Here is a 143,367-nt window from a genome sequence, read left to right as displayed (position 1 = left end):
CTGCAATTAAAGTCTGCTCGCCAAGTGCGGCTCTGCAGCGAGGGCGAGGGAGCCGTCACTCACGCGCCCCGAGTAATGCGACGAGCCGACGAGATCCAGGGATCTCGAGGTAGAATTAGACGTCGCCGCCGAATCTTGGAGGAGGGTAGCAGCCCCCCCCCCACCCCCTCCCCCGCATTGTCACAGCTGGGGCTGAGTTTAGCCGAGTCCTGCCTGTGTACTCAGAAGAAGGGTCATTGCCCGAAACGTCGTCTCTTCTATATACTACATTTACTTTGAAGGCCACGCAGTCGTTTTTCCAAGGTAACGCACCGTGCTGCTGGCGAATGCGTTCAGATTGTTTGAGTCTGTCCAGGTCGGGAACCCGGATCCTGCGCACACATGCGGCACACCACATCCAGTACACTTCACGCGATGGCTGTGGCTAAACCTACTCCAGCCCGCCAGCAGAGACCCACGCAACGGTGACGATTTAATCCCCAGGTTCGCACCGCTCGAGTTGTTGTTGTTGTTGTTTGTGTTGATTGACTTTCGGCTGCCACGGATTTCTCTCCGCTCTGGGCCGTAGACTCACAAACGCAGACGTGGGCTGCATTGGTTCCGCGCCATTGCCCCGTGCGCTTCGCATCCCCTGGCATCAGTCCCGGCGATCGCCGCTCCGTCAACCAATCCGACCGCGGCAAAGTAGCGAATGTCGTTTCCCTGACGCAACCCTTGCACCAAAGATCACCCGTAGAGCCCCGAGCAGACCGCTGCGTCGAGTGTTGTTGGCGAGCGCCTATGAATGCCGGCACGGCAGACGTTGGGGTGGTGGGGGAGGAGTGTCGGTGGGTGACTAACACCACGCCCGGTCGCCGTTGTCTCACCGATCCCGATGTTCACACACCGCGCCGGGTACTCATTGTTAAGGTTGAGTCTACCTAGTGGATGCCCGTGACCGGTTCAAATATTCGTCGCTGGTTATTGGTCGTGAGCGGGAATCGAACGCGGGTCTCTTGCCGGCGTCGTCAGCGCAGCGTGCCAACCACGGCACTACCGCTCCCCAATTCCCGGAGCAAACGAAGCGCAACGGGGGGGGGGGGGGGCTTGGGGGGGGGTCGCGAGGGACGATGTTTTCATCGCTCCTCGTCGAGACCAGACGAGATCCAACCCCAAGTTTCGGCCATCGGTGATCTCTCGCGATGCGGAGCGACGACGGCAACCTCCATCCAGCTGATGAATCTGTTGCTCGGCAGGACGGTGGAGGCTGCCGTTGCTACGGAGACAGCCACCGTTGCCATGGACACAAGATTAGGGATGTAATTTGCGTTCCACTTTCTCGGGAAAAGCGAGCAAAGGTTGACGCGCTGGCGGATGAGAAAGCCAGAGAGAGAAAGAGAGAAAAAAAAATTATATTGGTTATTGTGTTTGCTTAAAACACACATGACTTGGGGGCTGGAGCGGGGGAGGCCAGGTTTGACAGCCGACGTGCAGGAGACGCCTCGAGAGGGGACGCTCGTCGTTCTGCCGGCTGCTGTTGTTGCGCACACGCTCTTCTCGTCAGCCCCTTGGCAGTGCCGCCGTGAATGTCGCGGTGCAATTCGCGGTGTTGCCTCCTCGAGAACGCGGAAACGTGCGAAGCGCTTGCAGCTAAGCGGGGATTGTTTTCGCAAGCGCTTTGCTCGTGTGTCACTCTGTGCGTGCGCGCGCGTGTGTGTGTGTCACTGTCTTCGAACCTGTCTTGGGACTCCCCTAGGTCCACTTAGCCTAAAACGAGTACCCGGTGCGGTGTGTAAAATCATCGCCGCTAAGGAGACAAAGGCGGCCGGGCGTGGTGCTGTCCACCCATCCCCTCGTGTGCCGTGCCGGCTTTCATAGGTGTTCGCTAACAGCACTTGCCCCAAGAACATGTTAAGGCTACCCCGGTTATCTTTGCATTCATACCTCTGCGTGAGCGCGAGCGTGCATATCTGTATGGGTGGATGTTCAGAGACAAATGAAACGACCTGGCCACGTGGCACAGCGGTAGAGAGAGCGGCTCGCAAGCAGAAGCTTGCGAATTCAAATCCTGGTTGGGGGAAAGATAGACATCTGTGAAAAATATCTTTATCGCTCATCGGATTTCTACAGTATAATACATATTTTTACTGATTTTGTCTCAGCACATCATCACTCAGGGGTCGATCAAATTAGTACCACTTTGTGGGGAACACAGCAGTGACTGGCGTATGGAGAGACTCGCCCCCGTTATAGGAATGTGGATCGTCCACCACTGGCTCTGCATGGGCTGAAAGCAGGAGATGGGCACAGACGCCTCCAAGGCTCGCTTCAAGTGAGCCTTGGACTTCACTTTGACGTCTGTGCGCGCCTGTTGGCGTGTGTGTGTGTGTTTATATCTGTGTGTGTGTGTTTATATCTGTGTGTGTGTGTTTATATCTGTGTGTGTGTGGTTATTTATCCGTGTGTGCACGGGCATGCGTGCGTATGTGCGTGTACGCATGTGTACGAACATGTGCGAGTGTGTCTGTGTACACGAGGGGTGAATGTAAATAATACAGAGGAGGCATTAAGGTTTTAGCACAACGCCTGGTTCCCATCCCGCACTATTAATAGAAAACCGTGCGATGTGAATGTCGAGCGCATGCGTGTGTACGTGTGTACGTGTGTACGTATGTGTGTGTGTACGTGTGCGTGCAGAGGTTAGCGCGCTGCATTACGAACCTGGCGACCCGAGTTCGATTCCCGCTCACAACCAACACCCGTAGACGATTATAGAACCGGTTCTGGGCCTCCCGTAGGTCGACTCAGCCTCAAATGAGTACCTGGTGCGGTGTGTAAACATCACCACGAGGGAGACAAAGGCGGCCGGGCGTGGTGCTGGCTACTCACCCCCTCGTGTGCTGTGCCGGCCTTCATAGGTGCTCGCTAACAGCACTTGTCCCAACAGTCTGTTAAGGCTATACGGGGGATCTTGGTCTTTTGTATGTACAAGTGTATGGGGAGCGGTAATGTAGCGGCTAGCGCACTGCACTAAGAACCCGGCGTCCCGGGTTCGATTGCCGCTCACACTCAGCATTGAACGAGTAGCTGGTGCGGTGTGTAAACGTCGCCACTGGGGAGACAAATGCGGTGGTGTTGGCCACCCACCTCCTCGTGTGCCGTGCCGGCCGTCGTTGATGCGACTCGCTAACCGCACTTGCCCCAACAGTCTGTTAAGGCGACACGGGGTGGAGGGATCTTTGTACGCTGCTGCACGGCGAGCCCTGAGGCTTTCAGTTTTTTTCAGGGCTCTGGCCTCGATCCATCCCTTCAAAACTTGAGAGATGTGGCTCAGGAGGCCACGTGAAAGAGGCCCTCGCTGATTCGAAATGTTTTTAGTTCTTTCTTTCGTCGCGTAGAACCAAAAAACACAACTGACTGGGCCAGCTTGTGTGACATTTCCATCTCAGAATCAGAATCAAAATATTCATTTATACTCGAGGAATCCGATGAGCTATGAAACACTTTTTCACAGGTGATGTCCAGATCTCCTCTGTGGAAGATGCAACGCGTAAGGCATGGACACCCAAATTAGTGCTGGGGGTGGGCGGATTCTTTCTTTAAAGAATGTAAACAAACGCGTAACATTCACAGGGTGATTATCTTTTCAAAAATGTTTGTACTTCGAAAACGAAACCCTCCACGGGTTATTTTTATGCAAGTGTCGCCCTGCACGAGATCCCGATCGCTGCGATTATCTCAACTCGTGTCACGGAGTCGCCCATCCGCCAACTTCTCCCTTCCCGTCCCACTGCCCTCCCCGCTCCCCCGCGTGGCCCCGTGACCCCAGCAGCCGAAAACGTCGAACGGCACCGCGGGTCGCATCCCCCATCTGGACGGACCGCCGTTCATCTGGTCTCTTTCACTGCGACTGAGACACTGCCACGTGTTCGCGCTTTATCTGATATTTGTTGTTGTTTGAAACCCATCCATCGTCAAGATGGAAATGATCATAGTCCAGCGGTCAAACTCTGCTCATCAATGGAGGTCCCTCCTTCTCCTCTGCTGCTCCCCCTGGAATGTCCTTCCCCGTTCATGTTGTGAGCTCCGCCGAATCTCCCGAAATCTGCTCGCGTGCAGGAACTAACCACGTGGATTTCTTGCGGCGGAGGGGAGCCGCTAAAGATGTTGACGGCGTGGGGAATGCCTTCATCCAGCGGCGGAGAGACACTGACTCACGATGACGATGATGCCGTGTGAAAGCCTCTCCCCATTGCCCCGCTCTCTGGAATGGGCACGCTGGGGGATAGTGGCGCAATTAATTTGGGTCGCTCGCAGCCTGCCAGTGTGGGGGGGGGGGGGAGTTGGGGAGGGGAGCAAGAGTGGGGTGAGGGGGGGCGAGAGGGGGGTGGGGGGGCTATAAAAACAACTACAGCCCCCCTGAGTCACGCGTCTTCCTGAAATCGTCGTGTGATGACCCCCCTCCCTCTGGTCTCACCCCCCCCCCCCCGCTCCGCGCTGCCCCGTTCGGGACTGAGCGCTCAGCACGACGGAACTCGCGACCCCGGGGTCGACGATTCGATTAGAAGCACGGAGCAAGTTTCTCACATTCCCCCCCTCACCCCTCCTACGACTCCCCCGCCTCTGTTCGGCCACCACGGTCGGTCGGAATGTCGCGTGCGGCGGGGTGAAGTGTGGGTGAAGTGTGGGTGAAGTGTGGGTGAAGTGTGGGTGAAGTGAGTATGCACGCGCCTGTTCCAATTTATATCAGACTTCTTTCGCACCGTACGTGGCCAACCGCGCTATCCTGACCAGCGTGGATGAGTAGGCCAAATACAAAGCTGACTACCGAGGCACTGTACGAGGAGAGTGGCGGTGTTTGATTTGTGAGTCTGCCTGCTCGCCGCAATTATCCTCCCGTCTCTCGTCAGTGGCGCACCATTTAACATCGCACGTTGCACGTAGCGCCGCTAGAATGTGTACTCGACGTGGCGAGGTAAAGTGTGGGCTCTTCAAAGTGACGCCTCGCCGCCAAGCGACTCACTCCTAAGGGGCTCCCTCGAAGCGCCCTCTCGTGGCGGGGCAATGTCGATGACAATGGTGACGAGATGGTGTGACGATGACAACCACGATGAAGATGATAATGATGATTTAACGTTGATGATTAATAATGGTGGTTGTTACATGCTGATAATGACCGTGACATGGTCACGACGCTGATGACGTGAATTACATGCAAGTGCGAGGAGTATTATCCGATGTAAAGTGCTGAAGTATATCGCGAGGACAGATCTTGACTGACGCCTTTGAGTGAGGAGCTGGCACACACAGAGACACGCGGCGAGGAGGTGACGTGGATACGAGCCTGCCGAATGGCGACTGAATACGAGCAATAACGAATGCACGTTGACAATAATGACTGCATATTATCTTCTTGGTTCTTTCTGTAAAGTCACGTAGAAGGGAAGTAATAAAATAATAAAAATACAACATAATAAAATAAAATAATTCTCACGACGTTTCGGCCACAACGCAAGCAGCCGTCTTCAAGTGAGAATTATTTTATTTTATTATGTTTTATTTTTATTATTTTATTACTTCCCTTCTACGTGACTTTACCGAAAGAACCAAGAAGATGAATCCCTGCAGTCACGAAAGCTTTAAATCGAGACTGCATATTAATTATGGTAATCAACATGTACACGATAATTGAATATCGACAGACACGATGTCATTTCCATGGCGACGAAGAACGTGGCAACGGTTGCTGCGGAAACCTCAAATCTATGATGATGATTATCAGAGTTTCGGTTGTGCCTGTTGCCTAGCAACAGCCAAGTTACCCCCCCCCCCCATCACGGAGTCTCGCTGTTGCTAGGAGACGGCGCCGGCACAAACCATCGTCGCGAGGTGTGGCGAGGGATTCCGATTCGTCTGCCGTCAATTGATGTCGGGCATCTTCACTTTTATCATTTTATTTTTTATATTTTCAACTCGACAATCTCGGAGCTCGGGGTCCCCGGTGTCTGTGCGGCGCGACGCGGTCTCGAGAACAATAGCGGTGGTGGCGGTGGTGGTGGTGACGGTGGTGGTGCGGTGGTGGTGGTGATAGTGGTGGCGGCGGTGGTGGTGGTGGCAGTGGTGGCAGTGGCGGTGGTGGTGGTGGCAGTGGTGGCAGTGGCGGTGGTGGTGGTGGCAGTGGTGGTGGTGGCGGTGGTGGTGGCGGTGGTGATGGCGCAGTGGTATCACGTGTGCTTCACAGCGAGAAATTCCTGGGTTCGATTCCCCTACTCAGGCGCCTGCCCGGGTGGAGTCTGTATGCTATCTCTCTCTCTCCCGCTGTTCTGCACGGGGTTTACTCCGTGTTCTCCAGTTGCCCTCCATAGCTCAAACAATACGCACGGTGTATCCACTATTGCTAAAACAACATCCCGATACACTGAGACCTACTCGATTGGGGTTACACGTAACAACAGCCTGGCAGGACCCTCCCGATAGAGGGAATTGAGATTCATAATAGCCCTGACGATGATGACCTTTACAAACAGGCCAGAGTCTATTGAGACAGGTGGGAGCTCTGTTTGTCAGAGCTGATTGTAAACAAATAAAGGCACAAGACAAATATATCCCGTAGAGCCTTTAACAGGCTGTTAGGACAAGTGCGGTTAGCGAGCACCTATGAAGGCCGGTACGGCACAAGAGAGTGGTGGATGGCCACCACCGCGCCCGGCCGCCTTTGTCTTCCGAGTGGCGATGTTTACATACAGCATCAAGTTCTCATGTGAGGCTGGGTCGACCAAATCCCAGGACCGGTTCAGATAATCGCCTACTGGTGTTGGTGGCCTTGAGCAGGAATCGACCTCGGGTCCGGCGGGTTCGTAGAGCAGTATGCTAACCGCTGAGCCACCGCTCCTCACATAAGCAAACACGCACACACACACGAGTACACTACCACACACACACGCCACTAACACACATGTGCGTGCGCCGTGCTATTGATTAGCGCGCGCGGTATCCGTCGACTTGGGAGAGCTTCACTCGGTGCGGTGGCTGTGGGAGGGCATTTCTGCCGCTCGCTCCACGTGGGTAAACCGGCGTGGTAGTAAGAATATCTTATACTTCTAAACAGAGAGAAAGGGACGAATAGGCAGAGAGAGAGAGGGAAAATGAAAGGAGAATAAGGACAGGCGCTGGGCACACGGTGGGTGGGGTCAAAGGGTCAGGTTACACCCGAGTCAGCGAAATCAGAGGGGACCTTCGCCTTGCGACGGAGTGGAGCTCCTGGTTGTTCTGGACTGGGAATTCTGGAGTGGGTGTTTAGCAGTGGGAATTCTAGAGTGCTAATTCTGGTGTGAGAATTATGGGGTGGGAATTCTGGAGTGGGAATCCTGGAGTGAGAATTCTGGAGTGGGTATTCTGGAGTGGGTGTTCGGCAGTGGGAATTCTGGAGCGCTAATTCTGGAGTGAGAATTATGGGGTGGGTATTCTGGAGTGGGAATTCTGGAATGGGAATCCTGGAGTGAGAATTCTGGAGTGGGTTTTCTAGAGTGGGTATTCTGGAGTGGGAATTCTGGAGTGGAAGTTCTGGAGTGGGAATTTTAGAGTGGGTATTCTGGAGTGGGAATTCTAGAGTGGAATTCTGGACCGGGAATACTGGAGTGGAAATTTTGGAGCGGAGATTCTGGAGTGGGAATTTTGGAGTGGAATTTTTTTCGTGGGAATTCTGCAGTGAAAATTCCAGCCCACGGCTCGAAGGTGGCCGGTTCATGGAGTCTTCCACTGGCGCAGCTGTAATGGGCGGCCTCGTTTAAATCTGCCACGTCCCGCAGGAATTCCGCCACCGGCTAGCGACGAGTGGCGATGGCGGTTTTACATTTTTATTTTTAATTCTCAAACCACGGCGAGGAGGCTCAGCTGGGATCCGGCACCTCGCGTTTGCGTCGCGGTCCCAGTGGGAAAACAATTTTTGGAACGAAAATAATACGAAGGTGACATATTGTGCTGCTTACAATATTGACCAGCAGCACAAGCCGGAATTAATCCAATTGTTGCGATGAAGCGAAAATAAAAATCTGACAATCGAAGCACTGTGGGAGGAGAGTGGAGTGCGCAGCAAGGAGATAGTGATTGTAACGACAAACTCAATGAACGTTGTTTTATTAGTTAAACCTCGCGTTTGTCCACAATGTCCTCCAGCCCCAGCCTATCATCAGTGACGCATCATTGAATATAATACGTTGCAAGTAGTGCTATACCATGATTGCATAACCGCAGTTAGTCGATCGGTAGGTTGCATGACGTGGGGTAAAGCGTGGGTGCTCCAGCCTCTTCCAAGATGTCTTATCGGCAAGGCAATTTTCACCAGGTGGGCTCCAGAAGGCTCCCTCTCGTGGAGGCGCTCGCGACAGCAGCAGTCGCGTGGACGATGGCGCTGCAACTCCGGCCACTGAAAATTGAAGTTGTTTTTCTGCGTCTCCATCGATCATACGAAAGAAGAAGAGACCACTGGCCAGTATCCTGAGAAATATATGGGGAGATGTGCATACTTGGACTTACACTGCAAGAGACAGAAGGAGGTTCCCACGAAAGTAGACTTTAAAAATGGGGTTTTTTTCTCGCCATTATCAGCACTCAAACGCGCCCCTCCGCGTGCCTCCTCCATCAGCCGTCGCCATTGTCACCAACCCTTCATCGCGCGTCTATTCTTGCGCATGATGATGGCAGCAGCGATCTGTTCTGGAGCTCGATGCCAATGTCTGCTGGCCACGACGAAAGGGCGTTAGCAGAGAGAAAGAGAGAGAGTTCCTGTCGGTTTGCTCTTTATTACTCCAGCGGTTTACTCCATGGTCCGTAGATTTGGCTTGCATGATCACAATCGCACTGTGGATTGTCTTTAACGTATCTCTATGTATCTCTGTGCATCTCTCTGTATTCATATGCGTCCCTATGGCTCTGTGTTTCTGTGCACAGTATCTCTATGTGTCTCTCGGGGTGCACTATATGGTACCTAGTCTAGGTTGCATGGCCACAGTCGTACTACTGCGGCGTGAGTCTTTCTACTCTCCGTCGATGCAGGAGGCGTGCACAGCACCGGCCTGCTGTTGATGTCCCGGTGCGGTTAATGGTTCCACCGCCGGTGTCTCCGAGGAGGAGGTGGGAGGAGGAGGAGGATGATGATGAATGTCAAAGCCAGGAGGAGGTGCGGTGTCTGGGTCTCGGATGAGATGTTTATGATTCTGGACGTCCGCGATGTTTCCATCCTGTTCGCGCAGCAGCAGCGGCGTCCTCCCTTCGTAACTGATCACTCTGCCGTTACATCACTCGTGGCATTAACCCGGCGCACAGCTGCGCTTGCCGGCATCAATGGTCGGGCCGTTTGTGCGTCAAGCGCCTAAAAATAGTGGAGGCAAAAGGCTTTGATGGATATCTGAGGGGCTCTGACGGCCAGGTTGGGCGTAGGCGTAAGCACACACACAATAAATACACCCACACACACACACGATCCCCCTGTAGCCCTCACAGGCAGTTAAGGGCAAAGTGCTGTTAGCGAGCACCTATGAAGGCCGGAGCGGTACACGAGGGAGGGGGTGGGTGGTCAACACCACCCCCGACCGACACACACACACACGTACACCCACACACATACACGTACACACACACGTACACACACATGTACACACACACACGTACACACACACGTACACACACTCACACACACACACGTACACACACATGTACACACACTCACACACACACACACGTACACACACGAACACACACACACGTACACACACATGTACACACACTCACACACACGTACACACACACGTACACACACTCACACACACACACACGTACACACACACGTACACACACACACGTACACACACATGTACACACACTCACACACACGTACACACACTCACACACACACACACGTACACACACACGTACACACACACGTACACACACTCACACACACACACGTACACACACACTCACACACACACACGTACACACACATGTACACACACTCACACACACACACGTACACACACATGTACACACACTCACACACACACACGTACACACACATGTACACACACTCACACACACACACGTACACACACATGTACACACACTCACACACACACACGTACACACACACGTACACACACTCACACACACACACGTACACACACACGTACACACACTCACACACACACACGTACACACACATGTACACACACTCACACACACACACGTACACACACACGTACACACACTCACACACACACACGTACACACACACGTACACACACTCACACACACACACGTACACACACACGTACACACACTCACACACACACACGTACACACACACGTACACACACTCACACACACACACGTACACACACACGTACACACACATGTACACACACTCACACACACTCACACACACACACACGTACACACACTCACACACACACACGTACACACACTCACACACACACACGTACACACACACTCACGCGCTGCAGCGCTCCCCAGGGCTGAACCCTTGGCTCCGGCTGAGATGTTGCTGACCGCCTTGGTAGCCGTGACCTGTCGCTATTTAAAGTGGTTGTGTTACTCTTTCGGAGTTGTTTTGCTTTGGCGAGTCGTTGGCTTTTATTTTATAACCAAACGGAAGTAAACAGGGAGGGTGTGACGCGGCCCCGTGGTAGCGCGTCCGCCGCTCGTTGCAGAGGTTCAAGGGTCGAACCTGACAAGCCTCCCTGGTTAATACTGCAGGCCACCGCGTGCTGGCGACATGGTCCAAATGATCCACCTTTGAGAATGACTCCGCAATTTGCTCAATTGGCGCCACGTGGCCTCCTGCTCTGCAGCTCCTGCAAGCTGGGTCCGTGGAACACTGCGCCTCTGTCAAAGCTTCACGCCATTAGAATGGCGCGAATACAAAATGTACCCAATGATCAATAAACTATGTTTCTGTTAAATTTCGATTTAAAGCTTTCGTGACTGCAGGGATTCATCTTCTTGGTTCTTTCGGTAAAGTCACGTAGAAGGAAAATAATAAAAATAAAACATAATAAAATAATTATCACGACGTTTCGGCCACTTTCTCGACAGACCTGTTCTCCACCTGAAGACGGCTGTTTGCGTTGTGGCCGAAACGTCGTTTCTACGTGACTTTACCGAAAGAACCAAGAAGATATGTTTCTGTTATTATAATATATGTATTATTATTCTACAGTGTCAACGTGATCGCATTGCTCCATCTTGGAATAATTTTTTCGCCTCGATATTTATCCGGAAAGCTAGCTAAGGGCTGGCTGATTTTGAGTGGGGATTATTGGCGTAGGGCATTAGCACTCGAGTACAAGCTACGTCGATCCAAACTAATCCTGTACTATGTTGCACCCTAAACTGTATTCCTATAATCGTATGGACGGGTTTCGGTATCGTGAGGACAAAACGAGGCGAGGTGGACGTGACGTGGGCAAAATAATTTCCGGAGCAGCGCTGCGCCACTGCGTTGGCTCAGATTAGGCACCGCTCCGAATGCGAGTGGGATTTTTGGATTGTTATCGTGACACACAAACAGCAGACAACGCGGCTAACGCGAACATCTTCCCCGTGTAAGGGGACACGACCCGGGCGGCCCTCGGCACCGCTACGAGGAAGAGGAAATCCACCGCCGCTCCCGGCCACTTCACCGAAGCACAGGCACCGCGCGGGGGGTGCTGGGGGTGGTGCTGGGGGTTGAAAGGTCACAGCTCCGCGTGTCGACCCGAGGAGGCAGGCCCGCGCAGGGGACGGCGAGATGGAGATGTAGCGCAGACGGAATCACAGCGCCGCCGCGTTCATTGAATTGCGGGTGAAAAGGTCACGCGCACGTCCACTCAGCCAGCGGTCGTGGCGCCGCGCGCTTAACCTGCTTACTACACCGGCTGGGGGTGGGGCGGTGGGTTCTTCCAGACACACAGAGGGGGCCTCATCAGATAGATGGAGGGGGGGGGGCACCAGACAGAAGGGGTACGAGGAGAGGACCCCATTGTGTTGACTCGCACACGCGGTATGTAAAGAGTTCCCGTGACCCACGTGCCCACAAGAGGAAGCTACATTAATCATCATCATCGTCGTTACAACAACAATCAATGATTGAATGGAGACCGAGAATTGAGTGGGGGTCAGTTCATTACAGGCCTAAATTAAACGCCCAATGAATCCAAACAGTATCGGATTGCGTTGAGTAACGAGAGAATTTGCACGGCTGGATGCAATTGATCAATTACTGCAGTGACATTTGTTGAAGTCGACTTCATAATTTGAGTCGGAATAACAACAACAACAACAACAATCAACTCTAGCAACTGCTTTGTTTGTTCGTAGAATTATTTTCGTTCGCATGAAATTGCACGGAGGAACAGAAAGGGCATCGCGTGGAGCGGGTAACAAATGCAGATTCGAGGCGGCAACAGCGGCGGTGAAGGGACGTGGGGCGGGTGCCGGACAACGACATCGCGGGGAGAAGAGAACCCGGAGCGGAGAGCAACCATCGTGCACGAGTCGCGTGGCCTGTGGCATCGCGGGGCCCCGACTGATGGCAACGGCACGGGAATGAACAACATGCGACGGCGGATCGGCAACGACTCGCGATGATGGTCATCCTTTTCCCACGGCTGATGTTGACCTCTGAAATTTGCGTGAAAGGGGCTTCGTAGGTCATCGGATTCCTCAATGGATGAGTCAAATATTGTGATCCTGATGCAGAGCAACGCCGCTGTAAATGTTCCATTGATGTGGTTAACGAGGCAGATGATTGCGTCAGGAGTAGCGGAGTGGAATAGCATGGCTGTGATGATGCTTGCTCCTGCGTGTTTGTGATGATGTATGTATGTTGGACTTCTTTCGCACCATACGTAGCCAACCGTGCTAATCGGTTGGGGGGGGGGGGAATAACAACAAACTAAACACACGCAAAAATGATGATGCATTGTAGAAAAAATACGCGTGTTGTCAGAATCGCGCCAATTACGCGAGCGGATATTCAAATACGACGGCATTCGACCTCCTCGCCGATCGGATAAATGCAAAGGCAGAGCAACTCCCGTTAATGCGTCAGCGAGCCCGGACAAGGCGACGTCCCGCTTTAGAGAGATCGGCGCAGCGGAGCACATCGCCAAGACGGCCAGCCCAAGTGGCGAATACCAAAACGAAACGAAATGGACACGGAGTGCCTGCCATCAGACGACAAATACCGCTGCCGCCGCTGCTACTTGCTGTTGCTGCTGTTGCTGCTGTTGCTGCTGTTGCTGCTGCTGCTGTTGCTGCTGTTGCTGCTGCTGTTGCTGCTGTTGCTGCTGCTGCTGCTGTTGCTGCTGTTGCTGCTGTTGCTGCTGCTGCTGTTGTTGCTGCTGCTCGTGCCCGGTCTCTCAAGACGTGGACGGACAGCATTTATGTAAAGTTTGTGTCCCTGTCGTTCTCGATCACTCTCACATCACCAGATTGGGCGGTGGAGTCACAGAACGTGCCCAGCCCCCCCAGCCCCCCCCCAGCCCCCCCCCCCCACCCCGTGTGTGTGGCCCCGGGCGTCTCTCGTGCGCGCTTCTCACAGAACCCGGCGACCCGAGTTGGATTCCCGCTGACGGTCAACACCCAATGGACGATTGTTTGAGCCGGACTTGGCCTCCCCTAGGTCGACTCAAACTCAAATGAGTACCTCGCGCGTTGTGTAAAATATTGCCACTGGGGAGACAAAGGCGGTCGGAGCGTGGTGGTGACCACCCACCCCCTCGTGTACCGTACCGGCCTTCATAGGTGCTGCTCGCTAACAGCACTTGCCCCAACAGCCTGTTAAAGGCTACACGCGGGGATCTCTGTCTTGCGTCCCACTGCCCCCCCCTCCCCACTCTCTCACACGCACACAGGGTGAGCCACCACTCTTACCCGCCGCTCCACCGATACCAAGCGGCTCTTGTGTGAGCTGCCCGGCTCGGCGCGGTTGTCAACAGCGCCGAGATTTACACAATCCCCGCGCTCCCCGCGAGTCTCGGGGGCACGCAGCGGCCACCGCCACGGATCCGCCGGGGAAGAGTCGCCTCGAGTAGCCGCCGCTGCGAATAGCGGCGACGATCAGAGCGAAGTCAAAAAAATCAAAGTGTCACTTCTTGCTCGAGTGGTGGTGGTGATAACTTCTATTGACTGCCTCCGCATCCAACGGTGGAAATTCCACGTTCCTATGGCAGGGGTTGGAACTGTCTGTAGGAAAGGGGAACAAACTGCTGCTGCTGACCTCACCGAAAGTGTGACTCATTTGATGGACCTGGAGAGATGATATGACTTGATGTCTTTAGCTCGCAGGAGCGATTTTCAAGTTTTCAGTTTATTTCGTTTCACGAGGTGGGAACGCACGAGGCGAGGATGCGAGTCTCGTTTGCAAGAGTGACTTGAGTCACTCCCGCACCTCTGGTTAGTTAGCACGTTTAGCTACGTACGGTGCGAAAGAAGCCCAACATACATACACACACACACACATACGGGTCACCGAAATGACAGAAGCAGAGGATCAGACAAAAACAAAGTTGCGCAATGAAGTCAACAGCAATCGGTGCAAAAACCCGAACTGCATCTCGCGAGGAACACGCGCGAGTGATGCTTTCGGTGGGAAAGCGACGGGCGAGAAGTGACTTTAGCCTGCGAGAGAAAGAGGGCGAGAGAGAGAGGGCGAGAGGGCGAGAGAGAGCGAGGGTGAGAGAGAGAGAGAGGGCGAGAGAGTGGCGACGTGAAGCGTGGGTCTCGCGCCTGGGGACGGCAACATCGCGCCTCCCGGATGGTCGTCGTCGCCGTTTGTTCATTTATTGTTGTTGTTGTTGTTATTGTTGTCGTGCTTTGGAATGTTGACGCGGCGGAGACCCAAACGGCACCTTGTAGCCGAGCGAGAGGCTGAGCGCTGCGACAAGCGGAGCGGCAAAGTGATGAGCCGTGACGGCCGCGGCGAGTCACCGAACCACGGACGCCGTCCCTCGTTAGTCGAGGGTCCACTCACGAAGTCAAGGTCGAGACCGCCGACTCATCGAGGCCAAAGCCGACGATGTCACGACACCCCCCCCGCCCCCCCACGTTGCTTTTCGCACCTCTGCTCGAGTCCACTGAGACAGGAGGGAGCCCATTTAGCAGAGATGATTTGTAAAATAATTCGGGCAAAGTGCAAATATCTCGCTTACAGCTTTGAGCAGACCGTTTGGGCAAGTGCCGTTAGCGAGCACCCAGACCCAGGACCGGTTCAGATAATCGCCACTGGTGTTGGTGGCCGTGAACAGGAATCGACATCGGGTCGCCGGGTTCGTAGAGCAGTGCGCTAACTGCTGAGCCACCGCTCCTCACATAAGCACACACACACACCATGTAAACACACACACGCCATGTAAACACGCACACACACACACACACACCATGTAAACACACACAAAGACGAGTACACTATCGCACAAGCACGCCACGAACACACACGTGTGTGTGCGCCGTGCTGTTGATGAGCGCGCGGTAACCGTCGCCTTGGGAGAGCTTCGCTCGGTGCGGTGGCTGTGGGAGGGCAATCCCTGCCGCTCGCTCCACCATCGCAGCAGCAGCAGCAGCATCATCGCTTCTCGGCGTGAATTCATTAAACCAACGGGAGCCTCGGAAATTAAAGCGGCGCTCTCAGCGGTGGGAATATCGCCAGAGCGCCACACACCATGTCAACACACACACACACCATGTCAACACACACACACCATGTCAACACACACACACCATGTCAACACACACACACCATGTAAACACTACACCATGTAAACACACACACACACAGACGAGTACACCCCCTCCCCCCCCCATTACACGCTCTCCACATTTCATTCGATTAACATATATACGTTACCGTTGTATCGCCGCCTCCTCTTCACCTAAGGCTGAACGTGATTGCTGCATTCTCTTCTACATCTGGCGCCTGATGGCTGCGGCAGAATGCGGTTCAAGAGTTTGATGCCCAAATGTCGAGGACTACTGCTGGCTACGACGAGAGGGCTTCAGCCGTTCGTGTCGTGTCGCTGTTCCTCCCCCGGCGCTGAAAGAACGAAACCCACAGTGGGTTCATCGTGCGGTCCAATAGCTCGGGTTACATTGACACAATCGCATTACTGTGGCTCTGTCTGTCATGTATCCCCATGCATCTCTGTGGTCTGTATGAGTCTCGATGGGCTTACTCTATGCTCCGCAGTTTGTGTTGCATCGCCACGAACGCGCTCCTGTGGATTTGTATTTGTTTTTCCATTCATGACGGAGATGTGCGCATGCACAGGCCCCGTTGATGTTCTAATGCGGGTTGGTGGTACTGCCCTCATGAGTCCGTCCGTAAAGCGGAGGGAGCGCAGGGCACGATACCTCTCGTGAAGATGATCCGATAGGAACCAATCTGGAGTAGGAATGCGCGTTGGGATCGGAACCTTGCCCTTATGTAAAGCCGGGCAGATTGATCCAAGGATCGACCCAAACTTAGAGGCATAGAGCGGAGCAACAGCGACTCTGGGCGACTCCTGACACCTGGCGATGCTCCCCGTGGGCTGCTGCTGCTGCCTCCACGGCGCTCATTAAACGCCTCCTGCGAGGATAACATCGCCTGCTGGGAAGCGTCACGGAACCCGTGCGCTCGCGTCAATCGCCCTGGCGACACGTGGTTCTGGCGACACGTGGTTCGTGCGTAAACTCGCCCGTCTTTACGTTCGCTTCTCCGCGCCGTTCGCACGATCGACTGAATTACATTATTTTGCTCAGCTGAGCAGTGCGATCGAAGAGGCAGAAAGAGAAGTAAGGTGACCTGCAGTGTGGCCGTTGAGTGGTTGGGTGGATGAGTGTGTGGGTGGGTAAATGCGTGAGCGAATCAGCATTGTTTGACCTGCAGTGTGGTGGGTGGGTGAGTGTGTGGGTGTGTGGGTGGATGAGTGGCTGAGTGTGTTGTTGTGACCTGCAGTGTGGTGGTTGAGTGAGTGGGTGGGTGAGTGAGTGGTTGGATGAGTGAGTGAGTAGGTGAGTGAGTCGGTGTGTGGGTGAGTGTGTTGTTGTGACCTGCAATGTGGTGGTTGAGTGAGTGGGTGGGTGAGTAGGTGAGCGAGTGTGGGTGAGTGGGTGAGTGAGTGGGCGAGTGTGTTGTTGTGACCTGCAATGTGGTGGTTGAGTGAGTGGGTGGGTGAGTAGGTGAGCGAGTGTGGGTGAGTTGGTGAGTGAGTAGGTGAGCGAGTGTGGGTGAGTGGGTGAGTGAGTGGGCGAGTGTGTTGTTGTGACCTGCAGTGCGGCTGTGGATGAGACGACACCGTCAGTGTCTGGTGGACCGAGTCCTCAACGCGGGTGGGGGGATCAATGAGCGGAGTTCACGGGAACGGTCGCCATGGCAGCGGCGAGAGGAGGGTGGGGCGGTGACGTGGCCCAGCGGTAGCGCGATCGTCACTTGGCGCAGAGGTTCGCGGTTCAACTCCGGCAGGCAGCCCTGGGTAATACCGGGCGAGGAGTAACCGCGCAAATACGCGCCGTCTGCTTCACAGTCGACGTTAAAGATCCCCGGGGACGCCATTCGAAAACGAGCAGTGGGCCATCGTTGTCAACGTTTGGCGAATTCGCAAAAAAATTGCCGCAAATTGCTCAATTGGGATCTCACACACACAGCACATCAGCAGCAGCAGCAACAGCAACAGCGGCGGCAACAATCGTCGCCCCTGCTGTGAAACCACCCCGGCGGAGCTGCGTCCGTGAGGCACAGCAACGGTGCCTTCCTGCGCGATGCTCCTGCGCTGCAGGAACGAGATGCGCCGGTCCGAGATGTTCACCAAATTTACATTTATTTTTTGTCGTGGCGATAGGGAGGCCGGAGCTGGTGACAGCGCGAGTAGCTCGCACGAGGAGGCCGCGTCGATGACGGGTCTCGCCCCCCCGGGGGTGTAAATACGGCTTCCTGATCAATGCCCCGTAATTGCTCGTCGGAGCGCGCTCAATCTCCGGGGGCGCGTGGGCTCCCGTCCGGCCGGCGTTCGCCTACCTGGCGCGAGGTGTGGCCGACAACGAGACGTGTACAGGGAGCCCTCGCTTCGTGATGTAGTAGTAGTAGTGGTGGTAGGAGTAGTAGATGCGTTCAAAAAAATAAGGCGCGCAAATAGAAATCGCGTAGCGTGGACCGCGCAGCAACCCAACCCCCCCCCCCCCCCCCATAATGCACCGCACGAGGAGACAGCTGCCGGCCGAGTCGTTTGTTGTCCTTCCACCGCACCTCCGATGAGCAAGGTTGGCTACGTACGGTGCCAAAGAAGTTCAACATACACACACACTACACAATGTTGTCCGACCGCGTAGCCGCATGTAGAGTGCGAATTTTGGGCAGACAGAGGTTAGCTACGCATGCGCGAAATCGCACAAACTAAACCCGCGTAAAGCGAGGGGAACCTGTGAACCTGTACGGAACCGATGTGAGATGGGATATTCTGCCGCGGGATAATGGACCGAGCGCTGGACTTGTCGCTGGTTCGATCCCATCTCGCGGCGCGGCAGTTGAAAGGACGCTGCAGGTTTCTCAAGTCCTCTTAGCCTCTGGGTGCAGTGGGGTAAAGAGTGGGTACTGCCAGAGGTGGGACAAAGTCATTGTTATGCAAGTCCAAGTCGAGTCGCAAGTCATCAAATTCATGACTCGAGTCTGACTCGAGTCCAAGTCACATGACTCGAGTCCACATCTCATAGGTGGGACAAAGTCATTGTTATGCAAGTCCAAGTCGAGTCGCAAGTCATCAAATTCATGACTCGAGTCTGACTCGAGTCCAAGTCACATGACTCGAGTCCACACCTCTGGGTACTGCAACCTCTTTCAAGATGTGTGGCGGCGTGGAGGAGCAGCCCCGAGGTAACCCACTCGAGGGATTCTTTAGAGCTCGCTCTCGTCGCGGTCCTTCCGCTGGCAGTGGCCTGAGCTGGCAATTGCAGTGGTGTGCCTTTAACTTTGAGAGGGAAGCCCGTGGCTTTTGGTTCATAGCCCTTCGTCAGTCGGGCCGCAGACTGACGAAGGGCGAACCGTGTGAGGTTGAAATGACAGCGAGTGAGCAGAAGTCGGGGCGAGTCGATTTCATGTTTTTTTTTGCTTGCGCACGAGGAAGCCATTCTGGCACGAATCTGCCAGTGATAGCACCATCATCGTCATCACATTCAAATACTGAACAGAACATTAGAAAATTCTAAACAGTGTGAAAAATATGGATGTATTAACATACTATCTAAAGTTGTTTAGAAGATGAATAAGAAAACAATAGAAGCAAGTTGTGGCTGTGAGAAGGGCTCTTACCCGAAACGTCGCCCGTTGCATACCGCGGTATTTATTTAAAGGTCACGCAATGTACGATACTGACGACGAGTGGATCATCTGTGATCGCGGGCGTCACGTGGCGCGTGGAGGCGGCGGGGCCCGCGAGGGGCCGAGCACGTGGTCTCTCTCTCTCTCGCCCCGTGCCTGTCGCTTGCAACATCGGCGTGAGGATGTGAAGCGTGCGCGGTACGCGCACAATCAATTAATTAATTGCACTTTAAAGCGGTGTTACTGACGGACGTGTTGAACAACGAAGGGGTTGAACAATTCCATCTGCGCGTCTTTTAAACAGTCGCCTCGATCGATACCGGAACAGCGTCCCGCACAGCAAACGGAGGACCACTGATACCATTTTACGTTCGAAAATAACCACGATTATGTTCACTATTATTGGTAGATGTTTGCATTGTGCGTCCTTGTAACCTATATATGCAAGAAGAGGTCCGTAGTTTTGGTTGCATCGTGGCCACAACCGCACTGCTGTGGCGTGCGTCTTAAAGTTTACATCCGTGAAGGAGATGCGCGCATCGGGCTGTTAGAAGTGTGGACGAGTAACGTCCAGACACGGGAGAATGCGAGGTCACCGTCAGCAGCACGCGGCCTCGGCTCACCGATGCCATCGTTGAACCCTCGCCTCGGGGCGTCCGTCTACCCACGTGCGTTCCTCGTGGCGACCCTGCCCTCTAAGTGCTTTTGAACCATTAATGTGCAATACACATAGCACGTATTTTTTAAATGTTTAATCCATTTATGGAATAATTATTTCAGCACCCTTCCCCCCGCATAAAAAATATATATTTTCACCCGCCGCTTACTGTCGATGGATCACGGCTCGGCGCGCTCAGCTCATTTCAATTCTCTCCCTTGAGGCCGCGTCGCGGAATGTCAATTGGGGGAAGAAAAACAACGAAGCCATTAGACGCGCGATACTGGCCCCGTGCCGTTCGCTCGCTCGCTCAGGCAGGCCGTGCCGATAGCCACGCTACCCCCCCCCCACCACCGGCCACGCTCGCTTGACACCGCCGGCGCGACGGGCAGCGCACCGGACCCATCGTGCCCGTTGCACGGCAACCGCCGTTGACCACGCCTTGCGCAAGGCGGGGGGGGGGGGAGAAAGGGGGCAACGCTCTATCCCCGTACAGATGGAAACTGGTGGCGACTTAGTCCACTCGCTGTGCCGCCTTCTCCTGGCGAGCCAGGGTACGGGCACCTCATCGACGCTCGCGGGTAGGGAGTTTGACAAAAAAAATGTGTGTAGGTATGTTGAACTTTTTTCGCACCGTACGTAGCACAACCGCGTTAATCGGAAGTGCGACCCACCAACCCTCGCTGCTGATGCTGCCTCCAGAGTGCTGGATTACAGGCAGCTAAGTGCAGCAGCGTAGCCCTTGTTGTTTCGTGTTGTCGCCGCTGCTGTTGTTGATCATTTAAATGATGGCATGAAATGAAACGGGGACATGCATACGTGGATGGGGAGAGAACAACAAAAACCACGACGACAATTGCCGTGTTCGAGTGAAGAGGGTGGTGGTGCGGGTAAGGGTCGCGGCATTCACGACGACACCGCAGAGAGCCCCGGGGCACTCCCGCGATGTCGTGGGGAGTCGCGGTCAATGGATCAAGGCGTACAAAGAAATTGTTCTGCTGTTGCTGCTGCTGCGATATGTAAGGGGCGAGTAGACGTAGCCGTGGGCTTTCCCGATGATGACGATGCAGGACAGATGTGAGAATGACCATTGCCTGGGCATTGTGAGTGCAGTGAGCGGAAAGGAGCCACGGTTGCCAGCGATGTAGTCGAGTTTTCTTAAAAATATATTTTATCTTGACATTTTATGGATGTACGGACATAAAAGATCACCATTGCGATGATGATGATGATGATGGGAACGTGTCGTAAAAACAATGGTTTAGAAAGAGGTGCGGGGCAAGGAGACAAACTAAACACGAAAAGCAGTTCCAAAGAGATTAGTTTTCAAATTAGGATGATGATTTCAAAGTGCTTAGCTCCCAGTGGAGAGCGTTCCAGACGGCCGCCGAAGCGCATCTGCAGCCAATGCGCTCTCACTTGGCCCAACGGCATTTTTTTTTCGCGTCCGGAATTTTCACAGCGAGGGGCTTGAGATGCCGAGGCACCCGGCGATCGTTCTAAGGGGTGAAGGCGACTCGCGGAGAGAACATTCGGCGTGACGCCACCCGATTTGGCTTTGGTGCCCAAATACCTCGGGGACCCCGTTAAATAATTCAAATTCTCATTTTAAGCCACGTGGGAACTTGACACCGCGCTAACGCTCGCTTGTCGAACGCTTTGCAGCTGCAGCAGTCGCATCAACAGCAGCAGCAGTATCAGCAGTGGTATCAGCAGCAGCAGTAGTATCAGCAGTAGCATCAACAGCAACAGTAGTGTCAGTAGCAGTATCATCAGCAGTAGTAGTATCAGCAGCATGAGCAAAAGCAGTTGTATCAACAGTAGCATCAACAGCAGAAGCAGAAGTATCAGCAGTAGTAGTATCAGCAGCAGTAGTAGTATCAGCAGAAGCAGTCGTATTAGCAGAAGTATCAGCAGCATTAGTATCAGCAGCAGTAGTATCAGCAGCCGTAGTAGTATTAGCAGAAGCAGTCGTATTAGCAGTAGTATCAGCAGCAGTAGTAGTATCAGCAGCAGTAGTATCAGCAGCAGTAGTATCAGCAGAGCACAGAAGTATCAGCAGCAGTAGTAGTATCAGCAGAAGCAGTAGTATCAGCAGCAGCAGTAGTATCATCAGTAGTATCAGCAGCAGTAGTATCAGCAGCAGTAGCAGTGTCAGCAGCAGTAGTATCATCAGTAGTATCAGCAGCAGTAGTATCAGCAGCAGTAGCAGTGTCAGCAGCAGCAGTAGTATCATCAGTAGTATCAGCAGCAGTAGCAGTGTCAGCAGCAGCAGTGTCAGCAGCAGCAGTAGTATCATCAGTAGTATCAGCAGCAGTAGTATCAGCAGCAGTAGCAGTGTCAGCAGCAGCAGTAGTATCATCAGTAGTATCAGCAGCAGTAGTATCAGCAGCAGTAGCAGTGTCAGCAGCAGCAGTAGTATCATCAGTAGTATCAGCAGCAGTAGTATCAGCAGCAGTAGCAGTGTCAGCAGCAGCAGTAGTATCATCAGTAGTATCAGCAGCAGTAGTATCAGCAGCAGTAGCAGTGTCAGCAGCAGCAGTAGTATCATCAGTAGTATCAGCAGCAGTAGTATCAGCAGCAGTGTCAGCAGCAGCAGTAGTATCATCAGTAGTATCAGCAGCAGTAGTATCAGCAGCAGTAGCAGTGTCAGCAGCAGTAATAGTATCATCAGTAGTATCAGCAGCAGTAGTATCAGCAGCAGTAGCAGTGTCAGCAGCAGTAATAGTATCATCAGTAGTATCAGCAGCAGTAGTATCAGCAGCAGTAGCAGTGTCAGCAGCAGTAATAGTATCATCAGTAGTATCAGCATCAGTAGTATCAGCAGCAGTAGCAACATGAACATCGTTGTTGTTTACTTACTCCCTTTACCAACGCAAGGCCCCGGTTACCAGGGGTTACCAGTGGTTACCAGGGGTTACCATGGATTCACCTGGTAACCGACGGTCGCCGTCTGAGTCAAGGGCAGGGCCAGTTTCCATAGCAACCGTGATGTCACCGTATTGTTAGCTCGGCGCGCTGGGTTGCCAGGCAACAGCGATGCTGTGATGCTGATGATGCTGATGAGAGTCCCGGCGATGACGAATTGCAAATTCGGAGCGTTCGGTAATTTATGTGTGAGGCTAAAGAAACAAATGTCTGTACGTGCGTGTGACAGCACACACAACAACAGCACTATCAAAGGGGTGTAATATATATATACAGTATATACAAAGACAAAAAATAGACAAAGATTCCCAGTTTAGACTATAACAGACTGTTAGGGCAAGTGCTGTTAGCGAGCACCTATGAAAGTTGGCAAGGCACACGAGGGGGTGGGTGGCGAGCACCACGCCCGGCGCCCTTTGTCTCCCTAGTGACGATGTTTACACACCGCATTTGAGGCTGAGTCGACCTAGGGGAGGCCCATGACCGGTTCAGAAAATCGTCACGTGGTGTTGGCCGTGAGCGGGAATCGAACCCGGATCGCCGGGTTCATAGCCCAGCGTAGCGCTAACCGATACATTACCGCTCCCCTGATATTGACCGAACACAATTCTAATAACAACCATAATCACCCAGGAATGTCAGTCCTTAACTCTCGTGACGTCACTCCACATCGAGCAGGCCCCCTGATTAATAATCGTCACTCCACATGGGGGGGGGGCGAGGCGCCTCCTCCCCCCTCCTCGGCGTCAACTTACAGCCCTCGCTACAAAGGCAGAACCCTCACGTCACGTGATCTCTGGAACGCTATTGAGACATCGAAGTAAAAAGGACGTCGTGATGAACAAGGGATTATAACCTTAACATGAAATAGGTCTGTGTCACCGCGCCCTTACAAATTGCACACGAATCAATGAATATATCACGTCGCGGTCTGCTTTTCGCTTGCAAGTTTCAGATTTACTGCAATACACCCGTCCTTGGACGGGCAAAAGGCTCGTGCTGAATAATTACAAAGCAAATCCTTCAACAGGGATCATAGGACACACGCAGCAGCATCAATCATCGCCCCCTACTGGCAGTCTCATGCCCCCCCCCCCCCCCGTGTCTCTCTCTCTCGTCAGTGAGACTCATCCTGGCCCCTTGAGCTCTCGCCACGGTTACAACGCCTCCCCCTACTGCGAGCACTTGTCAGGACCCTCCTGTAAAACATGTATTGAGACTCAGTGGGGCTTCGGCGGTAAACAGGCGTCATAATAAGAATACTACGAACGCTGTTGTCGCGTGTGTGTGTATGGGGGGGATGGGGGGGGGGTAAATACAGCGCTGGTCACGGTGACCCGGCTACAGACTGCATTCGCTGCCGTGGCTTCTGCGGCTGGGACTGGTGCTGTGGATGATGCTGAAAGGAAGGGACACGGCACGTGATGAGGCCAAGTGGAATCTAACAGCGTCTGCGACAGGAACAACTGTCTCTGGTCACCATCTTCTTGGAAGCTAATCAGGTATAGACCCTGGATCGTGCTTGGATGGACCACCACCGTGCTTATCGATTGCTGCTGCTGCTCATCCTGTTGCTACTGTGGCTCCTGCTGCTGCTGCTCATGCTGCTGCTGCGGGGTTGTGTTGTTGTCACCAAGTATTTGGCAGTGCGGCAAGAAAGCACGATTGTGTTGTACAGTACACCTAAGCTCCCACGTCTATGCTGCCAGCCTTTGGAAACCCGCGCTGACCAGTGCGGTGAAGTATGGTCAAATTAATCCGCCATGACCGACAGGGCGTGGGGAGGCCTTCATCCAGCAGTGGATTGAGCAAAGGTTAAACCTTATTGTTATCATTCATGAATGATGCTTTTGACCAGGCTCAAAATCTAAGCAGATTTTGAGCCTGGTTAGTGCTTGGATGGGTAACCACCACCACCAGCACCACCACCACCAGGGCTTGCCAGGTGTTGTAGGCATGAGGCTGCTGCGAGATGGTGGCCAGGAGGTGCCAGTCCCGGGTGTCTCCCCTCGTCTACAGCGGCGCGGTGCCGGGTTGGCTCTGGGCTCTCTGGGTCTCCTCCTCACACGTGACGCCAAACTCTCACTCCTTCTCCTTCTGGGGCCGGCCAAACATCCCCCAGGACCCTCTTGAGCATGAGTCTTGAGACTCAAGTGAGGTCAATAATAGCCATCAGAAATGTTATAGCTAAACAAATAATAAAAAATGTTTTTGTAATTACAGTATAATATTACTATTATATACAGACTGCATTATTAGAGGGCAGATCTATGCACTGGGCCAGAGCTTAATGTTTGCATTTTCCTCGCAGTTAAAATGCAATTACAGTTTCCGTGACAAGAAAATTAAATGTAAATGGAATGAAATTTGCGAACAGGGAAGAAGTCCCATTAAACCCGCGCCGACTCTGCATTCGGGGACGAGTCTCCCATGATTCTCGATTTCCCGTGATTATCGATCTCCCGTGATGATCGATATCTCAACCTCGTATGACGTTGAACTGTGACGCATCTTCGTGTTTTGCGTTGAGCGTCGTCAAGTCGATGTTGCTTGCAACACCGCTTTCGCAAAACAACAACAAAAATCGACAGCGATTCCAACCAAGGACATCCACGTTGCATGAGAAAAGGTTGCATGAGAAAATCGCCAACAGTTCACCATCGACGTCACGAGGAGCAACAGCAGCGGCCGTGATCTATCCACTGCTGAATAAAGTCCTCCTCCCACGCGCCCGTCGCCATTTATGACGATCATGCGATGCCGCCACGATCTGTATCGCTCCTGACTTTTGTAGATTTTCCCCTGGGAGTCTCTCTGTGGATTCTACGTGGATTGTGTAGATTAATTGATGATTGTTGTGGATTATTTGTGGATTTTCTGTTGATTCTGTACATTATTTGATGATTTTATGTGGAATCCCTGTGGATTTTCTGTCGATTCTATGTGTTTATTGTGGATTCTCTGTGGATTCTGTAGATTATTTGACGCTTTCTGTGGATTCCCTGTGGATTCTCTGTAAATTTTCTGTGGATTGTTTGATGATTATTGTGGATCATCTGTGGATTCTGTAGATTAGTTGATGATTGTTGCGGATTCTCTGCAAGTTATCTATAAATTCAGGAGAGTTTCGGTTGATTATATTTAACAACAAACCAAGGTGTGCAGCATTGCATGCACAACAGCTCTCACTCAGCCTTTTCCAGACCACCAGCTCAAAAGAACTGAACGTGACCAGGAACCACCGTTCAATGACAATGTATGTATGTTCAACTTCTTTCACACCGTACGTAGCAACCCATACTAATCGGAGGTGCGATGGAAGGACAACAAACTAAACACAAAAAGTAGCTTTAAAGAAATGAGTTTTCAATGTAGATTATTTAAAAAGTGAGTAGCTCCAGTGGCTTCCTAATATCGGAAGGGAGAGCGTTCCAGACGGCCGCAGAAGCACATCCGAAAGCGTGTGCGATGCAATGACCGTCTACGTTAGACGACTAACCAAAAGCTGCTGCAAGGATGACCGGAGTTCGCGTGATGGTTTATGTTCCTTGAGGATACGGGAGAGGTTCCACTCTCTGCGTGCGCCCCTCGTCCGTGAGACAGCGGACCGCGATGTGCGCACCAGAGAGCGAGCGCGCCATGGCCGTCACTGCTGCCCGGCGCGTTGGTGATTTTCCAAAAATTCCCCCCGGGGTGAAATATGAACGCTAATTAAAGCTTACACCAATTAACCACGTAATTAGGGGAAGAGGAAATCTCATCTTAAAACCCCAAGAAACAAAGCAAATCTAAATATACACGTTGTCCAAATGCTGTCCTGAAAATATTCGTGGCTATTGTGAGTTGATGTACAGCCCTTTGTCAATCCACTGGTTGGATGAGGGCCTTGCTCGTACAGCCTCGTGGCCACGCGTGTGAGAACCCGGTCCCTACATTGGTCACCTATAACCAGCACTATCCAGGTGCCAGCCCGCTTAGCTTACGCAATCTCACAACATTGGGTGCATTGCCGTTTGATTTCGTCATGGGAAGTGTGTGCATTTTATGATTGGAAAAAATATTCATTAAATGACTGTCGAACATTTAATAATATTCCACTGTTTCCGAAGCGAGACTCCATTGGCACGCGAACCCTCCTTTGCAAGGCAGACCCGGGGTGTGTAATTTGCTGCTCTATCTCAAGGCTGTGCTGCAACTATCCACGTGGCCAGCATTCTGGCGGCAGTAGCGAGCGTTGGTGGGTCACCGTACACGTGTTGTGAAACTCCCTCTCCGTGGGCATCGAGGTGCCAAACCCTCGCTCACCAGGACAAGGCAGTGCAGCAAGTGGACGAATGCCCATCTGTTTCCATCTGTACGGGGATCGAGTGTTGCCCCCTCGCACGCGTGCGTGGGTTTTCTCCGGGTGCTCCGGCTTCCTCCAATGTGTATAATAAACACAACTCATCGTTAATTGGCTGGAAACATCTTAAATGAAGAAAAAAAACCCGCTCTAGCAGGACCCTCTTGAAAACGAGTCATACGACTCAGTGTTGGCTCATCCTGGATAGATAAATAAATAACATTCGTGCCTTTGTCTTCTTTAGTCCTGTGCCCAAGGGCATCCCATCCCATCGTGAGCTTTCGTCTTCACGTCGCTCTACGCTCCTTCCCACCCTCAGCATCCTTCCCTTACAGAACATCGTTCATGGATGTTTCACATCTGAGAATTGTGGACAATCCACCAGCGTACCACGACCACCTCCACGACGAGCCGAGTTCGTCCCATGGAGCACCTTTCGCTGCCTCGCTTTCATCTTTAAAATACAAAAAAAATCACTCCCAGAGAAGTCCGTGCCGAGAGGGAACATTCTTGTCGCTCGCAATGTCTCTCATTTCAACTTCCCCCCCCCCCCTGAGTGTCGTTGCTTCATCGTCAAACGGCGAGACTCGGGCTCATTGCGCATGCAAAGTTAGCCCCCCCCCCCCCCCCCCGCTGGCAAGGCCCCGGCCTGCATTGGTCTGTGGATCACGTATGGCTGTGCGGCAATGTTCCCCACTTTAATTACTTTGAGCTGCAAGTTTCCCAAGGTTGTCTGACCTGAATTAGTTGAGACACGAGTGTATGCATGTCTCGCTTCTATGCCTATGTCTGCGGGGGGGAGTGGCGGAGGGGTAAAAAAAATGGGATCCCTGAAAGAATTGTGTTGAAGGGCAAAACGAATTCGTCTGGCACGTTCCGTATTCTACCGGCGCCTGCGTCGACGCGCGTGGATTAATCTCGCACGGAAAGCGGCGCATTTTGCGGGATAACAAAACGGGGTTTGTTTGTAAGAAGATAAAAAAAAACTCCACCTCCGAATGTAATGGCTACGTTCCGAGACGCTAATACTTTGCGCGAATGCATTCACGGAAGATACATTAACGCACACACAAACCCTGGCAAATAGATGTGTGTGTTTTTTTTATACGCCAAATCCATTCCTCTTATGCAGATTCCGCAAGCTCTGGTGAAAAACGACAGCACCAAGTGGAGAGAGAAAGAGAGCGCGAGCGAGCGGGACACAGGTCTTGAATCAGTGGATCAGGTGTCACACCATCAGAGATTGATGATGTTACACAGGCAAGGGTTTTGCCGGAAGGTGCTGGTGGTGGTGGCTGCACTGCTGCTGCCGCTGACCGTAGCTGCTACCTGTGAACCCGCGCTGTGGGGGCAGCAGCGAGGGGGTTGGTGGATCACCGCACCGGTGTTGTTCTCAAACTCCGTGCCCGTGAGTCGCAGGAGCAGGTGACACAGGGAAAGTGTCAACTCCACCTGTTCCATCCGCCACGGATTAGTTGCCCCTCGGCGCACGCGTGGGTTTTCTCCGTCGCGCTCCGGTTCTCTCCAACGTGCATAACAAACACTCATTACATTGTCCGCAAACATCTTATAAACACAAGCCTGGTGCTGCCCATAGTACCCCCTCGTAGGTTGCGCCGTTCCGGCCTTCATTGGTGCTCGCTAACAGCACTTGCCCAATAGCCTGTGTAGGCTAGACGGGGGAACTTTGTCGTTGTGTGTGTACGTACGTATGTAATCGAGTGTGGGAGTGAGTACATAGCATGCGGAGACTATAAGACGGCTTCGAGTGCGCCACGGTGGCGAGATGTTAACTACCTCGCCTTGTATACAGGAGGTCGTGGGTATGATCCTGACCCTGACGCCCGCTGTATATTTGGAGATTGCATGTCTCTCTCCCCGTGGTCGCGTGGGTTTTTCTCCAGCTCCTCTTCATTTTCCCTCCACATTTATTAACAACATCACGCGTTGTGATGCTGTATTTGGCCGCTTTAAATTTAGAGTAGTTGGTCGCTTTACATTCCACGTGATGATATGCCACATCATTCGAGCTGTAATTTGCGGCCAGGTCGCTCCTGTAAAAAAAAAAGCTACATAGCTCAGTGAGCATAACTTTATACAAAAACAAGTTTTGATTTTAGTGGACACACAAACCCCGAAGACCATCCGTGACACGGTCACCATATGGCCAGTGCCGGTCTGGTCTCCCTAACGGGGCGGATAAGAGCGCGCTCGACCAGCAGAAGAGAGAGAATGCCGCAGGGGTGTGGACGTGGCGAGGGAGAAACAGCACCAGGCATGGGGACAACCCCCTGGGTGAGAGAAAGATGGAGAAAAAACAACGACAGAGAACATTTGGAGTTTATTTAGCGTTTAAATGCAGTCGCATTTTGAGTTGCTTTGCAACGAAACGACATTCGTGTAGAAGGGTGGAGGGGGTAGGAGGTGGTGGGAAGAGTGGTCAGGGCAGAGAGCCACGGGGAGAGAGGAAGAGAGCGAGAGAGAGAGAGAGCGAGCGATGCTGCGATACAGCCCGAGAGAGATTCAGCAACGGCCAGGGAACGTGTGACCCCGCCGACAACAACAGCAGCGAGACCCAGGGGCAGCCGGGGGGGCAGCACCCACGATCCCCAGGGCGCCCTGGGAAGTGGGCAGCGCCACAGCCGGAAGAGGCAACTGACCCCTGTCCATCGCGATTAGCGTTAAACGATTCCTCCATCGCCGCAGTGGCATCTGGCCACGCGCGGCGGTGGTGCCAAGCGCTCGCCTCCCGCGCGCATCCACGTGGCACTTCGACGCGTCCCTCGCTCTGTTTGTTTCATTTGTCGCCCGGAGGTCGATCTAGAAACTTCCCAACATGGTGGGTGAGGTGGGGTGGGCGATCACTGCCAACCCCCCCCCCCCCCCCCCCACTTGGAGCCGTCACTGCTCTTCCCGTGAGCTTCCCCTCGTTGATTCCTCCACTCCAGTAGCGTGTCGAGTGTGGGGGGCACGGGGTGCCTTGCCCCCCCCCTCCGCCCTGGCGGCCAAAGCGAAGAGTTGGGGCCCCTTGACAACCACCATGAGAGCTGTAGTGGTTGCATTTCGCGAGGACGGAGCGCCCCTACAGCGTTAAATGTTCGAGACCGTGAGCGTAACGAGGACGTGAGTCGGCAAGAGGGACCGCGATATCTAAGAGCCTCGAGGTGTAACCGTGCTAGAGACAAATACAATATTGGGGTCCCATCTGACCAATTGCCACACCCCCTGGGCTGATGTCGTCACCACGCCACTGATATTGTAGTTACTACGCTACTGATAATGTCGTCACTACGCCACTGATAATGTAGTTACTACGCCACAGATAATGTAGTTACTACGCCACTGAGAGTGTAGTTACTACGCCACTAATAATGTAGTTACTACGCCACCGATAATGTCGTCACTACACCACTGCTCCACCCGTGTGGATGACTCACTCGGTCTGTACCAGACGCTGACTGTTTAGTCTCATCCACCACAACCACCACCACTCTGTGTTCACCCACCGCACTGCAGATCACCTCAATCTCAGGCCACCAGTGCAGTCTCTAACCCTTCTGAGTAACATCTCTGATGATGTACTATAAAGACAGGCCAAAGTCCGAAACGTCACCAGGGTTGTTGGTGAATGCGCTGAGTTTTTGTTTTATTCACTCACTCAGCCACCCACTCGCTCACCCACTCACCCGCTCGCTCGCCCGCTCACCCGCTCGCTCACCCACTCACCACACTGCCTGTAACCCAGCGCTGTGGAGGCAGCGACGAGGGTTAGTGGGTCACTTCGCACACGTGGTTGTTGTGAAACTCCCTCCCCGTTGGGTGTCGTGGAAGTGCCCATACCCTGGCTAGCCAGGAGAAGGCAGCACAGCAAGCTGACTAATCACCACCTGTTTCCATGTGTACGGAGTGTTACCCTCCCACGCAGGGCGCGGCTTATCTCCGGCTACTCCTGTGTGTGTCCCTCGCAACGTGTTGTCTAGTCAACACAACTCGCCACTGATTGGCTGAAAACACAGCTTAAAATGAAAGGCCAACGAAGAAGCAGGGACACTCCTGAAACATTGTCATGATTATTGTTGTGATTATCATCAGCAGCACGCGTAATCACAAAATAACTTGGGAGCACGAGGCCCAGACCCCGCGTGTGTTTGCCGCGGCGCGGTACCCAATCCGTCTCCTCCGTTGCCAGGGAAACGAGCGAGGCTCCCAACTCCCCCGGGGGTTGGCAGCCAACAGAGGCACGCGGCTGCCTTCCATCTTCGCGCGTCCGTCTGTCATCCTAATTTCACATCGCTGCTCCGCAGTGTCTGTGCGCGTGCAATGCGTTGTGTGTAGCCGCGTGCCCATCCGACCTCGGCCATCTCTGGTGGCGATTCGGCCGCGGTGTCCTCCATCTCCGACTCCCTGGTACGTGTCGTCCCTCGTGTGTCCATCGTTGAACGTTTTACTTCTGACACCAGATGTAGTAAGTATTCAGGAGGCTTGACGACGGGATCGGAGGCACACTTATTTATTAACACCAACTTGTGTACAGTAGCGGGTACACACAGCACTTAAGGGGTTAACGTCCCCTTTACTCAGCTAACAGGGAGACACAACATCTAACCCCGCTAACCTAAGCCCAAGTCCTCCACTACGGAGCTAAGGGAGGCTACCTATCCCAGCCCTGGTCAAGCTGGGATCCCGGCACCCTGAGTCTGGGCTCTCGGGGCCACGCCACCGGCTTGCCCTGGTCGGCCCTGACAAGGACAGCGAGCCAGGGGAGCTCCGGGGCCTATGCTAGCTGGTCTTCAGTCTTCGCTGGTTAAAGCTGATACTCCGACCTCGAGCACTCCGGCTCACCACCTTTTATAGTACTCGGCCCCCGGGAGGGGCCCGTGGGGGATGCATGTGCGGACGTCGGTGTGAGCACCTCCTCTGTGTACGGCCCTAACCACGCCCCTTGTGTTTGTTAGCCATCCGCGCCCATACACAATTACACCTCTACACGTGTACGGAGACGTACGGGCGTGGTGTTGGCCACCCACCCCCTCGTGTGCCGTGCCGGCCTTCATAGGTGCTCGCTAGCAGCACCTGCCTCAACAGTCCGTTGAGGCTGTACGGGGAATTTGTTTCTTTGTGTGGAGACAAAGGCGGCCGGGCGTGGCACTGGCCTTCGTGTGCCGTTCCGGCATTCATATAAGCTCGCTAATAACGGCGCTTGCTGTCTGTAGAAGGCTATACGGGGGATCGTTGTCTTAATTTTTGTACGTGCTTATTTGGGGGGTTTGTGTGAGTGTTCGCGTGTCTTTGTGCACATTGGTGATTGGCCGTGTCTGTGCGTGCGTGTTCTGGAGAGGTAGTGGTGACCACACTGCGCTACGAACCCGGCGACTCTGAGTTCGATTCCCTCTCATGAGCAATATCAGTGACGAATTTTTCACCCAGTCCTCGGCCTCCCCTAGGTCGACTAAACCTGAAATGAGTACCTGGTGGTGGTGTGTAATAATCGGCAGTGGGGAGAGACAAAGGCGGCCAGCCAGGCGTGGTGCTCGCCACACAATCCCGTCGTGCACCATCATTGGATGAATTCGCGCTGGCTAACAGCACTTGCCCCATCAACTTGAAGAGACTCTACGGGGATATTTGTCTTTACGTGTTTGTGGGTGTGTGTGTGTGTGAGTGCGCTGACACGTGCTGCCAGCCCGGATCTTTATATTGGTGCTGTCAGGGAGCGCAAGGTATTGAATTGCTGTGGCAAGATGTGAACGCGTTGAGAGTGGGTCTCCAGACGCCAGACACGGCTTTGACACGGACGGAATTCCTCGGGCAGAGAGTGCGGCTTTGCCATCCTCGTTTTTTTCTCTCTCTCTCTGTCTATTCAAACAAAACAATAGCAACAACATCAAAAAAGAAAGACACAGCACACAAGGTTATTGCAATTTTACAACTCGATGGAATTGTTGAGGTTTCCATTATGGCGTGGAATCAAGCGACTGTTATTTTCTATTTTACCAGGTAAAGCCCACTGAGCTATTAGCTTTATTTCCAGGAGCGACCTGGCCACAAATGATAGCTCAACGTAGTGGCTTATCGTGTGGAATTTTATACCAGCCAAAATACCCTAAACGCACGTTGATTCAAAATGTGGAGGGGGGAAAACTGGAGGGCCCGGAGAAAAATCCGCATCACAGTGTCCAGTCAATCCTTCATCGAGTTCCTGGTGCGGTGTTTGCAGTTCAGGACTGGGAAAGACATGGGCTCTCTCCACCACAGTGTCCACACCACTCATCAGTTAGCCCGTCCGTGCGATGACTCATCAGCCAAATTGTTGTGCCCCGAACTTAATCTCTCACTGAATATGTGTCGGCTCTCTTGTAGACGAGAGTCGGCGGTGGGGCACGTGACGCCAGTCGGAGCCACGGCCACAGCGATATGCATACCTCGTGTGGCGTGCCGCGCGTGCAAATTATTGTATTGCGTTGCCGACCCGAACGCACCCAGCCGAAATGAATATCTGCGTGAAACGAGTAATTTATTAATTGATTAAAATGATAGAAATTTGTTTTACGTTTCGCTATGCATATGTAGAAGTCGTGCGTGTGAGAATCGGCAATGTGTATTTGCACGTTTGTCATTATACCTCGGTCACGTGTCCCCTGCAGTCACTCACCAAGTGGCATCCTGAGTCGAGCAGCTCCCACGCCGAACAATGCAGGATCGCTCATCTCCGCTCTGAGCCCGTGGAGAATGAGAAAAAAAAATCCACATTCCTATGGATGGGGCCATTCTGGGAACAACCTTTGCTGACCTTCCGCGAAACTGCAAAGTGGCACTCATTGTCTTCACTGCGGTGGGGTGGGCGGGCGGTGGAGATGATTTGCCGAATTGACCTCGCACTGGGATCCTAGGTCTGACTCGAAGGCAACTGAGGTCATGTCCCTGTACCGTGCGCGTCACGTCCGCGTGATCAGCAAGCAGACCGACTGAACGCATCGCCTGTGGCGAATTTGCCTCATTCGTGGTGATGAAGGCACAGGCCAGAGGCGCAGCCCTGCAATTGCTTGCCCACGTCACTGCCGGTAGAAGGGCCGCCATTAGAGGGAGCCCTAGAGATGGCCGCGTAGAGGAGTTTTGGCCTACTCTTCCAAGCTAGCCGGATATCATGGGAGAGGTGGGAGTGCCCACACTTTACCCAAGGCAAGTGTGCGCACCGTTTGGCACAACCTGCTGGTAGCGTTGCTAGCGGTGGTGTATCGGTCCGCACGCTGCACTACGAACCTGGTGACTCGGGTTCGATTCCCGCTCAGGGTCAACACCAGTGACGATTATCTGAACCGGTCCTGTGCCTCCCCTAGGTCGACTCAGCCTCCCATTAGTACCTGGTGCGGTGTGTAAAAATTGCCACTTGGGAGACAAAGGCGGCCGGGCGTGGTGCTGGCCACTCACCCCATCCTGTGCCATAGGTGCTCGCGAACAGCACTTGCTCCAACAGTCTGATAAGGCTATACGGGGAATCTTTATTTTTATATTTGTCTGTGTGTTTATTTGTGTGTGTGTGTTCGTGTGTTTCTATTCATGTCGCTCTTAAAGGTCAGTCGGCTCAAACCTGGAGCCTGTGTTTCGCTTGGCTAGAGAAACTATGCCAGATTTATGTGGTGTTTCATTTAATTAAATCTTCACGCCTTCCTCTCCTGCCTGGCGTCCCCGCTCGTGTGGGATCCGTTGACTTCCACCTCCTCATGGGCCATCATCTCCACGTCCGCTCCACACTCCTTCAGATCTCCGATTCTCCACTTGCAACCGACTCCTTCCTCCACGGCATCTCCTTCTCCACCCCGGCGCTTCCACGTTCATGTTTGTTTCCCCTGCGGTCTTCTTCTTCGTCTTCTTCTTCTTACGACGTGTCCTACCTGACTCGACCTTATCTCGTCTTGTCTGAAAGATCAACACCACTCTTGCCTTCTTCCTTGAAGGTCATCCGTGTGGCCTTTCCATCCGTACGCTACGATCACACGAAAAAGTGATTAATCACGGGGACCCGATTCCATTGTACACATCATTCACCAATCACAATCACTCACCCCCAGGCATATTTTGTATGGGCAGTCTAATGAACGTCATAACTATTGTTATAAATTTCTATTAATGAATTTCCTCGTACGTCTGAATTGTGCTTGGGGCTATGTTTGCGTGCGACAGAGACTAATGAGGCATCTACTGCTGCTGCTTGTCTCTCCATCATCATCATTCCCACATCTACGCTTGCACAATTTGGGTTATATTATTAGGATACACGTGGAAAACATTGTCCTCGATAGCTCAGTCCCTGGATCAGTGGGGACAATTTCTACTCTCAGCAGCGTTGAGGCAGGGGAGGTCTGTCAATCGATAACGAAGCAGAGCAAATGCCAGATGGGAATCAGTTCAAGTTGAGTGTATGGAGCCACGTGCAATGTACTCAGGAGACCAGCATGGAGGAGTCTCATTCGCAAGAGTGACTTTGGTCACCATAATGGGGAGGGAGAAACAAAACTAAATAAATAAAAAAATCATGACAAACCAATTGTGTCACGTAATGAGGAATTAAATATATTGCAAAAATAAAATTGCCCGTAGCGTAAATCGGCCCGGGCAGACTTACCTCCAAATTGAACACGGCGCAACTTCCAAACCCAATGCGAAATGAGCACTGAACATTAACCAGCTGTAGAGTGTCTCTCGTAGTAATACGTAGCACACACCAGGGAGATGCGTTAGGCCACTGTCGTGGAATGAGCACCCGCGTGTTCGAACGCCTCGCCTCGTTCGCTGTTCAACACAACGCGATGCATGCCCACTATACTACGTCATGACATGTATCTAAAATTAACTACACGTCAATAATGATTCGTTACGATTTTAGAGTCGTGACAAATGTCAAAGCCGGTCTACGAACATGCAACGGCCGTCTACAAAATGTGGTGGTGGGGGTGGGGGTGGGGGGGGTGGGGGGGTGGGGGGGTGGGGGGTGGGGGGGTGGGGGGGAGGGGGGTGGGGGGGGGGTTGCATGGCGGATATAAATCTCCACACGATGATGATGATGATAAGCCTTCTTCGTTGAGATCTCATTCGTGGCCAGGTCGCTTCCGAAAAAGAGCCAGATAGCTCAGTGGGCCTTACCTGGTAAAATAAAATAAAACAACATCTTCATCTCGTCCGTCCTCCCAACCTGGCTGTATACATGCAGTGAAATCCGGGGTGGGGGTGAAGGGAGGCAAATGGACTGAATTTAATTCCATTGCCTCTGTGCTCTCTTTAAAATCATCTCTCGAAACAAACACATTGCGAGAGTGTCGAAGCTGCCAGCACGCAGAGCGAAACGTCGGACATCATGTCGAACAACAACAACAGCGTCAACAAACACGTGGTACAACTCTCAGCGAAATAAATCAACAGACAGACACCGCCTTTCAAGGAGAGATAAAGCCGAGGCGACGCTCGACCGTGAAGCGGAGACGCGGACAGTCACGGCGAGAGCGGCGTCTCAACTCGCCGCGTGTGAAATCGTTTCGTGCCGCTGTTGCGCGGCTCCTGTGGACAGCCCACCAGCCCTTGCAGGCTGTGGTGTGCACGGGGAGGGAGGCGAGGAGGAGGCAGATGGGGATTGGAGGATGGTCGCCGTGTTACCCCAAGTCGATGATGCCTCGGACTAAACGAGAGCACGGGAACCTAATTTTCGGGCCCGGGGAGTAATCTGCTGAGAAAACAGAGCCGCGGGGAGAGAGAGAGAGAGGGGAGGGCGCTGAAGGCAGAGGTCGCGCCGAGCAATGTGGCCTGGGGGAGAGATCCGCGGGGGGTGGGGGGACTTCGATCATTCTCTGTGTTGATGTCCAGGGGTTCTCTCGCGGTGCAGTGGTCAGTCAACTGGGATTTGTAAATCCAGAGGCCACCTGTTTGATTCGATCTCCAAGGCGCGGTAGTTGAAACGATGGGCATAAGTTTGTATTCTGTTTTTTTTTTATCTCCAAGCCGGCCAAGGGTCAAATCCCACCTCTGTCCACCCGAGCAATATAAATCGGTTGACCGCCGCGAGTAGATCTGAAGATCGCGTGTGGTGGTGGGGTAAAGTGTGGGTGCTGCCACGTCTGAATAGCGTGGAAGAGGAGGAGAGGGCCCAGAATACCGAAAGTTTGCCGTGAGGTTTCCGAATGGATTCTTCATCTCGTAACGCGGTGCCGAAGTCACAATTGGAATAAATTGGTGATAAAGTCCCAAATATTTAACCAGATAGGCTCAGCCGTGTAGTTGACTTCGATTATCCATAGGCAGAGCATGCGTGTTGGTTGCGCACAAGCCGTGCTTTACACGCGCGCTCGTAGGACTCCATGAATTATCACGCGCCGCTCCTCACTCGTCGGCGGCCGGTGACTCAGTGCCCACGCGACTTAGGACACGTGGGCAATTAAACGGAATGATTTCAGAGGCAATTAAACCCGGCGATGCGTTCTCCGTCTTCACACCCCCCCCCCCCTACATTATCCGTAACTGAACAATAAACACGGGTAATTGAGAGTTGACTAATTTCCTGATGTGCTATGAAAAAAGGACAATTTCCCGAAACGTCGCCTTTTGTATATATATGCTTGTTCTTCTTCTTTCAAGGCGACGGTGGTATTGGCGAATGCTTTGAGCTGTTGTGTAAAAACTTTCTAGTCAATGCCTTGAACGACAAGACTCGGGGCAACAGCTGGTGCAAGCGAGGGAGCCAGATCCAATGACAGCCACTCACTCAGCTCAGGCTAGCCGATGATTGATTGGATGCTAATGGTAATGACATTGACTCTGATAACAAATGTGAAGTTGATAATGATGATAATGTCAATGATTGGATGATGATGATGATGGTGATGCTTTCACCAACACTGATGTTGCAGACGCTGTCCTTTCAGCTGCACAGCTTCCTCCCCCTGCACCTTTTCCTCCCCACGATCGAAGTGAGTCAGACGTGGGGAGACAAGGGCGCCGCGGTGGAGAGATGTTATCTCCCTCGCCTGGTATGCACGAGGTCGTCGGTTTTGTTCCCGACCCTCTGGAGTCTCCCCGTGGTCGCGTGGATTTTTCTCCGGGTCCTCCGGTGTTTCCCTCCGCATTTAGAATCAACATCACGCGCTTATATTACTCGGCTGCTATACATGTCCACATGATGATAAGCCAGGTCGCTTCTAACAAAGAGCTCATAGCTCAGTAGGCTTTTACCTGCTCAATAAAATAGTGATAAGCATTGTTAGTTAGACGTTAGATATAAACCCGGGGCGGTGACACGGTAGGCCCAGCGGGAGCGCGTTCACCACTTGTTGCAGAGGTTCGCGGTTCGAATCTGGCAGGCCGCCCTGGTTATTCCTGCGGTGTCCAAGACCCGCAATGATGATGCTAAGCGCCTGTCTCCGTCACTCACAGTGCACATTCACTCTCCCGTGACGTCACTCGCAGGAATATGCCAATCGTGTTGCCGGAGTCGGGGTGCACTTTTCAAAAAATTCACACCACATATTACTCAATTGGGATTACACACACACAGGGCATCAATCAGCAATCATCGCCCCCTACTGGCAGACTAATGCCGCAGGTCATCCTTGCAAAATCTTGGGCTCTTGAATTGTTACCGGGTTACACAAAATGAACGTGAAGCGTATTTGGAGTAACCACTCAAAGATGAAAAGCTTGCGAGGTAGAACCCAACCTACTTAAAATAAATTGCTTTCTCTTTCCTAACCCCACCCCCCGCACCCCGCACCCCAAAATTCCCACCGCCGGAAGCTTTTTGAGGCGTCGTGGTACATTTATTCCTCGTGGCTGGTACACGCCGCACTGGCAGAGACGAGCGGCTTCAGCATCGTGCGGTAATCGCGTTTGAGAGAGAGCGAGAGAGAGTGAGAGAGTGGGCCCAGCGAGCGGCAGGGCCCCCTCGCCCCCGCCCTACCTGCCAGCTTAGGGGACATCAACGGACGCTCATGGTGTGTTCATTGAATGCCAGCGACAACTACCATCATCATCATCAACGAAGACCTCGTAATGTCACCTCGCTGCCGCCAACTCGAGTCGCGATCCTCCTTCTGGGGTCGCGCTGCTGCTGCTGTCACCCAGCCTAGAATCTCGCCACCCAGATCTGGAGGAATGCTGCTGCTGCTGCTGTACGAGGAGAGTGGAACAACGTGGACGTCCAGAATGATAAACACCTCCTCAATCAAGACCCAAACATCATCATCGCACCTACTCCTGGCGTTCATATTCCTCATCATGGATGCTGGTGCAACCATCAACGCAATCAGAACATCGACGACCGGTCAATGTGCACATCTCCTTCATAAATGGAAAATTAAAGACACACGCCACAAGAGTCGTGTGATTGTGGCCATGCCACCCGCACTACGGACCGCACAGTGAACGACACGACACGAACTCTCTCTCTCTCTGCTGAAGCCCTCTCTCGTCGTGGCGAGCAGCAGCAGCATGACCTCGACATTGGCATTTAACTCCGAAACATTTCGTTGCCATCATTCGCAAGAATTTAATTGAATTAATTTAATATCGCGCAAAGTGTGTTTTTACTCTACAATACATTATGCGGGTATGATTTAATGGGTATCTTGCATAAATTTACCAGTTTAGAAAAAGAAAATCCACTCTCGCTTGATTGAATCAATTTACCATCCCCTTTTGATAGATGTTTGTTTTTATTGTAAAGTGCGGCTGACTCCCACTTCTTCCAAAACGTTTGGCCAGCGTGGAACAGAAGGCCAAACACCGCCGAGCAGGAGCTCTCCTCTGACTCTCTCCAGAGAGCCCCCAACTGCCCGCAGAGCCGCCTCTGCGGCTCTCGCGAGAGCCTCCCTCTGGTAGAGGCCGCGCAGCAGACTGCAGTGCTGCGTACAAGTCATTGCAGGGCTGCGCCTCTAGATTTGTTATCACGTGCCCACAGATGGTCGCCCGCAACAATGAGGTTAACAATTACATTTTGACTTAAAAAGGCTACAGTCTATATGATAGATTGCCAGTACACTCACTCCGATTAAGAACCAGGCTACAGTCTACATTAGTGGGTTTTATTATTATTTAAATTTTCTTTTTTATTATTTTTATTCACTTTATTTTTATATCTCCGTGACTTTACCGAAAGAACCAAAGAATAACAATTCCATGTTCCATCCACTCCATCCGCCCGTTCTCCCCTAACGTCTACCTCTGTGGAAAGCAGCTTCTGAGAGCTATCAGTTTTTGTTTGCAGATGACCATAAAAGGAACTTAACAATTAACTTTTTAATCTACATTTGAAGCTTTCGTGACTGCAGGTGGTTCTTTCGGTAAAAGTCACGTAGAAAGAAAACATAAAATAAATAATAGATTACGACCTTTCGATTGCAACACAACCAACCGTCATCGGGTTAGAACGCATGTAAATGCAAGCTTGGAGAGAGACACATGCACAGAGAGAGAGGCAAACACAGTCACGGATAATTCCACTTTTTATTCACTTCAAGAGTAATTCACTTTTTTTCATCCATTTATTCTACCTCCTCTCACCGAGAGGTCACTCACTGGACAATGGCCTTGTGTGGGGTTTATCAAGTTGGTCTGTGTTTTTTTTCTTTCTTTCAGGACGCCTCTTTATTTGAGCTTCTGCATGTGAATTGAAAAGTCGTTTTGCACCGCGGTGGTGACGCGTGCGCGTCGCGCGTGCCGCAGGATGCGCTTTGTTGTTTACACATGCTGGCAGATCTCCGTTTGTATTTACAGGCGAACGAAGTAATTAATGATTGAATGATTGAATGGATGCGCTCGCTTTGTCAAAATATACCGGTCAAACTTACGCACGTTAGCAGCTGCTAATGAGGGTTTTTTACCGGGCGGAAGGGGGGGGGGGCGATGATTTATCAAACATGCAAATAAACGGAAATCCAAAGGGATATTTCGGTACGGGATGTTTTCTTTCCAATGCTTCTGATCAGCAAATGCGCTTTCAAGCACCGGCGCGAGGAAAAATGTTCGCTTTGTCTCTCGTTAAATGAAGAGAAGCGATGAAAGAGGGCGAGATATGTAAAAAAGCGCTGATGAAAGGACGCGCTTGATTTTGTGACGGGACGCGTTACTGCTGCTTCTGCTGCTGTTGTTGTTGTTGTTATTTGCGTGGGCCGCGAGCGAAGCGGCATCAAGCCACCTCCACCGCCTCCACAGCCCGCTCCGTGATCACAGAGCCCCCCACGTGGCAACGCCGCCACCACCACCACGTGGCCAGGCCTCGCCGGGCACCACCGAGCGAGCGCCGCTGTCCCCCTCCCCACCGCCCCCACACAGCCACGCGCGTTCTCGTGCCTGCATGGGATGGACTGGTGGGACGACTCCCCCCCCCCCCCACACATACCCCTCCACCCCCCTTGGAGCGAGTAAGGGATTAGCAGTGGGTGGTCTAAGATGACCCCCCCCCTTTTATGTAATAATAGAAAATGCGACACAGACCTTTCTTCAGTTCTGTATCTCTCAAAGGTTGATACGGACACGTATCGATGTACTATGCACAGGGTAACAAAGACACGAATGCGCAGCCCTGCAATAGCTCGCTTACGCCACTGCTGCCGGAAGGTCTTCAGTAGAGGGAGCATTGCCCAATTCTTTCACGTTGGCCCTCTTGTAAGAAGTGGGAGTAGCCCACACTTCACCCCACCACACACGACCTGACAATCTACTGAAGGTGGTGAACACGTGGCGTAGTGACGACATTGTCAGCTCAGGGATGCGTCAATTGGTCACGTGCGGCCCCAATATTTGATTTGTCTCGCACGGTCGCACCTCAGCTATCACAGATCGCGGCTTCTCTTGCCTATAATCAACGCCATTGCATAAGTGTTGTTGTTGTTCTTTGACACTGTTGTTGAAAACAAATCTCGTGGTGCGTGTCAAGGGGGGCCCTACTCGTGGCTCTGGCTACCAGCGGGGTCCTGCCTGCCGCAAGCTCGTCACGCGACTGAAGTGAACCAATTTCCCTTGCTGGGTGGCCACCAGAGACGGTGAGGGTGGGGATTTAATAAACTCCCCACCAACCACCCCCATCGATTCAAATTCCGCTCTGGGAGATGGAGTGGAACCGGCGGCCTATTACCATCGCTGTAGCAGCAGCAGGCAGAGCTTACAGTCAGCGCGCCAAATCCACTGCGGCGCCGTGAATTCACCTTTGACAACACGCACGCCAACAGACGCGCGTTCCGTGCTCTTGAGAAGCCCGAATGTGCGATGGTGCAGCCCCCTAATCATTACTCCGCGGTCGTTTCTCAACAAGGTGAGTGCCGCAGCCCCCCCCAGCCCCCACTCTCATCCCCCCCCACCATGCCCCCCACCCCGCCGTCAGGGATTCTATTACGTTCGGGCGAGCGCTGTTTAAATCTGCCCCGCGTCGCCCGGCAGTAAGGAATGATGAGGCCCCCGGAGGGGAGAGAGAGGGGAGGAGAGGAAGGGGAGGGGGGGAGGGAGGGGAGGGAGGGAGGGGAGGGGAGGAGGGGAGGGAGCCGCGCACGCGACGGACAGGTCACGCAGCAGCCGACGCGGGGGGGGGGGGGCAACGTCGTCGAGATTCCTCATCGATGCGTGACTTGGCCGAGCGTCGATTGCTGAGTGATTGTGAGCTGGCAGCGTGGCTTCGCGTGCCCCAGGCCATGAAGCGAGCACGGTGCGAGTGCTGACGGGCTGCCGAGCGCGGCTGTGGCGCGTGGAGGGGTTCAGGCGAGGGTCGGGGTCTGTTCGCGACGCTTGCGAGCGGTGCTTCGTCTCAGCCCGAATCGTCTGGATCGGTGTCCCGGGAATTTTGTTGGCACGCCACATCCATCTCGCCTCATTCTGTTCCTCGTGATACTTGCTCTGACCTCGTGGAATTGTAGGAATATAGGGTAGTGGAATTATAGGATATAGGGTACAATAATATAGGATTTAAATATAGAAACGTTGATATCTTATGGATAGGCGTACGTTATACTCTAGTGGTAGCGCCTTACGCCCCTAATCCATAACTCGAAGGCAGCCTTGCAGATTTACGGATAATACCGCGTGAGAACTTAAGGTGTTTGGAATCGGAGACTGACTGGGAATATGTTGTGTGAAAGCCTTCGGCTGTAGCAAAGGATAAAGGCGCTGCCCTGCAATTTCTTGCTCAGGCCACTGCTGGGAAAAGAGACCCGCTAGAGGGAGCTCGAGGAAGTCCCTTTAGACTAGCAGGTATTTGGCCTACTCTTCCACGTGGGCCAGACGTCTTGCAAGAGGTGGGAATACCCCATCACACGTGACCTACCTATCGCATCTCTGTGGTATATTCGCGTATACCGCTCATATGGTCGTACGAAAATGTATTCTTGAATCGATCTGTGCGGTGTTTTGACTGAGTATCCGCTCGCGTGGGAGGGTTTCTCCCGCGTGCTCCGGTTTCCGCCCCCACACGAAGCCGCACTCTCATCAGCGGAATCGATCCAAACATCGCAATGTGGCTCGCACCTCCTGGCAAACAAAAACAAAACTTGAGTCGAGGTGAATTTTTCCTGGGTAAAATTGGGGAGCATTCCGCTTCCTATTACGACGCCTCTCTTGTCACACTCGTCTCTTGGACACGTTCGAGCTAATTGTGGCCAACCAACGTATGGGGTTCCCGGCGGATAACAAGTTAGGGGAGCAGCAGTCCCATTCATCAATCGGCATGGCCTTGCAGGAGGTAATAAGACTGCAACTCTCACCTGGCGTCTGGCGACCCCCGACGGGTCCCGCGATGACTTCTCATTTCGAGCTGCGACGCGGCCTCGCGACCTCGCGGCACCCAGCCTCGCCGCTTGCGTTTGCTGACGGTCACGGTTCGACCACCACGGTCCGCGCTGATTAATACCGCACTCGCCGTTACAATACGCGCGGCGTCGGCACACGCTGCGGACACTGATGATCCCGTGAGAGTGACCGAGTGTGTGTTCAGGCGTCATGGTCTCGAAGAAGAAGAATATCCGCATATTTCTCTCAATTGGAATATTCACGTAATCGATGATCGCCACTTAAAATGGGTCGTCAGACTCAAATTGTATCCGGTATCTTTCTGGGTGGGAAAAAAATGACATAGAGAGAGAGGGAGAGTTTATTAAATGAATGACTAAGTAGATACATCCCATGTGGCCTACAATATAACCAAGACGCTTTGGGCCCCGATGCGTCCGGAAAAAAACGGAGCCGCCGGCGCCGCTGCTGCTACTGCCCTCTGACTGCATCGAAATCTCTCACCGACCAACCCCCCCCCCCCCGCCCGCCTCAGCGCCTCTCGTGCAAAGACAGCAATTAATAAAATCGCGCCGTCTCTCTACGGATCGGCGATCACAGCTGTGATCGTCTCGTGCAGCCGGCCACCACCACCACGAGGATTCGATTTCCGGCCGGCTTTCTGCAACGCGCCTAATTGGAATGTCATCCGGAGCCCGGCTACACGCGCGACGGATTTTCAAATTGCAAATTAGCGCCGGGGCGAGTGACCGAGCGAGCGAGAGAAGTGCGTCTGCTGCTTGCGCCTCCCCCTTCTGCTTCCCCCCCACCCTCACCGCCAGCAGTTCATTAAACGCCCAATAAAGAAAAACGATGCCTACGCGTGGAACATTCACGCGCCCGTTCCCTCTTTTGATAGATGGCCCCGGCCACAATTGGGAGAGCGGAGCGCAATTATCAGCGCTTTGGAAAGTGGCATCGCGCACAATCTATGAATCTAGTTTATTTATGTATTACTTATTTATGTCGAGTGTTCACGCGATGACGCTTTGAGCTGCAGGCTTGTGCCAGAAGGGGGCCACGTGTGTAGACAAAATAACAATGTATTTGACTTGAGAAGATGCCACAACCTTCGTAGCGGCCCGTAGGCCATGCTACCACGGCTTGACACCAGGGGGACTGTTACCGTGGACTCGTTGATTCCTCCACCCCGTCTTGAAGTATCGATCCATCAGCCACAACCACCAAGCTGCATGTCACATCAGCACACCATAACTCACCCATTCACTCGCTTACTCACTCACCCACTTGCTCACCCACTCACTCATTCGCTCACCCACTCACAACACTGCAGGTCACTCAGCCACTCGCCGTGTTTCTTCCCTCGCACTGCCCCACTGTGGAATTCTCTCCTCCCGTCGTCGTCTCTTTCCCCAAGGTCTTATAACCTCGCTCAGTTCAAGAAATGTGTTAGACTCTTGTCGATTACAACTTTGACAATGATGTGTGTTGCTGGCCCCTTGACATGTTTCGCGTTTGGGCCTTGTGCTCAGTAACCGTGATAATAAAAAAAAATACTCCGGCAGAAGGAAAACGAAACAGAGTGAGACAATGAATGAGTTGGATTAATCTGGTAATTAATGAAATGCAGGTATAGCTACAGGATGGCGATTAACAAAACAAAAAGCATGGAACACAAAAACGGAGAGGTGAACGTTTGCAAATACATTGAGAGCCAGACAGGGGAACACGTGGATTAGCAAAAAACACACACACACATTCTTGGTTCTTTCGGTAAAGTCACGTAGAAGGGAAATAAAATTATTGTATTATTTCTTATTTCCATTCTACGTGACTTTACCGAAAGAACCAATAATATTAATCCCTGCAGTTACGAAAACTTTAAATCAAAAACACACACACGTGCACGGTAACGGGGAAATTCGAACTGAAGAAAGTTAGTAGGCTTGAGTAGGACATAAAACTTGAAGGGATGATGATGATGATGATTGCCGGAGGGATGATGATGATGGCCGGTGGGATGATGATGGTGTTAATGGCCAAAGGGATGATGATGGTGATGATGATGGTGATAATGGCCAAAGGTATGATGATGGTGATAATGGCCAAAGGGATGATGATGGTGATGATGATGGATGGAGGTAAAAAAATAATGACGGAGAGGTGGCCAAGGAATGGAACGCGTTCGACAGGGCATCCACCGATGGAAATGGAGCAATGAAATCAGCTCGTCTGCAGGTGCTGGGTGGATCACAGAGGTGACGACAGCTTGAGCCGCCTTTATCCAGCAGTGGATTGATCCTGACAGATATCGATGATGATTATGACGACAGTATTACATGCAGTCAATTCCACAATGGGGGCATTACAGCATAGGCCACATTAACGGATAACCACAACACTCAACGTAACGCGGCATCACCAAATCATGAATTTAACGTAAACATCAGTTGGGCTCTCATTGTCTCTCATAAGACCTCCAACGGATGATGACTGAAGGAACAAAGTGGCTGGAGGACAAAGACGGAGCCCCATTGTTCCCCGCGAGCCGACAGAAGACAAAAGATGCGAGAAGAAAGGGAAGAGTGGCGCTGCGCTTTGCGAACGATTCGTCCAGATGGATGGCATTCGCTTCAATACCCCCAGGTGGGGCCCCCAGCAATGGAGCGAGTGCGCATCGCTGTTCAGCGGTGGATAACAAGGTGGGGGCCGCGGGGAGGTGGGGGCCGAGGGGGGGAGCAGGAGGGAGGCGGGGGGCTATGGGTGTAATTGCCCCATCCCCCTTTGAGGCCCGGGATTGTTGGAATTTTTACTGATATATTTTTAACCATAGCAAATCCATTGAATGTGTGCTGTTGCTATTATGAATGTAGGCCCTCATTTAGAAAGCTTGAAATTTCAGGACTGCCTCCTCCATACCACACAGCCGAGCTCCCTTGGGGAGTCCCCCGAGATCTCTGCCTGCCGCTATGAGAGTGAGTGTGTGTGTGTCGTCCCAGCGGTAATGGAGCGCTTGGCGCGCTGCACTACGAAACCCAGCCACCCGGGTTCGATTCCCGCTCAAGGTCAACACCAGTGACGAGCATCTGAACCGGTCCTAGGCATTTCCTAGGTCGACTCAGCCTCAAATGAATAGCTGTTGTGGTGTACAAACATCGCCACTGGGGAGACAAAGGCGGCTAGGCGTGGTGCTGTCCACCCACCCCCTCGTGTGCCGTGCAGGCCTTCATATGTGTTCGCTAACAGCACTTGCACCAACAGTCTCTTTAGGCTACACGGGGGATCTTTGTCTTTGAGTGTGTGAGTGAGTTCACGAGCCGCGCCGTGAGCTGCCCCTCATGGCGAGATCCGCTTGTTGGGGCCCTGCCTGCATCATGCATGGGCGCATTCCTCCTGCACCGCCAGCCTCATCTCGCCACGAGGCAATGAGACGGTGGCGTTCAGGGATCGAGAGGGCTGGAATATCATGAAAGGTTTTACCCTTTCTGGCAATAAAACAGGTGTTAAGACGTTAAAACACCTGAATCGCTTTTCAAGGAATCCTGTCTGCATATTATTTTGGTCTTTCGGTAAAGTCACGTAAATAGGTTCAAAGAAAATAATAATTATAAAAACTACGACGTTTCGATCGCAACACAAGCGGTCGTTTTCCTGGTGTTGTGATCGAAACGTCGTAGTTTTTTAGTTATTTTCTTTGAACCAGTCTACGTGACTTCACCGAAAGACCCAAAGAATATGAATTCCTGCAGTCACGAAAACTTTAAGTCAAGATTTAATCCTGTCTGCATTAACCACACACGGTACCGGTGGTGAACATACGAACAAAAGAACGTGCTCTGGTAATATGTGAGGCTTTGTCTCTGAAACTGATTGGTCCACACCAGAGACAGCTTTCTTTTGAGCCTCGTCTCAAAGTGCTCGTCCAGAGAACGCCAAAAGGCGAACAGCACAAAGACAATGCCACTCTCAGGGCATTTATAGCTCTGGATTGAGCAGCTACAATATGGGACATTTCTTGCAAGTCTCAAAATATAACAAAAGGTTTTACCCTTTCTGGCAATAAAACAGTTGTGTGAAGATATTAAAACAGAATCATTTTTCAACGAATCCTGTGTGCATTAACCACACGCAAGGTACCTGTGGTGAACATGCAAACACAAAATAGAATGTTGACATTTACCCACCCCACGCGAATACTCACGCACGCATGCTCGGGAACGTTTCACTCGATCGCTGGGGCTGAACGTGCGTGGGAAGGTGGAGCGAGGGAGTTTGGAGGTTTTATGGAGATGGTGGATGTCAAACTCGCGGTTAAACTGAGGTGTCGGCGGTTCGCGGTTGTCCACACATCGGTATAGGCGGTTGGCTAACGTACGGTGCGAAAGAAGCTCCATGCTTACGTGCGTGGAGAAGGGCAGTGACAACGCTTGCAGACAGGTTCCTGGACACTAATAACGCGCGCTTTGATTTAGGCGCGGGGACATTCTGCGCTGAATAAAACGTCTAATGATTCATTTTTATCGCGGTGTCGTCGTTCATGCAAATTGCATCTCACAGTCGCCGAGCAGGAGACACAGACCGAGCTGGAAGGCTGCCAGGCGGTGAGCTGGCACTGCCGACAATTCTGTTGCAGTTCCTCTACATATTAAGATGCCAAGTTGGAAAATCAACCCGCGCGTTACTCAAACTGGATTATCCACAGCAGCGATCATTGCCGCCCCCTCCCCCACCCACCCATCCACCCCGTTCTGGCAGAGGAATGCCGAATTCGCACCTGCAATTAGCACGGTTGGCTACGTACGGTGCGAAAGAAGTCTAACGTGCCTACACAAACAAATGTTGTCCAACTCTCGACCCGCGAGCATCGAGGAGGTGCCCGTACCCTGGCTCGTCAGGGGAAGGCGGTCCAGCTAGCGGACGAAGTCGCCACCCGTTTCCATCTGTACGGGGATCGAGCGTTGCCCCCTCTCCCCCTTGCGCAAGCCGTGGTCCACGGAAGTCGCCGCACAGGGGCAGCCCCCCACCGCGAGGATGTTCTCGGGGATGTCCTCTCGCGACAAGTCGCTTCTCGCGTGGACCGTGCTCTGAGTCGCGCCAGCATGAAGGGCACTCTATCAAACACAATTTAATCATCATTATCGTTATTACCATCTCCCCCGACCGGTTCGCTCAATTGAAAGTTAATAATCACCAATGGTTAAATTTCGATTTAAAGCTTTCGTGACTGCAGGGATTCATCTTCTTGGTTCTTTCGGTAAAGTCACGTAGAAGGGAAGTAATAAAATAATAAAAATAAAACATAATAAAATAAAATAATTCTCACGACGTTTCGGCTACGACGCAAGCAGCCGTCTTCAGGTGAAGAATGAGACACTACCAAGCTACGAGCTTATATATAAGCTGGGTTGGAGGTGGAAGAGCGCCTTAACAAAAAGAATGTGCATATGAAGAGGAATTTAGCATATTCATGGGAAATGCGTAGGAGGTGGGCGGGGGGTTTCAAAGTCATATTATGCCCATGCATTATGCAGGATCAGCAGCACCAAGGGGGGGGGGGGTGCAGGGAGTAGCATTAACAAAGGAAAGGAATGTTAATGATATGTAGCTGCAGTTACTAAACAACCACGTAGAAAACTAAAGTATAAACTACATAAAAAACTAAAGTATAAACTGCATAGCACCATCAGTATACTTACTATACTCTACAATAAGCTGAGTTACTAACAGCAAGTAATACATTACAATTCTACGTCGTAAAAATTTTCTTCCCTTCTACGTGACTTTACCGAAAGAACCAAGAAGATGAATCACCAATGGCTTCAATTAAACGCATCAGATTAAATTGCCTTTGCAGTTACTTTTGGCGGAATTTCATCTCTGAGAATTAAAACGTTTCGTTCACTGTGGCGCGGCACGCACATTGACGCCGGCGGCGGACGGAGTGGGGAACTGCTGACCCCTACTGCGTGGAGCGAAGGTGACTTGAAGGGGGCCTCAGAAGTAGCTCTGCAGTATCCACTTCCGCGGACCTTCCTCGAAGATCGAGCGTTGCACTCCTCTGCCAGAGTTCTGAACGGATGCTCTAGCTCGTGATGAAATATAAAACGTGGGGACATAATATACTGCAGCTATTTCTACCCAGAATTCGCGATATGCGGTTTGAATTCAATCATATGCAGATATGCGGTCGGACGTGGGACAATATGGCGTGTGTTTTACTGTGTGTGTACTGTGTGTGTCGTGTGTATACTGCGTTGTGTGTGTGCTGTGTGTGTATTGTGTGTGTAGTGTGTGTACTGTGTTGTGCATATACTCTGTGTACTGTTTGTGTAGTATGTGTATTGTGTATACTGTGTGTGCGGTGTGTGTACTGTGTGTGTGCGGTGTGTGTTCTGTGTGTGTGTGTGGTGTGTGTACTGTGTGTGTACTGTGTGTGCGGTGTGTGTACTGTGTGTGTACTCTGTGTGTACTGTGTGTGTACTGTGTGTGTACTGTGTGTGGTGTGTGTACTGTGTGTGTACTATGTGTGCGGTGTGTGTACTGTGTGTGTACTCTGTGTGTACTGTGTGTGTACTGTGTGTGTATTGTGTGTACTGTGTGTGTACTGTGTGTGTACTGTGCGTACTGTGTGTGTACTGTGTGTGTACTGTGTGTGTACTGTGTGTACTGTGTGTACTATGTGTGCGGTGTGTGTACTGTGTGTGTACTCTGTGTGTACTGTGTGTGTACTGTGTGTACTGTGTGTGTACTGTGTGTGTACTGTGTGTACTGTGTGTGTACTGTGTGTACTGTGTGTGTACTCTGTGTGTACTGTGTGTACTGTGTGTGTACTGTGTGTACTGTGTGTGTCCTGTGTGTGTACTGTGTGTACTGTGTGTGTACTGTGTGTACTGTGTGTGTACTGTGTGTGTACTGTGTGTACTGTGTGTGTCCTGTGTGTACTGTGTGTGTACTGTGCGTACTGTGTGTGTACTGTGTGTGTACTGTGTGTACTGTGCGTGTACTGTGTGTACTGTGTGTACTATGTGTGCGGTGTGTGTACTGTGTGTGTACTCTGTGTGTACTGTGTGTGTACTGTGTGTACTGTGTGTGTACTGTGTGTGTACTGTGTGTACTGTGTGTGTACTGTGTGTACTGTGTGTGTACTCTGTGTGTACTGTGTGTACTGTGTGTGTACTGTGTGTACTGTGTGTGTCCTGTGTGTGTACTGTGTGTACTGTGTGTGTACTGTGTGTACTGTGTGTGTACTGTGTGTGTACTGTGTGTACTGTGTGTGTCCTGTGTGTACTGTGTGTGTACTGTGTGTGTACTGTGTGTACTGTGTGTGTACTCTGTGTGTACTGTGTGTGTACTGTGTGTACTGTGTGTGTACTGTGTGTGTACTGTGTGTACTGTGTGTGTACTCTGTGTGTACTGTGTGTGTACTCTGTGTGTCCTGTGTGTGTACTGTGTGTGTACTGTGTGTGTCCTGTGTGTGTCCTGTGTGTACTGTGTGTACTGTGTGTGTCCTGTGTGTACTGTGTGTACTGTGTGTGTACTGTGTGTGTACTGTGTGTACTGTGTGTGTCCTGTGTGTGTCCTGTGTGTACTGTGTGTACTGTGTGTGTCCTGTGTGTACTGTGTGTACTGTGTGTGTCCTGTGTGTACTGTGTGTGTACTGTGTGTGTACTGTGTGTGTACTGTGTGTACTGTGTGTGTCCTGTGTGTGTCCTGTGTGTACTGTGTGTGTCCTGTGTGTACTGTGTGTACTGTGTGTGTCCTGTGTGTACTGTGTGTACTGTGTGTGTACTGTGTGTGTACTGTGTGTACTGTGTGTGTCCTGTGTGTGTCCTGTGTGTGTCCTGTGTGTACTGTGTGTACTGTGTGTGTACTGTGTGTGTACTGTGTGTGCTACTCAGCAGGCAACTGTCCCGTGCGCCGCACTGTGGAAGTTTGGTAGCTGCACGGGTCATGCGACGCGATGTCGCTGTGCGCACTCTTTTCGTACCGCATCTACCGCATAAAGCGAGGCAAACGTGTCAGTATATACATATATTACATTCATATATTCATTTAATATAATAGCATGCATTTTTATGATGATGATGATGATTATTGTTATTATTACCTATAGGGGAATATAGGCCTCTGCAATGGCCATTAATCAAACGTTACGCGCAGCCTGAACGCTCCTCTCGGTAACCGTCCAATCTCTTCCTCTAAACATGGCACGCGTCCCCCTGGCACCACGTGCCAGTGGAAGCGCTCCCTGCTCTCAATAATCGCCGCACTCTTTCTGCAAAAACATTCCACCTCTTCCCCAAACATACAAATCTGAGCTGTTGTGATGGCAATGTTGGGTTTGATTCGTCTCTCTCTCTCTCTCTACCTCCCTCCCTCCTCTTTCCGTCTCTGTGTTGCCCCCTGCCAGCAGCAACACTTGGCTTTAATCAGAATCAGTCCTGGGCGCAATTAAAACGATTGAGCCGCAGGATTTTTATAGAAAAAGACACCCCAAGGAGTGTTGCTGTCCTGCTACGATAAGCCGTGAGCAGCGGCTGTCCACATTGGAGCGTAAAATTGTCCGCCGAGGTTAAATTGCGTTTGCTTCTCTCTCGCGCGTGGCCGCATCGACTTTCATTAACACATAATCATCAGGACCAAACGAAAAATAATATCATGCCCGGGCAGAGGCCATAGCGAAGACCCAGATGACATGGACAGGTGCCTCGGGCGTTGGGTGTGTGGGACGGGTGGGAGGGTGGGTAGGGGGCATGCTAGCATTATGGATGAATGGACACGCGAAAAATAAAACCACGGTGTCACGGGTCCTGCCAATAATGGAAAGACGCACCACGTGTTGTTGTTCCTCTTTGTTAAAATGTTGTCCCGCCGTGCTGCGGATGCTGGGATTTTCGCTGGCTGCCTGTTGCCCCCGTGTGTGTGCGCGCGTGTGTACGTGCGTGCCTGTTGTCGTTTATGTCTGTGTCCAATGGCGTAAGCTCTCTGGTGTACAGGCGGTGCAACTGCACCGCGGGGTCCAGTTTCCGTTCTGGAGGAAATTGAAAATATGACCGCATTTCATTCCTTGTAGCAGGGCCCATGCCAACCTGCACCACGCCAGTGCCTGCTGGGTCTGTGATGTCCTTTACTCTTTTCATTTTCTCTCCAATTAATTGCCTCTTCGTCGCACCGCCCTCTACATTTTCCCTCATTTGCAAGGGCGACCGTGTATTTCACTCGTTTGTCCTCCGTGAGGCGCTTTGAGATGCCGTGGCATTCAAGCGATAAATGAATGTAAATCCAGTTGCCCGGTTGGTGTTATGAGATGAAGACAATTTCCATTCTGAGCTCTCCCAAGCTCGCGTTGCTTCCACCCAGTGACAATCAACAGTCCCCTGGAAGATGCCATCACAGAACTACTTCTGAAGTCACTGCTATCGGCTTCTCTATCCCAACTCGGGGGACATCGTTTATACGTCGAATTCTCAGAGCTGAAATAATCTGAATCAAGTGACGAATCGATTTTTTTTATGCGATGGCTTTTCTTGTGAGCAGCCATTGGTGGCCAGGCTGAGACGATCAACCCACTACACTCGAGGAGGCCCAGCTTATTCACAGGTGGCTGCCTGGACTCGAAACCCAGGCTCTCGGCGCTCTGACTTCTGGGCCACAACCCAGTCACCTCCTCAGGGCAACTGGCTCAGTTGCCTGCACTGAGCACGTCGGGGCGTCGCGGTGGTGAGATGTTGACTACTTCGCCTGATATACAGGTGGCCGTGGGTTCGATCCAGACCCTGATGCCATGGTCGCGTGAATTTTTCTCCGGGTCCTCCGGTTTTTCCCACCGCATTTAGAAACATACGTTTAGAGTATTTGGCTGTTATGCATTTTCACACGCTAAGCCACTTCATTGTGCTATCATTTGTGATAGTCAGGTCGCTTATAAAAAAAAAAAAAGCTTCATAGCTCAGTGGGCCTTATCTGGTAAAATAAGAAAAAATGTGTTTAGTATTGTAGTTTTAGTGTATTACCGTTCTTCGCTTGGACCTTGTGCACACCGTATTCGTACCGGAGTCTGGCCATCCATCGCCTGCAGGCTTGGCAGGAACCTCTAGCTGATCGCGCCAAGGAATCCGGCACAAAAAAGTTTATCTTGATTTACATATTGAATGTTGGGCTCATGAGATAACCGTGGCGTTCACGTAATCAATTATTCACGCCGTCTCTATGAATACACTTTGCATGCGTTTACAACAACAACAACATGAAAGAGGTGCTTGCACAGGATGAGCTGTGGCTCAGTCTGAAGCAGCGGTTCGTACCCCGCCAGTTTTGGGCACTTTTTAATGGTTTCACGTCCGCACGATTACCCTTTTATTCCACTTATAAATTGGCGAGGCGTCGTGGAGCAGTTGGCTAGTGCCCTGCGCTGTGAACCCGGCGACCCGCGTTGATTTCCCGACCGCAGCTGCCACCAGCGGCGAGCGAGATCTGGACCGGTCCTGCCCACACTCCACCACGCCACCCTTGAACCTCACCAACCCACACTGACCGGCATGGTGAAGTATGGTCAAGCAACCTTCCGTGACCAAAATGTGTGGATGGGGCCTTTATCCAGCAATAGATTGACAAAGGAATGTAAATTATTATTATTCCTGATAGATATTTCAAACTGATGAAGTGCAAATTGCATCGTGCCGGTCTGCGATCGCTTCTCCCGATTATTTGTCGAAAAGAGAAGTCGCTGACGTCATGCGAATTAAGCAACAACCTCTTGCTGATTAGCATCATTAAGTTAACGTGGACATAGAGACTGCGTACGGGATGCATGGGCCACACTTTGAGAAGAAAACTAAAATCCTGTCCTGCAGTGTTGAGCCACGCTGGACTGCACTTGTGGGGAGGAACCGCACGGTCGGGTGGAGCCAGCTGCAAACATATACATATTAATAATGTATTAATATTAATTATACGTCGATAATTATTGATAACATAATTTTCAGCCTATGATTAATATATTCATGCTTAATAATAATATTTAATATTATTTATATATTATAATTTGAAGAAGTGTTCCGCAAATTAATGATGAGTGGCGTTCATTATACAACACGTGGGGAGGAGGAAACCGGAGCACCCGGAGAAACCCCCACACCTTGCGCGAGGGGGCAACGCTCGATTCTCGTACAGATGGAGACAGATGGCGACGGGTCCACTTGCTGCACCGCCTTCTCCTGGCGAGCCAAGGTACGGCACCTCGACGACCACGAGGGAGTTCACAACAACAACAACAACAGCATGTGTGTGTGTGTGCGTGCGGCGATCCACCCAACCCTCGCTGCTGCCCCCACAGCGCTGCACTGGAGGCAGCCACGTGCAGCAGCGGCGTAGCCATCCCGGCTAACGTCGCCGATCCACAACCAGATGACGCGTGCATCACTGCCGAGGTGTGAGCCTCAAGCCCGCACGATCGGCGACGGGGTTATTAGAGCACTTCGCACGAGCGTTAATGTGACAACAAATTGGTATTTTTAGACCGGTTACCGCGTCCTTCGTGAGGCTGTGGCTTTTTTTTGTTTTAAACATCTGCCGCAGAGAAATGCACGCCGAGCGAGGCAATTAGCGGCGACAAATGTGCGATGCCCGCTTGAGCGGCCGCCTCTGCCGAGTCGCTCCCGCGGGGCAGAGTATCGTGGCGACGAGAGGACCGCACGCTGCTGCTGCTGCTGCCGCTGTCGCTTAAGCGGACGGCAGAAGGGGAGACATTGAGGCAGGGATTATTGCCTCTGGTAAGATGACCGGGGGATGGGAGGGGGTGATAGCAGTGTTGAAATATAGTTTGTGCGCGAGGTGCCAGGTGAATTACTCTACGGCTGTTAAACAACCTCATTTGTTGGTTGTGGTATATTCCTTAAGGACCCCCTGCTCTCCCCGTTTCTCTGCAATTTTCATGTTTTTGTTTCGTTGATGCCACTGCTGCCGTGCTCGCGCACCGCCACGGATCTTCCGTGTAAGATCGCCGGGAAATTGGTAAAACAAGATTATACTTACTCTTTGGTTTTTTCGGTAAAGTCACGTAAAGTTAAAAAAGAAATAAATTAAATCACGACGTTTCGGAGGCAACACAAGCTTCCGTCTTCAGGTGACGGTTCCATCTGAAGACGGAAGCTTGTGTTGCCTCCGAAACGTCGTGTTTTAATTTATTTGTTTTCTTTTTTAACCTACGTGACTTTAGAGTATGGATCCTTGCAGTCACGAAAACTTCAAATCTAGGATCATACATGTGTAATGCGGGCGAAAGCGACCTTCCGGATGTGACGTCATGAGGAGGCGGAGCCAGGTGACGTGGGTGAAAGGTAGGGAATCCTTAAGCGGGGAAACCGGAAGGAGAAGGCAGTCGGGGTGTGAATGGAAAGGTGTGGGGCCACGCGGGCGTACGAGCCGAGGGGGCACCGTCAGAAGCGGGAGCCAACCCTGGGAACAGTAGGGAGCTACTGGGAGGTGTAAAGCTGCAGATAGAGATAGGCAGTAAGGTTGTGTGTGAGGAGCAGCGGGGTGGCTGCCAGGAGTCGCAGGAGCGACGAGAAGGCGAGACAGCACGAGGCCGTGAGAGCTGCAGCAGGAACAGCCAAGGGAGCTGTGTGAGAGTACAGCAGCGGAGCTGCTGTGGGGCTGCAAGAGCGACAAGAACAGCAGCGGGGCTGCTGATGTGGACTGGAGTGACATCGGAACCAGCACAGAGAGAATAAGAGAGACAGCCGTGTGGGGACGCAGTACGGACCGAATAAAGGACACTGAGCCAGATATCGTGGTCAAGTCTTTTATTACACTGGTGTCAGAAGTGGGGTCCGAACCCACGCCTCCATTCGGAGACCAGATGATGGACGAGTCGTTGTTGTCCATGCGGAAGCGGTCTATGAGGGACAAGGGGAGTCCGAGTTCGGCTGTGGGGCCGCGAACCGCTCTCCGAGATGGTCTGCTTATGTGGCAAGAAAGGTTCCAGGAAAGCTGGCGTGTGGTGGTACCAACGTCCTTGCGATTTGAGTTGATTAGAACTCTCCATTGTGACACACTATTGCATTTAGGGGTGCAGAAGACCTTGTTGACGTTACAACGTCATTATTTTTGGCACGGCATGGCGACAGATGTCGTAGGGCACGTGCGCGCGTGCCCTGAATGCGCCCGGCGTAAGCCGCCTAAACATCCTTACGTGCCGCCTCTCCAGTCGATTCAGGTGTCTCGAGTCAATGAATTGGTGGCACTGGACATATTGGGACCCTTCCCACCATCGGCGAGGGGAAATAAATATTTGCTGGTAGGGGTCGAGTATCTCTCCCGTTGGCCGATGGCCTGGCCGTTGCCCGATCAGTCGGCCGCGGCCATCACCGACGCCTTTTTGTTTGGGTACATTATGGACAAGGGGGCGCCGGAGAGACTCCTCACGGACCAGGGCCGAAATTTCTCTTCTAAATTGTTGGCTGAAGTGTGCGCAGGCCTTGGGACTAAGAAGATACGGACATCTCCATACCATCCGCAGACGGATGGTATGGTTGAGCGGCTGAACAGGACATTGTCTGCCATGCTTTGCCATACTGTGAGTGAGCAGCAATCGGATTGGGATCTGCACATCCCCGGAGTGCTTTCGGCGTACAGGATGACGCCCCATGCGGCTACAGGGTATTCGCCGTTTTACCTTATGTATGGTCGGGAAAACGTGCCTCCGGTGGATGTGCAATTGGGTACTGGGGTGAAGGGACCTCGTAAACCACTCCCTGAATACATTCAGGACACGGTTCGCCGGGTTACGGAGGCGCGGGAAAACGCCCGCGTGGCTACGGCCAAAGCCCAGGCCCGGAACGAGCGGTACGCTCGGCGGTCTGAGGGGGAGTGCCCCTGGAAGGTGGGAGACCTGGCCTGGCTCCATTGCCCGCAGGTGCGGCCGGGGACCTCTCCTAAATTGCACAAACCTTGGCATGGTCCTGTGCGCCTCATTGAGGTTCCCAATCCACAGTCGGCGCGTGTTCAGTTTGGTTCTCGCCGTTGGGTTGTTCATACGTCGCGGTTGAAACCATATGTTGCTCCCCTACGTGATGCGTCATCTCCCAATGTTGCCTTGCCGGGGTCTGTTGCTGCTGACTCTGACTCTTCCCCGCCTGCGTCCATTGATCTTGCTAGAGCGCCTGTCGTACCTGTTCCAGACAGGCCGACCGTGACACCGCGGGGGAGGAGTGGGCCTGCTCGGAGGGCGCCTGCCAAGGCTGCGGGACCTTCAAGTCCGGCGACCCTTCCGACCCCACTGCAGGCGCATTCGCCGAATATGACCAAGACTGATTCGTCAGGGACACGAGATGTCGGTGGACTTCCAATCGCAGCAGGGGAATTACCCCCTGTCATTTCTCGTGTTCCATCGCGTCCCCGTTCTACAAGTGGGCCGCCGACCGTCCGGGACGGGCCGGCGACCCGCACTCGTTCCAAATCGCTTACGTTTCGTTGATTGTATGTTGTTATTGTTCTTGTTCTTGCCGTCGTATTTATCGCATGCTTTCGTACGTTCGTCGATGTTACTTGTGTGTTGTTCTTGTTGTTATATTGCATGCTTAGTGTCCTTTAAGGGGGAAGGTCGGTTCACCGCATTACGCTTTGGTGTTGTTCAGCCGAGGTCGGCTGGGTTTTTTCTATGGGGGAGGGTGGTGTAATGCGGGCGAAAGCGACCTTCCGGATGTGACGTCATGAGGAGGCGGAGCCAGGTGACGTGGGTGAAAGGTAGGGAATCCTTAAGCGGGGAAACCGGAAGGAGAAGGCAGTCGGGGTGTGAATGGAAAGGTGTGGGGCCACGCGGGCGTACGAGCCGAGGGGGCACCGTCAGAAGCGGGAGCCAACCCTGGGAACAGTAGGGAGCTACTGGGAGGTGTAAAGCTGCAGATAGAGATAGGCAGTAAGGTTGTGTGTGAGGAGCAGCGGGGTGGCTGCCAGGAGTCGCAGGAGCGACGAGAAGGCGAGACAGCACGAGGCCGTGAGAGCTGCAGCAGGAACAGCCAAGGGAGCTGTGTGAGAGTACAGCAGCGGAGCTGCTGTGGGGCTGCAAGAGCGACAAGAACAGCAGCGGGGCTGCTGATGTGGACTGGAGTGACATCGGAACCAGCACAGAGAGAATAAGAGAGACAGCCGTGTGGGGACGCAGTACGGACCGAATAAAGGACACTGAGCCAGATATCGTGGTCAAGTCTTTTATTACACATGCAACAAAGGCTTGGGGAGGCATTCATCCAGCAGTGGATTGATCATGGCTGATGACGATGATGGTAATTGCCTCCGCCGGTGGCATTCTCTAGTGGCAGCGTGAGATAGGAGGGCAGTGGAATGCAGACCATGGTAACTCCCTAATCCACAGGTGTGGGCTACTGCTGCTGCTGCTGCCGATTAATAAATAACAGGCTGTGCATTCCAAAGTGATAAACCCACGTGTGATATGTACTCGACGCGTAATGGTAAATTTATTCAACGATTCAAATCGTTACACTCGCGATGCATTCGTCAACTTAAGTGCATTGACGTTACTTGCTATTTTATTCAATTTACGTGCAAATAATATGCCCGTGTTACGGTTAGGGTGAAGGTAGGGGGGGGGCAGAGACTAGATACAAAAACAAGACAAGAAATACGATTGTTGAATCATGGCTGAAAAAACACCGCTTGGGGAGGGTGGTGGTGAAAGTATGTGGAGGAGATGTATTGTCTGTTTATCTGGTGTTGTTGTTGTTGTTTACATCATTAGACCTCCTTTGGCAAAGGAGGTCTAATGATGTAGATGCTCACCCCGAGCCCTCATTACTTTGATAGTGCAGCATTGTCTTTGAGCTGTACGCCTTTTGGCGTCCTCTGGTCTAGCACCAATTGGGTCGAGGCTCAAAAGAAAGCCGTCCCTTGGTGTGGACCAATCAGTTTCAAGGACAATGCATATATTATCATAGTGTGTTTTTTGTTTGCATTTTGACTGCAAGTATTATGGTTAATGCAGACATGAATCCTTGTAAAAAGGTTTTCTGTTTTGTTGCCAGAAAAAAAGGAGAAAACCCCCTATTATTATGTTGTTGTTAAGGAAAGTTATGAACTGATTATCGTCTGCAAGTTGTGACCTCGTGAGCCAGCGGTGCGATGACGATTCGTCGTCACGGCCTCCATTGGTCGCCACGAGCCCTCACGACGGTCCCACAGCGCTCCCTCTCGTCCCCACAACTCTTCCTCGCATTGAGGTGGCCTCCTCGCGAGATTCAAGGGCTGGCCGGGGAAGTCGCTGTCCTCTCCACCCCCTCTGTGCATTGAGCGGAGCTCTGCTAACACAACAGGGATAGGGATTCCTCGACCACTCTGGATTAAAATATTCAGCAATCTATTTGACGATTCTGCGTTGGCAGTGGTGCACAGGTGCTCTGGGGAATTTGTCAAAATGCTGTGGCCTTAAAAGGAAATAAAAACATTATCGCCTATATTTATGGTAATAGCACATGCTATGAAGGCACAATGCCCCAAACGACGCCTGTTATATACTTGACCGCTTCCGACGGTGTCATTAACGAATCTAGTGTTTTTATTACAGTTTTCTATAAGCCAAAATAAATTAAGATGCATCACTGCTCAGTCGCAACGAAGTTGGACAATATATTAGTGGTTTGCTACCAATCCCCCGGTATTGTAAGTGTTGTAGCTGTACTCTCCACCACACCGGTAGTCATTAATTGGCACGTTTTGTTTACGTGACAAACCTTACTGGCTGTGTCTGGTGGTGGAGGGTTACGGCACATTTAAATACTTACGCGATATGACTCAAAATCCTTTATTATGAATTAAAGTGAGCTATGTGATCACATTTGAAAGTAAGTTGTGCTAACACAACATGCACTTTATTTATATTCTTTGGGTCTTTTGGTGACGTAATTGTCACGTCAAGCATTTGGTACCGTGGTGACACGTCATCAAATTAACGCCGGCACGTGGGGGTCGACAAATGGGCCGTACATGTAACCACAAAAGTTGTGCCACCTCGTCATAATAAACAACAGCCACGATCGATCCACCCCTTTGATGAGGGCCTCCCCAAGCCACCACCAACTCTCGTGGTCACACGATGCAGACAACGATCTCGCACTCGCACATGAGCTGATCTCGCCGCTCTATCGCTGCTGGAGACTCGAGTGGAATCATTATTTTTGCTTTGGCCCATGGACTATATGGAGATCAAATGAAAACTGGGAGACCTTTTAAGTTAGATTTTAATTACATTTGTCGTTTCAGCACCCCAAGTGAAACAGGGTCAGCCATTTCTTGGGACTGGCATCAGGTTAAAGTTGGGATAGGTCTAAATAAAGATCATAATTTTGACATGTTAAGGTCAACCTGCGTGGTAGTTAAAAAGGTACCACTTTCTGCTTAGTCAATAGTGATTTACATCAATTGACTGGGGTCTGCCATGGGAATGTGGAAATTCCACCGCTGTCTCTAGGCTGCGAAGCGAGATGAGCACTGCGTGATAAATTAATCAGCCAGACAATTAAACAGCCCGAAATAGTCTGGACCCAACTGCCCTTGTGATTATGTGTGTGTGTGTGTTAACAAAAACAATGTTGAACTGTGAGGTGCATGACTGTGATCGCTATAAACACATTCCTGCGGGGGGAGCTGGTAGGAACGTTGGGTTGCTCGGTCAATGGCCAGGGTCAACGGCGGCGTGGTGTATTCCGCAAATATGGCCGACTGTGAGGGCGGGCACAAGCCGGCGTGAGTAGGTTAAAGTTGAGTTTTATAAGGGCACCACGGGGTGACCAGCCCCTCCCCACCCAGCCCCACCCCTCCCACCAAGCACCCAGCTCCACCCTCCCCACCCAGCCCCTCTCCACCCTCCCCACCCAGCCCCTCCCCATTTTCCCCGCTCAGCCCCTCCCCACCCTCTCCTCTCCACCCAGCCCCACCTCCCCCACTTTTGGATTCACGACGTACGGACGGACACAATAGTCCCCTGTGGGCTGGTGTAACCAGGAGGTTCCTACCAGTATCAGACTGTATTCTTCCCACTGGCAATAGACAGGCACGGGCATTGCCCTGTGATTGTCTACAATCCGTGTAGCTCATGCACAAAGGCTGCTTGCATCGCTCCATCTCCAGCGTGCACGTCCTCCCCGGTGCGTTCTCTCATCCAACCGCTTTTCTCGCTGGGCGAGAAGTGGCGACGGCTTCGAGAGGCCTTGAGTTCAGCAGCGGGTCGAACTGCACAGATGATGATGGTGATGTTTGTGTTTAAGGCATTTACTAATAAAATTTTCCGGTAAAGCGTACAGCCTTAAAACATTTTTACTAACACCTCAGGCAAATTTATGACATGCCTGAATATTCTCTTCATGCTCCTAAAATAAACACATTTGGTAATTTGTATTCCAATCACTATGTTTCTCATACATGAAACAATTTGCCATCCGTTTTATGTTAAAACTATTCATTATCACTGAGTTTTAATTAGCTGTGGCATTTACTTTTAGGACAATGTGAAAGATTGCAATTGTTTAAAATGTCTCTAAATGTACAACGTGTACCTCATTTAAATGTGTAATTTTTCTCCATTGCCAAAGATTATTTTAATGTAGTTTTAATTCCCCCTAATTAGCCAATACACTGCGTCTCAATGCTCTTTTGAAAGGTTGGTCCTGCATTTGTATCAGAATGTTTATGAAGACTGCATGAGGGATCCGATGAACTATTAAGCTCTTTTCACAGATGTCCAATAGGGGAGGTGAGCAAGCTACAGCAACAGCGAAGAATAATTGTTTTATTGGAGTGCAAATAGAGAAAGGGTAAAGAGGTAAGACTCAAAACACCACACAGATTGATTCAATAATCCATTTCCACTGCAAATCTCCTGGCCAACCCGTATATTTTTGATTCTGCATAAAGTTGTCTGCTGTACGCACTTATGAAAGGGGCTTTAATTCCGCATTGATTTTGCATCATCATCGTTAAGCCATGATCATCTACTGCTGGATTGAAGGCTTCCATGGATTGTCATAGAGGAGGTTGACTAGGGCAGAGAGCGGGGGGGGGGGGTGATGACGTCACCCTCGTCACGGGGTACACACCCACGTGGTGTCGCGACAGTAAACATAACTTATACATTGAATTCCCCACAAATATCCTCCCACGTTAACAATTCACAAGCCAGAGCTTTACGCGTCGAGCGTGTATCAAGCGCGTGCCTTTGTGCAACAGTGAATAAGATTGCGTTTTTTTGACCGACGCGCTCCTTTTCTCGACCACCCCAGGGCGCCCTCGGCGTCGTGGGCGGCGGGGATTGGGCGCCTGTTTTCCGGCAGCGCTTCTAGGCGAGGCCGTGGTCTCCCCCGGCGCAGGGCCCCGTACATCAACCGAGGGTCTTTCACTCGGGCCGCGGAGATGCGGACGGTGTCGTTTGTGGAGCGGGTCGCGCTGGAGTTCTCCGGGAACCTCTTCCCGCACGCCATGTGCCTGGGAGACGCCGACAACGATGGGGTAGAGTTTTACCGCCACGTGAGGGAACCGTGGTAGTGCAGTTGCACGGTGGACACGATTGCCATAATTAGGGTAATCGTGTTGCGGTGAGATGCGTGCTGTCAAATTACCCTTAACTTAACACGCGAATACTACCTAATAGGAATGCATATACTGTATGGTGAACTTCTTTCGCACCGTACGTAACCAATCGGAGGTGCGGGGCAGTAAAACCATCTTAAAGCAGGATGGGACGCACACATAGTGATGTTTGATCGCCACACTGAATGTTGTGTATGTCTGGCCGACACTAATGTTGTCAGTCACAAGGGGTATTGACCATTATCTAGATTAGAAGTATGGTCTAATTGACCATACTTGATGAAGCTGGTCACTGCGGGTTGGTGAAGGCAGCGAGTGCAGCGGGCATTGCCTTGGCAGCGTAGAAGTACAGTCCAACAATGGAATTTGCTGCACTTTCCTTTGCTGTCCATCACGTTGGCCTTCAACCCAACAAATTGTATATATAATAAACAACCATAGATAGTATATATATATTTTATTTTCTAATATAACGTTTTCTATTTGTATGTTTGAGTATGAATGCGGAGTCGCCTTGAGTGGCAGATTTGTGCCAAAAATGTGCCACAGGTGTGTAAGGGACCGTCCATAAATGACGTCACGCACCTAGGAGGGGGGGGGGGTCAGACATTTGTGACGATGTGTGACGAGGGGGGGGGGGTTTGAGAAATGTGACGTCACATCAAAATGCGCAACTTTTAATTAATATAGACAACACGTTCTATTTAATTAAATAGACTTTTTAATAAATGTTTTCTTAAACCTTCAAAAAATGCATCGCAGGAACAAAAAAAATGGTACCATCAACTGTGTCTGACGAATTAACAAAGACACACTCCGTTTATCTATGGGACCTTTTTTGCCAGTATCAAAAATGATGTAAAATGAACATCGGTCGTACCCTTTCTGGCCATAAAAGAGGTGTTAAGATATTCAGGCACATTTTTGCAAGAGATTAAATCTGAATGAACCACACATACTTATGTAAAAACGTGCAAACACACATTCTCTGATAACATATGCATTGCCTTTGAAACTGATTATCCGACACCAGAGACAGCCTTCGTTATGACTTTGTCACACCAGTGTCAGAGCAGAGATCGCTAAAAGGTGAACAGCACAAAGATAATGCAGGTATCAGAGCAGTTATAACTCAGATCGAGTAGTTATATAAGACACTCCATTTAGCCTTGCAAATGATTGAATTTGACATGTGCTGTTAGCGAGCAATGACCAAGGCCACAACTATCTAATTACATAACACACAGCTCGCACTACTTAACATGCACAGGCTACCGATTACTTGACCTCCCCTAAGAACTCCCTCGATGCAATTAGCTTCTCAAGCTACGCACGTCCGTGGAGTTTTAAGCTGATGCTGGATGGCTCCCTCTGTGTTTTGCAGCTTAATGAGTTGGTGGTCGGAGACACGAGCGGCCGCCTTTCTGTGTACAAAGGCGACGGCAGAAGCCCTTGCCTGAGCAGCAGCTCCCTGGGCATGGTAAGGACATCTAACCCATATCACTCTTGCAAATGGACCAATCCAGGGCCTCTTGAGTTTTCACGTGGCTATAACAACATGAACTTGAACTTGAAAACATGTGGCAAGGCCCACATGAACATTCAGCCAGATGTAGTTCATATTGTTTGGGTCTTTCGGTAAAGTCATGTCTATAGGTTCAAAGAAAATAAAAAAACTAGGACGTTTCGATCGCAACACAAGCATTTGTCATCAGGAAGAGGGGGTAAGCTTCTAAAGGCAAACTGTTTATAAAGGTTTTAAATGGACCTAGCCCAAATGTCAGCAGCCAATGTTAATGACATTTAGCATGTAATTCGTAGGTTATTTAACGTGGTGTACAGTAAATTCCATGGTAATAGTCCACTGACACTAAAGCCTTTTTCACATTTTCAAGGGATATAGGTTTCACAAATATTGGGACGTTTTTCATCTTGGGAAATGTTCCAGGGGAGGGATAGCTCAACTCTATTATATATTTGTTTTTACTCATGTGGAAGGTTGAAGTTCAAAAAATAATTGCCATAATTTATTTTGTCAATTTCAGATTACTTGTGTTGGTATCGGAGACGTCTTTAACCAGGGAAAGGTAATACACAGCTACATTATATTTAATTGCACAACACTAGCCACAGGAATATTGAAAAGTGTAAAACTAAACGTGTAGCTTAATATGGGATACTTCTTATTCAGCAATCTATTTTAGTGTCACCTTTTATGCGTTGGAACTTTTAAACAAATGATTTACAGTGATGGTTGAAAGCATTATGCAATAGCTCTGTAAAGGATGGTGGGGGGTGGGGGGCATACTTTAACTCATCCAAATGAGCCAATATGAGCAAGACTTTCCTATAAAGTTGTGTTGCTACTGGGAAGTTATACCTAATGAAAAATGTCTAAATTGATCAAAACATTGCCCCAAATTTTCTGACCCAAACCGGTAGAATTTTTTTTTTGCCTTGACAGCTGCCCGTTGCCTTCCAAAGTGTGATTGAAATGCTTCTGAATTAAACATGTTGGAAAGCGCCACATAATACACAATGTTTGCATCATATTTATTAAATGATGAATAACCTGTCATGATGGTAGTCGTCACTGATGTCCTATCTGACCCCTGACCATGCAGAACTTCGTGGTGTCGGTGAGTGGCGAGGGCCTGTGCCACGTGTTCTTTCTGCCATGGCTATCAAACCCGGCACAAGATGCCCCTGCTGCAGAAGAGACGCCGCAGCCCACCACAATCAGGCCAACTCTGCAACAGCACATCCCCGCCAACACCAAAGTCCTGCTTATCAGCGACATTGGTTAGTTCTTTTTTTATCGAGCCCTCTTGGAAGAAATATATAAATGCTGAGCCATGCTGGTAACTTGGCAAACAAGAACCGGCAGAAGCATGCCTTCTGCCGCACGCTGTCTACAAATTGCCGTGTAAAGCAACTGTTATTGATTTATTGGTGTGGCAGATCAGAATGTTCTGGCAGTGCGGTACAAAAGATGACATTAAAAAGCAGGGATGGGGAAAAAATGCAGCGAAACATATGTTACGGTTTAAAATATACACGCTTGCTTGATGTAATTTAATAATTCAAAAGCAGGTTTGCATTTTATGCCGAAAAGCCAGCGTACTCTACAGAATAGCATCTAATCTTGATTTGATTTCCCACCTGATGACGGACGATTGTGTTGCGCCCGAAACGTTTTGATTTATTTTATTTTATACCTACGTGACTTAACCGAAAGAACCAAAGAGTATAGAATAGCATCTATCACGTGGGCCACAAGGGTGTGCTGACACCCAGCAGAACCAGTCCTTGTGGGAACACTGCTTGCCTAATGTGCTAAATGGTTAACTTATTTATGCACTCCTGAATACACTTGCCAAATCACATTCATGCCATCCTCCGTAGAATTTGACTGTAGGATATAAAGTAATAGGTATGTAATGACTCATCCCTCTGCCTCTCAACAATTTTCTTAATTATCACATGTTGGGTTTTGATTAATTTCAGGAGTCAAACTTTTTTTTATAATTAGTTTTGTCACGTCTGTATAGTTCGATTAAACTAAATGTAACTTAAAGCATTATTCATCATCATAAGCCAAGATATATGTACTGTTGGATGAAGGCCTCCCCAAGCCATAGCAATCTCATTGTCTTGCGATGCCACAATCTATCTATAACCTGTGTTACAAATTGAATGAATCGCTCTAGCGCCATGGTGGATGTACTTTTGGACTTATTCCTTCTTTTGGCTGCCACTCCAGTGTTAGTCTCCGCCACGCACGTGGCCTTACCAACTGTGACATATCATTTGCATGCAATTCGGATGAGTCGTAGGTGATCAGTTCTCATTCGAATGGTGTGATGCATCTATCTTGAGCGAAAGCATTATTACATGCCTGTTAACCAAGGAGGAAGGGCTATTGCCCAAAATATTGCCTATTATAAGAACATTAGAAAGAACATAATAACGATTACAAATGAGAGGGGGGAAATGTGGTCCATCTATCTCGTTTGAGTGTTCGTAGCAGGTCTATTCTGGTACAGTATCAAGCCATTTCTAGAAGAGGCCCAGTGCATCAACTTTCAACATGTTTGTGTCAATCTCTTCCAGACTCCCACCACTCTTTACGTAAAAATATAAGAAGGAAAAAAATCCAGAATGTTTCCTCTTGTGCACCGTTGGTAATGCGGCGTCACGGGGAATGTTTAAAGCTTTGTTCACGAGCGCTGCCGCCGTCGCGTGTGGCTGGGCTGTGTGCTCGTCCCGCAGACGGCGACGGGCGCTGTGAGCTGGTCGTGGGCTACACGGACCGCGTGGTGCGCGCCCTCCGCTGGGAGGCCGGCGCCGGGGACTGCCCTGAGAATCCTGTGGGGCATTTCGTTCAGCTGAAGAAGTGGCTTCTAGAGGGACAGGTATTTCATTCGCTGCAACCTCGACATCACCGCGAGAGGCGGTGATGATGGCTTGAAAACAGTGGTGTAGCTAACGAGTATGGCAAGATGTTAGCTACCTCGCCTGATATACAGGAGGTTGTGGGTTTTATCCACACCCTGACATCTGTATATTGGTATTTTGTCTATTCTCCCCGTGATCGCGTGGATTTTTCTCCGGGTCCCCGGTTTTTTTCCCTCCACATTTTGAACATGCGTTTAGAGTATTTGGCTGCTCCACATCACCACATGATTCGCCACTTCGTTGAGCTATCATTTGTGATCGCCAGGTCGCTGCTGAAAAAAGCTGTATAGCTCAGTGGGGCGTTACCTGGTAAAATAAAAAAAATATATAGGTTGCACAACTCCATCTGAGCGCGATGGGACCCTGGCACTTGGGTTATAAAGAGGGCCATATTGGACAGGGGGCTCCCGATTCTTTCTTCGCACCATGGCCCATGCCAACCACGCTACAGCGCTGCTTAAAAATCATGGTTGCTCGTTTTGGAAGGAAATATTTTTCTGAAGCAACGGGTCATCAGCATGTATTAACGGAGACACGACCCAAAAATCAAATGGCTTTCACAAGGTTGGGTACAAAATGTGTAAAGATAGTGATGTCATCTTGACATGTAAAGAACGCTGGGATTCCTGTTATGTTCTGCGGTTGTAAATACGTAGCTGTGCGTGCTGCTGAAACACTCCCAAGTGGTGTTTTGTTTTTTCTCTGCAGTCACTGGTGACCAGGGTAAGTGGCTTGGTCACCAAAGACTGCACAATAAATGTAATTACATTTGGTTTTTCATTTCTAAGAATGTTGGCTTTGACTGCTTTATGATTAATAATTATAGAGCAGTTGGAAAATGCGGCACCCCTAGTGTGCATGAATATCATTTGAGGGGATCTTGAAAGCAGTTCTGTTAAATCACCTTTCACAGGCCATTCTCTCACATGGGATGGAGCACTTTTAGCTGCTGGATTTCCTGTGGACATTCCGTCATCTTGTAACACGACGCTAATGAGACAACTGAACAACGAAACATTGCAAAAGAGACGAAAGAGAAACGTGACAACGGCGACGCTTTGTGCGCGACGCGTGACACGTGACGCGTGACGCGTGACGCGTGACACGTGACGCGTGACGCGTGACTCGCTCGCAGGTGGACAGCCTCTCGACCAACCCGCGTGTGGACGGCAGCCCCGAGCTCATGGTGTCCCAGCCGGGCTGCGGTTACGCCACTCTGCTGTGCAATTGGGAGCCAGACCACCCCAACTCCGACTGGGAGTCCGAGGCCAGCTCCGTCAGGTGCGGTCGCCTGCTCTTGAGCAGCGGCGCTTGCAAACTTGCGCTCGCTCGCTTTATTAAATTCATCTCGTGTTTCATTGTGAGCGCGGCTCACTTCCTCCCCTCTATATCAAGGACTAGAATATTCACTGCCAAGCGTCGTTTATTCGTCGCAGCCCCCTCCGTCTGGAATGCCACCCCCGCTGCACATTTGCAGCATTGAATCGACACCGACTGTTAAGAGACGCTTAAAGGCGACCTCTTTTGCCTGGCTTTCGATTGGCACAGAGCCTTGCTCCGCACCTATTTGGCATTTTAGGTGCAGACTGCTCGTCTACTACCGGCGGGAACTGCACCAAAGTTTTGATAGCTCCACTCGCAGGGAGATTTTTTGATGTTGAAACCGTTGATATCCTCTTGTGCGTTATTAGCAAAGAGATAAACATTGAAGCAGTCTCTGTTCTGGAGCCCTCTACAGTCAAGGCAGCCTCATGTCAAGCTATGAAGCAAAGCACACCCTTTGCGTTTTAAAAGCATGTAACAATAATTTCCTTAACTCTTAGTGTTGGTGGTTATCAAGGGAGAAACGTATACACATTCAGTTGTTGTAAGCTCGTATGAGAGTTTTTGCGCATGCACTGCACATCTTCTTGCATTGTTAAATCTTTTCAACCTCCCCTCTGAAATGTGTTGATGAGGGTCATAGTTCGATGAAAGAATCCATGGGTGTTATATTACTGTCCGTATTGTCATTGTTTCCCAAATCCATTCACCCCAGATTATATTGGTATATAATTTGCTTATATTGTATACAATTTATTATTGTAAACGTTGGATTCAATGTGGGCCTAATAATAGATTGAAATTGATGCATTGTTACATGCCTTTAATGGGGATACATTGTCAGTAGAAGAGGGCATTGCAACAAAAGCCTTTTTTTACTCTCAGAATTAATGACCTTTGTTGAGGCTGGAGGAATCCGATAAGTTATGAAGCTCTTTTTTCACAGATGTCCATTAGAGGCAGATGAGTAAGTTACTTCCAGCAATGGATTCACTAAAGGGCTGTACATGCACTTGTCTAGTACTTAACCACGCACAACCAAATTATGGTTTGAACCCAGGTTCTTACAAGTGCTGAGATATCAAACCTGACATTGGATTTTTCTTTTATGCCTTCCACCCTGAATGCACCCAACCTCGTGAGATCTCGGAATCTAAGCAGGGTTTAGCCTGTTTAGTACTTTAATGGCAGGCTACCTAAGAATACCAGAAGTTGTATACTTTGACTGTTATTTGATTGAATGGACAGGAGATGGCAGTACACCAATGGATTATTGAACCTGTGGGGGCTTCAAGTGTTCACCCTTTGTATGTGTGCATTTTCCTGGATACTTCAGCTTCCCACAAATACGCCAAACACTCACGAATGGAATGGAATAAACACCAAAATGCAGGACCCTCCTTTGGAAAAGAGTCTTGAGACTTGGTGATTATTTTACTGTGTAAATGAACTGCATTATTATTAATACTAATGTTACACAGAAGACTGAGCCAGTTCACTACCAGTCAAGCTCACTTTTAAATTACATTTGTCCACAGTAATAATCCACTTGCCAAGTCCCAGTGCATTCAGACTGGCAGATGGAGGTGAATGAGGCAGCGATTGCATAGCCGTACCTGTTAGGCTAATGGAGGCGTAATGATAAACTGCAGTGCATTTGTGTGCGTGTAATGCAATTTTGTCTCATTATTTTCCCATCAGCAGTGAAGCCCAGATGCGCGATGTGATTCCCCATCAGACCTCCGCACGAATCCAGAACAAGAACGTCTCGACGCACCTCATCGCGAACATCAGGCAAGGTAACGGTGTGACAGGTGGCTGCTGTGAAACAAGTTTGCCCAATTTGTTGTTCTATCGCGAACGTGTGGATCGTGACGAATTGTGCCGATTTTTGGAAACAGTTATTCATCAAATTCGTGGACAAGGTACGGGGAAAAACTAGGTTGCGGCATAAGGTGGGACTCTGTGCCCCTTCCACCGCCACCCAGAGTACCGTTGTTTTCAATGGAAGTAAAGGAAGTTCCGAACCCCATGTGTTCCGCCAGCCATTTCCAAGATTTACTTTGAACCTTTGTTCGAACGCACGATTTCTGTGGCCACTACGACCTCCAAGACAGAATCGTATGTAGCCTTAGTCATGACCTATCAGAGTTGAATCCATACTCGGACATTACTGATGACTAGGCTTCATACAAATGGCTTGGTTTGCTTGTGGACTACAGAAGCCAACCTTTAGTAGCATGCCCTGAGTTAAGCTCTATTCATATAAATTATTAGGCGTGTGACGATTATTCAGTTAAAATGTATTAATTCACTCACGAAATTAGCATTTTATCATGCGTGGAAAAGTTGATAATTTACAATTCATATAATAATAGCGGGAGTGGTGGCACAGGGGTTAGCAGCGCAATGTACTATGAACCCAAAAAACCTGTTCAATTCCCGGCCCCCTTTACTCGTCTGCACTGACCGGCGTGGTGAAATATGCGCAAACAATTCTTCATGATGGACACGGTATGAGGAGGCCTTCATCCGTCAGTGGATTTGCAAAGTGTTTTAACATTTTAAAACTCTACAAACAGGACTGGGAAAAATGAGAATGCCAAATGAGACGAACAAATGAAACGACTATCAGATGGTGACCTTTTAATCGTGGCATTTCATACAATCACAAGTGGGGCAGTGAATCCTAACATACCTAGAAAGAACACAGCCACTAAGCTTGAAATACAATAAAACGTTATAAACAGTAAATGCTAGGAGTGCTTTCTTATCTGAGTACACACTGGCATACATAACGCTGAAGCAATGCACCGCTATTTTGTTGTGCTTCTATAGAAAAAATGGTTGCATTTTAGTCGCTATACAAACCCATATTGTATCACATTAGAACCACTTTGTGACCTCTAAGTGCCTATATAAACAGCAACGACACTCGCTGTCTAATCCCATGAGTGTAGGGCTGTTAAAGGGCTGGCCGCAGCACGCCGCAGATGATTGCAGGGTGTGGGAAACTCTTAAGTGTGGCGTGTCCATCAGAGGGCAGTAGTGCACCTTACTGTGATGATGTTGAGTTCATTGCTCAGCTGGTGTGGTTTCACAAAAACTCTGGGTTGGCCATTTAGGCAAGAGAGCGTGTGGTGAAGTGATTGCCGGAAGTTCTCAACCTTACTTTGGGATGCCCCCCCGCCCCCGCCTCTTCAAGACCACTGGTCGTTGCACCGCCCCCTTCCCCCAGCTCACTAAGGTCACATTACAGAGAGAGAGGGATCACCTGTCCATGCCTCTTGTCGTCGTAATGTTATCAAGGGTTTTTGTGTGTTTTGCATTAGTAAGGCATTGGTTCCGTGTTGTGTATTGGCATGTTTTTCTGGCGCAGCGTAAGGCTGACATTCCCTGCATGCTATCCATACCGCAGCCTGCACCCCCCTCCACCTCCCTGTGTGCCTGTGCCACCCCTTCGGGCGTGTGACCCACGGGTAGAGAACTGCTGTGGTTAGCACACTGCGCTACGAACCTGGCGACCCAAGTTCGATTCCTGCTCACGATCAACATCGGTGACGAATATCTGAACCGGTCCTGGGCCTCCCCTAGGCTGACTCAACCTCGAATGAGTACCTGGTGCAGTGTGTATACATCGCCACTAGGGAGACAAATGCGGTCAGGCATGGTGCTGGCCATCCACCCCCTCGTGTGCCGTGCCGGCCTTCATAGGTGCCACTCGCAAACAGCACTTGCCCCAAAAAGTCTGTTAAGGCTATTGGGGGGCTCTTTGTCTTGAAGTGATGCTTCAAGTGGTGCTCATCCCATTTTTTCCATCTGGTGTTCGGTACCTTGAGAGTGGATATCAGAAATACCGAGTTTTGTATGCCATATAAGTGTGCTGTGTATGTACCGGGTAATCCATTTATAGATACCCCACTGATTTCTAATGACCCTCTTTCTTCTAAATGGAAAATTGAATGTTGTGAAAGCGACGGCTCCACAGCTCGCAGAGGAGAGTAAAAATAATCAAGAAGTGTATTGAGATTGATGGAAGACGTGTGGAGGGGCTTTTGAAAAAATTGTCTTTTTTTTTTTTAGTGGGGTGTCTGGCAATGGATCACCCTGTCTGTTCTAAATTAACTTGCGTGCAACTGAACAGATTGATTGTGACTGTTGCATGCTTCATCACTCTCTCTGTTAACTGGATGCCAAGTCAGACGATCAGAATAGCTGTGACCCTTTTTAGAAGAGGCAACAATTTTTCGTCATCGATTCATTTGCTTTCACGCCCCCCGAAACCAATTTTTCCATGACTACCGCCCGGACGATTATTGCCGTACGCGAGCACGGGGCCTTTGAAGTGAAACCCATTTGTAAGGTGTCAATATACTGCTCGTGACCACGGCCCAGGCTTGTAATCGGACCGCCATACTCGTGTGACAGGTTTAATCAATATCAGCGCCCAGCATCGACGTGGCACAGGAGTTCATTTCACTTGACTTGGTCCTGGCGAAGCAATTACACGATCCCCTTTAACGACGCCGTGGCCACCACCGCTTTACGAGCCAAGCCGCCGGTTTGGTGATGGCAGTTTTCGGTGCGAGATAAAGAGCCGCGATAAAAGGCTGCTGAGCTGGGGCGCACGGAAGAGAGTGCAGTGAAAGTAATTTCGATCGGATTTTCGTTATGTGCATTGCACACATTCGTAGTGTCTTGCCCGGCTCTAGGATGCAGCCCAATTGATATCAAGCGACGATCTGGTTTTGTTTTTTTCGCTTCCGCAATATTTTTCTGCTCGTTTATTCGGTGAAATGGAAATTGTCGCGAGAGCACGGACTGCCGCACGTGATGGCGTGCTGAGAAAATTTCATGGCCCTACTTGGCGCTCACAAGAATAGATTCTGACCTTAAAACATCTGCTCCCTTTAACATCATGGCTCGGTTTGTTGCAAAACCAGCGTGGGAATCCTTGGGACGGATCGTTACAACCCCCTCCGCTGCCATCCTCCCCACTGGACATCCCCTTAAAAACGAGAGTTATTGTGTCCGTGAGAGGGAATAGCAGTCGAATGGCAACCCCTGGCAGCCGTGAAGATGGGTGCAGTAATGGGCACGCAATGCGAGGGAGAAACACATTGTGGCGAATTGCCCGATGATGTTGGATGCAATTACCAGCGAAACGTCGTACTCAAAAATTGTAAATGTTGTGGTTTCACGCTTCAACACACCGGTGGGTTAAAGCAGTGAACTATTTGTCTTTTGTCAACGTGACACTTTTTTTACTGATTGGCCATGTCGGGTGGTGGAGGGTTACGACACATTTATAAATAACGCGATCTAAACCCAAAAACGTTGATTATAAATGATTATGAGAAACACATTCTAGAATTAGGGCGAGCGCTGAGATTCACACACGGCCGTGCCGCGTTGGGCAGAGCCTGGGTTTTTCTTTGGCGCAGCAGCAGAAACCTTGTAAACGCTGCACTCACAATGGAGATGGATGAGCTTCGCGTTTTTCTCCAGCGATGAATAGCATTAGACACTGCGCCAATCGGACGTTATCACGAAGACATTGCCCTAGGGGGGCAAAAAAAAAACTAGCTCATCACTGTTGCCAAGGTTACGTGCTAACAATGTGTTTGCGCTTTGTCATCAAGCTATCATCTCCCAAGAATCGTCTGTGTGCAATATTATTGAACGGCGCAGTACGTCAGTGACTGATTATTTATTTATTTGTTTGCCATGAAAGCGGGGTGAATTGGGTTGTATCCGCGGCCTCAGATATGAGCGCCACCTTCATAGCTCAGTGCTCCTGCAGGGTCAGGAGGCAACTGGAGGATGTCACGCGTCGGGGTCTTGGGTTACGCCACTGGAGTGCCCTGCTGGCAATCAGCACCATGGTTGACACAGAGCTGTGCAATGTTGTCGCCGTTTTAATTTTGTTCCGTCTGTTGCTTGTGGGTCTCCTTACCCTAATTGCCGCAGGGGACATGCAAGGGGAGGCTGTGAAGTCTGGTCTCTTTGCGCTGTGCACCCTGGACGGTAAGAAGCCCACGGCGCAGGACACAGCCACGAACCCCCGAGAAATAAAAGCGAGAGTTGTGCCTTTAAGCAAATGACGTGATGAGTTTGATTGCTATTTGCGCGATACTTGTTAGCACAAGGCCGCTGTCACGAAAGGCGCTGTATTTCGCGGACAAGTATCGTCAGTCGTAGTCCCACAGTATGGGGCGCTGTTGCCACGTAGTGTCAGCCAATTAAGCGATTTTCAAGTAATTAAAATGTGGACCTTTACACCAGTACACGCGGGGTCCTGCCCCTTTTTTTTAGTTTTTGTTAGAATAACTTCACGGGATGCTTAACGTCAGCTGTGGAGCCGACTGGCGCGTGTCCGTGGCTAACGCGCCCGCGGCAGGAACCAAGGTGGCCGCGGGGCTCGAAACCGTGAACGTTTGCAGCGAGTGGCGCGCATGCGAGCTGCCGCCCGGCCACGTCGCCTTAGCAACCGCATAATAAGTTACACGGGGGGGGGGGGGGACGGTGCCCTTTCCCTAGGTAGGTGGGGGGGGGCCAAGTCGTGCGCCAGTTGATTCCTTCATATCTGGGCCACTTTGGCCTCGCCGTTGGGCTGTCACGTGTGTCTTGCTTGAAGATGAAAGAAATCGCGTTCGTGATGGCCTATCTGTGTGTGTGTGTCCCCACGCTGAGTGCATGGGGAACATTAGTGTTGCGGTTCGTGTGCTGCGCTATGTACCCGGCGACCCGAATTCGATTCCCGTTCAAGGCCACCACCAGTGACGATTATCTGAACCAGTCCTGGACCTCCCCTAGGTCAACTTGGCCTCAAATGAGGACCGACCCGATGCAGTGTGGAAACATCGCCACGCTGGAGACAAAGATGGCCAGGCGTGGTGTTGGCCACCCACCCCCTCGTGTGCCGTGCCAGCCTTCATAGGTGCTGCTCGCCAACAGCACTTGCCCCAACAGTCTGTTAAGGCTATACGGGGGATCTTTGTGTTTGCTTTCAAAGGCGCTCACTAACAGCAGTTGCCCCAACAATCTGTTAAGACTATAGGGGGATCTTGTCTTTGGTATGTGTAAAGTTGCGACATCGTCATACGATTCAAATCGGGTTTTTCCCCCCTCACTGTGATTTAGAGTGAGATTTCAACATCTCGCTGGCATTCTTCAGAGGTCAATTCACAGACCATGTTTTAATTGGGATCCGAACCCGTCTTTGGCATCCCTTAAGTCATCTCGGCCTTGCAAGAGTTCCTTGAGCTCTGGTCATTATCTTTATCTTTGTTTGTGTTTGTCCCCACGATGTGTGTGTTGTCAGTGGGCGTGCGTTATTGACGGGTAAACTCAACGATAGCTTCTCTCTCTTTGAGTCTGCACAATTGGAAAAAAAACGTGTTTTTTTCAATATCTCGTCGGCATGTTGCGCCTTTTGAAGCAAACCCGTGTTTATTGTCGACTTTAAAGGCAATAAGCGAGACGACAAAATGGGAGCGCATCGCATATCTGGCCACTTTAAAACCGTCGATCGTGACCCCCTGCGCCAACCTCTCCCTGCGGCCGTGTCTCATTCGCATTTCGCCGTAATTGCAAAGCTAATCATTTTAACAAACATCCCAAATAGCGCTTGCACAAGAACCCCCCCTGCATGCGGTAATTGTGCTGCGCAGGAGACTTGCACACAACCCTGAGATTGCGTTATCGATCCTTCCGTACCCCCCCCCCCCCCCATGTCACCCCCTGACATCTCCTCCACGGAGCGTGCGTCCCGTCGGATGAGAGAGGAGGCCCAAGCAGGGCTCCCGGATCTCAGGACACGACACCCCACCACCATGCCCGTCCTCCCGCCAACCACGCAAACACTCGTCCAATAAATTAGGATAAGTTACACATCAGTGTGGATTACGTCACGCTTTCCTACGTTAGATGATCTTTGTAAGTATTTAATTGGCAGTCTGGAAGTTCTGAAAACGTGCGTTTGCAAATAGTAATTTTTGTTTTGTGCTTTGAGCATACGACTGCATAGGTTTTCGTGGTTGGGCTGGAAACTTCTCTGATGTGTTGTAGGGTGAGCCTCTTGTTGTTCGGCACCACGTCTGATGTTTCTCTCCGTGTGGAGTGAAATGTCACACATCTTGATGTGTGACACGTGGTACAATCTGAAAACACATCAGAGGGCTTTAACATTTGATCAGCTTGCCCAGTTTTCAATAGAACAAGTTCCAAATAGCAAAAACAACTTCATCAAACAGTCTTTCTGGTGTTGGATCATCTTTATGAGCGTTGTCGTGGTCCCCCCTCCCGTTACGAATGGACGGACAGAGCTAATGAATTCACGCTTTCAACCTTTAGTTGTATAATTGGTGAAATCACCTTGTGCATGACCCTCGTTTAGGTGCTTCGTGCCCATTGCTGACGATGGACACGTGAAGCCGACGCAGGCGCGGGATTATTAACGGGTCGAGCCGTCTGCGCCCACACTCCTTTATGAGCCCTGACACCTGTAATGCGCAGTATATTGGGATGTGCTTGTGGTCTCCCTACATCAATCGGGGTTATACAAAGGGGGACGGCTTAACCTTCGTGTGCAGTTTACGAAGCGGCTGTGTGCGAGTAAGCAATTGCACACATGCAAAGGATGCAATTGCATTTCAGGTTTAAAAATAAACCCTGCAATATACAATGTGGAAATGCCAGCACTGATTAGCCACCAGCTGCATTACTACCATCTCCACAAACTCCACCACCACTACTTCCACCACCACCTCCACAACTGCCACATCAACCGGCACCACCACTGTTAAACGGTTTGGCGTTCGAGGCGATTTTGCTAAACGCGATGCATTCAAAGGGAACATTACGTAGCTCCCATCTGTGCTTCCACACAATCGCCCCACGGCGTTGTCTCGTCCAATTCGACGTTCAACATCCGGGTCGTGGTGAAGAGAGGAGCGATGGGGTGGCTGGGCGCAGGGATACAAGACATCTGCAGGTTTGGGGAAGGAAGCAGCTGCGGCTCACAAGGGAAGTGATGAGGGGTCCATACCCCCCCCCCCAACTCCCCACTACCCTCCGCCCCGCGCCTCAATGGTGACTGTAATGAAGCTGGGATCCATCTGCTCTGTTGTGCCGTCGAGCGTTAGATTTGCGCACTAGCTGACCTGGGATTATGTTTGCATGAACACAAACAAGAGCAGCCGCAGACTGCATGACGCAAGCAGAGAGAATACGCACAGAAATATAACAGCGGTGGACGTGTCATAAATAATTATTAACAATAAAGACGTTATAAGAAAGTAACCGGGAGCTTTGAAATTAGTTGAATGTGAAAAGTTGCCGTGCGTGAGGTTGTAATTCATGTGGACACCGCGCTACAAGACGAGATCTGGGCTTGCCGCCTCGCATTCCTTTGTCGGAGCTGTCAGCGCCGAGTGAAGCTTCTGGCTCCGAGTTGAGCCACGTAGCCCCATGTCAGCCAGGATCTACCGTCGCGCAGCAGCTATCAATCACGCTGGTGCCAAAATGAGCTCCGTGAGAGGCCGCTAATCTCCTTTGGCGGCGCGAGATTGCATCTATCGCTTCTATCCCCGCACAAGAGCGGGCAATATTTTTTCAGGAGTGTTTGGCGATGGCAGCGTGTCAACGGCTGCGTCCTGTATTTTAACAGGAGGCATAATATCCTTGACTAATAGCTTCCGCGGAGCCCAGCGTTGGGCCACCGCGAATGCACTCTCGATCATTATTCCGTAACGACGTTACATGTCCCGGCTAACGAAATTGTACACAATTCCAAGTGGTCATTACGCGGCGCTTTTACCCAGTCAACAAAGCCACACCACCGGCGGGCTCTAATAGGTTCAGATCGCCGTTCCCCTCCCTCGCGGTTGTCCCGAGCGAGCGCCATGCGCCAGCCCGGCGCGCCGGACGTTTCCCGCCCGCTTAGTTTGTGAAACATGAAGCCGGTAGACTTTCTGTGGATGGGTGGCCAACGTGTCAGTAGCACAGTGATGAAGGTTCTGTTTGATCACCGCCCAGACGACCATACACAACACCCTCCTCCTCTTCCTGCCCCTGCTGCTCCGGCCCTTTCAGAACCGGACCGTGATGCTGCCCGTGCTCATGACGTGTCTTTGTTTTTACCCCCACATTACCCGACGGCAGTTGCGGCAGACCGGCAGTGAAGTTTATTCTCGGCGTTTCCTCGTTTTCTCCCATCGCGCTGCGGCGTGGGCCAAGCAAAGGTCGGTAGCCTCGAAAGCGTGAGACAAACAAGCCCGTTCCTCTACCCGTTGCCGTAATAACTCGTGCGCAGTTTCACTTCTCGCCTGCCAACTGGTCTCACAAGCCTCGTGGTCATCTCGATCTGCGTGGTGCCGAGACCCTCGCCCCGTGCCGCTCCTCGCCGAGACGCTGACGCGCGTGGATCCCACAATTGACCTGATATTCGGAACCACTCGCTGGTCTAATTAACCCCCTCAACTGGCTCCCAACAAAGCAGGGGCCACTAATGATGGCCGGTGCTCGTTAGGAGTATTGATCACATGAGGCGTAATGAAAAAAAGACGCTCTTTTTCAATCCCTTTTTGTTGTTGTACTTTGAAGACGAAAAAATCCATACGTCATTTCCCCTTCAAATCTTTGTCCATGCCGTGCTTAAGATAAATCAATGTTTGCTGTTTAACCAGGTGAAGGCCCGGTGTGAGCCATTACGCGTGTCATAAGGGAGACGCGGGTAGCTATGGAGACCCTTGTCTGTAAATCATGATTGATAATGATGACTGTCAGCCCTTTGTCAATCCACTGCTGGATGAAGGCCTCCCCCACCGACTGTTTTCTCACGTGATGCACTGCTGTGCAAGACTTTCAAAATGGGCACTTTATCTAAAGACCTGATGCTCATAGCACAACTGAATATGTATATATATATACCGGTACTGCCCTCACATGTGCACAGGATCCATGGCCAGGCTGGAGGGTGGGTGGTGGGGTGGTGTCAGTGATGTCAGTGCCAGCCAGCCAGCAAAACTTTTTTTCTAATTTTTCATTTGACAATTATATATTGCCACAACTGGGAAAACCCAGTGGCATTCTGGGCAAAGCGGGCAGAATAAACCACATTTGCCCATGTGTAGAGGAGAGATGTACGCGGTGCGCGCTGTTAAGCGGGTGCAACTGAGGTCGAACAGATGCGTGCGTTGCAACACGAGGTTTGCACTGACAAACCGCCAGTAATTAAGGGGAGAAGCGGGTGCAACCGAGGTCGAACAGGTGGGCACGCTGTGACCGGAGGTTGGCGGAGTTGCTGAGTGCGAAGACGCTGAGTACGAAGACGCTGTGTGCGGAGTCGCTAAGAGCAGAGCTGCTGAGTGCAGGATAAGTGAGGTGCAGAATAGATAAGAGCGGGGAGAAGTCAAGTATATGTGACCATACAGATAGTTATAGGAGTGCCTATAACTGGCGCAAGAACAGGTGAAATAAAGTGGAAGCAGGTGACTTGCTACAACGTGTCGGTGTGAGTAATTTTCGAAGACACTACACATGTAAACAAAGACACGTTTTACAATTAAAATGCAGGAACCCATAAAATATACAACATAATTCATCATCATCCATTGTCAATCTACTGCTGGATGAAGGCCACCCCTAAGCTGCCGCGACCTCTCGCGATTCTGCGACGTTACCATCCACCGGCGCACGAGCTGATTTCACCACTTCGTCTCCTCTATTCAACTGTTATTTGTAACATTCTCAAGCGTGGTGTAATTTTAAGTTGATGGTGTTTTTGAAATGGAGTCGCTCAAGGAGATGCAGAGACATATTTTATGGGAAATGCGTCGCCCGAGTGGCAACCAAAGCAGGCAACGCGCTCGAGAGGGAATCGGCTGCGAAGGTGGAGCGATGATTTCGGGTTCGCAGGAGCAAGACGGGTGGCGGGGGCATCGCGGGCTTGCGAGAGACGCCTTCACCCAGCAGTGAATAGGTCACGGCTGCTGGTGATAGTGTGTTTCTGCATTTTTATTGATTTGCGCCTTGCAAGTTGCCCCCCCCCCCATTCACTGGGCTCTTGCCTGTATTTTTTTATTCCTGTTGCTCCGTGCCCACTGCTGCACCGTTCCCGTTCTGCTATAATGTGCATCGATGCCTACTTTGTTGAGGGCGATATTGGCACGTAAAATTTAAATTTATCTATTTGTTTAGTTAAAAAGGTTATCTACCCACCGTCTTGCTCTTGACCTGACCTGGTGCAGACCGGCGAGGAAGGTGTAGATCAGGCCGGGATGTCTGTCCTGCTGTTCAGTGTTGACCTCGTGACAGCACAGTGCCCATCAGCAGGCATAAATATTTGCATAGAGAGTGGCGCTTGCTTGAATGCCTCAGCAACTCAGCACCTTGCATCATATCTCATCATCTCAACCACTCCAGTGCCCTGCTGTTGATTAGCCAGGTGGGACCCCCAGTGGCAGCCGTCTCTGTGCGGCGCGTGGTACACGCAGGGTCGGGCTGCGAATGGGCATGAGTCTGTGAGTAGGGGGACGACGTGATGCTCCATTGCCTGTATGTCTCTGTGTGCCTGTGTTGTGCGTGTGATGCAGGTACCCTGAAGCTAATGGGTCCAGACAGCCTGCTGTGGTCAGTGCAGGTCGACCATCAGCTGTTTGCGCTTGCTAAGCTCGATGTCACGGTGAGGCATCTCCCCACAAACGCGCAGAGGCCGGAGGATGTGTATGTGCTTACACGTGTGTATGTGTGTGTGTGAGTTTACACGCGTGTGCGTGTAAGCTTACACGTGTGTGTGTGTGAGCGAATGCGTGCGTGCGTGTGGTCAGTGCTGGTCAACCATGTGTACGCGTGTAGGAGCGGTGGCATCGTGGTTAACGCACTGCACTCCCAACCCCAACATCCTAGGTTCGAATCCTGGCTACGGCTAACATCAGTGCGGAGTGATATCCGAATCAGTTTTATGCCTCCTCTATGTCAACTCAGACATAAATGAGTACCTGCAGCGGTGTGTGACCATCAGCACCATGGAGACGAAGGTGACGGGGCATGGCATTCGCTGGCCACGTAATCCCCATATGCGCCGTGTCAGCCTTCATAGGTGCACGGTCACAGTACTTGCCCCGGCAGTCTGTTAAAGGCCTCACAATGGATCTTTGTCTTTTTTATGTGCATGGCTCTAAGAGGGGATCTTAGTCTTTGGTGTGCTTAAGGTGATGTATTTTACCTGTCACAAGTCAATCCTCACCGTAATAGGAAAACAGTTGATATATGGGAAGGAGGAAATGCAGAGGTGATGGGATGGCCACACACGCACATGCCTTGACATCCCCTGAATGTCACCTCAATCTTCGAAGCTGCCAGTCTCTCACCCCGCTGTCTGCCGCTCGATGGGCAGAGTGACGGGAGCGAGGAGGTGGTGGCGTGCGCTTGGGACGGGCAGACGTACATCATCGACCGTCGTCGTAACGTCGTCCGCTTCCACTTTGACGAGAACGTCTGCACGTTCTGCGCCGGTAAATCTTCGCTCACTCGCCCGCCCTCGCACGCACGTTTTCACAGACACTCGTAATCCCAGTGCGGTCTACCGTGGTTTCGCAAAGCACTACTGCGGGCATATTGAACTGCAGCAACATATATATTTTTTAAAGAAATTCGAGTGGGTGAGAAGTGATTTAAAATGTGGGTTTTTAGACGGTGACTGGCACACATTGAGCCACTCTTTCTGACATTATTTCACGGAACTTCTGCAGCGATGTCAACAGTAGTGCGTGGCAGACGCTTTTGAGAAAAAATGCTCAGCATGCAACCTAACCCAGGAGACCATATTTTGCTCGCTCACTCATGAAATTGCTTCCTCTGATGCCCGCCAGGTGTCTGGAGATGCCCTCTCTGCAAGGTCATCACTCGGGTTTAATATCCCACTGCCTATTCTCCCAGTTCGCCAGTAAGGCCTGAGTAAGTGCCACGTGACAAGTAGCCACAGCCGTAGCTAGTGTGCATGTCCGTTGAACTTCTTTCACACCGTACGTTGATAACCGTGGTAGGTGGATGTGGCGTGCCGAGTGCCGAAAAATATTTTCCGCCACTGACCTGGATATACCCGGCTGTAATTAAGCCAAATTCAATACCATTATCGTCTCACAATACAAGACAGGGAAGCGGCCAGAGTGCCCTACTAAACAAATCCTTCACATCTGATGGATCCCATTGAGAGCAGAGCTCAAGCGTCCATAGGGTCCATTATTTTAAACAGCAGTGACTCAAGCTGCACACACACACACACAACATATTCGGGCCTCTAGCTGCATTCAACTCTGTGATTTGTGTGTATTTTATGAGCACTGTGGAAGCCCTCCGAGACTCGTTATTGCCTCTCCGAGGGAGGCTCGGGTGCCGATAGTTTCTTAGCAACAGGTTTTTAAAAGCGATTTGCATCGTTTAGAAGTCGTCGTAGAACCGTGGTGGGGGGGGGGTGGTTTCGGGCTGCGACTGGCGCACAACGAAGGCGTCCTTGCAGAAGATTCCGCGCGTACGTTCTGAAGTGGGGTGGTTGACAGCGTGCACGAAATGCTTTATGAATTGCAACAGACGAACGTCAAACGGGATTGTGGTTCGCTCCGTGCAAACTGCACCGAGTGTTATGTGTAGCGCACGACCACTCTAATGTTAATCCCCCTGATGTCAATCCCTTGCACAGCACATCATTATTTTATGTCTGTAACAATGAGAATGTCATCAATCAATAATAATTTACGAACATCACAGACCATTTTTTATTTTCTTTGCAAGTTCTTTTTTCGTTGGATAAAAAAAAAAATATATATATAGCGTTAATTAACACCGCTTTCTCTGCAGGAGCTAAGATTGTCTCATTTTTCTTTTTTAATTAACAGCTTCGTAACGTATGCAGCCAACGGCTATAAATACGTTCGACGTTAACACCCGCTCATCGCCGCCGCCGCTGCCACCAGGCGCGTTGCATCGTGCGCTGTCTGCTCACCTCGTGGATTGTGGTTGTACAGCGCTGTGGCAGCAGCGGTGGTGGTGGTGGTACACGAGCAATTGTGGTTCTGTAGACTCCTATAGGGTCGGTTATGCATGGCGATTGCTGGTGGTACAGGGATAGCGGTGGGAGTACAGGGGTAGTACATGGGTGGTGATGATGGTACGGGCAGGGCAGGCATGGTGCAAGGGTGGTGATTATTATTATTGTTTACCCGGAAAGCCTCACTGAGGCTCAAGACTTTATTTTCTTGCCAAGTTTTCGGAGTTGGAGGCGATGTTGCCACTATGTGTAATCCCAGTTTCGTTAATTTCCCGGTTAATTTGTCATCATCGGTATGTTTTTGGCCACTACCGGTTACATTGTGGGGTTATTTTGTTGTGATGGTGGCACAGGAGTAGTTGTTGCAGTGCAAGGTTAGAGGTGGCGGGACACACGTGGTGCTGATACAGGGGAGGTGGCAGTACACAGGTGGTGGCGGTGGTTGTACATTGGTGGTGGTACATGGGCAGTGGGGTTGGTACACTGGTGGTGGTGGTATTTACACAGTGATGGTATAGTTGTGGTGGTTGTTTCACTAGTGTGGCCGTGGTGGTGCAAAGGCAGTAGCTCAACTCGGGTTTGTGCATGGGTTAATGTCGCACAGTTGCCTTCCAGATCCGCACGCATGCCTGTGCTAGTAATTGATGTCAGGCGGATGAAGCCCCTTGGGGTTGTGGCAGCTTTTCACAACAACAGCCGTGCTTCACCACGGCAAAGTCATCTCGCTGCACTCGTGGCAGGCATTGCGGTGCACGCGTAACATCTACGAAACATCCCCTCTCGTCACCGTGAATATTCTCTCGCCGCATTTTCGCAGACCGTTGCACACGTACGAATGGCTTCGACGTGTCCGCAGTATGCAACGCACACAGGCATTATGCACGTTTTTATTACAGAGCCCGTTTTGTGTGTTTTGAAAATGCGACCTCCGGAAATAAATCCGAGCGTTTTGGCAGTTAATATGGAAGTTGCGCGGTTACATGAATAGTCCTGTCGATTGTTAATCTACATTATTGTAGACCTGTAACAGTAATTGTTTTCCCTAATAGCCTATATATTTCCACACTTGCTCACCCGCTCGCCTATTACGTAGCCACTCAACCGATGATTTAAGGCCTAATGCCTGCCCTTAACGCCGCGGAGCGCCGCCCTGGTAAGTGCGGCCCCAGTGTCGCCGTCCGGCCACTCGGCGCCGTGCCTTGCGAGGGACAGGTGCGTCGCGTTTGATAGGGGAGGGGGAGTAACCGAGCGTGAATGCGACGGCGCTGATTGCACATCGAGCAGCACGGCCACGTCGCCACGAAGCGATGGGTTTTATTTGGTTAAATAGAGCTTAGCTTTCGGTGTTCAGGTATTCACGCAGATCGCGGTGACAAAACAATGACAACAAATCGGCGACCTGTGGCGTTCTATTCACGTTGTGCACCCGGTACGAATGCGGCTATTTATATTTATTCTGGTTGCCTCCTTCGTCTCCGGCAATTGGAAAACGCTGCCAGTCCTTTTCAGTGCCATAATATCTAAGAGATGGCAACGGCTTGGGGATGCCTTCATCCGGGAGTGGATAGATCCTGGCCGTTGATGATGATGATGCTTAAATTGCATTTAGTCTTAATGGAACGAACTGTCCAAACGAGACAAACGAGAATCAATACGATTGAGGTGGTGGTGACGGCTTCATCCATCAGCGGACAGTCCATGGATCATGTGACACGCGTGTGCTGTGACGCAGGCATGTACGCGTGCAAGGGCGGGCAGAACAGCCCGTGTCTCGTGTACGCCACCTTCAACCACCACATCTACGTCTACTGGAACGTGGGCCTGCAGAGGATGGAGTCCTCGGACCTGCTCACCACGCTGCGCTCTCGTCCCGCCTTCGGCGAGCAACTCGCACGCCTGTGCCTCGGTCAGTCCCCCCCCCCCCTCCGCCACCGCCCCCGCCCCCCCCCACCCCCCGCACCTCCCCGCCCCCGCCCCCCCAAGCCATGGTACGCGAGCATTGCACGTGCAGCATGCGGTGCGCACCAAGACTATTTCACTCTTGACAATTTGTTTTTATTTTAGCAGGCCACGCCTACTGAGCTATGCAGCTCCCTTTCAGACGTGACCTGGCCACAAATGATAGCTCAACGAAGTGGCTTATCATGTGGAGAACATACAAACTCCAAATATGCAGGCGTCAGGGTCAGGATGGAACCCACGACCTCCTGTATACCAGACGGGGTAGTTAACATCTTTCCACGTCGCATATTCGGCACATTTCAGGGGTACCTGGGCCTCCCCTCCACCAGGTTCACCTCCCCGCTCCTCCGATCACCTGGACCAGCCGGCCGGCCTCTCTGACCCTGCCCCTTTAGAACATGACTGACTGCACTACCTCTCCCCAAGGACACATACAAAGACAAAGATCCACCGTGGGGCCGACATAGCCAGATGGGAGGAAATGCTGTTGGCGAACACCTAGGAAGGGTGGCGCGGTGTGCAGGAGTGGGGCGGTGTGGTCAACACCATGCCCTGCTGCCTTTGTCTCCCCATTGCTGATGTTTACACACCGCACCAAATACACATTTGAGGCTAATTTGACCTAGAGGAGGCCCAGAATTGGTTCAGATATTCACCGGTGATGGTGGCTGTCAGCGAGAATAGAGCTTGGGTCACTGGGTTCTTGGCCCAGTCCACTTACCACTGCACCACCGCTCCCCACACTCTCATGCACACCCCATGGTAGTACTGCATGCTTGCACACGCCATGGTAGAAGTGTGTGCGTGCATGCTTGCACACGCCATGGTTGTGGTGTGTGCGTGCGTGCACACGCCATTGTAGTGGTGTGTGCGTGCATGCTTGCACACGCCATGGTATAAGTGTCTGCGTGTATGCGAGCACACGCACGGACGCACACAGTGGGTTGCGCCTGTCGGCTTCTGGAGTATTCATGACGCACGCTTTTATTTTTGTGACATTGTCCTGGGGGGGATAAGAGCCAGAAGAGTGCGTGTTTGTGTGTATCTGTGTATGTCTGTGTATGTATGGGGGAGCGGTAGTGTAGCGGTTAGCGCGCTGCGCTATGAGACCTGCAACCCGAGTTCAATTCCCCTTCACGGCCAACACCAGTGACGATTATCTGAACCGGTCCTAGGCCTCCCCTAGGTCGACTCAGCCTCAAATCTGTACCTTTGTGAGGTGTGTTAACATCTCCACTACCAAGGCGGCCGGGCGTGGTGTTGGCCACCCCACCCCCTCGTGTGCCGTGCCGGCCTTCGTAGGTGCTCGCTAACAGCCCCCTTGCCCCAACAGTCTGTTCTGACTATACGGGGGTCTTTGTCTTGTGTATGTATGTGCTTGCACACAGAACTTGCCCCAAATGTCTGTTAAGGGTATATGGGGTATCTTTGTCTCCGTTCGTATAATCCGCTGCAGTTTGGATTGACGCAGTGCATGAAACGCAACCACCTATCAAGATATGCTGTACATAGACAGTGGTGGCACATTGTCATAAAGAAATAACAACAACCTCATGGGCAGATAAACAGATACATTCGAGAACGGATTTAGGGAGGGCGGCAGGGTGACGCAGTGGGAGCACTCGGCAAGAAGGCCCCAGGTTCGATTCCCAACTCGGGTGCCTTTCTGTGCGGAGTTTGCATACCTGTCAACCCCTTATCAGTGCCCTACCTTATTACAGACCAATTCAGATCTTATTGGTCACCCCGTGCGCTTATAAATGTCAACGTGCATCCTAAACAGTCCCATCAGAAGGGAGAAACTCAAACAAATAGACAAACATTTTTTATTTTGCCCGTATTGAAACGGCTGTACGCCGTGTGGACCTGAAAACTCAATTTTCCTGTACAATAATGCGGGTAAACCGTATGGGTTGACAGGTACGAGTTTGTATGTTTTCTCTCCCCCATTCCGCAATGGTTCCCTCCGAATTTAACGTAACCGATATCGTGCCAAACATCCCAATTTCCCACAAATTGCTAATTGACATGGAGCAACATCGGTCCCTGCTGCAAACATTTTGGCAAGATCCTTCTGCCCGAAAATAGTCTAAGACTCGATGAAGCTTTCATGGGTAAACAAGCAAAGCAACAACAACAACAACGATAAGAGGCATGGCAGTAGGCGTGGATCATGACTGGCCAGCAGGCGGTCGGTCGAGGCGCGCTTGCGAATGTTATTAATTAGTTAACCCTTTCGCGTTCCGAGACGACTGAAAGTAGCGTGAATTTTATTTAGAGAGGCTTGGCGCCATCGTTTTTAAAGACGTACTCACCGCAGAGAACCGTAGTGACACGACAGAACTCTACGATAGTTGGCGGCAAACTGTTCCACACGCCCTCCCCGCGTGGCCTTGTGGGAGCCTCGGTGCCGACGATGACGTACACATACGTCATGGGAACGGGAAAGGGTTCATGACGGCGCCTCGCCAGGATGTAGCCCCTCGCCATTACAAGTTTGTCTTGTCAGTGTGACATCGCGCAGGTCGATGGTGACGAGTGGCACTTCTGTTCGAGAAGGAGAAATGGAGAACTGCGACTTGGCCTTGCGCCCCCGCCTGTGGTGCTGTGCGCACGGAAATTAGCGGAACGGCAGCAGCCTTTTGGAGCGGAAATGTCTTTCACCTGCTTCTTCTATCCGTAATTTTGGCGTGCGACATTCATTAGAGCACTCTTGACGCTGGGAATAATGAAATGTCATCAGTACCCTGGCTTGTGTGTGTGTGTGCGTGGGTAGTGGGTAGTGTAGTGGTTAGCGCCAACACCAGTGACGAATATCTGAACGGATCCTGTGCCTCCCCTAGGTCGACTCAGCCTCAAATGAGTACCTGGTGCGGTGTGTAAACATCGCCACTGGGGAGACAAAGGCGGTGGGGCGTGATGTTGGCCACCCACCCCCTCGTGTACTCTTCCAGCCTTCATTGGTGCTCGCTAGCAGCACTTGCCCCAACAGTCTGTTGAAGGCTATACTGGGGATCTTTGTCTTTGTTACGTCTTTGTATTTGGAGAGCGGTAATGTAGCGGTTAGGGCGCTGTACGACGAACCCGGCGACCCGATTTCGATTCCTGCTCACGGCCAACACCAGGGACGATTATCTCAACCGGTCCAACTCAGCCTTAAATGAGTGCCTGTTGCGGTGTGTTAAAATCTACATGGGTGAGACAAAGGTGGCCAGGCGTGATGCTGGCCACACAGCCCCCTCGTGCGCCATGCGGCCTTCGTAGGTGCTCGCTAACAGTCCTGGCCCAACAGCCTGTGTAGCCACATGGAGATGCTTTGTGTGCATGCTTGTATCTGCTTGTTGTACGGATCAGTATTGCAGCGGTTTACTCAACGCACTTCAGTGCTGGCGACCTTGGGTGCAATTCCCAGCAGGGCATTTACGTCGGTGGCAAATGGTTACCGTAAGCCTCGCCTGTAGATCAACTCGGCCTCGATTGAGTATGTGGTGAGTGTACGAACGTTACCGTTGGATCGACAAAGGAGGCCAGGCGTGGTGATGATGTGCACCCGGAGTCTTCGCGGGGTGGCCCACTGTTTTAATAATGACAAGACGATTTGTAACGCGCACAATTTGGCAACCCGGACGTGTGTCGCACTCTTTTAATGCCCTCGTTTTTTTATCGTTCACTCTTTTTGCACACCCGTCCGACCGATGTAGCCTGTGCGCTCGATAAAGCCCGCGCGTTCCAGCGATCCTGTCCCCTAGCGAGGAGCGCCATTATTTTATTCTTTGGCCAGAAAAAAAACGGCTGCACTTAGCGCAGCTGAATGAGCGGGAGAGAGAGAAACAGCAAAAAAATATAACTCTAAAGACGCCGCAGCGTTCCCCCGGTGTATTGTGAGTTATCTAAAACTGCAGCTGAATTTTTGTAAAAGAATGTTGTCACGCCAGAATATTGTGTGTGTGTATTATGTGCACTCGGCTAACCGGCTGTGAAATTTCACAATTTGCTCAGTCGTATGAACAGATGTAGTGTACAGAGTACATCGAAATTACAATTGTCTCTTGTGTCCTTTGGCACCATCTCTCACCACTCCAGACACCAAGAACTTCCTTTTCACTTCGACACTCTGCAATCGGGCATTAATTCCATTCACAGTAAAGGATGGGCCATTGATGGCATGCAATCTCCACTCTCTCTCTTTCTCGTCGTCCAAAAAATCGCTGTTGTGCACTGTCTGGTCTTTCAGAAATATATATTTTTAATATATCTGCTGCTTTGCGACTCGCAGATGGCAGTGAGGCAGTTTTTCAGCTAGCTGTGAGTTCTCTTCAGTGATACAACAATAATCCATATTTCGATTGCATCTAAATGCAACTAAAATTATTTTTCCTCCTCTTCAGCTCAGGTCATTCCCTCTCAAAATCCAACCTGCTCTTTGGGAAATGGATTTTCTTTTGCTGATTTGTTTCGTGTATTGCTCATCCTATTTGCTACTCGAAGCGCTGAAGTTGGAAGCGGAATGATGGACAAACATACATCTTGCAATAAAGCAATAGGAATATCATGATGATTAAAATAATAATGATGATTTTATACCAATCTTAATTTGGGAGCTTTCGTGACTGCAGGAATTATTCTTTGGTTCTTTTCGGTTAAGTCACGTCTATACCACTTTGGAATGAAATCATCATAGATTCAAAATACCCAGGTTCCCGTTATCGCTGCTTCAAAAAACCCTCGGTCAAATAAGCATTTTCTAATTAATTGTCAGTTGCACAACGGACCATGGGAGTGGAACACATCTCAGATGATGTGGAGATGGAGCAATGAGATCAGCTCGAGCGTGGGGCCTGGGTGGACTGTTACATCACAGGATCGTGTGCGGTGGCGGGAATCCAGCAGTGGATTGACCATGGCTGATGATGATGATGACGCTGAGTATAACGATGACAACGATCGTGTGCCCAATTCAGACAGCCCGACTGCGGCAGTCGGTCTCTTCATCAGCATCTCGTTTTCGAAGCATCGAAAATCTGCAGGCGCACCGACACTGGCGGCCGCCGTGCGTCACCTGCCAGTGAACTTTGTGCATTATTGATGGCCAGGAAATGCGTTCCCAGATCCCACACTTGAAGGCAGAGCCGCACATGTGCACTCGCTCCTGCCTTTAATCTTCCCCCCTTTGCCCTTGTGCCGTACTGGAGAGCCGCGCCGCCGCCTAATTGGCTGTGCTGGCACTAGCAGCTGGGGGTGGGTAGGGGATGGGGGCGGGGCAGTTTTTGAGTTTGCATTTATTAGGGGTGCGGTGTGGGGTGGGGGTGGTGGGCTGGAGTTGCCCACGTGGGGTCGAGTGGCTCCCCTGAGCGCGTGCCCCGAGCGTGCTCACGTCCGCTCACCACGCGGCAACAAAGCCGCTCTTGGGCAGAGAGTTCTCCATTCAACGCAAATCGTAGGTGTGTGCGTGTGTATACCTACGTCCGTGTGTCTTGTATGTAGTTGAGTACCTGATGTGATGTGTAAACATCGCCACTAGGGAGGCAAAGGCGGCCCGGCGTGTGCTGGCCACTCACCCCCTCGTGTGCTGTTCTGGCCTTAGGTTCTCGCTTACGGCACTTGCCCCAACGATCTGTTCAGGTTATACGGGAGATCTTTGTCTTTGTGTCTTTGGAGTGGTTGTGAAGTGGTTTTCACGTCGTGCTAACATCGGTACCGAGTAATATCTGAACTTGTCCTGCGCTGTCCCTAGCTTGACTCTGCCTTAAATGAATATCTGGTACAGTGTGTAAATATGACCACTGGTTGAGACGAGGCACGGTGCTGACCGCACCACCACCTCATGCTCCATGCCGTCCTTAATAGGTGCTCGCTAACAGCACTTGCCCCGGCAGTCTGTGTAGACTACTGTAGTATATGTCCCCAGGCAGCCACGGCATACGGAGGTCAGGAATTTATGTATTTCAAAAAAAAAATACCTACTTTATTTATACGTATTTATTTTTCCTATTTTGCACTCCTATCGTTGTCTGTATTGTTTGTTGTTGTAGCTGACTGACCGGTCCCCATGAAGAGCTTCATATGCTCATTGGATTCCTCCTTCTCCTGTGGAAGTAAAGATTCTCATTGTGAAGCGCCGATGGAGGGGGAGAGCATTTGTAAAGCTTCCCCCGGCACACCGTGAACACGTCTCCCTAGTGACGTGCAAATCCGAGCCGTGTGCCTCCGCACGTGTCCCGCCCGTCTGCCCGCCTGCACAGACCCCGAGGACACGGCGCGAGTGCGGGAGCTGGTGACGGAGCTGCTGTACGGACCCGCGCGAGCGCCTCCCCTCGGCGACAAGAGCGACGTGCCAGCCTCAGCGCCGTCATCGCAGCCGTCGGAGCAAGACGCGTAAAGCAACTCGCTCCCGTGTGAGCCCGCGTCCGTGTGAGCCCGCGTCAGTGTGTGCCTGCGTCCGTGTGTGCCCCGCGTCCGTGTGCACACGGCGACACGCAGACCCCCTGTGAGCAGAAGCCTGTACTAAAGTCCAGAAGCCTTCCTGACGGAGTGCAGTGCACTGGCCACCGGATTAACGACCGCCACTGTGGTTCGTCTTTCCCAGTTTCTGAGCACAGGCTGCTTGGGCCTATTTGCCCCCGGGGCTCCTGATTCATATTCCTGCCACCACCTGGTGAGATTGTGCTGGGAGATGCCACAGCGTGCCACACTGCAACCGGCATACTGAATTAAAAGTTGTAATAAGTTTACAGATTGTTTCCTTGTACGGGAGTCTGGGCAGTTTTAATGAATCTCGCTTGGTTGAATGCGGGATTTGGGGCGACGACGAGGAAATTAATGAACGGGCCGTGCAGAATATTGACATTGCACAGTTTGCTGTTTGCCAAGCGGTTACACATTTGGTGGGCAGCCACCACCATCCCCGTGGCTTGTTTGTTGCCATGGTCTTTGTTCAGGGCATTTTATTGATGAAGGATGGTTGGGGCTGTTTGGTTCCTTTGAGTCTGAATGTCAGATTTGTTTTGTACAGAATGTGTATGACAAATAACAAAAACTCGGGATGCATTCATCAATAAAGTAACCTTAAGAGGAAAAGTACATACTAGTCGACGTTTTGTGCAAAGCCCTCCTTGAGAGAGGCCAGAGAGGTTGAGTGGATGAGAGTTGGAAACAGGACGTCATACACCATCGCGCCTGATGAGATTTATACATTGTTGTTTGATTAACCGTTTTCCATAATCCACTTAGCGATGCGTTCCTGGGCTTAATTCTCACTTCAATAGGATTAGAATTATCAGGATTCACTGAGCGATGGTTTCCTGGCCTTAATTCTCACTTCAATAGGATCCATTTTCAATCGGATTGTGTTTGTTAAAGCAATGACAGTATCACTTTTTTTGACACTCCACCCCGCGTATCATTCAGACAAGGCAAATGTCAGCGTGAAACTGTTTAGGCGACATTTATTTCCATATAACAGCGCGTTGTCATATTGTTTCCCCCGCGCTCGCTACACATCAAAAACACACATTTCCAATATGCGCCAAAATATCACGTGCGTGCCACTGCGTACTCTTACGGCTGCGTAAATTTGTATCAAATCGCCACAGGCACACGGTATAGAACACTGAAGAAGCGGCTTTAGAAAACATGAGCACATACAAAACGAGCGTTGGAGCTGCGGTTGTTAACCGGTGGTCTAAGCGTTTGTTGGTCTTCTTTGCAAGGAACTCCCTTTGGGTCCCCCTACGCCTCTTTGCCCCCACCCCCGGCATCATATCCTGGCACCTGGGCCCCTCCGGTGCAATTGCACCGCCTGCACTCTCGACAGCTGCGCCACTGGCGGTGACCACGGACGTGCTTTGCGGCCAAATCTCGGGTGTCAGAGACCCCAGCGCTTGCCCAGACTGCGGGGTTTGTGGACGGTTTGCCTGGACGGTTTTATTATGCCTTGGCTGTCAACTGATAACAGTCGGACGTAATTGCCGGGGGTGGCGCGCGTCTCGCGCGTCTCGCCGACGAACCTGACATTCTCGTTCATATGTTGGCCGCTCGCGTTCGGCCGCAACGCGCACACACACACACATGGCTATCGCGAATCGGGTGTTAAAATGTTGCTCTCGACTCGGCCACTCGGAGAGCGCGAGCGTTTGAAAGTGAATTAAAAATGCAAACCCACTTGCCCTTCTCGTACGACTGCTGGTTAAGTGGGTCCGCGACAGGAAGGCATCGTCAAACGCTATCACCCCCCCCCCCCCCCCGCGATCCATCACGATCACGGCACGGGTTTGTGTGTCTACCAACTATCAGGCGCGTACAGCAATGTTAACGACTGGATTTGTGTGTGAACGGGGAACGTTGTCGAGCGTGGGAACGGGGCACCGGTGCGTGGTGGCTCGTGGGCGTCGTTTGAGAAGGACGTTGAAATCTGTAAATTACGAGACTGCCCATCACAACAAAAACTTTACTGCAGGCTGGAAAGAAATAGATTTAGGAACACACAAAGGTGTGCAGCATTGCATGTACAAAAGGACTCGGCCTTCCTCAGACCGTCTGCTCAAAGGATAGCCACGTTTTATCAACCCTTTGAGTAGGTGGTCTGAACGACAAAAGTCGCCATTCAGTTCCTTAGAGCTGGTGGTCTGGATAAGGCTGAGTGCTTCTGTACATGCAATGCTGAACATATTTGAGTGCCTGGTTTCAATTGAAACCTGTAACTGGGGTTGGAGGATTTGGGATGGGGTGGTTGCTAAAGAGACGGAGTTCTGATGGTTTCAGCATTTCGGGCTACTCCTGAAGCCTGTCAGTGGCTCGCTCGCTCACTCAGCAACCCCAACAGGAACGAGTAAACGATCCTGATCAACGCTCCATCAGATGAAAGAAGGATGGCTGCGAGGGGTAGGCAAGCGGACCTCCGTGGTCTGATTAACCGATTCCAACATTGACTAGGACCCATATCTTAAAGTGATGGTCCCCTTACCAGTAACATCGGCAGTTCACCAGCATTGATTCCAGCAAGGCTGATGAGAGACCGTCCAAACCGTACCAGAGTTTGCTCGAATTGAACCAATGCTGCTGACGTTTTGCTTTCCCAGGAGGCCGTGCGGCCGATGGGATGAGTAAGAAGTAGGTTATTTACTTACGTGGAGCGATGGATACGTGAAGGAGTTACTTTGCTTATTTCCTATCCCAATTCCATCGTGGTCGCTATATCAGGACGCCCATGCCGAGTGGCTGTCCACGTGTTGGTCCTACGTTGGCCTGCGCCTGGTTGTATTGGGAGCTGCCGTGGTTGCGTTGTGCGTGCGGGGCGTGAGATGTGGGAGCTGTGACCGGATCTCGGTGGCCACCTCTCAACCGCCGTGCGTGGCGTGCGCACGTCCACACGCTCACACACGACCGCGCGTCCTCGCGCGTTCTAACTCTCCTTGAGAAACGGGATCTCTTCCTTGACTTCACCGCCCACGACCAGGCAGTCCCTCTCCAGGTCTATCGACACCTGTGAACAGGTGGACAAACAGGTAAAGGTGCAGCCCTGCAATGTCTTGCCACTTGCTGTCAGAAGGCCTCCCACTCTGAAGGGGAGTGGTTCTCAGCCGGGGGTACGCGGACCCCTGGGGGCACGTGAGGCTATTTATAAATGTGTGTGAAATTATATCTTCCGTGAGTAGTCACTCATGAATCTGCCAAGATCAAAATAACATTTACGCCCATATGATATCAAATACCTTTCTAAACTCATCGATCGTAAACAATGTTGGTTTCCAAGAGTCACCAGCGAGCGAGAACGCATTACGTCATGCGTGCAAGAACGTCCGTTAATTTATTCGCTTGCAATTACCAGCAGCTACTTAGGGATACCTCGCAACATGGGAACAATTAATTAAGGTATTGATGTTCATTATTCATAAATGTATTTCTCAGAACCATTTTGGGTCAGGCAAGGGGGGGGGGTACTCGGTTGAAACAAAATTCACCAAGGGGTGCTACAGTAACCAAACAAGTTTGAGAACCACTGCTCTCGGGTTCCTGTCAAGGGGCATTTGGCCTACTCTTCCATGCTGGCCAGACGTCTTGGAATAGGTGGGAGTACTCACACTTCGCCCCCCACCTCCACCTGTGGTGTTCTCACACTGCTGGGGGAAGGAACCCCGCACCGTTGTGGCAGCTGCGCTTCCGGGAGATGGAATCGAACCGGCGACATGTGGATGCCAGTCGAGGTGGTTCTTGGGGGGTGCAGCAGTGGGTGTGGGTTCTTGCGGGGAGCAGTGGTGTAGTGCTTAGCGCGCTGCGCTACGAACCTGGCCACCCGAGTTCGATTCCCGCTCACGGCCAACACCTGTGACGATTAACTGGACCGGTCATGGGCCTCCTCTAAGTCGACTCGGCCTCAATTGAGTACGTGGTGCGGTGCGTAAAAACATCGCCACTGGGGAGACAAAGGCGGCCGAGCGTGGTGCTGGCCACCCACCCCCTCGTGTGCTGTTCTGGCCTTCATAGGTGCTCGCTAACAGCACTTGCCCCTACAGTCTGTTAAGGCTACACGGGGGATCTTTTGTCTTTGTGGGTACCTGCAAGTCTCGCAGCGTCTCCAGGCCCAGTTGCAGGTCCGTCGAGTCGTCGTCTGCGCGGGCACATGGAGTCCTCGTTAACAAACAGAGCGTCCGTGGTGAAGGCGGTGTGAATTTATACCGCCTGTTGAATATGCCACGCAAGCAATTGCGACGGACGAGTTCGGGTTAATTTGCCAAATGCTCACTTGATGTTTTGAGCACAAATGAGAATTTTAAATGTATGTTTGTAATAAATTCTGCCTTGGATTGTTATCAACAGCAGCTGTCAGCGCCTATATGTGCAATGTATTCATAATGATGTTTTCTATATAAAATCAAATAAATCCTCGCTGAGTCACAGAACTCGTTTTCAGGAGTGGTGCTGCTTTTGTTATATATGGCCAAACCCTATTAAAGAATAGTTTTTTTTTGCATTGAGGATTACATCATCATCGTCGTCGTCTTCATTATGATCAATCGACGACGTGAATTAATCATCAGTCCACAGCATCACCATTATTCCACCAACCGTCGTCATTATGCAATGCCACGCGACGTCGCACCCTTTGCACCTGGACTAATGATCACTCCCAGCACTGCGGTCGGCACGTGGTGGCTCCTTTGCCCGACCACGACCACCACCAGCCTCGCGCATCGGCCACCACCCTCTCGCAGCCACACGATGAGCCCTTTCTCAAGCTCACCTCGTTTCCTTAACGGTCAACATGTTGTCTCCCATTCGCATTTGTGCCTTCCGCCTCTGCGCCTAGCCATACCGCGCGTTTCTTAAGCGTGATTCAGAGCTTGCGTACAACGTACATTTGTTATTTATAGCGATCGTGCAGGAATATGGTTATCAGCCCGTCCCAGCTGGCTGACTCAAGGCGGTTAACGGAATCGTATGCATTGTAAATTGTGCGCTAGGGCTTAATGTCTCGCTGAATATTTCCCGGCTTGCTGGGAGACTTGAGTAGGTGGCACGTGACTGGTAGCCACAGCCATAGCGAGAGGTCTACTGGACGTGGTTTGCTGGGCGTGGAATTATTTTACGTGGGTCGTTGACCCAGACAGATCCAAATGACATTAATCCACGACTGTGCTCATGAAAAACACACATTGTACATGATGAATACAATGTGTTGAGATGCGGATCCTCTTCATCATGGTAGTATTCACGATATTGAATGTCTTCATTATCATCATCTCTTTATTGCAGTGGATCTCACCCGTTGTATGGTATAGAGGCCGCCCAATCAAGGCCGCTTGTACCTACGCGCCCCCAGCCTCTGCAACCCACCCGCGTTACCAAGGCCACAAGACATGGATCCCATGTACACGCCTCTAGTCAACGCGGTGTTAGACACATGTTAGACACACATGTTAGACACATGTTTCACGTTGTGGATTCCTGTGCGTGTGTCTCCGCAACGTGACGCTACGAGATTTAACGCTGAGCGCATTTTTCGTAAATTATTTTTTTCATTTGTAAACGACGTTTTTTGGCATTGGCGGTTAATTGTTGGATTTTTTGCGGGGAAATTGTCTTCGCATGTTTGTACTTGTTTGTTTATCTGTTGATTCGGGTGCCCCCTTTGTGACCGACTGGGGCCCTATGCGTCGCATCACGCTGCCGGCCCCTCCCCCACAGTAACGTGACGCGAGCGTGGAATGGTGGTCGGGAGCCGTTCAGCTCTGTCGGCTGTGGGGCTGTGGGAGCCCCTGGCGCGAGATGCCCTGTCAGAGTGGTGGCGCCTAATTGCTTCGGGGCTCGAGTGACGGCTCCTCGGTTGGGCACGGTGTGGGGGAGTGCATGGCGAGATGTGAAAATTGACTGCCTCCCAATCTCCGGCCTCTTCCCAAACAAATCGACATTCGCACAATTGTATTGAGAATGCCACGTGAGGTCAGGCGGTGCCACGTCGTGTGGAGGGGGGGGGGAATACATTTTGAGAGTGAGAATTGCATGTGCGTCAGTGGCCCAATTTGCAGGGGGCAGCAGTGGGGTGTGTGGAGGGAGGGAGGGACCAGAGGGGGAGCTGTAAATGAGGTGAGAGCGCTGCTCTCTAGGGGCTCGAGGACTCGGGAGAACAGCGCCGCCTTCGCACCTCTCGGCTGTCCGTGACGCGACCCCGCGTCCGTGTCGCGCGGACTGTGCTCGTCGACGAGGCTGGCGTCATTCACGACGACGTCTGCCTGACGTCGCCCAGCCCGTGGCCGCCACGAGGAGGCTGTGCGCACGCCTCGCTGACTTGGGGTGGCGGTCAAAGTTGTGGGGGAGGTCGTGACGCAGGGCGGTGTGACGGCAGGGTAGGAGGTCGGTGTAGGGCCACAAGAGTGGGTGGGGTCTTGCAGGGAGGGGTGGTGGCAGAGTGGGGGCGCCACGGTGGCTAGGAGATGTTAACTACCTTGCCTGTTATGCAGGAGGATCGTGGGTTCAATCCCGACCCTGACGCCTGCTGTATATCTCTCTCCTCGCAGTCGCGTGGATTTTTCTCCGGGTCCTCCGATCTTTCCCTCCACGTTAATAATCAAAGTCACAACGCGTTTAGAGCATCGGCTGCGATACATTTCCACGCAGTGATCAGCCGCTCTGTTGCGCCAGGTCGCTTCGGAAATAAAAACAGCTACATAGCTCAGTGGAGCTTTGCCTGGTGAAATAAAAAAAACTATTTTAGGTTTAGCTTAAATATCTGTTAGGGTGTGGCTCAGAGGGTGGGGCGGTGGCGAGGGTAGGGGGGGGGATACGCGAGGAGGAGGAGGACATCACGCACCGATCGCCCATGCGGAGCAGCGCAGCGCGCGGCCTCCCAGCTGCAGCAGCAGCCCCCTGATCAGCGCCGTGGCTCCTGCCGGGCGCGCGCTCCGCGGCTCCCCCCGCTCCTCCTCGCCCCAGTCCTGCAGCCTGGGGGTGGAGAACCGGGGTCACGTGAGCGCGTGGACAGGTAGAGGGCCGGCTAGACGGGTCATCGGGCGGACAGGTAGGACAGCTGGCTAGACAGGTAAACAGATGGACAGGTAGACAGCCGGGTTTACAGGTAATCAGACGGACAGGTTCGACAAGCAGGTAGACAGGTAATCAGACGGACAGGTCTACAGGCAGGTAGAGAGGTAATCAGACGGACAGGTCTACAGGCAGGTAGATAGGTAATCAGACGGACAGGTCTACAGCCGGGTAGATAGGTAATCAGGCGGACAGGTCTACAAGCAGGTAGATAGGTAATCAGGCGGACAGGTCTACAGCCAGGTAGATAGGTAATCAGACGGACAGGTCTACAGGCAGGTAGATAGGTAATCAGACGGACAGGTCTACAGGCAGGTAGACAGGTAATCAGATGGACAGGTCTACAGGCAGGTAGATAGGTAATCAGACGGACAGGTAGACAGGCGGACAGGTAGACAGGCAGGTACAATCGTATTTGTTTAACTGGGTGGCAGAAGCGCGAGAGACCAGGATGGAGGAGTCGCATTTGCTCGAGTGACCTGGGTCACCAAAGCGACAAAGGCAAAACTCAAATGACAAAGTCGAACAATGCAACAAACAAGTGCTGGAACCCACCTGATCACGAGTTCCGTTGTGAATGCATTCCGACAGAACGCTTGCATTTGTGTTACTTTACCTGCATGGCTGCGTCAACGCTTATTCGTCACGTCTACATTGCATTATTTAAAGTAATATTCATTGCAGCTCCGAGTCGCCGTCGTTTTGTAACGCGTCCAGTCTCTTGAGAGTCGTCTCGGCTTTCCGCGCAGACGAGCGAACGCAGAGTGACAACGTTTCGGCGAAATTACGCAGCAGCAGCAGCAGCAGCAGCAAGAGTGGGCAGCCACGCCTGAAGGTCGATTGAAAGGCATTTTTTCTAAATCGCTAAATTTCAGACGGGTGCCAGACCTGAGGCACGCAGTCTATGTGCGTATTCATGAGATGAGAGCCGAGTTTTTGAATTTTAATTTCTTACCTCGGGGAAAACGATGACACACGCGCATGCCACATTTGCATCGAGACGTGCGTTCCCTCCCGGTCTGCAGTGCCTCCGTGCGTCTGCAAGGAGGACGGATACACTGCCCTCTCTGATGAGACTTGTTGTAATTACCGGCGAAACGTGTGGTACTTGAATTGTAAATATTACAGTGGCTTTACTCTACAACACACCGGTGTGCTGAATTAGTAACCAATTGGCATGTTTTGTTTACGTTACAAACCTTACTGATTTGCTGTGTCAGGTGTGGCGGGGTTGACGACACATTTATATTTACGCGATCTAATGCAAAACAACCTCTGTTACCGACTGTTCATCTTCGATTCTGTACGACTCCTCTTTTGCTCGCCTGCCTCCAGATCCATCTCTGGCTCCCTCTCCTTACGCAAAAGCCCATCTCCCGCTGTCGTCGCAAGACATGCGATGCCCTGCCACGTGTGGCTCTTCGTTGTCTCCGCTACGAATGAGCGGCTTTGAAGGAGACGGGGACGTTGCCTGGAACGTGCCCTGTTATATTTAGTTTGTTTTCGGCATTCGGGCAATGTCAGGTCACGCGGCCGTTGCATCGATCCGCGAAGCCCTCTGGGGATGACCTCGTCTCAAGGCTCATTGGCAGCAGCAGGCGCGGAACTCGTGTGATGGATGTGATGGATACAGGATAGGCGAGGGCGATCATAAGGTCTCCACAGGGGTAAGTGAGCGACGTCCGCTTGATCTGCTGTCAGTGGTGAGCTTCAGGGCCCTGTGAGCGTGGCTATATTCGTCCAGGCGTGCGTCGTGCGGATTTGTAACAACGCTCCAATGCGCTTTCAGGCCGTGCCGCGTGTCGTACGGCACAGTGTCAGACGTTTCGCCGCACGTGCCGAGAGCCACGCAGCTCGCAAACTTACGCGGTAGGATTTGGACAACTTTGTAAGTGCAGCTGCTCATGACTAGGGGCGGCAGGGCGGGCATCTATCTCGTGGTCGCAAGGGGCCTCCTTTTTGTTTTCAGAAGCAATGGGGCGAGAATGGGGGGGGGGGGGGGGGCGTGCAGAGAGCCCCAAACAGGTTGGCCTGGTGGGGAAGGGCGCTTGACAGTGAGCGGAGAGATGTCGGCAAAGGGAATCTGACTCCTCCTCCTGCTCCTCCTCCTGCTCCTCCTGCTCCTCGTCCTCCCCCTCCTCCTCCGTCGGGGTTCATCCAATTTAAAATCCCACCGCGGCTCTTCCATCCCGCGCCGTTTAACGTCGCGGGCAATTCCCTCCGAGTAAACGGTCACAGCCGAGACGTCCTCGTCAAGCCGCAGACATTATTTCGTGTTTTTTTTTCACTTCCGCGGGTGCGCAACTTTTATTTATTTATTTGTTCGTTCAAAATGATATATTTTTTGTCATTTTGGCCTCTCGCGGAGCTGACGCGGGTGCCCCGCGCTCGAGAGCACCGCGGGCGGCGCTAACATCGCCCAGCGATTGCCGACCACCACTCACCGGAGCCGCTTGGCGCACGCGTGAGAGACGAGGTTGGCGGCGCGCGTCGTGCACAGCGCGGCCGTCGCGTCCCCGCCGGAGCACTGCGAGCCGCAACACACGGCCAGTGGGGGGGGGGGGCAAACGAAGCGGCAAACGAGCGGTTAACACGCGGTCGATACGCGGTCGATACGCGGTCTATACGTGGTCGATGCGCGGTGCTTCCGAAGCCCTCTCTTCCTATCCCCGACTGCTGATCTTTCGCCCCCCCCTACACCCTCCCCCACACGCACCCCACAGCGGCGTGACTGCCCCGTGCGCAGGCGGTGCAACTGCACCGGGGCTCGTGAGCCTCCAGAGAGGCCCGGGTGCCAGGCGACGACTCACCGGCACCACCATGTAAACTGCGCTGTGCCGCTGTCACACCCGTCGCTAGAACAATAATAATAATGACGATATTATCATGGATGTAATTGATGTATCGAGGAAAGCCTCGCTGAATAAAAGGCACGCCATGCGAGAGAGGATGGCGCTCAAAGTATAGAGCATGCATCGTGCTCCACGGAGCGCTCACACGGGATTTTCTCGAGGTCCCCGTGACCTTGTTAATGCCGCGGTAAACCAGGGAAATTGTCGAGGCAATTTTGACCGCCAATAGTTGCCGTGCCAACTTGCCTTTTGTTTTCTAAATAGAACTCCCCAAGTGTCCCATTGGCATACCAAGCTGCCACAGTTGCCGATTAATATTGCAGACAACAATTGCCAGAAAATTGCCCTGACGTATCGCACGGCTCTACCCTCTGCGCTCTGGCCAACGAGCAGGGTCTACAGAGCCGTCGCCCGCTCGGGGCGTCACGGGATGAAAACAAATCCATTGTCAGAGGGCAGTGCCATCACCCTCCATGCTAGAGAGAAGAAGCAGATGTCACAGAGCTACGGCTCAGATCCCTTCACCTGACCTCTGGTCGACGCTGTAGAGGGCAGCGATACATTCCCACGTGCTCTGCCACGTGAGATCATTTGTTCGTTGATTCATACCGCGCCACCCATGCCGTATGTCTCCAGTCGCCCTGCCGCAGGGGGGCCCTCAGTGGCAGGTGCCGCTTTGTGCCACGAGGTGTACGTGGCATTGGCCGGCTTTTTGTGTTCAGTTTTTGTCTTCACCCCCTTCGTGCAGAGCGACAGACCAAGTAGCTTCCACACAGCGTTATGCAACCGATGAAAAGATAATGTCGCTCGACTGATTCGGAGTGAGACCTCTGCTGTCAAACTGGAGCCGGTCATGAGCACACTGCCCAGGAATGGGAAACTCTCCGCTCTCTCCACAACTGCCTTATCACCGATTGGGAGTTGTGGGGGTGGAGTGTCCAATGGTACGAAATACCCAGGCAGTGCTTAGTTTTGGAGGGGCTGATGATAAGTCTCCACCTCTTAGTGGCAAGCTCCAGGTTCAGCAGCAGCACCTCCAACTCCTCATCTGAGTGAGCAGCAATTACCAGATCATCGGTTGAGCAATAGGAACAAAGTGGGTCATCCCCACTTTGTCCCACGACTTTTTCAGGCTTAGGGATCTCCCATCCCTTAGGACCTCACAGAAATGCTCAGCAAATCTGCAAACCTGTTCCTGGGGGTCGTAGATTGGATCACCGCTCATTACCCTCATGATGATAATAGGCGTGGTGCTGCAGGATACTTTCCTGATGGAATTAAAGAGCGATTTGTGATCGCGGGCCATTGAGGTAGACTCCATCTCCTCAGCAACCCGCGACCACCAACCATCCTTGCAGCGCCTCAAGGCTCTCCGAACCTCCGAGCGAAGGCTGCGGTAAGCCTCCTCATTCTCTGACGTGGGATGCTGTAGACAATGAGAGTGGGCCTGTCGCATTTTCTCAGCCAGCCTGAACACCTTCTCTGTCAGCCAGGGTCTCTGATGAGGTCTGGACCATGTAGGGAGTTGTTTTTGCCGGACTACTCACACACCCACTCACACTCACCCACACACTCACTCATACACTCACACCCTCACTCACTCACACACCCACTCACACACTCACTCACACACTCACTCACTCACCCACTCACTCACTCATACACTCACGCACGCACTCACACACTCACTCACTCACACACCCACTCACATACTCACTCATACACTCACGCACTCACTCACTCACTCGCAGTTAGGTTATTAACAAGGGCGACCGCGCCAGCAACAAACACACGGACCACGATCCCCCACCCCCCCGGCGCGTCACCTTGCAGCGCACGCGGAGCGAGTCGTGCGCGGGCGCTCCCCCTCCTCCTTCTTCTTCTTCGCGAGTGGCCGCCTCTTCCCTCTCCTCGCGGGACGATTGGCTCTCCAGCACGGGCGACAGGGGAACGGCCGCAGCGGCCTTCGTCTCGACCACCAAGGACAGCATCTCCAGCGCCGGCACGACGGATTTCGGGAGCAGGGCAATGGTTTCGTGGACCGCGGTGAGGATTTCCAGAGACGGGACTCCGATGGTCTCGGAGGTCGGGGTGAGGGTCTCGGGGGTCGGAGTCGGGGTAGGGGTCGGAGAAGGGGTCTCGGAGGTGGGCGCTTGGGTGTGCTGGGTCGAGGCGAGCTGAGCGGGCTCCGTGGTGGAAGAGGCGGTGAGCGGAGCGTGCGGGTCGGAGCGCAGCTTGGAGAGGTGAGTTTCCAGCAGGCGCTTTTGGAGCGAGTAAGGAGGTTGCTGATGGGCGCGCGGTGGGGGAGACAAGACGCGCGGTTAGGAAGGTTACATGGCAGTGCTCTTCACTCAATTTTTCAGAGAGAGGCCGATAGGACGTCAGTATGAGAGCCGCCACGCATTTGAAACCATTGGGTGTTTCACAGCAGCACGATGATTGGGGAGTGTTTTCACCATTTGTGTAGTGTCGGGGGCCGCACTAAAGGGACCGCCAGTGTCCCGTGGGCATTGGGATGAAGAACACCGGTTCATGACGACAAGATAAGACGCAGCAGCAGCAGCAGGTAACGATGCAGCCCTGGAATTGCTCGTTCCTGCACCTTGTGGCGGAAGAACCGCCATGAGAGGGAGCTCCAGAGAGCCCCCATCTATGAACTTTGGCCTACTCTTGCAAACTAGCCAGACGTCTCGGAAGAGGTGGGAGTTACCCACGCTTTACCCCACCACCAACACGCGCCCTGCCGACCGCCTTCACTGTGGTGTGCAGAGGCAGGGTGATTCTCGACACCATTGGAGGTGCCCATCCAATTGTTTGAGATGGTGGCGCTCTGGGACGCGCCGGCCTTATGGGGTCTAGGAGTGCGCGATTTCAATAAGGACCCATTATCACAGTAAAGACACATTGCAATTATATTCATAGACACAAAAAGGAGTTCTGTTTATAATTTCCCGATAAAAAAAACTAATTGCGCAAACAACGCGCAATGCGATCTTCGGGACCTGTTTTTTTCGTCTCAAAAGTGTTTAATTATAGTCAAGAGTAGCTATATTTTCATCAATCAGTTCCACACGGCGAGTCACAGTCCTGCGTGATAAACTGACTTTTGCAAATTTGCTTTTGATCTCCGGACACAAGATGTCTGCTGTCTGTACCATGCATTCTTTTACAAACTCGCCTTCGGAGAAAGGCTTGCTAGCAGCCTTTGCCATTTCGAATGCCACCAAAAAACTTGCCTTGGTAGTTGACTCTTGAATCGCAGTTTGTCGGTGAAAAAAATGTTGCTGAGTCTGTAAATTATCCGCCAACCTCTGAGCCGTAGCCGCCCGTTCTTGCGTTGACTGCTTGCTAGCGTAGTTAGCATGCTTCGTAGCAAAGTGACGGCTGATGTTGTACTCCTTGAAAACTGCGACAGTTTATCGGCATATCAGGCATACAGCCTTCGATTGGACTTCAGTGAAAAAGTATTTTGTTGTCCACTCCGTGTTAAACACTCGGCACTCATTGTCCACTTTTCGTTTCCTTGATCCGCTCATTTTACAGAAGGGCTCACAGGGCAAAGCGAAAAAGTGAAGGGAGCACCGTATCGAACTCAGCAATGTAAACAAACCCTGAAACTGGCGCTGACGGCCCACAATGCATTGCGAGATCATGTGCCCTTTCGAGCCCGAAACACCACACTCCCGGTCAAAGTGCGCAATCTAATGTTGAAATGGGGGCATTACAGGAGGAAGGTAAAATTTAAATTAATTATAATAATATTTGAACAAGTTCAGCGGGCCGGATTAAAAAGCCCAACGGGCCGTGCTTTTCCCATGTCTGGTCAAGACGATTCGGGTTACACACAGAGAACGTGACAGGAGGTGCGATCGGACATTTTCTTAGCGCCTGCACTTACGCCAGAAAGCGTTTTCATCATTCACGACGCAATGAGTTCATTACCATCGCTGATCAGCTGCCCTCCACTCCCCACCACGCCCCGTCACTCCGCACCACTCACCGCCATTCCCCACCACTCCCCATCACTCCCCACCACTCTCCGTCACTCCCCGCCGCTCCCAAGCACTCCCCACGGCACCAGTTAAAGGGACACCAATGGAAGGGGTCATTGCGTCGTCCTCTTGTGCAGAGTGCGCGGCGGTCAGGCGCACGTGGCGCAGGAGGAGGCGGCTCGGGGTCGCGCGACGTCCACGAGCACTCGGGCCACCGCCTTTGTTGACGTTTTACGCTTCAGCGGCGGCATTGAGTAATCGATCCCTACCATCGTTACAAAGACAAAATCCCCCCGTTATAGCCTTTACAGGATGTTGGGGCAAGTGCTGCTAGCGAGCAGCTATGAAGGCCGGAACGGCACACGAGGGGGTGGGTGGCCAGCACCACGCCCGGACGCCTTTGTTTCCCGAGTGGCGATGCTCACACATCGCACCAGGTACTCGTTTTTAGGCTGAGTCGACCTAGGGGAGGCCCAGGACCGGTTCAAATAATCGTTGCTGCCGTTGGCCGTGAGCGGGAATCGAACTCGGGTCGCCGGGTTCGTAGCACAGCGTAGCGCTAACCGCTACACCACCGCTCCCCACTCACTCACGCGCACGCACGCGCACGGCTCATCCGCATGGGTCCCGTGAGATCCCTCCGCGTTGGAGCGAATAATCCTCGGGCTGAGCCTCACACGACAAGTGCTTAACATCCAGCTCGTCAGAGCCGTCGGTCAAACGTCTCTCAGTGGGAGGTCGCTCCCTCTCCTCTGCTGTACCCCGCGGGGTCTGGAACTCTCTCTCTCGTCACAGCCCGTGCGTGCGTCCGACTCCTTGCCCCTCTTGGAAGCCACAACGCGGCGTCGTCTCCTTCCGTCGTGTGCGGTGTCCTGAGAAGTGGGACTGTCTCCGCTGTGGATGGTCTAAGTGTCCCCCCTTCGAAATTCACTAATTTCTTTCGCCGATAAGACATCGTCAGTGTTGAGGGCCGCCACACATTTTAAACCATGGGGGGGGGGGGGGGGTGTGACAGCGGCACGATGATGATGATGGGGGTGTTGTCACGTGTTGTGTATTGTCGGGGGCTGCACGTCAGTGACCCGCGAGCCTTGCAATGAAGAACGCCGCTCTACAGACCCAGTCGGCGGCTGTCGTGTGTACACAACGCCGAGTGTCTGCCAACGGATTTTCTCCCAAAAAAACCCTCCACAAATTCGTCAATAACACCGTTTGTGTTCCTTAAATATAAATAATTATATAACGAGCGACGTTTCGGGCAATGGTCCTTCACAGCATATGGAGATGCCAGAGAGGTAGAGTCTATGTGCTGTTAAGAAGGGCCGTCGCCCGAAATGTCTCCTATTGTGTTAGCGTCCGTTTCATGACATACGGCGGTGGTGTTGTTATTGACGCACGTGTGGGTCTTGTTGTTGTTGTTGTTGTTTGTGCACCACTGCCAACGCAGCAGCAGCCGCGACATCACCGCCAAACTGATGCGTCTGATTCCACCAATTGTCTCAGAATGGCGACACTGGGGGCTACGTGTGTCTGAGAAGTGTGTACAGTGAGCGCACGTTGTTGTTGTTTCACACATCAGGCTTTCGCGACCAATATCATCCATTATAGATGTCTTTTTAAATTAGATCAACAGCCAGAATCTGGCTATCGCCTAATGAAGCTGGTGAGTGCATTAGTGAGTGGGTTGATGAGTTGGTTAGCGAGTGAGTGGTGTTGTGACCTGCGGTGTGGTGGTTGAACACATTGTAGAAGAAGCGATCAGTCTTTGCAGACCGAGTCCTCAACACGGGTGGATCGATCAACGGGTGAAGTTCATTGGAACGGTGACCATGGTAGTTGTAGTAGCGATAGAAGAGTGGTAAGGAGGTGGCTGACCGCCAGTGAGTGAGCGAGTGACGTCGATTACCGTGACTGCTTCACATTGAATTCTACCCCAGTGCAGGATTCCAACGTTTGTGTCCTTCCAAATGTGTGCTTTGTATAGTAGCGGAGTAATAACATACATGGATAGACTGGCCCCGGACATGTGAATGTAGAGTTTCCTCCACTGGCTCAGGAGAAGCTCTGGTTCCTCATTCCAAAGGAAACCATTTCACGCTGAACGGAGCTGTTCCCCATGTGCGGTGGCACAGTAAGGAACGGCAAAGACAAAGGTCCCCCGTATAGCCTTTGACAGGCTGCTTGGGGCAAGTGCTGTCAATGGGCACCGATGAAAGCCAACACGACGGTTAATGTGGCCAATACCCCCCCCCCTACGCGGCCACCTTTGTCTCCCCAGTGCTGATGTTTACACACCACACCAGGTCGTCATTTAAAGCTGAGTTGAAATAGGGGAGGCCCAGGACAGGTAAAGATATTGCGTCACCGATGTTAGCCGTGAGCGTCGCCAGGTTCGTAGCGCAGTGCGCTAATCACTGCGCCACCGCTCCCCCACGGGCAATATACCCAAGCATTTTGAGCTGACTTAGAGCGTGAATCAAAAGCGGAATTCTTATTATTTCACTGTGCAATGTGAACTCAATATATTCATCAGATGACATCCATTGTGTCGCTGTCGGATGTGCAGAATAATCTCGCTCGAAGTAATTACCCTTGAATCTCATTTGGCTGCCCACGAGTGCAGTACATTACAGACTGTGTGTGTGTGTTAGTGTGTAGCTGGTAGAGCGGTGGCGCAGCGGTTAGCGCACTGCGCTACGAACCCGGTGACCCGAGTTCGGTTCAGGCTCACGGCCGGCACCAATGACCATTATCTGAACCGGTCCTGGGCCTTCCCGAGTTAGTCTCAGCCTCAAACGAGTACATGGTGCCATGTGTAAACATCGCCACTGGGGAGACAAAGGCGGCCGGGCATCGTGCTGGCCATTCACCCCCTCGTGTGCCGTGCCGGAGACCTTCATAGGTGCCACTCACTAACAGCGCTTGCCCCAACAGTCTGTTACAAAAAAGCCCTTTATTACGGATAATGTTGGTCGCAACAGCCTCCGTGTTAAACAGTCTGTTACGCGCTATACGGGGATCTTTGTCGTCGCAGCTGGCAGAAGGAAGGAAGCAAGCGACGGCGAGGTGTGGCGATGCATCGCTGACATAACCATTCTCGCAATTTCTAGGGCGCTTGCTTCAAAGGCTCGGTTATTGAAAGCCCTTTAACACAGAATCGCATCTCAACACTTTGGAAGGGCACCCCCAATGGCAGCTGTCTCTGTGCGGCGCAGGGCCACCCGGCACGAGACCGGTAGGCGATGGTTGCTATTTGTATAATCCCAGTAAGGTGAATGCGAATTGCCATTGTTGTAATTTATCCTACTTGCACAATGACGCTGACACTCGTATTGAATTAATTCGTGGGGGAGGGTGGGGGGGGATTCTTGAACGTCCATCGCGAAGTGGACCCGCTCGTGGGATTGTGCGCCTTAATACCACGCCGCAGTATTAACTAGGTCGGCCCACGGCCGTTATTATCCAATAGGCCACAGTGGGGGCACTGCCCAGAGCCTACGAAAACTAAAAGGGCCTACGGGGGAAAAACAACGTTGACCACGCTGTGTGATGTAAAATACAACCAGGATATCCTTTTGAATTAATGTATTTATATAGACAAAGGATAGGCACAGTGTAGCTACAAAGAGGCAGAGTTGTGTCATTATTATTTTTTTACAAGATGAGCGATAAATTAACACCGAATATGAAGTTTTCGAGATTTTTGTTTCATTTACAAAATTCGCGAATAAACACCTGCAAGTGGTGTTTTATTTCTCCCCTCTCACAATCTCAATTCTCACGAGGGCGCAGCAGTGCGAGCGAAAGACAAAATGTGGCGTTGTTAAATTTCGATTTAAAGCTTTCGTGACTGCAGGGATTCATCTTCTTAGTTCTTTCGGTAAAGTCACGTAGAAGGGAAGTAATAAAATAATAAAAATAAAACATAATAAAACGTCGTGAGAATTATTTTATTATGTTTTATTTTTATTATTTTATTACTTCCCTTCTACGTGACTTTACCGAAAGAACCAAGAAAATGTGGCGTTGTTCTCCTCCGCGTGAAACAAGCGGAGTTGCAGCGGCAGTGGCAGTGGCGCAGGGCAGCGGAACTGGGGCCGTCTCTGCGGCAAGCGGCCACCAACTCGCTCCCGCGTCGCGACCTCGTGACCTTGGCGTGAAATGAATTGCGGCGGGGGTCATTTGTATGCGCGTCTGCCTCGCGCAAAACACTGCCTCGGACGTGTGCGTTGCCGTGTCAATGTATAGATGGGGAATACAATGACGCAATGCCCCTTTGGTTTAAAGAACGCACGCGCGCGCGGCCCCGTGTGTTACAACGCTTGGGATATACAACGTACAGTGATATTGGGCGCGCGCGTGTGTGTGAGTGGCGTGTGTGTGTGGCGTGTGTGTGTGTGGCGGTGTGTGTGTGTGTGTGGGGCTGTGTGTGTGTGTGGTGTGTGTGGTGTGTGGCGTGTGTGTGTGGCGTGTGTGTGTGTGGCGTGTGTGTGTGGTGTGTATGTGTGGTGTGTGCGTGGTGTGTGTGTGGTGTGTGGCGTGTGTGTGTGTGTGACGTGTGTGTGTGGTGTGTGTGGCGTGTGTGTGTGGTGTGTGTGTGGCGTGTTTGTGGCATGTGTGTGTGGCGCGTGTGTGTGTGCGTCGTGTCTGAATGATGTCTGGGGAGCGGTAGTGTAGCGGTTAGCGCCCTGCCCTACGAATCCGGACGCTCGTGTGACGGATATCTAAACCGGTCCTGGACCTCCCCTAGGTCGACTCAGCCTCAAATGAGTACCTGGTGCGGTGTGTAAACATCGCCAACGGGGAGACAAAGGCGGCCCGGGGTTGCTACTGGCCACCCACTCCCTCGTGTGCCGTGCCGGCCTTCATAGGTGCCGCTGGCTGACAGCGCTTGTCACAATAAGAATGTAACGGCTATACGGGTGGGGATCTTTGTCTTTGAATGATGTCCGTGCCAGAGGCGGGCATGGAAACTTCGCATGGGGGGAGCACCTCATGAATACGCAACACATTTATCGTGTTTCCCCTCGCAAATATCAATACTCTACAAACGATGCACATGTATTTTTAACACGCGGTAGTATTTCGCGACATATATTATTCATAATAAAGGTTGTTGGGTAGATCGCGTAAGTGTGTGTTGTAACCCTCCACCACCCGACACAGCCAATTAGTAAGGGATTTGTCACGTAAGCAAAACGCCAATTAGTTACTAATTCAGCTCACCGGTGTGTTGGAGAGCAAATCCACAACATTTACAATTTGAGTACGTTTATAATGAATGTACACGTATGTTGAACTTCATTCGCACCCTACGTAGGCACCCGTGTTCATCGGGGGTGTGGGGGAAGGACAACTAACTAAACACAAAAAGGAGTTCTAAAGATATATACGTTAAGAAAAAAAACGCCACTTTTTTAAAATTTTCTTGCTGTGGATTTCACACCTGATGATGATTGCTTGTGTTGCAGTCGAAACGTCTTGAGAATTTTATTGTTTTATATTTTATTTATTTTATTATTTCCCTTCTACGTGACTTTACCGAAAGAACCAAGAATATGAATCCCTGCGGTCCCTAAAGCTTTAAATCAAAAGTTCAAAAGATGTTGAGTTTTCAATCTAGACGATGGTTTGAAAGTGCACAGCGCCAATGGGATTCCTAATATCGGAAGGAAGAGCGTTCCAGACGGCCGCAGGAGCGGATCTGAAAGCGCCGCGCGATAAAGCGGTGACCGCCGTCTCTGTTCGATGTTCCAGCAGCTAAATAAAAGCCGCTGCCGCTGCTGCTGTAAAGATGCCCGGAGTGGCGTGGTGATGGTTTCTACACGGCCGGGGTGGAGGGGGTGGTGGTGGTGGTGGTGGGGGGAGGTCGTGAGGTCAGCGCGACGCACGAACCCGCTTTGACGCTGTGGGATGCGGGCAACGTGCCGGCCTGTCCGCCAGCCAGCCAGCCAGCCAGCAAAACTTTGTTCCGATGCTGCAAAGTGTGATACCAATTTCCGGGGCCTCTCGGGAGGGGCGGTTGCGCCCCCGCCTCCCCCTGGATCCGCACTTGCGTGTATGTCTATACACGAATGTAATGTAGCGTGTGTGAGTGATGCGGGATGTGATGCGTGTCGGCATGCGCGTCGTGACCATCGTAAATCAAGGAAATCACCGTCCCTGCGCCTCTGTCCCTGCACCACCTCCCTCCCTGCACCACCTCCCTGCACCACCTCCCTGTACCACCTCCCTCCCTCCCTGCTCCTCTCTCGCTCCCTCCGCAGCTGCACGCACCAGCGAGTTTAAGAGAGGACGACTCCGGACGCGAGACGATCATCCCTCTCGTCGCCCTTCTTACAAATATCACAAATACCACCGCTGTCCCCGTTACAATCACAACGGCGGCACGTGAGTTTGCTGCCACTGGCATCGCTAGCAGCGCACGTCCTCTCATTATGCGTAGATCATTTCCCAAACAACACCGGGACAAAAACCAAGGTGGCTCGTACAGCCTCAACGGACTGTTGGGCCAAGTGTTGTTAGCAAGCACCTATTAGGACCGGCACGGCACAGGAGGGGGTGGGTCTATATATATGATTGTGATGTATGTTGACATTATTTCGCACCGTACAAAGCCAATCGTGCAACAACAAACGCCGTTCGCCGCTAAGTGGCGGTGACGTCACCACGGCGCTTGTGCCAGGCTCGGTGCACGTTGAGGCCACGCGAAGTGTCGAAGGCCCGCTGGTAGGAGGTAGGAGGTCACGGAACAGACCCAAGGGTTTAATGGGTTGTTGACTGACTGAGATGACTGGCTGATGCACCACCACCTGTACTCCCCATTGTGCCAACTGTCTGCGTTTTAACCGCCCGGCGCTCTCCTCGTTGTGAGCGTCGCTCTTCTTATATCCGTTGTTGCTGGAGGGCGACTGCCTCCAACTGCCCAGTAGCGTCCTTTACGAACCTCGTGTACAGAGGCCGATCTTGACACCGCTGGTACCGGTTATTGGCAAGTCCAATAAGCTCCACATCCCTCTGTACCACATTATTCCATCTCTTCTCTAGCCCGTGCCGCGCCCTTTCACCCCCCTCTATTCGGCCAAATAGAAGCTGCTTTGGGCATGCGCTGGATGTGGCATGCGGGCTACGTGGCCCGGCAAACGCAGCCCCGTTAGGCGGAGGACTTGCACGTGCACACACATATGCATGGACACATTGAGCCCCACAATTGCCTGGCTGTGTAGTTGCCTGGAAGAAACTGCTTTGCTTGCGAGTGCCAGGGCGGTATGCCACTGAGATTACCGCTAATTACAATGCAATTGGGATTTCGAGAGATGCGGTTGGTTTGGGGGAGGCCTTTATTTCAGCAATGGCTTGATCATGGCTAATGACGATGCTGATGATTTTGGATGTACAGCCGGCGGCACATGTGCATCACTGGAAGCAAGGAGGCGCATATATTAAATATGTGTAAGAGGCGGGGGTGAGGGGGGTGGAGGAGCGGTGGCGCAGTGGTGAGCGCGGTGGTGCAGTGGTTAGCGCACTGCGCTAAGAAATAGACAACCTGCGGGAGTGACATCTGAACGTCCCCTGCTCACACCATCCTCCAATTCACTCACCAACCCGCACTGCCAAGCGCGGTGAAGTATGATCACCACATCACGTTTTGGAAGCCTTGTATCCATCATTGGATTGACAAACGCATTTATATTGTGATTACTGCGTTTTATTTCCGTTGGCGAGAAGAGAGTGAAAGGCGGAGCCGGACGTCTTGAGCCGTCACTTAAACCGTGACAGGGAGACGACAGCACGGACGGCTGGCGAAAGGGATTTTTAGACCGCGGGAACAGCAGAGGAAGAAGGAGCGACCTCCCACTGGGTGTAGGTGGACTGGGTGCGGCGGTGCATGGCTCTGATCCAGCTCTTGAGCGCTGGGGTTGATGGATCACACAAAGATCATTGTAGGCCGATACTCCTAATCTGCCAGACTAGGAGGCGGCCAATAGATGGCAGTACACCAAGTAGGTTGACTATATATGTGTGTACCGTATATCGGATGGTTTGAGTGTTTATCCCCTCCTGGGCACAGCTTACGTAACATGACAATGGTAAAACAAAATCATCAAGGGTACGGACTTCCTAAACCGAACCATCAGTACAGTAGCAGCACCGCCAATCCGTAACATCATCATCGTCATCAATCGCCATCCATCATCATCACCACCATCCATCAACCCTTGCCAATCGTATTTATTATTAATCATCAATAATGTATCCTTCCATCGCCATCATTATCAATCGAAACACCTTTCAATCAACACGCAACCATCACGTCGTCGTAGATGGGCAATTCACAGCCCATATCTCGATTGGTAACCCGGATGAAGCTCATCTGCACTGCTATCAGCTAAAGGACTTCATAGTGAAGAGTCCCCGTATAGCCTTCGCAGACTGTTGGGACAAATGTTGGTAGCGAGTGGCACCTATAAAGGCCGGCATAGCACACGAGGGGATGGGTGACCAGCACCACGCCCGGCCGCCTTTGTCTTCCTCGTGGCAATGTTTACACACCGCACCAATTACTCACGCATTTGAGGCTATGTGCAAAAACAAATATACCCCGTGTAGACTTAGACTGTTAGGGCAAGTACTGTTAGCGAGCACCTATGAAGGCTGGAACGGTACGCGAGGGTGTGGGTGGCCAGCACCACGCCCGACCGCATTTGTCTCTCCAGTGACGATGTTTACACACCGCGCCAGATACTTGTTTGAGGCTGAGTCGACCTAGGGGAGGCCTAGGACTGGTTAAAATAATCGTCACCGGTGTTGGCCGTGAGCGGGAATCGAACCCGGGTCGCCAGGTTCGTAGCGCAGCGCGCTAACAAATACACTACCTCTCCCCATACTCAGGTGCACACACGCGCGCGCGCGCACACGCACACACACACACGCACATACACACACACACGCACATACACACACACACGCGCGCTCATGTCACTTACGGCCTCGAGTTTTCGGAAGCCGTCCAGAGGCAGGAGATCAGCCGAGTCCTTGTGTGAGAACTGCGTGTTCTGCTTGAGCCGCCTCTGCTGGTGGAGCCGAGCGGCATTGTGCAGCTCCATCTCCCGTCGACTGGGCTCCGTCATCGTTACTGCTGCTGCTGCTGAAGATGATGACGGTGGCGAGGATAAGGAGATGGGGTGAGTTTGGGTGAGGAGTTGGTGGTGGTGGGAGACCGATTCGGGGGAACAGAGGCTGTGTTGGAGAGCGATGCTGCCAAGACGCAGCGAGATGCACAATTCTGGATCGTGTATTCTTCACACGAGGCTGTCGTGCGCACTCAGAGCTGAAGGCAAATTCATACAAATCCGACACGGCACAACTACAGCGGTATCGCTGTCCAGACACTACGCCCCATACAATGAGTATTATTATTCGACACGAATCACACTGCGCTATTTAGTATGATGGTATATATGATACCGTACGGAATGTCTGTAAGATGAGTCTGTGTGCACACACACGACAGCCCGTCTCGGTCTGTGCGCGTGAGGGATGTGCTCTCTATATATGGGCGCGTGTGTGTGTGCATGTGTGTGTGGCTGTCTGTGCGTGTGTGCCTGTGTGTGCATGTGTGTGGCTGTCTATGCGTGTGTGTGGTTGACTGTGTAGAATGGTAGCGTAATGGTTAGCGCGCTGCGCTACGAACCCCAATTCGATTTTCGCTCACGGCCACCAACAGTAACGATTATCTGAACCGGTCCCGGGCCTCCCCTAGATCGACTCAGCCTCAAAGGAGTACCGGGTGCGGTGTGTAAACATCGCCACTAGAGAGACAAAGGCGGCTATGCGTGGTGCTAGCCACTCACCCCCTCGTGCACTGTGCTGGCCTTCATATGTGCTCACTAACAGCACTTGCCCCCAAAAGTATGCTGAGGCTATACGGGGGATCTTTGTCTTTGTGATACCGCATCGATGGGTGGGGCTTGGGACAGAGAGGCGGGGCTGCGGGGGACCGAAGCGCGTTCTCCGTTGCTAAGAAACCGGAGGGGGGGGGTGTATCGGAGCACCCTCCCCCTCTCACCCCCCCCCGCTTCCCACATGGATTCCCCCAGCTCCCCCCACGTGCCCCCCCCCCCCGCCCTCTAAAACATGTCTGACGTCAAGACTTGTGAATAGATTAAAAGGGGTTCTTGACGGATCTATGGAGAGCGTTTGAAATTAGCCATTGATGTTCGTGTAATTGTTGAATTTGGTAGTTGTTTTCGTGGTGGTGGTGGATATCATGATAGTGGTGGTGGTGGTCACACTGGTGGTGTGGGGAGCGGTGGTGCAGCGGTTAGCGCTACAAACTCGGCCACCCGAGTTCGATTCCCGCTCAGGGCCAACACCGGTGACGGTTATCTGATCCGGCCCTGGGCCTCCCGTACGTCGACTCAGCCTAAAATGAGTACCTGGTGCGATGTGTAAACATCGCCACTGGGGAGACAAAGGCAGCCAGGCGTGGTGCTGGCCATCCACCCCCTCGTGTGCCGTGCCGGCCTTCATAGGTGCTCGCTAACAGCACTTTCCCCAACAGTTTGTTAAGGCTATGCGGGGGATCTTTGTCTTTGTGTGGGTAATTTTGATGGCAGCGATGATTATGATTATGTAAATTGTGGAGATGATATCACCACCACCATCAAAGTTGATGGTGGTGATTATGACGGTGGTGTCGGTAGTGGTGGGTGCAGAATTGATGGCAGCAGGGAGCGGTAGAGCATCGGTTAGCGCGCTGCGCAACGAACCCGTTTACCCGAGTTTGAATCCCGCTCACGGCCCACCAACACCAGTGACGATTATCTGAACCGGTCGACTCAGCCTCAAGTGAGTGCCTGGTGCGATGTGTAAACATCGCCACGGGTGAGACAAAGGCGGCCGGGCGTTGTGCTGGCCACCCAGCCCGTCGTGCGCAGTGCCGGCCTTCCGAAGTTCTCCCTGTGAGGAGCAGTTGTCTCTGGAAATCTTTGCTAAACACAGCCACAGCGAGATGTATACTGGATGCGGTGTGCCGGATGCAGGGGGAATGAATCCCCTGCCGTGTCTCCTCCGACGCCTGGGCACGAGTTGAACTTCTCTCAAGGCGCTCAACGTTTGTCGTACGGCCAGCCCGGGGCCATGCGCCTTTAATGAACGGCCCTGGCGGATTAAACAAGAAGAATACTCGGGGGCTGATAGCGAGCGGACGTCGTGTGACGGTGAGATTTGTTCTGATGAAAAACAACCGTCCCCTGCTCCCCCCCCCTGCCCCCCCCCCCCTGCTCCCCCCCGGCTCCCCCCTCAGTGCCCCAGAGAGACATTGAGAGGGACAGAGGGGGAGAGACGAGAGGCGCGGGATGAGTCGTGATGAGCTGGGACGACGTGGATGGGAGAGAATACTGTACATAAGCAGCCATTATCTATCCACTGCTGGATGGAGGAATCCTGAATCCGTTGTGTTTTTTTTTTTACAAAATGAAGGGTAGTGGCCCTTCTTCATAGGGCCATTGCCCGAAACGTCGCCTGTTATTAAAAAATGTATATATTAAGGCCAGTGTTTTGAGTGTTTTTGTTAACTGTGCTTTGTGCACCAGTCAACGCAGCAGCAGCAGCATCACCAGGTTTTTTGAATGAATGAAATCAGTTAATTAAATCAGTGAATATGAGTTATTGAAATCAGTTAATGATATTCGTGAATAGAATCAATGACTTATATGAGGGAATTAAATCAGTGAATGATATGAGTGAATGAAATCAGTGAATATGAGTTTATGAGTGAATGATATGAGTGAATGAAATCGGTTAATGTAATGCCTGAATGAAATCAGTGAATTATAAAAGTCATGATAAAGGTTTTTGGGTTAGATCGCGTAAGTATAAATATGTCGAAACCCTCCACCACCCAACACGGCCAATCAGTAAGGGATTTGTCACGTAAACGAAACGACAAATAGTTCACTACCTCAGCCCACCGGCGTGTTGGAGAGTGAATCCACAACATTTACAATTTGAGTACGACGTTTCGCTGGTAATTACATCCAGCATCATCGGGCGATTTGCCAGAATTGTGGCAAATACTTACGCGATCTCACCCGAAAACCTTTATTATGAATATAATATTGGTCGTGAAAGTCTGCGCCGTGTTAAACTGAGATGAGCGATGCTGGAGCGATACAGGGGGCCGTGAGGTGGCCAAGCGGGGAGAGTGTGCGGCAGCCACGCGGAGGGTCCCGGGTTCGAACCCACCGTCGGTCTTGTCGTTATTATATAACGCGAGTATATATTTAAACTACCGGAGTGACGTTCTAAAGTGCATGGTGGATCAAATGCTCAGGAGTGCTTTGTTTGAAATACCTTATTTTGGAAGAATACGTGAAACTGACGATTATTTAATAACCAGAACTGGCCCAACTTGTCACCGTCACCTCGTGGTGTAGAGGGCAACACGGTGGGCTTTGGAGTTCGTGGCACAGGTTCGAATCTTACATCGTTTTTTTAAAAGCATTACGTAACAAAAGACGTGAAGACGTCACCGCACTTAATTGTGTCACGCGAAATTGCATTCATGCTACGCGATCACGTAATTACCCCCACTCTTACACGTCCACGCGTGCAGTGGCAAGTCACTTTCCCAGTGCTAGACACATCGAGGTCTCCGTCGTCAGTGGGATAATGAAAGACGCAAGACACAGGAGTGCGACTGTGTCCACGCAGCCCAAACTATGGACCGCAGAGTACCCCGCTGTGGGTCTGCGCTCCTTCAACGGAGGATGAACAGCGACACGGACACGACCTCTCACTCTCTCTGCTGAAGCCCTCCCGTCGTGGCCAGACCTCGACATTGGCATTTATCTTTTGAATAACGTGGCCATCGCCACGTCACACGCGCAATGCCATAACGAGATGACATCATCACGCCACGTGTAGCCCTGGCACGTCACCGATGCTCGATGGGCGAGTGGGATCCACGCGAGGTTGACGATCATCGAGACCCAAGTTCGAATCCAGCTTTTTTATTTTTTTATTTCTACCGACCGAGTTTTTTTTTTCAAAACAAGTCCACGCTGAACACATGTTTTGTAATAAATATTTAAATAACTTCATATTTTTTTTTAAATAAAACATCTGCAATGACGATGTTGAGAAAAGACGACGATTTAATAACCAAATCATTCAAAGCATACACCAAAGCCCGTGTGGTGTAATGGAGAAGCTGCCTCCCTTTTATATTGGGCAGACAGGTTCAAATCCGAGATTCCCCTTTTAGATATTTAAACTTTACGTGATGACGTCATCGCGTGTGTTTATAACAGCCACGTGCGCTCAGTGCAATAACTACACGCACAAAGCAGCACACATGTGTGTGAGGACTTGGTGGCTCAAGGCGATGCGAGGCAATCGTGGAAGTCCGCACGTGATGGGTTCGAATCCCGGCACAGCGGCGAATATCCAGGAACATCAACGGCTTTCACGAGGCAAGGTGAGTGATATGTAATGTAAATGTTTCTCTCTGTGTACAATACTAACGTGTGTGTGTGTGTGTCTATGTCTGTGTGTACAGGAGATTGGAGTCCGAGGCATGGAGGGAATAGAGACGTGGACGACCTTGGATGGAGACCTGGAACGGCGGGGACAAGAGGGCATGGAGGAAAGAGATTAATATTTATTTATTTTTGCCAATGCCACTAATACATTTTCACCAGTAGGGGGCGCTCTTCTACCGCTAGGGGGCGCTGTTCACTAGGGGGCGCTGTTCTATGCAGTTTCCCATTTAAAGTGTCAATTTATTGCAAATAAACCCATTTACGCCGGTTGTTCGGGGTATTGCAGCTGTACGCTATGGTTTGATGCAAAATATCGGTGAAAACTCCACACGCAACGAAAAAACAGTAAAAGTGAAATTTACAATGACCACTTAGACATGGTTTCGATGCAATTTGGCACTAAAACTGCTATTTCTACAACAGAATACCACCACAAACACGATTTGCCTGAGAAAAATTCCGTGAAATGTTATAAAACCGGCTAACATCTGGTTGTTTATATCTTTTAATAAAACGTAAAACACTTAAGTATTGTAAAAAAATCGCAAGACCCACCACGGATTGTAAAATGCACTCATCCAGCAGTGGATTTGCGATATTACTACACAGACAGCGACCAGTAACGGGTTATGAATATTACTGACTCCGCGCAGCTCTTTAAAACCCACGAGGGTTACGGGCAGAGGTGGGACAAAGTCATTGTTATGCAAGTCCAAGTCGAGTCGCAAGTCATCAAATTCATGACTCGAGTCTGACTCGAGTCCAAGTCACATGACTCGAGTCCACATCTCATAGGTGGGACAAAGTCATTGTTATGCAAGTCAAAGTCGAGTCACAAGTCATCAAATTCATGACTCGAGTCTGACTCGAGTCCAAGTCACATGACTCGAGTCCACACCTCTGGTTACGGGTAATAACCTCTTTCACAGCAAGATTGGTGGTAAGCAAACAACCACGGCGTCTAAAAGGCAAGAATCAACTTTAAGTTCTCAACCCCAATTGCGAGCATCACAGCGAGTGAGCAACACTAGGAGACCACCCTCCTCTCCCCGTCTCTCCCCTCTCGTCTCGCTCCCCTCCCCGTGCCTCTCCCCCCTCTCACCTGGCTCCACTCCGCTCGCCCGTGGCCCCTCCACGTCAGCGGCCGAGGCGTCCTGTCCCAGACCCCCAGCCAAGCTCCACCCCGCCACGGCGGCTCCACTCCTCTCGGTGGAGCCGCCTCGACCCCGACCGCCACTGCCAAGGCCCCTTCCCCTGTCCGGGCGCAAGCTGAGCGCCGCCTCCCCCCGCGACTCTCTCCACGGAGCGGCGCCCCTCTCCCAGTCCCCTCCTCCTCCCCCAGTCCCCTCCTCCCCCCCCTCCCTCGCGTGCCACGAGCAGCAACAGAGCCCCGCTCCGATGTCTCCCCTCGCTCCCAGGACAATTGCGCCGCCCCGCGTCTGTTCGCCGCCTCGAGACGCAGCCGCTCGCCCGCGGGGCGCTGCCCGAACTCCACGCGGGCGCTGCGGCTGCGCCGCACGGGATTCTTCGCTGCGAGTGTCGCCCTCCGGTGGCGTGGGGTTGGCCCCCTCGACCCTGGTGCTCACAGCGAAGCACTCAGCCCGTGCCGGATTAAACTTGTGCGGGGCCTGTCGCATATGTTATAAAGGGGCACTAACATAAAAAAACACAAATATTAAAACACAATTTTTGTTACTTGCATATTAAAGTTATTGTATTTTTTCATTTACTATACAGCCAGATAATACGACAAATCGCTAACATTAAACACCCAGTCGTTTATAAAAGTTGAAGGCGGTATAGTACTATAGTAATAGAGCAAGTGCAGAAGCACTGAACCGGAATTGATAGCTTGAAAGCATTTAGCGCGGGGCCCTTGAAAGTGCGGGGCCCGTAGCTTGTGTAGCTACTTTTGCTACGAGGATAATTCGGCACTGTTGGTTCATCATCCACACAGCGCCCCGTGCCGTCTGACTGTGAAAATAAACTCTGGCCGTGGTCACCCGGGAGCGTCTGCTCACCTCTCTCGCCTGGTTGTCAATAACGAGGTCCACACGCGACAGAAGCCACTCCTCGTTACCGTGCGGGGAATTCATCACCAACGCGCGTGGCCGCGTGGATGCCAAGGGGGCGTTAAAGATCCCGTGGGGATGTCGGCACTAACACATCCAGGCGGAATGCGATGACACGCAGCGACTGTGGCGTGTGGTCACGGGGTTACATTCATTTATATATTTATGTATAGTGACAGCAAGCACTGCCAAATCATCCGATATCATCACATCTCAAAAGCTACTCAGTGTTGAGTCCGGGTCGTGTTTTCATGAACAACACGGTTTTAATTTTCCTGTTGCCCATCCTACAGGTTCAAGTTTAAGTTCATTTATTAGGTATAGCCCTGTGAGCCATTCGGCTCTTGAATCGGGTGCAACCGCAACAAACAAAAAACATGAACAAGAAAACATCTTAAAGTGACTATGTGACTATGTGCAAACTGAAAATCCAGAAAAAACACAGCAAAAATTCCAAAAAAAAGCACCGTATATCAACGCTGTGTGCAAAAATCCCAGTGGGATGCAAGTCAAACAACAACAACCACAAGACAGGTGTCCAAATGCTGACAGTTTCCTTCTCATCACTGCCTGCATCATCAGGCCATTCCTCTATGGTGCAACCTTTTCCTTACCTTGGCCACTCGTTGGGCCCAGCTGATATGCAGTATTCTTATGTAGCAATACATTTCGGGTGCCAATATCTGTCTCAGTCTTTTTTTTATGTCCAAGTCTCGCATGTTGGACGCATGTTCTTAAGATGCTAAGTTTGGTCTTATAGCCGACTTGCTTGCTTCTCCACACGAGATTGATTCCTGGAAGTACTGCTCTTGCCTTTGCCATCATCGCTCTTCTGTCTTTCGTGCAGCCGTTGTATCATATCAAGAGACTTCCCAAGTATACAAATTCCTTTACATTCACAATCTGTCCGCTTTCGATTACAGGCGCCACATTTTCGGGACCTGGCCAACCGACCAGACACAAAATGGAGAGATCACTTCTCCTCCCCCCCTCCCCCTGAGTGGAAACAGATGTACAAGCCTCCCGTAGCCAAAGCGTGCCAATTAGTTACTGCTGAAGTAGCTGCTGCTGAAGTACTAGCTAATTGGCACGCTTTGTTCACGTGATATAAACCTTACTAATTGGCTGTGCCGGGTGGTGATCGGTTAACAACAACACATTTATATTTCCAGACATATAATCGTGACCAATATCAAGCTGACAAAACACCCAATACCCATGTCTGTCCCTCCACATAAACACATTTCAGTATTTTATAAATCATGTTTTAATGACTAGTTTGTGCCAAGCATCGATGAGCGAGATGAATTGCGATTACTACTTGGTGATGACGACGATGATGATGCAGCTGCTGCTGTGTTAACAGTGGGGCACAAGGACAAATACCAACTCAACACGTTTGTCAATAAAACCGCGGCCTTAAAAGTAAAAACATATAACAGACGACGTTTCGGGAAATGGACCTCCTTTAAACGGGCCACGGTGGCGAGATGTTACCTACCTCGCCTGGTATACAGGAGGTTGTGGGTTCGACCCCGACCTAGATGCCTGCCGTATATTTTAAGGTTGCGTGTTCTGTTCTCCTCGTGGTCGTTTGGATGTTTCTCCGGGTCCTCTGGTTTTTTCCTTTCCATATTTAATCAACAACACGAGTTCAGAGTATTTGGCCGCTATACATTTCCACCCGATGGTGATAAGCTCACTTCGTTAAGCGATCGTTTGTGATAGGCAGGTTGCTTGTGAAAAATTACTATATATCGCTCAGTGGGCCTTACCTGAAAAAAATAAGATATAGTTCATATAAAAAATAAATACCTTAATCTGGATGTACGACTCAAAAGCCTCCAGGGTACTCCCCGATAAGATAGAAAGCTGAAAGTTGGTACATATGTAGCTTTTAGGACACAAACAACAGGAACAATCTGAATTCCGACATTTTACAGTTTAAGGCCCCAAATCTCGATTGTAAGTGACCCATTAAATGTTTGTGAGTGGCATTCAGAAACCGTTAAAAATATAAGATTGCTGGTCTTCCCGTTTGATAGAGCGTTAAACCGCAAATTACATTAAAACGAGAACCATTGTTCTGTCTTTTATTGGTTTTGAGATATTTCGGATTCAAGCGGGTTTGAACCAAAACAATCCGCATTTTATGTTCAAATCTGAATAATTTGAAAAAGATAGGAGCATCCCCTCGTACAGTATTAAGTTCATTAATGTTTGTTCTTTCTAATAAAAAAGAACGGAATCTTTAAATTGAGCGGTTTCCGATGGGTAATTTTTTAAATATAAGAAGTTGAATCAAGTTGTCGACAATTTTTTGAGTAGTTGTTAAGTGTCTGATCGCAGATTCAAAATTATAAAAAGAAAAATCGCATCAGGTTAATTCTTACATTTATTGAAAACCTTTGCCTGGCGATTTTTTTTTTTACAAACTAGTATGTAAATACAGCGTGGTTATTAGTTCGTAGCAACAACGGGTGTGTGGCCAGGGGAAGGTTTGGTGATGAGGGCGGTGCCGTGCGTCGCCATGTGGCGCCATGTGGCCACGAGAGGGCCCACAGCGAGGCAGTTGCTGCCAAAGCGGCGGTGAAGACAGCGGCGGTGCAGCAGCAGCAGTCGGGGGATAAGTTGCCTCGGCCTTCTTCTCACGACGCCGGCCTTCTTCTGCGAGCCTCGCCGCGAGCAGAAGCCACGAGAGTCGAGGGCGGTGCCGGGGCTCGAGATGGCGCGGCAGCTGCGGGACAAGTCGGCCAACAGTTGAGGAGTTGCGGGCAGGCGGGCGGGTGCGGGCGGCCATGGCGGCCTCGCCCTCATCGTTGAGACGCGGGGCCCGAGGCGGTGGCGAGAGGGGAGGACGAGGTGAGGGAAGGGGGCGACGAGGCAGCGGTGGCCGCGGTGGTCGAAGAGGAGTCGAGGGTCGGCGTGGAGAAGTCGGCGGCCGGGCCAGCAAGGCCGAGCTCAGCTTCGTGGAGGCCCCGAGCCGCCTCCTCGCTGCCGCCCCCAGCGGCCCCCGTCGCCTCGGCCGAACCGCTCCCCCTCCTGGCCCTGGGAGGGCCCCCCACGGTCGCATCGGGAGCCCCCCTTCGTGGGTACGGGGGTAACCTAAGGGTGTCTCGAGTGTGCCTGGGACAATGTGCTGGGCATGCGAACAAGAGCTTTGTAGCTCATCGGATTCCTCCGGTATCGATCTGATTGTGGACGTTCAGTCGCTAACTGCACTTTGCCCAACAGCTTGTTGGAGCCTACACGGGGGATCTTTGTCTTTAGGAGTCGGTTGGCCACCCGAGTTCGATTCCCGCTCACAACGAAATTATTGGCGCATATCTAGAGCGGTCCTGGGCCTCGCCTAGATCCTCGACTCGGCCTTAAATGTGTACCTCGTTCTGTTTACAACATCAGCACTGGAGAGACAAAGGCGGCCGGGCGTGGTGCTGACCACCCATACGGTTTCCCCGTATTGTAGTACAGGGAAAATTGTGTGTTTCTGCCTTGTGATGGGACTTTGTACGATGAACGTTGAGATTTATTAGGGCACGGGGTGACCAATAAGGTCTGACTTGGTCTGTAATAAGGGCACTGATAAGGCAGCTATGCGGGCATGTGTGGGAAAGGCCGCACCAAAGTGGAGTCTTTGTATAGCAGAGTAAATTACGAACGTCATACTGATACAATAAAAAAAATTCTTCTATTTTCAACCCCCTGTCCCCAAAGGTGACCTCGCAGTTTCCAGGCGGACTGGGGGACCGTCCTTTGGGAGGCACAGGCCAGTGTGGAAGCCGCATCCCACATCGCAGAGCGCCTGCGGCAGTGGCCACCGGGAGGGCCATCCCCTCCGGCCGGTTCCTGCCACTGCAGTTCCTCGTTTGCAGCAGCAGCAGCAACAACAGCGGCAGCAGCAGCAACAACAACAGCGGCATCCATCGTTTGCCTGGAGCCCGCAACTCGAAGGCCGCCTCTGTTGTCCGTGCAGCTGTCGGCTGTGAAGCTTCTGAGACATCTACGCCCGAGACATCTCCTCCGTCCGTGACGTGTGGGGAATCTCCATGCGTGAGATCTCCCCGTGTCGCCCGAGATATTCAGCCAAGGCCTTCGAGTTTAGAGAGGAATGCTGGGAGCAGACGGTGTAGGAGTTCGGAAAGTGGGCAAAGAAAAACATCGGAAAACGCTCACTGCAACAACGGTTTAACAAAGGTTCAGTTGACGAGCTTGACTGCAATTCACGGAAATTTTTCAGAAAACGGTCACATGATAAACTCCAAAAATAGTCACTGTAAAGATGTTTTAAATAGCCACCCCAGAGATTCTGTAAATGGCCATGTACTATATTCTGAACAAAGTCACTTAAGAAATTCACAAAACAGTCCCTGCACCAACTTGGAAAATGGTCGCCCCAGAGGTTTGGAAACCGGGGCCTCGCAAAGCGGCCACAGAAATCACGGCGAGCGAGAGTCGGGAGCGCGCGACACGCGGGCGGACGACAGCGGCCTGAGGCTGCTGCTGGACCTGTCGGCGCCCTCCGTGTTGACCCCGGACTGCAGCCACCACCTTCCCGCGGACAACCCGGCGGCCATCGACGTCGGCCGCTCTCCGAGCGGCGCAACGCAACGTTGGGGAGGACGCGGCGAGGGGAAGACGGTGAGGGGGACGACGCTGCCGCTGCGGCGGCTGCTGCTGCTGGATGACCCGGAGGACGACTCGAGCCCCTCCACGGGGGGCCCCGTACTGGCCGAGGACACTCCCGAGGAGATGCGGGTTCGGTCAGGGGTCGCGTTGCGCCGTCGGAGGAGGGGATGGGCAGCCGGGGGGTGTGTACCCCGGGGGCCACCCAGATGTATCATTCGCGACCTTGGCGCGGCGCTTCAGGAGGCGGGGGCGAGACAATCCGTCCCAGGTTTTCCAATCTCAACGTGTTTACACGGGGAGTAGTCCATGATCGGAAAGTGAAGACACCGCGTGGCGACGTTGATTGAATTACAAGATCGATGGTTGCTGCTGCTGCTGTTGTTGCACCAGTGTTGGGCTCAACAAGGGCGGTTCTCCTGGGAATCCGCGTGCACTGTGAGCGCGCCGTCTGATGGAGAAAGCCGCGAGGGTGAAGCTACTGTGATCGCATTTCAGTTTGTCAAAGAATCCATCTGCCTTGTCACCTGAGACTGGGAAACCGCCGGGGGTGGTTTGTAGCTTCCTCAACCTGATTTGACATGGCTCGCTACAACATCGCTGGTGGAGCTCCTTTGTAACCACGCTTCGTATATCAATCTTGCGCCGTGTTAGCACCCAGTGGTGTGGTATTAGTCGCGGCTTAGGCTCTGCTCCTGGGAAATCCCAAGCGTGACTAGGACCACGTTTGGGGCCGACTCAAGTTAAGCACGTGGCTTTGAGCCAGAGCCGAGCCCGAGCTGAGCCTGAGCCAAACCCTGACTCAGAGCTGCCTTGTCGACTGATATAAAACCAGACCATTAGTTGCACTTATTGGACAGGTAATGCATCGTTGAAAATTAATAATATGGGCTGTACAAGTAGGTGATGGCAGGTGCATTTACAAATTCAAATGCAATTTTATATTTATATTAATGTTAAAGCATCCCTATCAGTTTTTCCAATTGTCCTACGGTTACACTGGATCCCATCATAGTAATGTGGAATTTTCAACGACGATTAAGGCTGTAGATGGGGGGGGGGGGGTGCCACCCCATGGCCAACGGAGCTGGAAACCGGTTTGAGCACCTTTGGCAATGACCGAACGAGCCAGTTGGCTGTGGTTGAGAAATATTTTACATTGCCCGTGAGAGTAAAATGGCACCACCCGCAGTTGATATTGAACTCTGTCTTCCACTAACTAAAATCTCGCTCTGGAGGTTTCCCGATTTTCGGATTAATCTGCACTTTCTGAAAACGGCCTGAGATACAACATTTTTGGATGACCCTAAATACCATTATCACGTGATGTGACATTAACGCTGCTCTTCCTGCAGAAAGCGGGTGTCAGGTGGCATCAGGTGGCATCAAGCGATGTCGAGGGAGGAAAACGCGTTATTACATCATGGAAGCGGTACGAAAATACAGTCAATTCTTTTCAAACTCACTGCTACTGCAGTCGGCACGTGATTGTTCCGGGGTAATGTGTGAGGGATGGCTTTGCCGTGTAATCCACGCATTATTGTTTAACCCTGAATTATTGAATGCTGGTGCAGGTATTTTATGCACGTGCTTTGCCATGGCAACCTGGCGGCCCTCACCAGCGCACACCAACCAGCTTGGGTCATTACGGTTACATAACCCGCATGGGGAGGTCACTCGTCCAGCAGTGGCTGGACAAAGGGGCCCTGCACCTGCACAGAATAACCAGCAGCAAGTGGTGCTCAGCTCCATTCGATGAGAAATTGGTGGAAATTACTCCCCCCACCTATTCAATGGTGCTCGCGATATGCATGCTAGTGACCATGGAGAGATGATGACCCTGGCTTGGAATAGAACCTTCAAGCAATTACATTTGAGGTCCTCTGCTGTCCAATCCAAATGTTCTCTAAACCTGAATTATTGGCAACTCCACACGGATTTAAAGAGTCGGGAATGACGCTGCTTGTGTATCTTTATTTACACTTTGTATTTTTTACCAAATGTTTGTAAAATTATTTTTTGAACGTGTTAATTCTGATGTGGATGAGATTGTTTAATTATTTATTCATTTGCACATTAAAGCCACTATTAAATTAAGCCGATGGATTTTGTAAATGGAATTTTTTTTTGTATGTCCATTGTTGCTCTGGTACTCTTGACCAAATCTCCCAGAATGCACCCGATCCCATCAGCCCTATCACGCAAAGCAGGTGTGAGCCTGGATTGCACTTGAATGAGTCATTGTGACGAATATAAATCAAATAGATCGGACATCGTCTCCTTCATATGTCTTTCCAAATTAAAAATAAAAAAAGTGATTTGTACATAACCCTTTTTATCATGCATTATTTCAGCAGTACTGAGTACAGCACAAGCAACATTCTGGTCGAGTTTCACTCAAGTCCATGTCATCAGCAGTCAAACTTGCGTCAAATAATGCTGAACTGCCAGATGTCATTGGCAAGGATAAGGGTTCAATATGTATGTAACCCACCCGAATAATTTGCGTCGTTCGTGCATAATATAAATCGCCATGCGCAAACGTGCCATGGTCTGTGAAGTACAATCCATCGTACTGCGGTTCTATTCTGCCAGGTCCATCCTCCCACCGCCTTTACTAACCAACCCGCACTGACCAGCACGGAGAAGTTGGTCAACTGACCAGCACGGTGTGGGAAGGCTGTCATCCAGCAGTGGATGTGAGATGTGCGCGTCGCTCCTGCACTCGATGGATTTAATCTCACTCCAGGTCGCTCCGCGCGATGTCGAACTCACTTTATTAAAATCTAATTAAAATTCTGCAGTGTAAATTACGCACGTCATACTATTAATAAAATAATTGCAAAACTGTATAAGAATCCTCGTGAACTGATTAAACAATCGGCAGATAATAATTCGACTCCGAAGTTGTGATTTGAAAAAAATAACCGTGAGGTTTCTCTGTCCGCCAGGGCGCGCTAATTGTGCACAATCGGCTTCGTGCAGTTCTTATCTCACCCAGCGGTGAGGCTCAACTTCCCAGGCGACAGACAGCAGCAGCAGCCACGGTTGTCTCGCCGGAAACCGCCGGAAAGTCACCGTGGCGCCAGCTTCTCGGTAGCCGTGTCACCAGACTGCTCAGTTCCCGTTCCCAGAACCACCCCCCCACACTTCGTCTGTCCCTGCCCAGTATTTTGATGTCGCTGCCCGAGGAGGTGCAACGGTCGGACACGCCGTGCCGAGTTCGCCGGTTCGTTTGGATCTCCCGGCGCGGCGGTTCAAACAACGGTGCGAGTTTCTTAAATCCCCCCCACACCGCCCCCCCCAGTGCCCCCCCCCCCCCCCAGCGTCCAAGCAGTAGTAAAGATGGGTTCACAGTTAAGTGGATCGGTAGGCCGCAGTGCAGTGGGGTAAAGTGTGGGTACTCGAACCTATTCCAACGGGGAAGACTAGGCCAAAACACCCTCTGGAACGGCTCAAGCTTCCTCCGGTTGCCCATCGGCTTGCAGTGACGTCGGCAAGCAAATTGCAGGGCCGCACCTTTCTCCGCTGCGTTTGGTAATATTTTTGTATTTCGCTTTCGCAGAGCGTCGGTCCGTTTCCTTGTGCGTCAGGCGTTCCACTCCCACCTCAAAGCAAGCTGGCAGTGGGGCCCTCTCACCACGATGCAAATCTGATGGAGGCGGCGGAGCGCCGAGCGTGCCGACCGGTTAGGCCGGGAGGAAGCTGCACGGTCCGTCGCCCCGCGCCGAGACTCGGGTCTCTACATCAAGGCTCAACGCACCGCCTCGTCCATCCGTCCGTCGGTGCCCACTCTAAACTCGCCAACGTCGCCGTGCGTATGTGTGTGCGTGTGTGCGCGTGAGGTCATCCACTGCGGAGATGGAGCAGTTAAATCGGTTCGTGTGACCGGTGCTCAGGCGGAGGATTGTTGCATCGCGAGGTGGCAAGGTGGCGGTGGTGGTGCTTGCGGAGGTGGTTGATGACCATCATGTCGCTTGTGTTTTTTGTTTTGTTTTAAAAGACCAGGAGGCACGTCACAGATTTTGTCTCGATCGTGGGGCGTAGGTGGTGACGATCCAGCCGCATACGGTGGCAACGGTTCAGCTGCAACCACGACCGCCAACAAATCCCCGAAGTCCTCATGGCGGGGAGGGGGCGAGTGCCGGGGCTCATACGTCCCTCCTGGCAGTCCCTCTCCTCGATCCTCGCTGTGAATTCCTCCTGCAGGAGAAACACGGGGGGGGGGAGGAGGAGGAGCGCGTGGGCGGCAGGTTTACGTTACAGCAACCGCTGGCTTTGGCGTGCGGTGTAGTTGGTCACGGTTTCAGGTCGGGTTTTGTTACCGCGTGTCGCTGGGCATGAGGTCCGACGTTTCTCTCCTCGTGCCGGGAGCTTCTGGGGTGCGGGGAGCGCTGAATTTAAAATCGGGGGGAGGGAGAAAGCGAGACGCTCGGTTCAGTTGTTGGGAAGAAGTTCCCCGGGTGCGCGGGGCGAAACGTCGGACTTTGTACGGCGCAACCGCGAAACCCCGTGACGGTGTTACTCGTCGGTTGTGTCTAAGGATTTTGTCATTTTGTCATTTCACTCCCGGTAATGTTTTTGGGACTCTTGCGACGTTTTATATTCGTATTGCGCTCGCGCTGCCGTGTCTAAGAGACGAAGACCTCCGCTCGCCTCGACCGCGAACCCGCCGCCACGAAACACAAGCGAGCAGCGTGCACGGCCGGCTGCTGACGGCGGCAGAGATCGACGACGATGGGAGAGAGACAACGCTGGGGACAAAGCCGGTCCCCCACCTCAGTTGTCCATCGCCGCATCACTGGCTGCTGCTGCTGCTGCTGCCGCCACTGACGCCGTCAGCCGCGGTCACATTCGCTCAAATTCATTTCATTAAAAGGAGAAGGGCCACAATGGCAGTTCTTCAGGAACCGCCGATGGGTTTTTTTGTTGCACGTACACAAATTGCTGGGCTTTTTTTTTTCTACACGTGTCTGCGTTGTTGTTGTTGTTTTAAGCGTGTGGTTTTCACAGCCTGCGCTGTTGTATTACAATGGGGGTTTTCTCATCATTTCCAGATTTAACTAAGATTAAAATTCGTCGATACGTCTGCCAACAGCTCCTCTTCACAGCGGCCAGTGTTACGGCGAGTTTTTGGAATTGTTAAATGTGCTCATGCAACCCACTAGCAACGTAGCAGCGGCAGCACAACCAGATGACGTTTCACCAAATTAACGGTCAGAGCACAAGATTGGTGCTGACGAATAGTCAGAGTGAACGGCAGTCCGTGTCCGCTGTCATTCACGATACACGAACGCGGTTCGAATGTAGCCATTTAATAAATGACACTGAGGCCTCATGTTCTTTGTGTCTTTTGGTATAGTCACCTGATGACAGTCGCTTGTGTTGCGATCGAAACGTCGTAGTTTTCTGTTTATTTAGATTATTTTTTTAACCCATCTACGTGACTTTACCGAAAGACCCAAAGAATACGAATTTCTGCAGTCACGAAAGCTTCAAGTCAAGATTGATGCCTCCTCGTCACACCCGAGGGGTGTGCGTGTGTGTCTGTGTGGTGACGTCACTGGGAGCGAGGGCGCAGTGGTTCGAGAAGTGCACTGCGAACTCCGCGGCTCGAGTTCAGTTCCTGGCCACGGCCAACACCAGTGGCGATTATTTGAACGAGTGCCGAGGGCTCCGCTCGGTCGACCCAGGACAGCATTATTTTGATGTATTCTCTGTAACGTGGTTGTTGTTGCATCGATTTCTGTTTAGTTTCATTGCTGCACTTTGTTTTATGTTCTTGCTTTTGTGGCGACTCAGGTCACTGACTTGAGTCGATGCTGGTTTCTTGGGTTCTCACCCGGTGACACAACATACACTTCAAAATGAAACGAGTGCCTGGCGAGATGTGCAAACATCAGTGCTGGGGGAGACAAAGGCGGCCGTGCGTTATGCTGGCGACACCATCGCGGCCTTAAAGGAGGTCAGCTCTTGGAAGGGGGGGGGCATCTTTATCTGTGTCTGTGAGTGTGGAGATGCTCCACAGAGGGAGCAGCGGTCAGTCAGGGCGAGTGGAAAATCGGCGTCACGAGGCTCCACCGCAACCGGAGCCGGGAGTAAAAGTTTAACGAGAGGAGACGAGGGGATGAGGGGGAGAGGTCGAGGGAGAGAGATATATATATATTTCTTAGTCGTCCTTCCTCCCTCACCGCACCTCCGATTGACACGGTTGGTTACGTACGGTGTGAAAGAAGTTCGACAAAGTATAGCGAAAGCAAGGCCTCGATTAAAGGGGAGCATGCAAAAAAACCCAAGCTTGGGCATTGCGAGTTGGGCTGCGTTTTGAGCATTTAATCTCTCAGGCTATTGCCGGCAGGGCTGGCCTCCATATCAATCGTAGATAAACCTCAGGCGGGAGCCACGGAGAACTCCGAGAGACAACGGGCGAGCGACCAGGAGGAGGTGGACGAGGAGGTGGACGAGGAGTCGCGCAGGGCGGAGCTGCTCACCCCGTGTACGGTGGTGGTGGGCCGTCGTACTGCCCCGACACCTCCATGGCCTGCTCGTAGGAGGGCAGCCCCAGCAGCTGGTCGGGCCCTGCCATCATCATCGCCGGATCCTCGCGGTCGGGGGGCGGCGGCACCCTCGGCTCTCCGCTCATCTCCATGTCGTCATTGCTCCTGGCGGGACACGGGCATGCCGACGAGCGGGAATATCGGTGGGGCGCTGACGCGGGGCCGTAAATATGTCCAAGCCTACGTGTTAGACGTCCATCATGTTACCGGTCGCGGGAAATATGGACTGGCCACTGCTCGGATTTGCACTTCTGTTTCTGCTAAATCCCTCACGCTGCTCGACTCTGGAACTGCCTCACATCGCCTCTTTCACATCGCCCACCCCCTGCCCCGAACCCCCCCTCCCAAATCCCACCAAGTCCGTACAACATTGCTTATTTCAAGAACACGTTCAACTCTTTAATCAATTATAGCAGCTCAGCTCAAGATTGCACCACCCACTCCCCACGACAGCGAGCAAGCCAGGACGGCCCTGGCCGGGCCCCGGTACCTGGTGCCGCCGCGCGGTTTCCTCCGGTACTTGCAGCAGTAGGCGAAGACGAGGCCGATGAAGATGAGCAGCACGACGGCCGCGATCACGCCGGCCAGCAGGCCCGGGATGTTGAGGCCGGAGTTCCCTGCGCGGAGCGATCGGACAAGACGACGACAAACACCGCGGCCTAGATTATAACAACAATTATAAAACGACGACGGCGGCGGCGCCAACTTGTAACGCCGTGCCGCCACCGCTCCTCGCTCTCGTAGAGAGAGGACGGCTCAGAGGCGCCAGGGAGAACCACAGACGAGCAGGAAGACGGCAGCAAGGTGGTGATCCGGCACCAACAGTTTCCCAAGCTCTGCCGTCCCTGATATATTGAGATGTTAACGGCCAATTAATTAGTGACGCTGTACGCAAGTCCACGGACCTCTATCCGAGTCCAGGGTCTCTTTGCGAGTCTATGAATTGCGAATATTCCTCGAATCGCGAGGGGACTGCGTCGTTGTCCCCACCCCCCCTTAGGACTTGGACGACGCCAATCGCGGGACCTTTCCTGCAGAGGGCACTGCAATCCATCACAGCTGCAGGGTAAAGTCTCAGCCCTGCAATTCCTCGCTCGTGCCACTGCCGGGGGAGTCTCCGTGGGGGCATTTGTGGTCCGCTCTCCCACGCTACCCAGACGCCTTAGAAAGGTGGGGAGGGGGGTACCCACACTTTACCCCACCACACGTGACATGCCGATCGACGAACTATTATCCGTTTACACTGCTGGGTGGACAGAGGCTCGGGGGGCGGGAGGCTTTTCAGGAATCTGTTTCTCAGCTGCCGCGCCGTGAGATCAAATCAGACCGGCGACGTCTGGATTGCAAGCCCCAGTGCCCGAGCCGTTACCCCACGGCAGCGTCCACGATCGCCAGGAGGCGAATCGTTTCATCTGGGCGGCACGATGGTGGTGGTGGTGGTGGGGCAGCGGTGACGCTCGTGCCTCGCAGTGGCAAGGCCCCACAGGTTTGACTCCTGCCTGGGGCTCCTATCTCTCTGTGCGGGGTTTCTGCGTCCTCTCTCCCCCTCCCCCAACCTGTTCTGCACGGGTTTTCCTCGGCATTTTCCGATTTCCTCCCCCATAGCTAAAAAACACGTGGAATGAAACTGCTGGTTGGCCAAACATCATCCCAATGCTGAAAAATCACAACGCAAATGAATCAATTGGGATCAAAGACAAAGATTCACCCGTATAGCCTGGACAGACTGTTGGGACAAGTGCTGTTAGCGAGCACCACCTATGAAAGCCGGCACGGCACACGAGGAGGTGGGTGACCAACACCACGCCCAGCCGCCTTTGTCTCCCCAGTGGCGATGTTGACACCACACCAGGTACTCACTTGAGGCCGAGTCGACCTAGGGGAAGCCCAGGACCGGTTCAGATAACAGTCACTGGTATTGGCCATGAGCAGGAATCGAACTCGGGTTACCGGTTCGTAGCGCAGCACGCTAACCGCTATGCCACCACTCAATTGGGATCACACGCAGCAACATCACATCCCCTGTACTGCGAGGCTTGCCTGAGTTAACGAGCACATTAATAAAAACAACAATATAATTTAATTCCATCAGCTTACCTGCAGATGCCGGATTCATATACGTTTTCCAGAAGGCGTTCTACAAAAAAACAACACACACCACGGGGAACGATGATTATCCCATCGTTACGGCAACGATAACCACGCGTCGCTAAACGACGCCTCCAAATACGTGGCCGCTATGGAACACAGCAGCGGCAGTGGCACGCTGCGCATGAGACCGGTCTCGCGAACCCGGCGGGGGGCGGGTGGGGACTCACCGTCTTGACCACGCCAAGACATCGCACAATCCTTGCGTGATGTCTGGTGGGAGGGCGGCGGGGGGGGGGGTGTGGGGGACCCACCGTCTTGGCGTCATCCTCGAATATCTCTCGCGCCTCCTCGTAGCTGCACAGCTCCTCGTTGCACTCACGCTCCAAGTTGTCCGGCTGGAACAGCTCAAAGTCCCAATTGTTGGCGCGCAGCCGACGTGACAGGTACGAGTTCGCTTCTGGGGCGCCCAGGAACGCTGTTGCAATGTGTACGGGTGGGGGGGGGGAGAATATATTGCATTGTTAAGTGGGCAATATGGATCGTTACTTTGCTTTCGGTTTTTTATCCAGGCAAGGCACACCGAGTCGTAGGACTCTTTCTCAGGAGGGTCCTCTTAAGTTGACTTGGGCGGGGGGGGGGGGGCTGATGGACGACACTGGTGATGGAACGACAGCCAAAGGAGAGAGAGTCCCGCTAGGGTTGACCGCCGAGGAGACTGAGCGGTGAGATGATCCCGCGTGGTGTTGGAGCAACATCGATGGTCGGTTGTCGCTTCGCGCGACCGTGATGGATGGCGACGACATTGGAAGGGGGTGGGGTGGGAGAGGTTTTGATCCAGTAGTGGATAGATCACGGCCGGTGATGATGATGATAATCACATGCCAAATTGTAACATGGCTGGGGCAAACCAGTCATGGAAAGATGGAGTGGATGGAACCGTAGATGCTTGAACGTTATTGCAGTCAAAATAAACCTTGAGTGGCAAGTGGACCTGTGGATTGTGGGTAAGAGCTTTGAGCTGCCACCACCGAGATCCTGGGTTCAACATTTCAGCGGCCCGGAACTAGACGAGATTCCCGCGTGGACTGAATCAAACAACCCCCTCGACTGATTCGACAGCAGATTAAGAGAGGGCTGTACAATTTTTATTTTATTTTATCGACACTGCTTGGATAAAGGGCTGAGGGTAAACCCCCAACTAGTTAATGAACTCACAAGCTCCGAGTTGAGTGGCCCGTTTGAACCCCCTATCTACACTTTAGTTGCGCTTCAACCGGAGGACTGGAATTTACAGTTTGCACTTTATCTTCCGAGGTCCCTACCCCGTGTATTTGTCTTCTCAGAGCTCAGTAAAAAAAAACCAGAGTCCACTTCTGTTGTTTCCCAATTCTGTTTACACATCTTCTCTCCTCCCCTTGAGCACGCAAACGCTCTTTGTTCCGGCAACCCGGGCAGGAACCTCGACCAACCTCCGCACGCAATGGGAGGTCGCTCCTCATCCGTTGCTGGCCCCGGCGGTCTTGAACTCATTCCCGCCAGCCATGTGCGGTGGAACCCAGTTGAATCGCGGCTGGCTGAAACCTGGATTCTAACCCAGAAGTGCAGCATTGATGGCCCAGTGTCCGCGTCACGGCCACAACCAACACCACTTCCCATTGGCTGTTGTGTGTTTAATAATGACTGTGATTTTTTCGCTTGCTTAGCATCTCGTTCGAGAATAATTTTGACCTTAAAATGTCGGATTAAATACTACGCGCGCCCTACAGCCGAAGAGTCGGTTGCGTTGTATTAAAAACAAGTTGAGGTCTTCATGAAACGCGTCACGTCGCCTGGGCGACGGAGACACGGTTTTGATTTCACCAACGGATAAATAAACAATATATTTTAAAATAATAAGGATCATTCAACAGCTACACGGCCCGAATCAGGCCCATGGGCGTGAACTCGAGGCCAGGAGAGAGTCTCGTGAGCAAGAGGGACCTGGCTCACCGTGGTGACGAAAGCACGCGCACGAAATGATGTAGATGCGACGAAGGGAATCAGTGGCGGGAAAAAAACAGCCAAATAGTGATCAGGGCAAAAACAAGCTCGTTACTGGACACACACAAAATGCCGCACGATACGGAAATAAACGTTAAAAAAAACTGATTTCTTGGCTCGGTTGGATCGCTCATGGCTTATGATGATGGCAATGATGATGTCGATGATGTCGTTGATGACGTCGATGATGACGTCGATGATGACGGCGATGATGACGGCGATGATGACGGCGATGATGACGTCGATGATGATCATGGTGTCAACAATGACGGCGATGATCACAGAGGGGGTTGCGGACGGGGGCCTCTGCTCACTCACCGTGCTGGGCGTTTGGGTTGCCGCCTCCCGGCTGCCCCCCTCTGGCGGCGTGCAGCCCTGCCCCTGCCATGGGCAGCAGCGTGGAGAGCAGCGCCCAAGCGAGGGGCAGCCGTGCCCCGCGGAGGGGCTCGGCCGATCCTGACATCGACCCGGGCACCGCGGGGTCCACCTGGGGGCAGCGGGAACAGCCGCGGTCAACTTTACACTCGGCCGCCGGTTGTCGACCGGAGGTAGACACGCGTTGGGTAGAAACCGCAGCCGTAGCGAGCAGAATACTGGACGTGGTGTGCCGGGTTGCTGAATCCACCTGACCTGACCCGGCCCGGCCAAAATGAAGCCCCGGAGCACAGAGGCGGTGAGATGAGATGTGTGCCGCGGGAAGGCGTGACAGCTGTACGCACAGGATTTACACCTTACACACCCTCTCATCCCTACACTGACCAAAAACGATCCCCTGTACAGCCTTTGTTAGTTAGACGACTGGGGCAAGTGCTGTGGACGTGTAGCACCTACGAAGGCCGGCACGGCACACGAGGGGGAATGCCGACGCCGTTCATCCACCCGTGGATTTATCGTGGCTGATGTTATTGTCAATGAGACAGTCTGACTCCCTGCGAGGAGGAGGAGGGGGGGAGGAGAGAGAGGAAGGAGGTTCAGCCGGAGCCAGAGAGAACCGGCTCAAGGCAGGATTCCCGCGGCCCTGGTGACTCTTGGAATGTATTCAAGAGGCGCGTGGATGAGGGGAGATGGAACGATGGAATTATTTCGCGTGCAAGTGCCGGGCGGATTGTGACGTCGCGTGGCCACGGCGACTCGGGGAGGATTTCATCCAGCAGTGGATCGACCATGGCTGATGATGATTGATGAATGAACAACAGAACATTCTATTTTTAAACATTATATTGCTTTTGGGCCACATTGCAGATGCACTAAGACACGAGGGTAATTAGAAAACACAGATTCGTGGAACAGGCCACACTATTTCAGGCATTTCCTTCCACATTTAGAATCAACATCCGTTTAGAGTATTTGGCTGCTATGGATTTCCACGTGATAGGCCACTTTGTTGGAGCAATCATTTGTGATGGTCAGTTTAGTTTTACCGAAAGACCCAAAGAATATGAATTCCTGCAGTCACGAAAGCTTTAAGTCAAGATTGTTATAGTTTAGTTTCGACGCCAACCAGGAAGGGAGTTTCACAACAACATCTGCGCAGTGATCCACCAACCTCCAGTGCTGGTTTACAGACCGCGTACCCAGAGAACATCACCCCAGCACAGTTCAACTCCATCACCACCACGAGGATCTTCTCTTTGTATCTCTATGGGTCTCGATGTAAGTCGACGGCTTTCTATGCAAGGCAATATAAATGTTATAACCATGACCTTTATATGCTGAGCGCCTTTCATACCACAAGGCGTAAAGGCCACATCAGACGAGTGAAGAACAAACATTCACATGTTGTAACTAAACATCAGAACATTTACAAGACAGTAAAAATCATTTTAAGATGCCAGAATAAAACCAGGAGGCAGAATTACAGAAATAGGCCTTAGGCCTTTATAAACAAGAACCTCCGCACTTCCGATTTTAGCACGGTTGGCTACGTACGGTGCAAAAGAAGTTCAACATACAAACACGTAGGGGCGAAACCTATGACGCGTTCGGACAGAGAGCCCCACGGCCGTGGTGCCCGAACACGGGAATCCACTACCACGTCTCCTCTCATCCCAGCCTGACCTCACAGAGCGCAGAGCTGCCAAAACCACCACAGTGAGCCGAGAGCCGAGCTCACTGTGGACGCAACACGAACTCCCGACAGATCATCTGGCGCCTTTCAATTTCGCGATTTAAACATCGGTAATCGAATTTAAAATTTAATTCCGTGATCGTTTCGAACCGCTTTTTTTCCCCCATTCGTACGTGGCCATCTGTACACGTTCATGGGATCTCCGTGCAAGTCCACCGGCCTCTTTTTAAGACTACGCAAGTATGTGCGTCTCTGTACGAGTCACGGGGAGTACACGGGTCTGTGAAAATGTATGGGATTACGGGTCTCTACCCAACTCTGTAGGCCTCATGTTGTCAGTCGATGGCACTTCGAAGCTCTCGGATTTGGACCGGGTGCCGTTTGGTATCATGCCCCGACACGTCACGCAACCAGAAAACACGTGGCCGCCAAGATCTACGCAGTCGTCTATGGGTCTCCATACACGTCTACGGCACATTATGTACGGACAAGGATCTCCGTTAAGTATCTATGAATGTATGCGAGTACATTGGTCTCCATTAAGTATATATGGATTAAGTCCATGGGTCTCTACAAAGTATCTATGCATGTACGTCCATGGGTCTCCGTTAAGTATCTGAATGTAAGTCCATGGGTCTCTATGCAAGTCTACTGGACGTTTTGCGAGTCTATAGGTTTCTGTGCAAGTCTACGTTTCTCTCATTTGCTATGAGGCAGGGCCATTGCTCAATAACAACAACAAAAACCGTGCACCGCTTTGCGCTTCCTTCCAGGGCCACGGGCGTTAGTGACGAGCGTGTCGAGTTTTCTGTTTCTCCGTTCTCCTCCTCTGGTTCTCTGCCCAGCAGCAGGTCCTCGGCTCACGCTGACAGACCTAACGACACATTGCTGCTGTATGCGCAGCGCAGCACTGCGCGTACACGAGCAACCCAACTCGGCCTTGTCCAGACCACCGGCTCAACAGTACTTGAACGTGCGAGCCTGCGCCGTCGTTGAGAACCATCACGGAGTTGAGGAAATGTGGCCAACCCCCAAACAGCAAAACAACGGCAGCAGTGAAGCGGACACCCGGAGACTGGCTTCATCCTCACGAGGACTCATCAGTACAGAACAGTCACCAATGCTCAGACATAAAATGCTTGTATGGGCCCTATATATAGAGAGAGATGGCTCAAACTTTCTGTATCCCAGTTAAACAAGTAGGCTTTCGCGACAAAATCTCATCCATAATACAGGTTGTTTTGGGTTAGATCGCGTAAATCTGGCTGTCGCCTGATGAAGATAGTTGTAATTACTGGCGAAACGTCGTACTCAGATTGTAAATGTTGTGGCTTGGCTCTCCAACACAGCCTTGTGCTGTATTAGTGACGAATTGGCACGTTCTGTTTACGGGACAAACCTTACTAATTGGCTGTGTCGGGTGGTGGCGGGTTTAACGACACATTTATATTTTTCTGAATCCCATCTGCTCTCAAAGTCCCCCCACCCCCCTCCTGTACAAAGGGGACTACTCCCCATGCAGGGCCATCCATATGGGGAGTGCGTCCCGATTCGCTGTACTCTAGAGACGCCTCTGTCAGTACCTGATGAAGCTCACAGCGGTTTGAGCGAAACGTGGCGGGCGATACGTTAATGTTGCTGTTCATTGAATCCAGTCACCAACAGTCTAAAGTCACCGCTGGTAAGGAGAAGCTGTATCGTCAGAACGTGACCAATACATTGGCACATGTAAAACGGGTAATCATAACGCTACCTTTGTAAACGTCACAATTGTGTTGGGGTGGTGGTGGTGGCGTTAACGATAAGAATTTGCATGACGCTACCACGTGGCCCTCACCCAATTGTGGCGATGTTAGCCCGTGCGCGTTTGAGGACTTTAGGTGGTTTCCCCTCGGCTTCCTCATCAGCGTTTTTTTAAACTTAAGATCACACTACCACCACCACCACCACAAGCAGCATGTTAACCTCATCACAACAACAACAATAATAATACTGCTTTCTCTATGCGCGCCTTGTGGGAGAGGCGGTGGTGCAGAACCGCTGGGAGTGAAGTTCCATTCCCAATCACGGACCAAAAACAGTGGCCGATATTTGAACGAGTCCTGGCCTTCCCCCTCGGCTACGTCCCTTGTGCGGTGTGTAAACATCAGAGACTGGGGAGACAAAGGCGTCCAGGCGAGGTGTCGGCCACCCACCCCCTTCGTATGACCTGCAGGCCGACACATGGGTGCTCGCTAGCGGCTCTAGCCCCAGCAGTCAGCTGAGGGCTCCGTGTGGGGCATGCACGCCGATGAGCCTCCATGCACGCCGATGTACCCTATTGAAGATTACGTAACACTTTGTATAGGGTATCCACGGCCATGTAAGTGTCACGACACAACCACGGCACTACCGATGACAATAACACAGTACGGCACTGGGCACGGGGTGGCCAGCACCCGTGGCGCAGGGCTGAGAGCGCCCCAGAGCTGACCCGAACCCGGCCACCCGAGTTGAACTCCCGGCCGGGAATGGCTCAACATCGACGGCGGCGAGCGAGAGGATCCGAAACCTCTCCCGAGGCGCTCCCTTCCACGTGAGTGGTGAAGTATGGTCAGGCCAACAACTCCACCACGGCCGGACCCGACACACAACACGGGGAGGATTCCATCCAGCAGTGGATCGACGAATCAAAGCCGCGTACAGAACACACGGTGCGGCAATCTACGTCTCTTACCGCCGGGAGAACGGATCCGACGATTCTTGGTCTCCGCGTACCCACTTCCACGCGGCTCAAGATCCCCTCAATCCAGCAGTGGAGAGAGCAGGAGGAGGGGGGGAGCTCTTGTCTCTCTTCGCTACCCCGGATTAGACCGCTCGCATTCCCGTGTGGCGGAGCCGGAACGGAGGGCGGTCATAGAGCCAGCCGGGCTCGATGGAGACCGCGTCTCCAAATCCGAAACGATTTCTTCTGCGATGACGACAGCTTGACGAGGATCGTTGTGGTTGGTGGTGGGGATGAGGTGGTGGTGGTGGGGATGAGGTGGTGGTGCTGGGGATGAGGTGGTGGTGCTGGTGGTGCTGGTAATGAGGTGGTGGTGGCGATGAGGTGCGTGGTGGGGATGAGGTGGTGGGTCTTAACCCGCTGCGTGTTCGCTACGTCCTGTACCCAGCCGCCCCTGGTTGAATTGCGAGGGGGTGAGGGCTGGGGGGGTGAGGGTTGGGGGGGCGTGCGGTGATGCTGATGATGATGCTGCTGCCGGTGGGAGGATGCGAGGAGGCGGTAGCAGCAGCAGGAGGAGGAGGAGCGGGCAGCTCGCCGAACAAGTTCTTCGAGACGCGCCACAGGCCTCCCCCTCTCCCTCCCCCCTCTCTCTCTAACCCTCCTTTCTCTCCCTCTCTCTCACCCACCCTCTCCCTCGCCCTCTCTCACCCTCTCTCTCCCTCACCCTCTCTTTCTTTTTATGATCAGTGGAAACAAGAAGATGCTCGGTATAGTCGGCACTTTGCTTCGTTCATCATTTCGTATTTTTTTTACTTTGCTTTATGTAACCCACTCTCTCTCTCACCCTCTCGCCATCCCCTCCCTACCCCCGAGCAAGCTCCCACCGC

General features: G+C 51.7%; 4 protein-coding genes and 1 long non-coding RNA gene across 11 annotated transcripts; 2 read left to right on the top strand and 3 right to left on the bottom strand.

The window, feature by feature from the left end:
- Positions 1 to 63,087: 63,087 nt before the first annotated feature.
- Positions 63,088 to 93,478, top strand: ITFG2 (integrin alpha FG-GAP repeat containing 2). 6 transcript variants are annotated; one of them, XM_078597150.1, is made up of 12 exons: positions 63,088 to 63,525; positions 64,991 to 65,086; positions 65,652 to 65,693; positions 66,231 to 66,408; positions 67,879 to 68,021; positions 69,200 to 69,345; positions 71,092 to 71,186; positions 75,358 to 75,414; positions 81,984 to 82,072; positions 82,787 to 82,904; positions 86,169 to 86,342; positions 92,641 to 93,478. In XM_078597150.1, exons 1-12 carry the CDS (start codon positions 63,430 to 63,432, stop codon positions 92,775 to 92,777), a joined length of 1,371 nt encoding a protein of 456 aa, XP_078453276.1. In that variant the 5' UTR covers positions 63,088 to 63,429; the 3' UTR covers positions 92,778 to 93,478. The 6 variants fall into 6 exon arrangements, with proteins under 6 accessions (XP_078453276.1, XP_078453275.1, XP_078453274.1 ...); XM_078597149.1 differs by having other exon boundaries at positions 71,089 to 71,186; XM_078597148.1 differs by having other exon boundaries at positions 63,088 to 63,543.
- A 348-nt stretch (positions 93,479 to 93,826) lies between these two features.
- Positions 93,827 to 116,650, bottom strand: LOC144720401 (nuclear receptor-interacting protein 3-like). Its single transcript, XM_078597153.1, has 6 exons — positions 115,766 to 116,650; positions 104,613 to 105,071; positions 102,379 to 102,461; positions 99,705 to 99,835; positions 96,952 to 97,004; positions 93,827 to 95,879 (listed from the first exon to the last, which is right to left on the bottom strand). The coding sequence occupies exons 1-6, from the start codon at positions 115,907 to 115,909 to the stop codon at positions 95,799 to 95,801; spliced, it is 951 nt and encodes a 316-aa protein (XP_078453279.1). The 5' UTR covers positions 115,910 to 116,650; the 3' UTR covers positions 93,827 to 95,798.
- Positions 116,651 to 119,778: 3,128 nt separating this feature from the next.
- On the bottom strand, positions 119,779 to 121,646 carry LOC144720399 (uncharacterized). Its single transcript, XR_013585755.1, has 2 exons — positions 121,428 to 121,646; positions 119,779 to 120,399 (listed from the first exon to the last, which is right to left on the bottom strand). It is a non-coding gene; the product is annotated as an uncharacterized LOC144720399 (long non-coding RNA).
- Positions 121,647 to 123,770: 2,124 nt separating this feature from the next.
- LOC144720397 (uncharacterized) lies at positions 123,771 to 129,117 on the top strand. Its single transcript, XM_078597143.1, has 2 exons — positions 123,771 to 125,489; positions 126,112 to 129,117. The coding sequence occupies exons 1-2, from the start codon at positions 125,196 to 125,198 to the stop codon at positions 127,324 to 127,326; spliced, it is 1,509 nt and encodes a 502-aa protein (XP_078453269.1). The 5' UTR covers positions 123,771 to 125,195; the 3' UTR covers positions 127,327 to 129,117.
- Positions 129,118 to 130,337: 1,220 nt separating this feature from the next.
- On the bottom strand, positions 130,338 to 143,045 carry LOC144720398 (transmembrane gamma-carboxyglutamic acid protein 2-like). 2 transcript variants are annotated; one of them, XM_078597144.1, is made up of 8 exons: positions 142,493 to 143,029; positions 138,027 to 138,195; positions 135,980 to 136,143; positions 135,675 to 135,714; positions 134,068 to 134,194; positions 133,512 to 133,682; positions 131,346 to 131,414; positions 130,338 to 131,223 (listed from the first exon to the last, which is right to left on the bottom strand). In XM_078597144.1, exons 2-8 carry the CDS (start codon positions 138,169 to 138,171, stop codon positions 131,172 to 131,174), a joined length of 768 nt encoding a protein of 255 aa, XP_078453270.1. In that variant the 5' UTR covers positions 138,172 to 138,195; positions 142,493 to 143,029; the 3' UTR covers positions 130,338 to 131,171. The 2 variants fall into 2 exon arrangements, with proteins under 2 accessions (XP_078453270.1, XP_078453271.1); XM_078597145.1 differs by lacking the exon at positions 131,346 to 131,414 and having other exon boundaries at positions 142,493 to 143,045.
- Positions 143,046 to 143,367: the final 322 nt, after the last annotated feature.

Source organism: Lampetra planeri, chromosome 8 (genome assembly GCF_965212315.1).
Source record: "Lampetra planeri chromosome 8, kcLamPlan1.2.h2, whole genome shotgun sequence".
Taxonomy (NCBI): domain Eukaryota; kingdom Metazoa; phylum Chordata; class Hyperoartia; order Petromyzontiformes; family Petromyzontidae; genus Lampetra; species Lampetra planeri.
This window is presented reverse-complemented; position numbering and strand designations above follow the sequence as displayed.

Coding starts and splice junctions, on each gene's coding strand:
- LOC144720398 (XM_078597144.1), bottom strand. CDS start 138,171: ATGTCAGGATCGGCCGAGCCCCTCCGCGGGGCACGGCTGCCCCTCGCT. Junction 131,415..133,511: donor CCACCACCACCGTACACGGG/GTGAGCAGCTCC, acceptor TTTTAAATTCAG/CGCTCCCCGCACCCCAGAAG. Junction 131,224..131,345: donor CTCATGCCCAGCGACACGCG/GTAACAAAACCC, acceptor TTTCTCCTGCAG/GAGGAATTCACAGCGAGGAT.
- ITFG2 (XM_078597147.1), top strand. CDS start 63,430: ATGCGGACGGTGTCGTTTGTGGAGCGGGTCGCGCTGGAGTTCTCCGGG. Junction 82,905..86,168: donor CGTCTGCACGTTCTGCGCCG/GTAAATCTTCGC, acceptor GCTGTGACGCAG/GCATGTACGCGTGCAAGGGC. Junction 86,343..92,640: donor ACTCGCACGCCTGTGCCTCG/GTCAGTCCCCCC, acceptor CCGCCTGCACAG/ACCCCGAGGACACGGCGCGA.
- LOC144720397 (XM_078597143.1), top strand. CDS start 125,196: ATGGCGGCCTCGCCCTCATCGTTGAGACGCGGGGCCCGAGGCGGTGGC. Junction 125,490..126,111: donor TCGGGAGCCCCCCTTCGTGG/GTACGGGGGTAA, acceptor CTGTCCCCAAAG/GTGACCTCGCAGTTTCCAGG.
- LOC144720401 (XM_078597153.1), bottom strand. CDS start 115,909: ATGACGGAGCCCAGTCGACGGGAGATGGAGCTGCACAATGCCGCTCGG. Junction 99,836..102,378: donor GCGTGCGCCAAGCGGCTCCG/GTGAGTGGTGGT, acceptor CTCCACCCCCAG/GCTGCAGGACTGGGGCGAGG. Junction 95,880..96,951: donor AGACGCTGCGAGACTTGCAG/GTACCCACAAAG, acceptor ACCTGTTCACAG/GTGTCGATAGACCTGGAGAG.